At 41.1% G+C, this 139,273-nt stretch overlaps 1 protein-coding gene across 1 annotated transcript; it reads right to left on the reverse strand.

Annotated features, from left to right (window-relative positions):
• Positions 1–6,607: 6,607 nt before the first annotated feature.
• Positions 6,608–93,001, reverse strand: UBE2G1 (ubiquitin conjugating enzyme E2 G1; the record flags this gene model as incomplete). Its single annotated transcript, XM_084238510.1, has 5 exons — positions 6,608–6,694; positions 11,541–11,719; positions 17,417–17,514; positions 26,437–26,539; positions 92,956–93,001. The coding sequence occupies 5 exons, from the start codon at positions 92,999–93,001 to the stop codon at positions 6,608–6,610; spliced, it is 513 nt and encodes a 170-aa protein (XP_084094636.1).
• Positions 93,002–139,273: the final 46,272 nt, after the last annotated feature.

Consider the following 139,273-nt stretch of genomic DNA (forward strand, 5'->3'; position numbering starts at 1 on the left):
AAGTCAAGTGTATAAACATTCAACTCAATACCAGAAATGTTAAAAGTTCTTTGTCTTCTAAAGGCCTGAATTAATTATTAATCTGACAATTACCCCAAATTCAACACTGTTGTGGAAACAAAAAAAACTGTGGGCCAATATATGGCTCGATATGTGCCTATTCCCCTACGTTAGACTATTTCTGCAAGCCAGCTCCTGAAAATTTCTCTCCAAAGGGGTATGTACCCATTAATGAAAATGCTTTCTAGCAAGGTACTAAATAAGTACACCAAATATGAATATATCATCTTCACCACTATCAGAGCCCACCACTTGCACACAGACATACATACTTGCATACATATTTCATTAGAAAATTAAAAGATATAAAATGAAACTCAAGAGACATCATCATGGAACAGGTATTGTAACTTTTGAACGGAAGATACTGGAAATGTTTTTCCAAAGACTACATACCACACCCAAATTAATCCCTGGCCAGTTAGTCTCTAAGGATTGAAAGAGAACTGGGTATAGAGCTTGGGTATTCAGTAATCATTCCCCTATGATATGAAAAAGAAATGTCAGGGCCACAAATGAATCATTTAAAAACTGTGTTTGAGGTTTTAAAGAAAAAACACCCAAGGGGTCTCTGACTGTTTAAAGTCATTAAATATCTAAAATCAGACAATCCAGCCCGTTAACAGTGAGGACCCAGCTTTAGATAGTATTAGCTTCTTCAGCAAGAACAGAAAAATCTATTTTTCCCATTTGAATAAAATGTATTCTAAACAAAAAGCCTCAATACAGAAAAAGCAAGCTTGTCATTTTCTCAAAAGATAAATGCGAAACTGAATCACCTGTATAACACTCTAAATAAAACAATGATGTCCTAAAAAGTCATTTACATCTTTGTAAGCATTTCCTTCCCATTTCTAACTTAAAATATATTTGCCTATTTTTTTTTTTAAGATTTTAGTTATACAAGAACTGGGGTACAGGTCAGAGGCGCGGAAGGGTAAGAATTCACCAGAGACAAAGTGGGGAGCAGAACAGACAGACGAACCGAAGACACTGCTGAGGGAAGCAGAGGGAGAGGCAGAAGAGGTCTGCCACGCCATGTGGGGGTCTCCCTGGCTGGCCAGGAATCGAACTCACACTGCAGAGGCTGTGGACAGCTTCACAGCGTGGCGCTCAACCCGCTGCGCCACCTGGGAGGACTATATTTGCCTATTGTTAAAAGCACACACTTTTATATTAACTAGTTTATACCATTTGCATGTCTCTATAAAATAATTTATTTTGTGCCCCAAAACCTTCCTAATTATTCCTGATCTTTAACTTATACATCTAGAGATGGTTTACTTCTAATGTATTTAAGTGCCTTATTCCATTTACTTCTAAAAGTAGGATCCCAAATCAATAATTTTTTATAAGACTATTCAATTTAGTCTTTATAACACAATCACGCCCAGCAAATAGAATGGAATCCCAAACTATACCATTTCTTCAGCAAAACTAACTTCTGTGACATAAACAATGCAGACGATCCCAATCCTTAGACAAACTGAAACTCATTCAATAAAAATTTTCTGAGCCCTTACCAACTGTCAAGAGTGGGGCCAGGTGCTAGAAATAGAACTCTTAAAGGGTTAAACAGTCTTAGCCCACACACATAGTTTACAAGCCAGCTGGGAAAGCTACTGAAGAGTAAACACTCCAAAAATATTATATACTATATTACATTTGTGATAGAAACAGAAGTTTGAGGCAGAAATATCTAGGTAAGCTACTTCATGTAAAGTGACATATAAGCATGATTGTGATACAAAGATTAACTTTTTTTTTTAAAGTTCTATTTTTTTTAAAGATTTATTTTCAGGCCTCCCTGGTGGTACAGTGGTTGAGCACTGGGCTGCAAAGCTGCCCGCAGCCTCTGCAGCACCGGTTCGATCCCCGGCTGCCAGCAAGGGTCCCACATGGTGCGCAGACCTCTCCTGCAGCACCCGCTGCTCTCCTCAGTAGTGTACTTCATCAGTCTGCCTGTTCTGCTCCCTGCTCTGGCTCTGGTGAATTTTCTCACCCTCCTGTGCTTCTGACTATACCCAGTGCTTATATAAATAAATCAGGTAAATGTGTTTCCAAATATAAACCGTTTTTTTGATGTTAAAGAAAATAATGTAAGTATTTGCTTACACTCAGGGGTAATCTCAACCATTCTTAAATGAAAGTATTTATGAGTTAAAATAGATCAATAACTGGGCCTACCTGGTGGTGCAAGGGTTAAAGTCTCTGGGCAATCAAGCCATCACAACCATCAGTTTGATCTCAGCCACCAGGGAGCTGACCCACATCTTGCAGCAGACCTCTCCTGTCTCACCCACTGTTCCCCTTACCAGTGTATTTCAGAAGATCTGCCTGTTCTGCTCCCCACTCTGTCTCTGATGAATCTTCTCACTCCCCCAACCCCCCAACCTTTGGTCTAGACCCCAGTTCTTACATGCATAAATAAATCTTTAAAAATAGTAAAATAGGTTAGTAACAAGGAAAAGTTTTCCTTATTACCTTTCACACAGATGCTTCCAAAAGTTCCAATTTGTCCTACACTGACACCTGCTATGCTACTAAACGACAATTTCATCCCTATCACAAATGCATTATTTTTTTTTCTCCAAACCTGAAATTTTATTCTTTTACTTATGCCATTGGTTACTATGCATACTTCCTTTCTTTTTTTTTTTAAAGACTTATTTATTTATGCATACAAGAGCTGGGGTACAGGCCAGAGATGTGAGAGGATTCACTAGAGACAGAGTAGAGAACAGAACAGGCAGATTGACTGAAATACACTGCTGAGGGGAGCTGAGGGCAAGTCAGGAGCGGTCTGCTGCACCATGTGGGTTGCCCCCTGACTGACCGGGGATCAAACTTGTGCTGTGGACAGCTTCATAGGTTGTGTCTTAACCCCTTGCACCACCAGGCCCACACACTTCCTTTCTGAGGTCTGTAATACCTCACTCCACTAGCTCTCCTTCAGACTAACCAGCCCATGTGTTTGTCTGCTTCTTCCCTCTGTATTCTAAATTATGCAGGATGTTGCCCTTGGCCCTAATAAATACCTCACTCTAAACCAAATTAACCTTTATCTCTACTCTAGAGATGTTCAATCTCACCAACAGCCCTACGTAATCTTGTCTTACCCTTTCAATATTAGTCATGCGCTGACATCTCAATGCCTTGCTCTGCTCTGACCTGCTACTAGTGCTTGTAGTGTGATTTACTGTTACTTTTTTTTCCCCCATGCCTGGTCAAGCTACATGAACAGCTCTGTATTGGCCAGAATAAAGTTATTGCGGTTCGCTTTATATCCCCTTCTGTCCCAAAAGAATGATATCCTTACAAATGGTACACAATTAACGAATACTCATTAATAATAAGAATGGAAATGAGCTCAGGGTCACCTCTTCTTGATATTAACTCTCATTCCAAGATACAGATCTTAATAATAGGTATTCCTTGTTAAAAAGGAAGCAGAAATACACTGACCTAGGAAAATATCAAGATAATGTTAAATAAAAAATATGGAATGCATATCAATGTTTAAGTTTACACTTATACATAGACACCAATACCACATATACATGTGTGTTGGTAAAAGGTTAGATGTCTGAAAGATTAAACCACTATCAGTGGTTACTTCTGGGAGCAGTGGGATGGGAGATCTACTTTTCCTTATATAGAGACATTTCTGCATTCAAAAGTTTTGTGATAACTGCTTTGTTTCTACAACTGGGAATGAGGAGTAAGGAATGGGGAGGAGAGGGACAACAATTAAGAGGCAGGCAAACGAATGAACAAAACTAAAGTTGGTGATCACTTTTAAAATAAAGAGTCATGATATTTATGAGTAAAAGATATTTCTAGGAGGTCTGATACTTTCTGGACCTTATCATCTAGTACTCTATACCAAATGATATGGAGATTAAGACTGAAAACTAAAGCCTTTGGATATGGCAATTGGTCCCTAGTGTCCCTATTTAAATAGTTTTGTTTTGTGTGGAAAGATAAAAAGATGAGTCAAAGGTGCTTGAAGAGTGACAGTTAAGACTGACAGCAGTTGTACCCAGGACAAATAATCAGGATGACATACAGTCAGGAATGGAAAATGTTCTATGCCAAGTGATTAAAATAATAGTTGAGTAGTAAGAACTTGACATAAAGTGGTAGAAAGCAAAAGTAGAAAAGACATGGACCACTGAAGAAGGTACCAGAGGTATCAATAATGAAGTAAGAATAACAATAGCAGCAAAAGCAAAACAAAAATAAACAGGATGATAGGATGGTGAAAAACAGATCCTCTGCAGATTGCAAGGTTCTCGCTATATCTAATAACAGGAAGATAGAATGGTTAACTTCAAAATTTGTGTTATTATTAGGAGAGCTAAATGTATGTATTAATCTATTCAGAAAACAGGGCCTCCTGCTGGTGTCAAGGGTTAAGACACAACCTATGAAGCTATCCGTGGCCACTGCAGTGCGAGTTCGATCCCCAGCCACGGAGATACCCACACAGTGCAGCAGACCTCTTCTGTCTCACCCCTTGCTTCCCTCAGTAGTGTATTTCAATCAATCTGCCTGTTCTGTTCCCCTGTCTCAAGTGAACCCTCTCACCCCCACACCTCTGACCTGTACCCCAGTTCTTGTAGGTATAAATTAAAAAAAATCTTTAAAAACAGGGAACACTCAAATTTAAAAAAAAAAAAAAGGCATGAAAGCAAGATGAGTGGTAGAAAAACTTTAGCCTTCTGATATGCACATTTACATTTGATACATTTAATCATAAAATAAAAATGAAGGCATCTAATACATGTTCAGGAATAGACAAGTCAAGAAATGAAACAAAGATCAAAAACAGATTAACAATATCTGAAAATATAATGATATAATGTAACTGACCCCATATTATCAGTGGCGAAAGGTAGACTTGTAGATCAATGAATCAACAGTTAAGTGCATGTACCTGAATTCTTACCTCACACCACACAACACATTTGTGAAAGGGAAAACTGTAAACCTTTAGTAGGCAATATACAATAATAGATTCTTGCGGGAAGAGAAAAAAACCAAGACACAAAAAGTAAAATCCATAAAGGGAAGGACTAATAAATTCAACTGTGTTAAAATTAAGAACCTCTGTTCATCTAAAGTATACCATAAAGAAAGTGAAGTGACAAGGATATAAATCAATGACCTAACAGAAAAGCACTCCAAAGACCAAAACAAACATTTCCCAGTAGAAAAGTTGCGGATGAGACATATGAAACAATATGTAGTGCACTGGTAATGAGGGCAATGCACATGAAGTTCATAATGATGTAACATTTTATAACCCCCTCAGGTTAAAATTTTTGTATAAGTCTGATAATATCAAATGTTGGAAGGACTGGGGAGCAAATGGATTTCTTATCCTTGATAGGTGCCAAACTTTGAAAGACAATTGGCATCAGCTAGTCAAAGTGAAGTGTATATACCCTTAGGGGGTACACCTAGGCATTCATCCTAGAGAAATTCTTGTAGCACATGTGCACCAAAAAAGGACAGCCACATTCTCTATAATGTCTATAATAGCAAAAAAATAAACAACAACAAAAAAAACCCACCACCTCTTGGAAAGTAACTGCAATGAGAATTAAGAGAGGTAATTAATGTACTACTGTAACAAAAAAGTAAACAAATATAGCTACATACAATATAGACAAACTTAAAAAATATAATGTTGAGTAATAAAGACATAAAAGAATGAACATACTGTTAATTCCACATATATACAGCTCAAAATTACGTGAGTGCTTCAGAATACAAAACTGTTAAAATTATGAAGCAATCGTAAAAACAGAATTGGGGATAGAAGGAGGGAATACAGGAAGTGTAAAAAGTAATATAAAGTTCCTTCTCTCAAAATACATGGCAGCTCATGGATGTTCCATGAATTGTGTTTCTTTAGATACTACATTTCAAAAATGGTTTTTATCACCTCAATATTTAATTTTTTAAAAAGAAGCTAAATTACATGTCACACCGGTGGCAAGTTTATCGACCCTGTATTCTCCAGGACAGAGGCGTGCGGTCTGCCCGAGGCCTGATGGCGGCTCTAAGGTGACCTGTGCACAGAGAGTGCGCGAGGCGGGGCTTCCCCGCCGTGGATCAGGGAATAGCAGAAAGATAGCCCAGCGTGGAGGGGAGAGGGAGCTGTTCTTGCTGCTTCCACAGCACCTCTGTGTGCCTCGAAGTGGTCAAGTCAGCAGACTTGAGGTAAAACAGAAGAAACTAAGCTGAGATAAACACTTCCTATCAGAAGGGCTCTTGATGGTGAAAAGAAAAAGAAGACTACTCCACTGTCCTTTAACATAAGATATCTACTTAAAAACAGTTGGGTCCACTGAAAGAAAAAGCAAACAGATTAAACTACAGCCTAAAAGAACTGAAGTCAATGAAAATAAACAATTCATATATCCAAATCAAATAATTTCCAAAAAGGTCTATTACATTTATGAAAGGCGAAAGAGTAGCATGATTTTTAAAATGAACTTACCCTGAAATAAGTGAAGTTACAGTTGTTGAATAAATGTCACTCAAAAGCAGTCTCTTGGCTTTTTCTTACACAGCGGGCAACTTTCCTTTTGAATTCTCCATTTCTGTCTTCCCTCCATTCTTTCTGTAGGCACCAAAGTAGTATCAAGTGATTTTTTGCAAACTCCTCTTATAATTTCAAATGCTAGTTTTAATTTTTAATATAATGCTTTGGCAATATGTACACTTAAAGAAGGCTAAAAAGCTAATAAAGGAGTCAAAAATACTTTTGCAAGGCATTTTGCTGGGATACAAAAGCAGAAATCTCCTATACAGGTATAAGGTACAGAGAAAGACATCATATTGAGTACTATAATCTGTGTATGTGAAATGGGGGGAGGGTGGCACACAGGGCTGACAATATCACTACATTGCCAGGTGTGTGAAAATGGGACACAAAACAGCACCAGCAGTTTCACATGAGAACAAAGCTGATTTCACCTAGCCTGTAATAGCAGGTGAGTCTCACAAAAATGTCAAGCACTGGCCCCCTTTCTGAATTATCATCCATTTGGGGTCAGCACATAGAAATATTCATTCCTCATCTAGCCCTTGCAGAGCAAGATAACAAAAAAAACAAATGTTGCCCTCAAAATCAAAACACATCAGAAAACCAATCATTACAATAGATTATGGAAGAAAGGACTTGATCTAAGCTAAAGGTTCATAAAAGTCTGAGTTACCACCTAGGAAGGAAAGTAGTTCTGAATATTTTGGGAGACAACTGGGAATATATGACTATGAACTGGGCATTTGAATATATTAAAGAATTAGATTTATCCTGGCCAGATAGAACAATACTGTGGTTATGTATACAACAATGGCTTGATCTGGAGATGCTTGTTGTTCTATGTCTGTAATTACCTCACTGCCATTTTTAAGTAAAAGGAAGAAAAAGGCAGTTTGAGACAAAGGTGGAAGGTCAAAATTAGCAGGATAAAACAAAGAATTAGGGAGCTGGGAGACCAGTTAGAAAAACAATACAGTTACTGTCAGTATAGAAGATAAAAGGACTCAAGTCAATGGCAAAGGAATGGAAAGTATTTTAAAAATACTATAAAGATAACATTCTCTGGTCACTTAGACAAGGCAAGGTAAGAGTGATTTCCAAGTAAAAATTAGATTGGTAGATGATGGTTCCAAAGCAGAAAACACCTAACACTGCTATGACTTGCTGAATCATGATAACGCGGAAATGACCAGGTTGGTGATATTATCATTTATTTCCTATGTGGGGAAGCTAAGAATTCAACAGAGCTTACGGCCCATGTGTTTCTCTTTATTCTCCAAAACCCTATTAAAATAATTATACTGCAATTTTATTTTTCTTAAGGAACTAATTCCCAATCCCAAAAGGACTGTCAGGAAAGTCATCCGATAATGGAGGAATTTTTTTGGAAATTTTTTTTCCTGGAAAACCAAAAGCAGATGGGAAGAATAATGAAAATTGCAGCAAAGAAGAAAACATAGCAGCCTAATAAAGTTTCAATGGAATCAAGAAAAGGACCTATACACAGAACCCTAAAGAAACCAATGTCTGGAAATGGCAGATCTGAGAAAAGTAGGTAAGAAATGGGACTGAAAACAGAGAATAGAGGGTCTGGGATCCCTGCTGCACAGTTGGGTTGCAGCACTATGATGCTATCCGTAGCCACTGCAGCATGGCACAAGTTGATTCCTGGCCAGCCAGGGAGCTACCCACATGGCACAGCAGATCTCTCCTGACTCACCTGCTGCTCCCCTCAGCAGTGTATTTCAGTCAGTCCACCTGTTCTGTTCCCCACTCTGTCTCTGGTGAATCCTCTCACCCCCTACAGCTCTGGCCTGTAACCCAGTTCTTGTATTCATAAATAAACTTTAAAAAAAAAAAAAAGAAAATAGAGAATAGAAAGCCTATATATTCAACAGTTTGGCATTTTCTTCCCACCTGCATCAAAAATTTTATCTTCCTAAAATAATGTTAATGATGATATATGGATTTTTTTGGCAAATATATTAATGAACACACTAGAATTAGAGAAGCTAGCATGGGTATTGGTAATTACCTCTTCATTTGGCTTTTTTTTTTTAAGATTTATTTATTTATGCATATAAGAGCTGGGCTACAGGCCAGAGATGTGGGGGGGTTTAAGTGGGGGGGGGGGGATTTGACAGAGACACAGTGGGGAGCAGAACAGGCAGATGTACTGAAATACACTGCTGAGGGAAGCAGGGGGCAAGACAGGAGAGGTCTGCTGCGCCATGTGGGTCACCTCCCTGGCCTGGGATCAAACTTGTGCTGCAGTGGCTGTGGACTGCTTCATAGTGCTGCGCCTCAATCCTTTGGGCCACCAGGGAAGCCCCAGTTTGGCATTTCAATTGCACTCTTCTTCCTCCAAATCTTACTCTTAGCTTAACAGCTGGCTTGATGTGAAACCCCTGAGTGAAATTCTACACACCACACACATACGCATGCACACACATATACAGACACCCCTCCAAAACCCTTGTTTCTTATTCATTAATCATGAATGGAGAATTGCGTAGAAAGACTACAAGGTTCTGAAGTAGACTTCAAAATATAAATAAAAAGGAAAATTAACCTCAGAGAGACTTCAGAATTTAGTTTTCTAAAATCTCTAATTATCAATCCTGAAAAATTGAAGTTATTAAATTCATTGAACAATGGTAAGATTTTATAAAAAAGAATTTAATGGAGAAAACAAGATATTTAAAATTAAAATAATGTTTATTATCAAAATAAAAATAAAAAATTCAAGATTGGGCCCTCCCTGGTGGCACAGGCAGTTGAGCACAGAGCTGTGAAGCTATCCGCAGCCTCCACAGCATGGGTTGGATGCTGGTTGGCTGCAGAGATCCCCACATGATGCGGCAGACCTCTCCTGTCTCGCCTGCTGCTCCCCTCAGCAGTGTATTTCAGTTGGTCTGCCTGTTCTGTTCTCTAGTGAATCCTCTCACCCTCCCACACATCTGGCCTGTACCCTGGTTCTTATATGTATAAATAGATAAATCTTTTTTAAAAATTCAAAATTGGCACTATTTTGAATGGAAAAAATGAAACACAGGGCATACTCTAGGCAAAGCTAAAAGTTTAAAAAAAAGGAGAGATTGCTAAACATGGGGAAATTCTCAAATTAATTAAAAAGGAGTTTTCACAAATTCAGGTGTTCAAACTCAAAGTAATAGTATCTACAAAGATGGAAAAATTTAGTTTACAAACAATGTGAAATTTCAGAAGACCAAGAATCAAGGAAAGGACTTAAAGGAAAAAGGGGGAGTACACCTCAAGCAGAGAAGAATCAGCTTACTACCAACTCTCTATTAGTAACACTAAATGCTAAAAGATAAATTGTGTAGAAATTTGATATTCTCCCTTAGAATTCTATAAACAAATAATCAAATATAAGGGCAAGATAACACTTTTAGATATTTAGGGACTCAAGATTTAATTCCCACATACCCTTTCTAAAACACTATTCTAGAACGAAGTTCAACATAAAGAGTAAGTCAACCAAGATCCAATCCATAAGAAGAACGAAGGGGAAATCCAAAGGCAGGCAGCAGAGCACAGTCAATCTAGTTTGCAGCCAAACATAAAGAAAATCCGAGAGAGGAAAATTTCAAAAAAAAAAAAAAAAAAATTGGGTTTCCTGGAATAATATCACTGATTAACAAGTTAGGAAAATAAGCAAAAAATATACGAAGATGTGATCAAAGCCATATAAAATAAACAGGAAGAGCAAGCAAGAAAACTGAACAAAACTGATTACAAGAAATGAGACAACTAGTTAAATTAGAAAAGGAAATTGGCAGATTTTAAGAAAAAGAATGGAATCGATTTCACAATTTGTAGTGTTCAGACTAGAAGTCACATTTGCCTATTTTAACTTCATGTTAAGGTCTATTTCTATTTCCTACCCTTCTGGAAACAGCAACAACATAACCACTTCACTTTTTCAGCAATCAGCTGTCTGGAAGAGTTAATATATTTTGCATATTTACATTCTGTGTATTTGCTCTTAATTTACCCTCTGTGAAGAGAAATGTAATTTATCAGTTCTGATCATGTTAAAAAGATCTGATAATTTGATTACTAAATTCAAAAATTCAAAGTCATGGATTTGAACAGGTCTTACCTACATAAGGTTTTTCTATATGTAAGGTCTCACCGAAGTTTTTAGGAGGTTTGAAGCAACCCAAACAAAAAAAGTGATCTTCCTGCTTTAATATATACTAACAAAGATTCCAAGAATAAGAATTAGAACAAAAGGTTTTTCAAAAAAGGATAGAAGGCTGAGGAACTAGAAAATATTCTAGATTAAAAGAGACTAAACATGAATACAAAATACAATATAGGCCCCTCGATTCTGGATTTTCAGAAAAAAAATAAAAAGGTCATTAGTATTGGAGAAATGTGAGTATAGGCTGTATCTGTGCATCAGTAAGAGTATTCTACCAATGAAAAACTCATTCTATGCTTACATGAAATACCCTTGTTCTCAGAAGAGATACATGCTCGAATAACTTTACAGTGATAAGACAGGATACCTGTATAATCTCAAGCAATTCAGAAAAAAAATTACAAAATTTGTACAACTGATATATCTAGGTAAAGCATGCAGAAGTGATTATTTAACTAAAATAACTTTCTTGTAGATATGAAAATTTTTTAAATAAAAAACGTGGGAATAATAACATTAAATTGTCCTAGGTATGACAACAGTAGCTATGCAAGAGTGTCCTTATACCTAAAAAACACAGGTTCAAGTATTAGAAGTAACGCTTAATTACATCTATAATTTATTTTGGTACAGATTCAGGAGACAACTGGATAAAATATACAGATTCACACACAACAGATACACATGTAGAGATTTTGTTGTTGAGTTTAATTAAAGGGGAGGAGAGAGGTATATATGTGACCACCTTACCGCAGCATCAACATTAGCAGGTGAGTCTCCATTAGGGTCTGCCAACATAGAAATGACACTTATCATAATGGTTTCCACGGTATGGATGGGGAGCCAGCGTTCCTCTGGCTTTTCATAACCATATTTATCTTCTCCAGGCTCATGAAGAATAGAAATGCATACATCACCATTTTTATCAACTGTAAAATTAGAGGAAAGCGTCCTGTTGTTAAAGATACTGAAAATAATTTGGTTATAAAGTGTTATAGATGTGGTCCTGATCCCCACCGTATTTGTAAGAAACATTATATAGAAACTAATTTCCAATATGGAACCTGTAAACCTTTAAGGAAGACCACGGACTTTACCTAACAGGAGCCACATGACAAACCTAACAGGAACATAAGCTACCTTTTTACATTTGCACAAAAGATACTTAGCACATAGATAGTGCCTAGTCTTCATATGTAATAAATACAAAGCAAATGAATAAATGGCAATATTAAAAATTGTTCGTCACTTTAGAAAATACATATTCCAAATGCTAGAACTACATTTCTTTGTAATAATTTCTGGTTTCCCCACTAACTTACTGATTTTAATTAGTGATAGTCAAAGGAAGGTCCAGAAACTTGCCTAAAACGAGAGGTAACACCGTAATAGTTTTTTTTTTAAAGTAAATGAGATTTTTTTTTTTTAAAAAAAGATTTATTTATTTATTTATTTATACAAGCACTGGGTACAGTCAGAAGTGTGTGAGGGTGAAAGAATTCACCAAAGCCAGAGTGGAGAACAGAACAGGCAGAGTGACGAAGTACATTGCTGAGGGGAGCAGAAGGAGCTGCAGGAGAGGTCTGTGCGCCATATGGGACCCTCGCAGGTGGCCGGGGATCGAACCAGTGCTGCAAAAGCTGGGGGCAGCTTCGCAACCCAGCGCTCAAACCCTGCGCCACCGGGGAGGCCCCATAATAGTTTTTAAATAACATGAATGCAAGAGTATATTTTCAAGGAATGGAATATATTTAAATTCATAAAAGCATGCCATATTGCCAGTGAAAATTCATCAACATAAATGACACCATGAAGTACTTTTTCTATAAAATTTAAGATCTAAGCCTCAGATATTATTAACCCCCCAAAAAAAAACTGAAGTCCTAATTCACTAACTCATTTATTATCATATAAAGACTCCCTATTAGTGAAACTATAAAAATCACATAATTCCTTAATCTTTTATGGTAAAATCTTCCCCTGTTTAAAAAAAATATACTTGGAAAAATTTCAAAAAGAAAATTTTTTGTTGTAAAAACTTTCTTCAGCCAAATCTCACAAAAAGCCATTGGCAATTACATGTATTTCATTCTTACCTTCCTACTTAAAGTCTAACAAAATTGTGATAGGTGTGATTTTACAGCTTATTGTTCATCTCATGACTTAAATCCCTCTGTTGTTAAAAACTCTAGATAACAAGAACCCATGTTTACATGTATCACTGCTTTACCAACAAATACTTCCTGAATGCATACTGTTTCAGGCACTCATCTGACACAGGGCATACAATAAATGAATGCTAACAGACACACACAAGACTTCAATAGCTAACATAAAATGTTTACACAGTAGAAGATGCTTTTCTCACTTATTATATATAAGTATTTTTTTCAAGTCATTTCTTTGAAAACATTAAATGTTTACGAGTCTATCAGAATCATTTCCCTTTTCAGAAATTATCATAATCTTGCATCTTTTTTTTTTTTTGCTTGTTTCCCTCCCTGAAAGTCCCCCGCATAATCCAGCATCTTTAACTTAGCTTAATATTTTAAAATAAGGTTTTAAGGCTCAATACCTATTTCCAAATATCATTTTAAAAGTATCATAATGAGGGCCTCCCCGGTGGCGGAGTGGTTGAGCGCTGGGTTGTGAAGCTGCCCGCAACCTCTGCAGCGCTGGTTCGATCCCCGACTGCTCCCCGGCCCCGGAGGAGGGTCCCACATGGCGCGCAGACCTCTCCTGCCAACCGCTGCTCCCCTCAGCAGTGTGCTTCGGTCCTTCTGCCAGTTCTGTTCCCTGCTCTGGCTCTGGTGAATTATCTCACCCTCCCGCGCTTCTGACTGTACCCAGTGCATGTATAAATAAAAATAAATCTTTAAATAATAAATAAAGAAAAGAAAAGAAACATCCTAATATAAATTAAAAAAGTATCATAATGAATTTACATAGCCATCAGCAACATATGATGTTGACTGTTTCATTGTTCTTTGCTTAGAATTAAATAATAATAAATAAAAGAATGCTAGTTAAATAAAACCAATCTAAAGAATATTTTATTTATTGGTAATTTCTGCGTTTCACTGGTGAAATCTGGCTTAATTGTTTTACATACTTCTAGGGTTATCTAGGGGTATGTTGTAAATTATACATATTTCCTCTTTTGTGAAATGTCTGTTCTTATTATTTATCTATTTATGTATTCAGTGTTTAGTTTTTTCTTGCCAAATTGCTTAATTCCCTTTGTTTAATTTTTGCCTGCTAACTTTTCCTTTTATCTAATGCCCCAATAGTGTTCTTTATATAAATCCATTTAAGAATTCCACATTGCACAACTTTGTCATTTCTCTTCAATCTCCTCATTTTACTTTCATTACTTTTGAAACTAGAAAGTTCTTATGTCCAACACTCAGCAAAAAATTGATATTCACTACTATTATTTTTATAAAATTTGTAACTTTTTATTTCTGTTTAGGGTTCATTCACTTTGTTTTCTGGCCTAAAGAAAACTTCCAAATTAATTTCCCCATAAAGAAAACGCATCTCTCCTTCCATTGTTAATCTACCTGAATACGTATATCCTTCAAATTATCTCCTAATTCAATTCTTAAAGCACCTGAAACTGTGAGAATCTGATTTACTTCCACCTTCTCTTTCCTCACTACCTGGGTACTCTTTCTGACCTACCTTGCTAGAAACTGGCTTTTGCCCCCTATCAGGACTCTGTGTTCTCACAAAATAATCTGTAGGACATACTCTCCTAGTTATTTATAGTCAACTCTTCTGGGTCAAGACAACTGATACTGCTGAGGACAACTTCCTGGACACAAGTTTCTACACCACACTTCCTTTTCCTGGTCCTTGAGTCATTTCCAGTCATTTTCTAGTTTTCCTTGGTCTGATTTTTGATGTTATACCACTCTCCAATATTAATCAACCCTCTCCACCCTGGGGAAATTAACTAATTCATTATATAATAATATTACCCATCATCTTCCCTCAAGCTTGACTTAGATATAGCATTGACAGATAACACTGTGCACATTTATCTGTACTACTTGAGGATTAAATAAAACATTACAAATCTTCGTATCAGCCAACAACTTCCAAGGCCCTAAGCTTACTGCTGAGCCCTGGATTGGTTTTATCTATCTCATTGGACACGGCAAATGCACATCAAGGAAAACAAGCTCAAAACTGAATGCATCTAAGCCACACAAAGCTAATAATATTTTGACAGCTTTCCTGAGATACTTCACTTATTTGAAGTACACAATTTAATGGTTTCTGGTATGTCCACAGAGTTGTGCAACTATCACTACAATCAATTTCAGAATATATTCAACACCCAGAAAGAAAACCAATACCCATTAGTAATCACTCCAGTTTCCCGTCGACTTTCCTCCAAGCCCTAGGCAACCACTAAGCTGGTTTCTGTCTCTACAGATTTGCCTGTTCTAGACATTTCACACAAAAGGAATTACACACTGTGTGATCTTTTGTGACGGGCTTTGTTAATGTATGTTTTGGGGGTTCATCCATGTTTATCAGTACTTCATTCCATTACATGAACATACATTTATTTTTCTGTTCATCTATCAATTGATCATTTGGGCTGTGCCATTTTACATTCTTGCTAATAGGGTATATGTGGGTTCTAATTTCTCTGTGTCATTGCCAATACTTGTTTATTATCTATCTTTTTTATTTTAACATGGGGAGTGGTATTTCACTATAATTTTCTCTAATTATTTTGTTAATGATCACCTCTAAATTTTCACCTCTCCATTACCACTCATATTTGTAGTCAACAAGTGAGAAAAAGTGCAATTTCCTTCCTGCCACTACTCTTATTAGTTGAAGCTTTCATTGTCTCTCATCCAAACCATTGATTAAACCCCCATCCCCCTGGCTATTAACCTGGCTTCCTCTTCCAAACCTTCTCCTCAACTGCAATCTTTCAAGAAGGAAAGACAGTCAAGATAAACCTATTACACAACTTTAAAATTCATCCCAGTTTAAAGAATAAAATTCAAGACAGGATGTTCATACATAAAATGCTGTTCAGGAATCATTTCGACTTCTATGTTACCATGCCTTTATAACTACAACACCACTGTCTCCCAGTTTCACTGTTAAATTTACAAGTCTGTCCTCCCTTTATATAGATCATGATAAACTTATAAAATTAAATTTTGGTTGATTTCCTTCAACCTCTAACACTTTCTCCCATGTGAACTACAAAGTCTCTTCAATCTTTAAAAATAAAAAGCACTATTTTTATCAGTTTTCCTTTAAATTGATACTGTCACTGCTATCCTTCTGCTTAACAGAAGAGAAGTTCCATATATTACTTACATAGGTGCTCTAATTCAATTTCTCATAGCAGAGAAACGAAGATTCAAAGAGGCTTTACCCAGAGTTACACAGTTAATCTGTGGTGGAGCCAGCATTCAGGAGCTTTGTTATATAGGGGGGGAAAAAAAAAACCCAAAATTGCCTATTGTACATCAAGTAATTTAATTATGGCAGAAGAAATTGCCATAAACCTAGGAGAAGATGGAAGAAATATCAAAGCAACAAGAGGTGGATATTGCCAGATCATGGGTCCACACATTATGTAATAATAACATATGAACACAAATACACTGTTAAGAGATATTTTGTCCTACCTTACTATTAACAACTGTGTCTTTTATGATCACTGTTATCTTAGATGCAATGACATATGGTGACTCCCTTGGTTCTCCTTAGTTTTCCATTAAACTACTTCTAGTCTCTCATAAGACCCATATTTCATTCATTGCTACCCCAATGTCTGCTTAAAGTAAAATTCAAGGATTCCTCTTCCTTATAACCGAAAGCCTTTATTATAAACAGTAGAATGAAGATGAGGATAGGTATCTAGAACAACTCTGATTATACACAGTCAAAATACGGAGAAAAAAGATCCTTGCAAGTTCTATCATATAAAATAAGGCCAAAAGTTCAGGGAGACTATGTATAAATATAGCTTATCTAGTCTAACCTTTAGCTTACAAAGTGGATTTTTAAATAGTAGCACATCTTTGGGTAAGAAACTTAATGCCACCTTTTCATACACAGCAGTTACTGTATGTTTTTCAAAGGTTAAAACATAATATTTTATTCCATTTGACCCTTCCAAGTCACCTTATGAGGTAGGTTGGACATTCCTTTTTTAAGCTAAGAATACAGATAAAAGTTAAAAGTTGCCCATGGTATAAGAGCTAAGGTTATAAAACATAAATTTAAAATCCAGATTTAATAACTTCTCTGCTCTTTCAATACCAAATGAATCACCTATGATCTGGGAAATTATTTCCTCAATTATAAGAGCTTTATTAATGCTGAATAACAGCAACCCTGTGTTTAGTATGGAACGTTATGAATCTCAAATAGCTGTAAACTAAACAAACAAGTAATTTTTTCCCCCACATGATCTCTATTATTCAGTTTCTTCTAAGGAATCTAAGACAAGGCCATGTGAATAATGACCACAATGAATTTAGTACAAAAATTCCAAAGCAATGTCAATGAAAAGTGATCTTTCTTATTAATCTTGCAAACTTTAGCAACAAGTCTTCAAAAGTAAAACTAGATAAACTTACCATTTGGGTGCCAGATTTCTGTAATGAATTTCATTTTAGGAGGCCGGAGGGGATAATCTTTTGGGAAAGTGAGATGAGCCTTAAAAACACCACCTTCACTGGAAAAACAAAAACAAGGTCTTGTCTGATTAATTAGGTAGACAATTATTAAAACAAAGTACTAAGAAATAATCTGTTCTCAAGCAGTTTACTTACTCAAATATACAGTTTAGTAACTAGAATACCTAAACTCTCAAATAGCTATCAAAATAAAATATTTTTAAAGGTCATCCAGATCAGATCACATTATTGTTGTGCTACAAAACTCTCCATCACTTCTCATTGTACTTAAGCCAACATTCAGAAAGCTTTTAACATTGCTTATAAGGAGCCAAGTTGCAAATTTCTCCAAGTTGATTTCCAACTATCACTCTCTATTCTAGTTATGTCTCCTCCCAATTCTTGAAGCACACACCAAAATCCCATCTCAGAGCTAATTCAAATTTTGTTCTTCCCTGTTTGGGAACAGATGTGCTGATTTTCCTTCCTTCCTTTTACCCATCCATCTATCCACACGACTCATCATTTAACAAATATTGTCTTTATATATCAGACCCTGGGAGTACAGCAGTGAACAAAATATAATACCCTCAGGAGTTTATATTCTAGTGACTTTCCACAGTGGTGCCAGTGACAGATGTTATGAATACTGGAGTTGTTCTATATATTTACAGTTGTTCTATATTTAGCCACCTGAAATATGGCTAATACAAGTGAGGAATTTTTTATTTTACTTTAATAGCCACTAGTGACTAATAAATGCTGTATTAGACAATGCATATGTAGAGCATTTCCATTTACTTAGAAATAATTCTTGAATAATTTTCATAATAACACAAGTTGCATACATTAACAATCAAAACCAATAAGACACATCACATTTATGGGGCAAAAAAGATTTACGTTCCTGGTTATCAGTCTTTGGTGCTAATGGTTTCCTCCACTTAAAATGCTCTTCCCCCCTTGTTATCATTCAGAATTCAGCTTAAATGTTACCTCTTGAGAAAGATTTTACTTGATTATCCAGTTGTAACTAGTCACTGTGTCCCTCTATCAGACTGACCTCTTTTAATTTTTTTATTGCAACAGCAATTCATGTATCTATCCTTTTGTTTAATGTATATGCCATCAGAATAGGGCCATATAACTATATTTGTTTCAAAACAGTGAAAAATGGAATTTTCAGTTTACTAAATAGTTTTCATTCACTGGACAAATAGAAATTGGTTACCTACTTGTCGTACATACAACAGAGAACAAGAAGCTAGCAATTACTGTTTTCATGGTAATTGACATTCCAGTGGCAGAGGAAACCATCAAGAAAAGTAGCAGTAATAAGTACTAGAATTATATGAGCAATCTACTATTAAATTTTTAAAAATCCACAGAAAATTCTGTTTATCTTTAAGAAGAAAAAGTGGGGCTATATTTGTTACAGCCAAGTTAACAAGAACTCAAATACCCACAAGGTACAAGAGTAAAGAAAAGACAGAACTGTATCTGGAAACATGACACTGATTTATAGTAATGGTTAACTCAGGAGCACAGGATTACAGGATCTTTCACATTCTGCTTTGCACATTTCAACACAGCTTAAAATTTTAATCATAAGCAAGCAATAATAACTGGCTTTTTCTGAATATAAAAGCAAGACAGAGGAGGGGCTTAAAAAAAAAGATAGATTCATCATTAATACCAAGTACTCCTAAATACTTACGAAAGGTCACTAGACTCCAAGTATAAAGAACAACCTTGATAATACAGTCTTGGTAAAAGTAATAGGAAAAATAGACTACAAAGGACTAACAGAAGAATGGGATGATGAACTACAAGCATAATGAACAGGACAATTTGAGAAGTTTAATAAAGAAGACAGTAAGTTGATGATAAAATAACATAAATGAAAGACTTGAAAACAAACTGTTTGCAAGATGGGAAGGTGCAGGCAGAAAGATTAGGAATACCAGAAAAATAATACTGAGAAATTAGATAGAACAAAGAAAATAAGGGAAATAGAAGACCAAACTAGGAAAAAGAACACTTCTTTTTGCATAGGAAAGAAAAACAGGCTCAATGCAAAATAGCTATATAGGGGTAGAAAGGAAGAAAAATGACAAAATGCCTATCTTATGGAATTAATTCTTATAATTTATAAGATTATGAAGAGAAAACACAGACGTGAGAAGTGGGGGCTGGAATAACTGTTGTAAAGAGTACATTATACTGACATGAAATAAGTCTGTCTTCTATCTTCTCAGCCTATGCTACTCAACTGAGTAAGTTAATGCCAAAATTGGCCTTAGGATATAGTAATTAGGTGGACTAGTTTTTCAAACTGAAGCTGCAAAAACAATTAAATGAGTCACTAACCAGCTTTAAAAAAAAAAAGTAAAAATAGAAAACTTAACAGGTTTGTTTTAAATATATAATCTATATACAATTTCTGTTCACTGAAAGTGTATAGTTGTATGTATACACTGGGTCACAAAATATGTTTGAATACAGGCTGCAGTAAGAAAAAGCCTCAAAGTCACAAATACAGACAACAGCCAAGAATATATGTAACAGGACATCAATGGCTGCCACAAAGTCCATGCACTTCATCCCACTAGTTTTAACTTCATTTTCCTAGGTTTCTTAATTTTGATTGATTAGGTCCACTTCAGGTTTTTCATTAACTGATTGGAATCCTGATCATGAAAAACTGCCTTCATCTGAAATTATTTTCAATCTTTAAAATGTCTATCAAGTTTAATTAAAAGTTATTCTGAGAGTTTGTACAATTTTCATTCTATCAATATCTACAATGCCCTTTCCCATTCAGAATGAATCACGCTATTCCTTATGGTTTGCACCTGTAGATGGACCCCATAATATCTCTTTACCTATATAAATCCTACCCCCCTTTTTAAGATTTATTTTATTTATACAAGAACTGGGGTACAGGCCAGAGGCACAGGAGGGTGACAGAATTCACCAGAGACAGAGTGGGGAGCAGAACAGGCAGACAGACGGAAAGCACTGCTGAGGGGCGCAGCGGGCAAGACAGGAGAGGTCTGCCGCACCATGTGGGTATGTCCCTGGCCGGCCGGGAATGGAATCAGCACTGCAGAGGCTGCGGACAGCTTCACAGCGCAGCACTCAGCCCACTGTGCCATCGGGGAGGGCCCCCCCCCCTTTTAAAATACAGCTCAGCAGCCCCAATTCATGGATGCAAACTTCTACTAAATAGCCAAGTTAACAAGAACTCAAATACCCACAAAGTACAAAATCATTGCAGACTAAACATTAACATGTTACATATTCACTATTTGTCAAACACAGGAAGATGCTATTATGATGAGCAAAATGAAGGTTTATTAAAAAGCTTCAATGAATTCAAAATATCTTTCCTTTCATTATGTATTTTCTTCACAGATTCTAACTGCACAATTACCAGGGTGATGTTAAAGAGGTAGACAACAAAGAATTTCACATTTGAAAAGGTTAAGAAACCCTGACTTAATTCAGCTGCCTTCCATGAGGCAACTCTTATTGTTTTTGCATCAAATTATAAAAATCTTACAAGGATCAAATCTATCATTCTGTCATATTTACTTTATTTAAAAGATTTATTGTATGCTGCCTTTTGAAACTGTTTAAAATTGTTCTTTTACATATATCACTGTTGATACCTAACTCTTGTTCCTTCATAAGCCACATTATCACCATTTATCTATTATTCTTTTTTAAAAAGATTTATTTATTTATGCATACAAAAACTGGGGTACAGGCCAGAGATGTGGTGGGTGAGGGGACTTACCAGAGGGTGGAGAGCAGAACAGGTGGATCTACTGAAATACACTGCTGAGGGGAGCAGAGGGGGAGTCAGGTGAGGTCTGCTGCACCATGTGGGTTAGCTCCCTGGCTGGGGATAGAACTCGTGCTGCAGTGGCTGACCCTAATAGCTTGATGGTGCTGAGACTTCAACCCCTGTGCCACCACAGAGGCCTCAAACTTACTTTAAAAACCTGCATCATTCCTTTCTGAAAATTTAATTTCTGTTGATATGGGTGGCTATCCACTCTACATGTTGTTCTGTAATCTGAACATAACAGGTGTATCACAACAATTCCAGGATGTCTTTCATAGAATGACAATCTCAAGACTCTATTTTTAACAGTGCTAGAAAGGTTAATCAATGGACAAAGTAATGATAAAAAATGTAATACTATGTGATGATTAGTATAATATCAATACACATGGCAACTATCAATGCCAAATAATGGAATGTTTGAATTCAATGTGTCCCTTATTGATTATAGAGAATGTAAAGAGTGTGGAGTGCCCTCTAGTGACTAAATGATGGCTAATGATGCCATTTTGAAATACCACACCAACTTCCAAGGAATTTAAGTATAGTATTAATTCTTTCTATTATCACATAAATGATTTAGTTATTAAATGGCCAATTCAATCTGGATACCACCTAAGTTCACATTAACTTAATTTCAATCCTATTATCCCCCTTTTCCCCATTTTCGATCTATTTCCCTTTAGAGGCAATGGATAATACTTAAGATCTGTGCATTCACTCTCAATAGAACTCAAACAACTGCCCAGATGGCCTCTACCTCTTCAAGCCACTAAAATAACAAGAACATCAGTAATTTCCTTGCTGTTAAATCAACAAACATTATTAAATACTTGATCCTTAATACTTGGTAGCATTTAAAAGGTATACTTCTACAAACCTTTCATGTCCTTGTTTTATTTCCTCTGCTTTCCTCAGGGTCCTGCCCATGCACATGTGCTATTTCTCTATCCCCTGAGCAAAGGCTACACATCTCACTAATTCAGGCCAGAGTCAACCTACAAGTTTTCATTTTTAATGCTACGAGGAAAATTTTAAATAACACTGTTAAAAGAATGTTTTGTTGCAGAAATGAGTATACTGATGCAAAATAAAATTTATAACCCTAAATTATGATACTTGGTAATTTGATGCACATTCTAAAATATAAAAAGCTAACTAGTTGCTCCTGATATAGAAAAATTATTTGTCCTCAGTATAAAAAATAAATCCAAACTATTTAAGTGTTTACAAATTTCATCAACTAAGCCCTCAACTCCCCATTCAATCTCATCTCTTGAAATTCTTTGTATTTACTCCAAATTTTTTTTTAAAGATTAATTTATTTATACAAGAACCAGGGTACAGGCCAGATGCACGGAAGGGTAAAAGGATTCACCAAAGACAGAGTGGGGAACAGTGACGAAATACACTGCTGAGGGGAGCAGCGAGTGCAGCAGGAGAGGTCTGCCGCGCCATGTGGGACCCTCGCCGTCCGGCTGGGATTGAACCGGCACTGCAGAGGCTGGGGACAGCTTCACAGCACGGCGCTCAACTGCCTGCGCCACCAGGAGAGGCCCATAAATTTTTTTATATCCTTTTTCAGGTGTTATGTTTACCCTGGAAATATTTAATATCCTAGATCCCTTTCCACTTACCCTCATCATCCACTGTCATTTTCAGCATATCTATCTAGTTAATTCTTTAAAAAAAAAAAAAAAGATTTATTTATACAAGAACTGGGGTACAGTCCAGAAGCGCAGAAGGGTGAGAGAATTCATCAGAAACAAGAGGGAACCAGAACAGGCAGACCTGGACTGAAAACACTGCTGAGGGGAGCAGCGGGGGAGACAGGAGAGTTCTGCCGCGCTACGTGAGTATCTCCCTGGCTGGCTGGGAATTGAACTGGCACTGCAGAGGCTGCAGACAGCTTCACAGCACTGCTCTCAATCCACTGGGCCACCAGGGAGGCCCTATCTAGTTAATTCTTACCTGCACTGTTGGCAAAATCCCTTCTATCCCCAAATAGTAATCTAAACCAACTGTGCAATCTCATTCATAATGCCAGCTACTGGGTAAGGAATGAGCAAGTGATTGAATTTTGACAAATGAGGTAAAAGCAGAGTCTGCTAGTGAATTTTACAGAAGGGGAAAAAAAGGTGTGTGTGTGGGGGGGGGGTGTTTCTACATTTCATAAGAAGCATATAAAACATAAGAAGGATCTACCTTTCTTCCTTCCTTTGAGAAATATTCTGAAATGCTCCAAACTTCCATAAATACTTTCCTACCAGACTCAAATTATCAAATTTCCTCATTTTCTAAGCCAGATTTCTGTTGATTGAAGCAAAAAGTCTACTGATGAATAGTTTCTAACTCCACTTTAGATATCCCTTTCTTTGAGAAAACTCTCAAATATGTTCAACACCCACCACGTCCCCAGTGAGTACTCATAATACCCCATGCCTACCTATGTCATGGCCATCATCAAAATGTATTAAGTGGCTATACAATCATGTTTTGCTAAGTAAAGTGTAACTTCTTTTGGTGCAGTGACTATCAATTAATTCAAGATCATGTCCCCAGCATGCATTTAACATAGGAGTGCTCAAAAACATCTTAGAACTTAATGAATGAACAGGGTAAATGTCCATTCCAAGATGACATGTTTTGTTTTTACAACAATTCTACACAGGAAATTGCCAAAAGTGATGGTCTCAGATTAAAAAAAAAAGATAAACCTTAAACCTACTTTTTTGGGTTTTAAACAGAATTTAGTAACTTCTAATGTGAATTTCAGAAGACATCACTATAAAATGAAATCATAAACAAGTAATTTAGGATAATCAATATAACGTCTATCAACTGCATTAAGACTTCATTATTCACAAAAAAATTAAAGTATATGTGGCACTGAGGTGAAACTATAGCCCAGTTGCCACCAGAGCTCACACTAGGAAGGTACAGTGTAGAGGTGGCTGCCAGTTGTTTCAATCCACACTCAGAGTTCTGCCACATATACTTCTGCATACCCACATCTCAGACCTACAATCTGCACTTTTTAACTGTGTATTGAAAACATACATACAGACAAATAGATAAGATAGATAGATCAGACAGACAGATAGACAGACAGACAGATAGATATATCAGCTAGCAATATTTAGAGATACTTGTCACCAACACATGGAAAGGTATAACAATTCTATAGCTAAATCCTAGATTCTGAACCAATTCTCTACACAGACATCAGAAGAATTTCTTCTCTTGTCTCATAAATACTGTAAAAGTAACAAGATTCTGTCACTGGCATGTTGTTGTGTCACCCCTGACTACACAATTCATGAAATGTGTGTTATGACCGAAAATCGTAGAATTGACCTGAACTTCATCAAGCATCCCCAGACTAGGTTTATATATATGGTACTGCATGCAAAATTTGGTTAAGAAATTTGCTTTCAAACTGTATTAAAATTGTGGGGGAATGCCTTTAAGATGGTTTCCAATGGCTACAATTGTGAACCAAACTAACACTGTGGAATAATTAAATTGAATTATTTTAGTTTTTAACAATTATAGCTCAACTATATAAGGCATGAACTTATATAGCTCAACTATATAAGGCATGAACCAGTATGCTCTGATATGGAAACACCTCTGACTTTTCTTTTCCATCAGCTATTTTATTGTTATAACAAAACTACTTGACTATCACACCAAAAAATGTTTGATGTACCTGAATATTTGCTGCTTAGGTACCATCGAGGAAGGACCACAGTTGAGTGAAAAAGTATAATCCCTGAGAATTAAGATCTAGATCTGTTCATGCTGAAACTTACACAGCTTTGAGAAGGGCTCTGCATCCCCCGCCTACCCCCAACACCTCAACTTCTATAAAAAGTATGGAAATCATGCCAGTCAGTGACATTAGGAATCCATGTCCCATCTTATAGAGCATCAAATATTAGTAAATTTAAGTTAGTCTGCAAACACTCAGAGCAGAAAACAAGATTCTTAATCTAGAAATGTATTAGATAAAATGCTTAAGATATTCCATCTTTTTTTATACTGCTCTTTGACATACATGCTGCTATCATCTTTATAACATTACTTAAACTAGAAGTTAGTAAATAGATTATTTTATATCCTAACAATCATTTTTAGAAATTGGGAAAAGGTAATCTTTAATTCATTTTAGACTCAGAACACCTTGATTCTGACCAGTACTCTCTGGGGATCCAAATAATGAACCACTAAAACTGATGATTATAAAGTTCTTTCCAACCTTTTTAAGACAATGATATATATAGTGTATTCTACATGTAAATTTCCAAATCTAATACCATTAATTAAACTAATAGAGTATTAAAAACAGTAAAGCCATGTGTCTTTAAAGCTCTTACATTCACTCTGGGGTTCAAAGCAAAGTATAAAAACAAAAGAAAGGAGAAGAGAGAAACATTTCAAAAGAGACTTTTCTTCTATTCCCTATCTAATTGGGGATATTAGGAAAATATATCTACATATTACTTCAACTTAATGATAGATTTTCTGTAACAAAAATTATTCTAGTTAGGGAGAATAACTTAATTTCTGAAACTAGTACATATTTAAAAGAAAATAGTAAGTTTTAGGGGTCTCCCTGGTGGCGCAAGGGGTTAAGCACAACACTATAAAGCTATCTGCAGCTTCTGCAGCATGAGTTCGATGCCCAGCCGGCCAGAGAGCTACCCACGTGGCGCAGCAGACCTCTCCTGGCTTCCCACTGCTCCTCTCAGCAGTGTATTTCAGTCAATCTGCCTGTTCTGTTCCTCACTCTGTCTCTAGTGAATTCTCTCACCCCCCGCTACTCTGGCCTGTACCCCAGGCCAGAGTGCATTTTGTTGTGTGCATAAGTAAAATCTTAAAAAAAAAAAAAAAAAAAGACCGAATAATCCCAAAGTTATGTTCACTTAAAAAAAAGAAAGTAAATAGTAAGTTTTAGACATTACTTTCATGCAAAAACCCAAGAGAGGAACATTCAGTACAAATGATACCAAACACAGCCATTTCACCTGTTCTTTAAAAAAAGAATTTTACTTCAGTTTTTCAAGAGTTTACATTTCAACTAATTAAAAGAACCCCACCCTGATATCAATCTCATTATACTTACTAAAGTGTATCTGGAGGACCTATAATAAGGACTTCCCATCGGTAGAGATCATTGTCATCTATTAAACCTGCTGAAAAGCCTTCCACTGGATTTTTGTTGAGTTCTGTGGAAAAAGAAAAATTTGATCAAAACATTTAAGTACATAATTTTCACCCAAGAGATAAATTACAGTACTTGAAAATACATGTTATAGATTTAATGGTTTATTAAATGAATACACCTGGATCCATTAGCAAAATGGATACAAAAAAAAAATCTACAGCACAGTAAAAGTAATGTGTTAAGCAGACTTATCCAGAAGATCAACTTCTACTGCCTTCTTTCTTTAGATCTGATTTCCAGCTAGGTTCTTAACTTTCCAGGTAGACATACCATGGTATACAGGTATAGTTACATAGAAGGATTGTCAAAATATAGCTACCCAGGCCCTCATACTTCCCCAGAGATTCTGATTCAGAGGGAAATAAAACCAGTGCTTCAAATATTCTTCTCCTGTGGTCTATTTGCAGAAACACTAACAGAATGCCCTATACCATTGCACTGGAATTTGCTGGCCTTCATTTACACCATTATCTGAATTATCTATTTGACAATTCCTCTGTAGTTCTGGGGATACACATCTATAGTTGGTATTCATGTGGGGCCCATCAGAACACTGAGAACAAAGAGGAGAGAACAAGAGGCCCCATCTGTGTCTGGCTTGCATTGTTGACCCTTATGCCAGCCACAGCTTCCAGCACACAGGAGGAGCTTAAGAGTAACAGTTGCAACCTAGAGGAATAGCAGTGGCATCATTAGATTTTTTTTTTTTTTCCTAAAGAATGTTCTGGCATGTTTGGAGAATGATGGCGGCTAGTGACAAGAAAAAAAACACAGGACTAGTGAGGTAGGGGAACACAGCAAGAGGGGACATGTAAGAGGAAAGTGAGGAGGATGTAGAGCACCCTAATACTCAGGGTTTAATAATAAAGTTTCTATTGATGACAGAAGATAATATAAGGATTTTTAAAACAGTTTTAATGAGGTATAACTGACATTTATACAATTTGGTATGTATTGATAAATGCGTATGCCTGTAAAGCTATCACCATAATTATGATAATAAACATAAATATGTATTTGCCTATGCACACACATGCACGGATACAGATATATCTAAGTATATTTGACAGGCAGGGAGCTAAGCGATGATTGACACAAAATAAGCACACACCAGAGGAGAGCAGTTTTAAGAGGGCTTTGCTGGAAGCCTGAGCAAGTTTGTAATTCTCACAATTCCATTTTCCTCAAGGAGCTCAGTATAATGACAAAAAGTAAGTGTTACACAACTCAGAGTGCTATAAAAGACTGAAAAAATGTTCAGATATTAATTTCTTGAGGAATTAGAGATAGTTATTATTTCAACAACTAGGACGGTATTTTTTTTTTTTAAGATTTATTTATTCATACAAGCACTGGGTTCAGTCAAAAGCGCGTGGGGGAGGGGGTGAGAGAATTCGCCAGAGCCAGAGCAGGGAGCAGACTGACAAAGTACACTGCTGAGGGGAGCAGCAGGCGGCAGGAGAGGTCTGCGCACCATTTGGGACCCTCGCCCAGCAGCCGGGGACCAAACTGGCGCTGCAGAGGCTGCGGGCAGCTTCGCAACCCAGCGATCAACCACTGCGCCACCAGGGGAGGCCCTAGGACGGTATTATTTCAATAACTAGGACGGTATTATTTCAATAACTAGGACTTAACACCCCAACATTCCAGTTAAATAGGAAGCCAAAAGTGAAAGTTTATATTTATATATAAATGGATTATTTTCTTGAAATTTGAGAAGTGATTTTGTAACTCTAATGTTTTTGCCTAAAAGGCAAAGTAGACTTCCATAGTTTTTTTTTTAAAGAGGGAAAAACTACTTTTTTTCCTTTTTTTTTTTTTTAAGATTTATTTACTTATTTATTTATACAAGCACTGGGTACAGTCAGAAGTGCAGGAGGGTGAGAGAATTCACCAGAGCCAGAGCGGGGAGCAGAGCAGGCAGAAGGACCGAAGTACACTGCTAAGCGGAACAGCAGGCAGCAGGAGAGGTCTGCGTGCCATGTGGGACCTTCCTCCGGTGGCCGGGGAGCAGGCGGGGATCGAACTGGCGCTGCAGAGGCTGCGGGCAGCTTCGCAACCCAGCGGTCAACCGCAGCGCCACCGGGGAGGCCCAGACTTCCATAGTTTTTAATAGAAGTATATTTCAAAACATGAAACACTACCATATTTATTTTTATTTATTTTTTAAAGATTTATTTTTTTTAAAATACAAGAGCTGGGGTACAGGCCAGAGGCAAGGGAGGGTGAGAGGACTCACCAGAGACAGAGTGGGGAACAGAACAGGCAGACTGACGAAATACACTGCTGAGGGGAGCACGGGAGAGACAGGAAAGGTCTGCTGCGCCATGTGGGATTCTCAGCAGCCAGCCAGGATTGAACCAACACTGCCCAGGCTGCAGACAGCGCCACCAGGGAGGACTCGTATTTATTTTTAAATAGCTATTTTAAGACATTAAAAATACTAAAAATGAAAAGACATTTAGATAGTAATTGCATTTTAATACTGCTACTTTGTTTATACATGCAAATGTTTACTGACTGCCAACATTACACTGCAGACATACTTAAAAAGTTCCACTTTACTTGCCAATTGAGGGATACGGTAGAACACAGACAGACTGCTATAGAGTCATTTCTTTTCTACAATGTATTATTTAATTCCAACCTTTTTTGTATGAGCATCATCATGTTATTCAGACCACGTTCTCCAACATTAGACAAGAGTCTTGTGGCAGATTCTATAATTTATCTAGACATCACCTAGTTTTATCAGAAGTCCCAGAGTAGTATAAATGTTAGTGGGTGAATTCTGAAATTCACATATACAATTAAAATTATGCTTGAAAATTTCCTTACATATCCCATAAAGCATAGCATTGGCTTCTCGCTTTTGTCAATACACCGTAAATCCTTAAAATCTTTTGCACATTTTCCATACTTTTCTTCTATAGGAACGATTATGTCCAACACTTGTTTCATGTAAGTTACATAAAAGCTATGTCAACGGATGTCCAAATTCTCACTTTTATTATGAATTTTGTCCACAGCATGAATCCTCATAGGTCTACATCCATGGGTACTTAACAGGCTTAACAAAGCTATCATGGCAGATCATCACCATACTTTCATGAATACCCACTTCAAGGTTCAGTCCAACTACAATCTTCTTCTATGAGGCCCTCCCTAAATAATTCCTATTTCTTTAGACTTACACTAAATTCCAATTAATGATACTTTTTGTCTATATACTACATGACCTTGGCTATGAGATCCTGATTCCTACATAAGTACAGGAATTTGGAGGGGCACCAATGAAAGACACCTTGTAATCACAAAGAGACAAGAAATGATTCTAAAAAGAGTAAAGATATCTGAAATAAGACAAAGCATTTAGGTAGCAGAGGCTCAAGGTTTAGTCAGAAGCTTGAGAACAAAGAGTCTCTTGTAAACCACTGAGGTTTGGCCTTTATCCAGAGGGCAAAGGTGGATCTTTGAAGAGTCTGTGTTGATTTTTGTTTTTAAAATGATGAGTTAACCTCATGAGATTTATATTTTAAAAACCAACCTTGCAGCATATGAAAGATGGCATAGAATAATATCATGGTGATAACAAAGAAACCAAAAAAGAAGCTATTAAACTAATCTTGGAAATTTTATGTATTTATATGGTATATAGTAATAGGAATGATGATAGGAAACAGGAATAATCAGGTGACAGAATTAATCAATCAAGCTTGGTCGTGTGTGAACTAAAATAGTAAGTCAAATAATGACACACAATTGCACAAAATTTATACAAAGTTAACATATAACCCAGCAATTCCACTCCAAGCTGTATGTATAAAAATGAAAACATCTGGGCCTTCCCGGTGGCGGTGGCGCAGCGGTTGAGCGCTGGGTTGCCAAGCTGCCCGCAGCCTCTGCAGCGCCAGTTCGATCCCCAGCCGCCGGTGAGGGTCCCATATGGCGAAAAGACCTCTCCTGTCTGCCCGCTGCTCCCCTCAGCAGTGTACTTCGGTCCTTCTGCCTGTTCTGCTCCCCGCTCTGGCTCTGGTGAATTCTCTCAAACCCCCTCCCCACGTTTCTGACTGTACCCAGTGCTTGTATAAATAAATAAAAATAAATCTTTAAAAAAAAAATTGAAAACATCTATCACATAGAAAGCTGTTCATATAGCACCATAATTTAATAGTCATAATTTATAATTGTCAAAAGGTGGAAAAAACCTAACTGCCCATCAATGAATGAGTCAACAAATTGTGTGTACATACAGACAAAAATATTATTCAGCCACACAACGGAATACTAATCAATCATAAAAAGGAATGAAGTAGTTATAAATGCTACAATTTGATGGACCTAAAAAACATCAGGTTAAGTGAAAGAAACCAGACACAAAGGGTCACCTATTATATGACTCTTGCATATGTTATATTCAGAATAGGCAAATCCACAGAGATGCAAAGCAGAATGGAGATTACCAAGATAGGGGAAGAGGGATGGGTAAGGAGGTTTTTACAAGGTGATAACATCGTTTTAAAACTAAAAAAGAGATGGTGGCAGCACAATCTTGTGGATACACTAAAATAACACTGGAAATAGAAACAGATAATTGTAAGTTACTTGAATTTCACCTCAATTTTAAAAAACCATACACATTTCTGTGAGGAGGAACTGGATAGTAATCTGTTCATTCTCTTGTATGATAATGTAGGCAAGTGTGGTGTTTTGAGGGATAAGGGAAGAAATGATGATAGGTTTAGTTTTAGTTATGTGGCATAAACACATGGTTTCAAAAAGAAAGGAGCAAAAAATAGATTTGGGGATTATCAGAATACTATTGATAACTCAAGTCATCAATCAATGAACATAAGTATAAACCATAGAGGATCTAACTGAATAAATTTTTAAAAATACCAATATTGGGGGAAATAAAAAAGAGGCTGCAAAAGTGACTGAAAGAGCAAGTCAAAGTATAAGAAACCAGGAAAAAATTTTATCAAGGAGCCAAGGGAGACACATTTCAAAGAGAAAGAAGCCAATAATGAGAAACACACAATGCTCAGGAAAAAGGGCATCTAAGGGCCTCCCCTGGTGGTGCAGCGGTTGAGCGCTGGGTTGCGAGACTGCCCACAGCCTCTGTGATACTGGTTCAATCTCCGGCCACTGGCGAGGGTCCCACCAAAAAAAAAAGGGGGGAAGGGCATCTAAATTCAGTACACTGGGTTCAGTTAAAAGAAAAAAAGGGCAGGGCCTCCCTGGTGGCACAAGGGGTTAAGCACTGCATATGAAGCAATCTGCAGGCCCAGCAAGTCCGGGAGCAACCCACATGGCACAGCAGACCTCTCCTGTCTCTTGTTTCGCTCGCTGCTCCCCTCAGCAGTGTATTTCAGTCAGTCTGCTTGTTTTGTTCCCCACTCTCTCTCACCCCCTGCACCCCAGCTCTTGTATGCATAAATAAATAAATCTTTTAAAAAAAATCTACCACACTTGACAAATATTTAAACCAAAAAGTGACCATGCTTGGGTTTGTACTATATTCCTAAAGTATTAAAGTTTTGAATAGGACAAAGATGATGATGCATCTTTTCTGAATACTACTAGACACAATTAAGAGTTGGAAAATATTTGAGAGATGCTCTCCCACAAAATCATGAGTGCAAAACACAAAATTTTAAAGTCCGAAAGCAAGTCGATAGTACCAAAAAAAAAAAAATCAGAATAATTGTTTTTGGAGTTTTTTTCTTTTTCTTTAGTAGTAGGAAATGAGAGTAGCATCTGATCTCTAAGGAGCAATGAAAAGGACTTCTGGGGTGCTGATAATAGCATGCTGCATATAATATGCACTTTTTTGCATGTTTTATTCGATTTTTTTTTAAAACTCAGTAGACCCAGGGGTGGCACATGATTGTTAAATGAGAGTAATGCATGCACGATACTATAAATCTGGCAATAGCTGCGGGCCAGAGAATTATATAACCCATGAATTAAAAGGAAAGCAAGGACAAGAAAATGACCTTGAAAATGAAATAGGTAAGTAATAGGAAAAAACTCATGAGAAGATTTGCTATGATGAATCATTCATCAAGAATAAGAATTGGAGGCCTCCCCTGGTGGCAGAGCGGTTGAGCACTGGACTGCGAAGTTGCCCACAGCCTCTGCAGCACGGGTTTGATTCCCGGTGGCCGGGAAGGGTCCCACATGGTGTGACAGACCTCTCCTGCCACGCCCGCTGCTCCCCTCAACAGCGTATTTCGTCAGTCTGCCTGTTCTGTTCCCAGCTCTGGTGAATTCTCTCACCCTCCTGTACTTCTGACTGTATCCAGTGCTTGCATAAGTAAACAAATAAATCTTAAAAAAAAAACAACAGGGCCTCCCCTGGTGGCACACTGGGTTGAGCGCTGGGCTGCGAGGCTGCCCGCAGCCTCTGCAGTGCTGGTTCGTTCCGGCCGCAGGCCAGGGTCCCACAAAATAAATAAATAAATAAATACATAAAAAATAAAAGCAAACAAACAAACAAAAAAAAGTAATAAGACTTGGGCCTCCCCGGTGGCGCAGTGGTTGAGCGCTGTGTTGCTGATGCAGCGGTTGAGCGCTGTATTGCAAAGCTGCCCGCAGCCTCTGCAGCGCCGGTTCGATCCCCGGCCGCTAAGCGAGGGTCCCGCATGGCATGCAGACCTCTCCTGCCGCACCGGTTGCTCTCCTCGAGCAGTGTATTTCGTCAGTCTGCCTGTTCTGCTCTCCACTCTGGTGAATTCTCTCACCCTCTCGCGCTTCTGACTGTACCCAGTGCTTGTATAAATACAATAAATCTTAAAAAAAAAGAAAAGAAAAAGAGTAAGACTTAGGGCCTCCCTGGTGGCATATGGATTAAGTCTCAGTGCTATCATTCCATCACTGCTGCAGCATGAGTTGTATCTTCAGCCAGGGAGCTAACCCACATATGGCAGCGCAGACCTCTCCTGTCTCACCCATTGCTTCCCTTAGAGTATTTCAGTAGATCTATCTCTTCTGCTCCCCACTCTCTCTGGTAAATCCTCTCACACACCCTTTTCCCCTGCACCTTTGGCCTACACCCCAGATCTTCTACACCAAAAAAATAAGACAAAAAGACAGGGAGAGCATGGTAAAGCAAAAATTTTCACCATCTTTGGTCTTGGCCACAGAAACATGATGAGGAAGGGCACATCAATCATTATTTGGAATGCGTGGCAATAAGATGCACACATTGTGCCTCTGCTGTGGATCTAAAGCTACCATCTTGAGAAGTCAACCTGCAGCAAACATGGCTACCCTGCGAAGCACAGCCTACCAAATTATAACTGGAGTGTCAGCGCTAAAAGATGAAATACCACCAGCACCGGTTGAATGATGCACCTGAAAATTGTATACCACAGTTTCAGGCTTGGATTCTGTGTAAGGATCTATAACTAAGCCCAAGAGGGCAGCTGTTGCAGCAACCAGTTCATCTTAAGGAGTTCAATAATTAGTCATACAATAAGTGTCTTACTTTAGGGGCCTCCCTAGTGGCACGGGCATTTGAATGCAGCACTGTGAAGCTGTCTGTGAAGCTGTCCGCAGTCTCTACAGTGCGGGTTTGATCCCGGCCAGCCAAGGAGATACTCACATGGCGCGGCAGACCTCTCCTGTCTTGCCCGCTGCTCCCCTCAACAAGTGTATTTCAGTCAGTCTGCCTGTTCTGTTCCCTGCTCTTTCTGGTGACTCCTCTCACCCTCCCCATCTGGCCTGTACCCCGGTTCTTGTATGCATGAATAAATAAATCTTAAAAAAAAAAAAAAAGTGTCTCGGGCCTCCCTGGTGGTGCAGTGGGTTGAGCGCAGCACTGTGAAGCTGTCCGCAGCCACTTCAGTGCAGGTTCGATTCCCAGCCGGCCGAGGAGAGACCAACCTCTCCTGCCTCCCCCGCTGCTCCCCTCAGCAGTGTCTTCTGTCCTTCTGCCTGTTCTGCTCCCTGCTCTGTCTCTGGTGAATTCTCTCACCCTCCCAGGCCTCTGGCCTGTACCCCAGCTCTGGTATAAATAAATCTTTTTTAAAAAATTGTTTTAAAAAAAGTATCTCACTTTAAAATATAATTAAGAAAGTACGAGTACTGGATATGAATCAGAAGTATTAGTATAAAATCATAATGCAGCTTTGAAATTTCTGAGCTTTGTCTACTGAAAAATTCTAGAAAAAATACCCAGCTAAGTAGCGATTAGCATCCCTAATGCCTATTGATTTACCATTTAAGGGCTCCTTAAAAGAATTCACTGATTCTAGATCTGGGACAAGAAATGTTCTAGGTTTATGCCATTATATACTAAATAAAAAGGAAGCTAATCAAGCAATACAATGGCTTTTTAAAAGGATTCACTCAATTTGTAGAGGTTCTCACTGACTGTCAGGGAACAAATTGACAATCAAATAGCTACCAAGGACTGACACATAAATAAGTTTCAATTCATGAATTTGTACTAGTCACATACAAAACAATTTGATCACCATTACATAATGTTAATAAACCATTTTATAATTTTGAAAGCCAATTAAAAAAGCTAAGAATCAGTATTTCTTTTTTCATATGTTACATTGTCAAGTATCATATTAATTACTATTTGATCAAATGAGTTTTTCTACATAGAAATGGGTCAGTTAGAAAGTTAAAAATAACTGAAACATTGCCATTCAATCTTTTTAGTCTAGGCATTTTAAAAAGGAAGACAACCAAACATTATGTGTTTCCTGACAGATAAACTACTACTTATGAAGTGCTCTCATCTTACTCACAAAGCTAAACCTGTTCAAACCCCTACATACAATTTCCAATTTACCAAAAATAGAGAATTATGTTTAAGGACATCCATGGAAAAAAATAAGCAAAATCTAGACTGTGGGAAAGCCTCAAGGGCAGGGCCTGGACTCTGATACGGTATGATATTGAAAGGAGAGGACTGAATTCAAATTTTTGAAAGCTTATGGGAAATAAAAGTTTGAAAGCTGACAAGATACTACATTAAGAAATGACTGCTATTTTTTTGAAATGTTATAATAAATGTTGGTTTTTTTACTCCCACTTTGTAGTGACACATGCTGAAAATTTACAGAGAAATGATGAAAATGTTTGGGGTATGCTGTAAGATCATAAAGAAGCAGGGTGTGTGTGTGCACTCACATGTGGGTGTATGCACACACACACACACACACAAAACAAAATTGATCATGATATAACAACTGTTGAGGTTAAGCCCATGGAGGTTCATTATACCAAACAGTCTATACTGGTATTAAGTGTTAAAAAATTTTCTCAATAAAAGTTTAAAAAATGCTAAAAAGGCAGTTTAATGTAGCCTAAAATGTTTCACAAGATTGTCAATGTGTCCTAAACTGGAGTGAAAAGAAATTTTCAATGAGTCTCGGCAAAAAATACAAGTACTCAGAATAGCAAAATTCAAAGGTCCTATTATGTCATTTTATAGTTGATTACTAAGGAAATAAGCTACTTTAAATGTAAACATACTTTGCAAAGACCAAATATTGACAGTCTAACGGCTACAAAGGCAAATATAAGCTGAAATGTATAGCCTAGCCCTGGGTTTTCCTTTGTGTCTGGATGGTTGTGGTCTCCTGCTCTGGGAAATGTACATTCCTGTCAAGTTTATTTATGTAAAACACAGCTGGCTGGTAAAGTGCATTTCTGTAAAGTGACTATATTTACATTGGTCTCATTTGAACTTCTGAAATCACAGATAGAACCTTTTATCCAGATACTACCTAATTATCACCTAAGTATTGAAAATAATTTTGACATTATCAGAGGAATAAATTGCCATATCATTTTAAAACATAAACTGTCACAAATCAGTCACGAAAATTAACTGAGAAAACACTGTTTTCCTCCAAGCTTCCATTAAATAATCAATATTGAAAAAGTAATATATAAATCAGCAGAAACTGTAAAGATTTCTATTCCCTCTATAGATTTTTTTAAGGATTTATTTATTTAATTATTCATACAAACACTGGGTACAGTCAGAAGCGTGGGAGGGTGAGAGAATTCACCAGAGCCAGAGCGGGGAGCAGAGCAGGCAGAAGGACCAAAGTACACTGCTGAGGGGAACAGCGGGTGGCAGGAGAGGTCTGTGTGCCATGCGGGACCCTCCTCTGGTGGCCGGGGAGCAGCCGGGGATCGAACTGGCGCTGCAGAGGCTGTGGGCAGCTTCGGAACCCAGCGATCAACCACTGCGCCACTGGGGAGGCCCTCCCTCTATAGATTTTAACATGCATCAATTTAATCATCTTTAGGGAAATACTTAAAATTTTGCTTAAAAGTAATTTTCTTTACATCATGCCATGGGCTAAGGTTAGGGCTTAGGCTAGCTGATTTCCTAATTCAAAACCTGCTCAACCTAGATGAATTTGTTCTACCATGTTTCAAAAACATAGGGAATATGACCTGTCTTATGAAGATTTTGCCAATATGCTACTGAAAGATTTTGTTTGGTCAAATACCAGACCACAATCTAAAACACAGAAATTCTTCTATTTTTCACCTGGCTTATGCCCTCTTTAGTTATCGGAGGGTTCTTAACATTAAGTGCTAAATATGTTGATGCTTATAATTAAATTAAAAGCAGTATCATTAACATACATCTCTGCCAAGATTTGCTACAAGAGGAATTCTTCACAATACAGAAATTGTTATGTCCTGACATTAGCCTGTAATTTTATAAGAACTTCAATCTACTTTGATCAAATTTATTTTAGAAATAAATTTGATAAAGACAAAATCTTGGAGGATTTCTGAATCTCACTCCAATTTAGGAAATTTTGGGTCAGAGTTTTGAACACACAACCAAACCTGGTAAAAATGACTCCCTACCCTTATCATCTTATAAAGTTGGGGGTGAGGAGGTGGGGAATGGGGGTGTTCCTTATCCATAAAATATGGTAACATTCATGTTAGTAGTATAAGGCAGATTAAAAATACTGTATATGTAAAAGACTGTCCATTTTAGACTATGAAAATACTACTTGTGCAATTTCTTCCCTTAAATTTGGATTGGACTATAGGACGCAAAAGGATGCAATCAGTGTTCTTTAAGATAAATCTTAAGAACAAGCTGCACCTCACATACTTCTTTTGGAAAATGCTACCCACTACCAAACTATCAAACCCAACTACTTGTTTTAGTAGGAACTGCCAAACAAGGTCTCCATATCCTTGGACCATAACAGTGAATGAATGAATTCCTGACTCAAACCCAAAGAAAGATCTTCCAGAGGCTATTCTGAATTAGAACTAAAGGAGAGTACCAATCTGGGTAAACTGTGCTATAAAAGCCTGAGGGTGGCCCACAGGCCCAGTTCAAATCTCAAGGAGAAACCTGATTTGAGAGAATGAAGCCATGATGAAGTTAAATAAATAAAACATGAAGAGCAGTCCTAACAGAACTCGTTTCTCAAAACTGGTACCACTCCTGCCCTTCCATAAATCTGGTGAAGAGTCAAATTTTCTTTTATGTGTAAACCTTATCAAATAAATTCAATTCCTGTCACCCCAATTATGACTACCTTTTTCTCTATTTAAAAAGTCATATTTTTAGGGCCTCCCCGGTGGCGCAGCGGTTGAGCACTGGGTTGCGAAGCTGCCCGCACCTCTGCAGCGCCGGTTCGATCCCCGGCTGCTCCCCGGCCACCAGAGGAGGGTCCCACATGGCACGCAGACCTCTCCTGCTGCCCGCTGCTCCCCTCAGCAGTGTACTTCGGTCCTTCTGCCTGCTCTGCTCCCCGCTCTGGCTCTGGTGAATTCTCTCACCCTCCCGCGCTTCTGACTATACCCAGTCCTTGTATAAACAAACAAACAAACAAACAAATAAATAAATAATAAAATCTTTTTTAAAAAAAAGTCATATTTTTAAATTTCCATCCCAACTGGCCTCTAGTCAATTGCCCCTTAAACCTGAGAGTAACAGTTCACAACTTTCTTTTTACCCACACCACCACAGAGAAGGCACAAAAGTGTTCTTGGCAGAGATGGTTGGGTATGAGCACACCTCAGGGCAGGTGAGAATCATTAATACCTTATTTCCTCCTGACTTTTATAAGTATTGTTCAAATCAAATTAAGGTTGCTTTGTATAAATTTTTCTGTCTCCTTATCAACTTGCTTTTGCACTATAAAATTAAAAGTTACTCTACTTTCATGTATCAATATGCAGTGCTTTCTTTCGTATTTACCTATTTTCAGGGTTTTAGCAACTTCAAAGTGAAGTTTACATCCCCTTTCCTTGTTATCATCTGCCAGAAAAAAGACTTGATCAAATTTTCCTAGTGGAATAATGAGGCTTTTAAATCTCCATTACAGTTCACTTTAAGCTCACTTAAACCACCTAAAAACCAAAAACCACAAACCCTGAAAAGTTCAGTCTCAAGGAAATTACAGATGTCCCTTTTTTAAATATCTGACAGAAGACATTATAAAGCAATAGACCTAAGAAAGGAGATAGTAACTACTGTCATTAGAAATAAATTTTTGAAAAAGTAAAATCTACAATGAAATCATGATCATAATTTTAAGGACTTATACCTTAGCAGAAAAAATATATTATATAGACCAGAGAAAATATAATAAAGGAAATTTAAATAAGCTAAATTTGCATTCTTGAAAAAATAAGAATGGCATTCATAAAATATATGTAAAACTATCCTGTAGTAAGTGAATATGCAGATTAACTCATTTCTAACTTCCACAACCATGAAAAAATTGGTACAAAATTAACAACACTGGGCCTCTCCTGGTTGTGCAGCGGTAGAGTACTGGGCTGTGAAGTTGCCCATAGCCTCTGCAGCACTGGTTCGATCCCCGGCCGCCAGCGAGGGTCCCACATGGCGCACATACTCCTCCTGCTGCGCCCGCTGCTCCCCTCAGTAGTGTATTTAGTCGGTCTGCCTGTTCTGTTCCCCGCTTTGGCTCTGGTGAATTCTCTCACCCTCCCGTGCTTCTGACTGTACCCAGTGCTTGTATAAACAAATCTTTAAAAAAAAAAAAATTAACAACACCAAGGCATCTGTCAAATGAGAGATACTGAGCTATAAAGATAAATAACATCAAGGGTTTCGAGGTAGATAAAAAACAAAGGTTAGCCTCAGATTTCTCCACAACTTTTAACACTGGTAATAATGACATGAATAACTACAGAACTCTGAAGAAAAGTGTGATACAAAGAATGTAAAACACAAAGATTATAAAACCCAAAGAAGTGGGAATAGGACTGACTCACCATGCATTCACAACTATTGGTGAACTTAAGGTCTTAAAAAGGGGCACTTCTTGAAAGAACTGCTAGAAAAATTAAATAAAGAATTCTATAATTGAAAAACCACAGTAAAGGATCCGTGTGCTTACTGTTCCCGTATAAATACATAACTGAAACCAAACAATCATGAGTGGTATAAGCTTTAAAAAACATATGTATCACTGGGCCTTCCTGGTGGCACAAGGGGTTAAGATGCAACCTATGAAGCTACTTACAGCCTCTGGGAGCAACCCACTGGTGCAGCAGACCTCTCCTGCCTCGCCCACTGCTCCCCTCAGCAGTGTACTTCCATTGATCTGCCTGTTCTATTCCCCACTCTGTCTCTGGTGAATCCTTTCACCCCCCCAGACCTCTGGCCTGTATGCATAAATAAATAAATCTTTTACAAAAATGTATGTTTCATAAATTCTGACAATATAAAGCTAGGAACAATCAAAAGGGGGGGAAAAAAACCAAATGGCCAGGAAAACAGAAGAGAAGGAAAAAGAGATACATATGTTCATTCAGTCACCCTGGTTATCACCGGGCTCTGCCAAAAACTCAAAATTATTTAGAAGTTATATAATTTTCTTCTCTCAACTTTAGAACCCTCAGTAATCCATCTCTTTTTGTTAAAAAAAAAAATCTACCTGCAGTTCAATCATGTTTATAACAGTAGCTTAGGTGTTTTTTTTTTTAAGATTTATTTATTTATGCATACAAGAACTGGGGTATAGACCAGAGGTGTGGGGGGTGAGGAGTCACCAGAGACAGAGTGGGGAACAGAACAGGCAGACTGACCGAAGTACACTGCTGAGGAGAGCAGCGGGCAACTCAGGAGAGGTCTGCTGCGCCATGTGGATAGCTCCCTGGTTGGGGATTGAACTTGTGCTGCAGTGGCTGCAGATAGCTTCATAGTGCTGCGTCTTAACACCTTGCACCCCCAGGGAGGCCCCAGTATCTTCTTGTTTTGGTTTAACTCAAAACTTATAAATGGTATGCACCTTATATAACTCATTATTTTTGCATACATGCCTGAAAATATACGGAATGATATTCTTCAAACGTTGACAGTTATGACTATGTGATAGGATGTTTTTAACTCTCATTTATAATTTGATTTTTTAATTATAAAAAGTCATTTAACTCTAAAGTAACACATGAAAATAAAGTGTAAACAAGCAGTCACTATCTTTTGATCCTCCAAAAATAACCACTGTTGTATATTCTCTTTCAGATTTTGAGTATACCAAGGCATAAAACAGAAAATGGGATCCTGCTGTTTTATCATTTATGGTCACTTATTCATTAGGCACTTGGTTCCTTCTGCTTTTTGTCAATCATCAAACATCTTTGTACTTTGCCATTATGCATTTCTTTCTTTTTTTTAAAGATTTATTTATTTATTTATACAAGAACCAGGGTACAGGCCAGATGCACAGGAGGGTGAGAGGATTCACCAGAGACAGAGTGGGGAGCAGAACAGGCAGACTGATGAAATACACTGCTGAGGGGAGCAGCGGGCGAGACAGGAGATATCTGCTGCGCCATGGGGGACCCTCGCTGGCTGGCCGGGATGGAACTGGCGCTGCAGAGGCTGCAGACAGCTTCACAGCGCGGAGCTCAACCACCTGCACCACCAGAGGAGGCCTGCCATTATGCACTTCTAAAAGTACATCTAAACTCCTATAAAATCTAAACCTAAAATCTAAACTCCTCTAAATGAAACTGAGAGTCAGAGTCACATATATAACATACATGCAAAGTTTATTTCAGCTTATATTCCCAGAAACACAGAAGGCAGCCATTTTACTACAGCCTTACTTATACAGGGTATTATCTTTTTCCCACTGATCAGCAACAATCTGTATTTCTTACAAGCATTACCCATTTAAGATTTTTGCCCTTTTTTATATTAACTGATTTTTTTAAGTGGGTTTCTTTTTTTAAGCATCTTTGTGTCTGCCATTTTTCTTAAATGCTTCTGATTTGTTTTATTTAAAAAATAATAATTTTGGGGCAGGGGGGCTCCCTAGTAGCTCAGGGGGTTAAGACACAGGGCTATCAAGCTATCGCCAGCCACTGAGCGGGAGTTCAACCCCACCCAGGGAGCTAACCCATATGGTGCAGCATACCTCTCCCATCTCCCCCACTGCTCCCCTCATCAATGTATTTCAGTAGATCCATCTATTCTGCTCCCTACTCTGTCTCTGGTGAATCCTCTCACCCTCCATACCTCTGACCTACACCCCAGTTCTTATGCATAAAAAAATTTAAAAAAAAATTATTTTGCTTAACAGAAATTCAAGCAACATAAATTTCAGGTTGTAAAGGTCAATCAACGTCATGGCTTGTTGATTTGTCATGCCTCCCTCTCTCAACCCACACTGAAATATTCTTGATTGCTTTCTTCAAATGGTCTTATCTTTTTGTTTTATTTCAACTACAGGATAATTGCTTAATTTACAGGCTAATTTTTTTTTTAAGCTCACAACAGCTGGGGTACAGGCCAGAGATGTGGGGGGTGGGGAGAGGATTCACCAGAGACAGAATGGGGAACAGAATAGGCAAACTGACTGAAGTACACTGCTGAGGGGAGGAGTGGCCAAGACAGGAGAGGTCTGCTGCGCCGTGTGGGTAGCTCCCTGGCTGGCCGGGAATCAAACTCGTGCTGCAGTGGCTGTGGATTGCTTCATAGGTTGCGTCCTAACCCTTGCACCACCAGGGAGGCCCAATTACTGGCTAATTTTTAAATAAATATATTCAGCTATCTATCGTAATTTTTGTTTCTAATTTCCAGATGGTTCTGCTGGATTTTTAAAGTAAATAATCATACTGGAACATACCATTTGATTTCTTTGTTTCCAATAATTTGTGTCTTGTTTTCTTACACCAGCTAGAACAGTACCAGAAAATATGAACAAATACATATCCTCTTATTATTCCTGAGTTTTAAATGTACATACAACTACTGTTAATTTCCAACTTTTTAAGATTTACTAAGAATAAAGGAATCTCTACTGGGATTGGCCCAGTGTTTCTATACTCTCCGTCAGATTTGCTTATCAGGATTGCAGTTTATTTAAAAAAATGAAAAAAAGGAACATCATAATTTTTACTATTAAGTAATTAGAACAAAGCTGGATAAAGACCAGAATAAACAGATCAATGAATCATGATGACAAAAACAGGCTAGTCTCTTTGTGAATATATAGAATTGCCCACGGGGTAGGGTGTGTGTGTGTGTGCAAAAATTTAAATACCACCATACATTTAACCATAACAAACTTAACCAAGATAATTTGGTTAGATTTTTAAAAATTCTTTGGTTAGACTAAGGACATAAAACTCAAAGTCACACGAATCAGAATGACAGCTGTTGTCTACACAGAAATGCAACTATGACTTTATTTTTTTATAGACGCATGTTTTTGTTTTATTTATTTATTTGTTTGTCTGTTTGTTTTTTGTTTATACATGCACTGCGTACAGTCAGAAGCACGGGAGGGTGAGAGAATTCACCAGAGCCAGAGCAGGGAGCAGAGCAGGCAGAAGGACTGAAGTACACTGCTGAGGGGAGCAGCGGGCGGCAGGAGAGGTGCACGCCATGTGCGACCCTCTTCCAGTGGCCGGGGAGCAGCCGGGAATCAAACAGGCGCCGCAGAGGCTGCGGGCAGCTTCGCAACCCAGCGCTCAACCGCTGCGCCACCGGGGAGGCCCGCAACTATGATTTTAACAGAAAAAAATTACTAACATATGACCAAGTCTTTTATACATATATATATATGCGTATATACATATATATATATATATATGCGTGCATAAGTGAATTCACATTAACAAATACAAAAAAAGGCAATGCACAAAGTGAAAACTGGAATGGGCAATACAAATATAATATGTTCTACCTTACAAATGCATATTAAAAGTCTCGGTTCCTGGTTCTTCCACAACTTCCTCTAAGTAGGCCCAACCCTCCCCCCTTTTTAAAAGATTTATTTTTTATTTATACAATAGCTGGGGTACAGGCCAAAGGCATGGGAAATTTAGAGGATTCACCAGAGACAGAGAGGGGAGCAGAACAGGCAGGCGACTGAAAACACTACTGAGGGGAGCAGCAGGAGAGACAGGAAAGGTCTGTCGCGCCATGTGGGTATCTCTCTGGCTGGCCAGGAATCACACCTGCGCTGCAGAGGCCGGACAGCTTCACAGTGCTGCCCTCAACCCACTGTACCACCAGGGAAGCCCAGATCTAATCCCCTTTTAGGTACAGCGAGAAAAAATAAAGCAACAAGTCATGCCAGTTCCAATCCAATTACTTCTTTCCAAAAGAAGAACAGATGTGGTAGTGTGGAAATCACAGTGATATATTGCTATTGATTAACTTTCTGATAAAACTTCCTATCATGCACGCCTTGAATCAACTCCTCCTTGAACCTTTCCCTAAGGTGGTACTAATAGATTATGTTTCTATAATTCAAATCACTATTTATTTGTATGTGCCTTTTCTTTAAAACACATTAGTAAAAGGAGAGAATTGTTACCTGGTCAGAAATGACATACATGCAGTATATAACCTTTACTAAAAGGCAGCTTCTACAATGCAGTAATCATCTTCTCTACATTAAGGAAAAATGACTTCTAAGAAAATGGATGTCCTGTGAAAATACAAATGTCCCTAAGTGAAAGATCTAGAAAGGCATATATATTTAAAAAAAAAAAAAAATGGAAGTGATAAGGCTTATCAAGAGTCACAAGACAAGGGCCTCCCGGGTGGCGCAGCGGTTGAGCGCTGGGTTGCAAAGCTGCCCACAGCCTCTGCGGCGCCGGTTCGATCCCCGGCTGCTCCCCGGCCACCAGAGGGTCCCACATGGCGCGCAGACCTCTCCTGCCGCCCACTGCTCCCCTCAGCAGTGTGCTTAGGTCCTTCTGCCTGCTCTGCTCCCCGCTCTGGCTCTGGTGAATTCTCTCACCCTCCCGCGCTTCTGACTGTACCCAGTGCATGTATAAACAAAACAAACAAATAAATACATGCCTCTTTAAAAAAAAAAATAATTAAAAAAAAAAGTTTATATAAAAAAAAAAGTCACAAGACAAATGCCTGACTATGACCATTCCCCCTCCACTACACATCAGACTGTTTCTAGCCAAGAGAAATAAAAATGATGGCAAATGTTGATTACTTCGACACAGCATGGAAAACTAGAAAAGTACTTTGTACAATAAATTTATAGCCATAATCAGCATGAGTATCATGTGGCAACAGCAATAGGTATTTAGCATCTTCAAAGTTATGAAGGCAAAAAATAGAAGAACAGGATTCAATAGAAAACTTGCATTGCAAATCAACTCCTAAATTGTTTCAAGTTAAAGAACAGTACAAACTTTCCCCAGTGAATGGCAGAAAACTATTAATCAAGTTAGTAATACTAGAAGGCAAAATTTTCATCTCAATGAAAAGAGACCTTTTATGGAAATGAAAGTCATTTATACTTTCATAAGTTCAGGAAAACATCAGGCTAACGTTTTTTTTTTATAGAGGCATGTTTTTTTTATTCATTTTGTTTGTTTGTTTGTTTGTTTTTGTCTATACATGCACTGGGTACAGTCAGAAGCGCGGGAGGGTGAGAGAACTCACCAGAGCCAGAGCGGGGAGCAGAGCAGGCAGAAGGACCGAAGCACACTGCTGAGGGGAGCAGCGGGCGGCAGGAGAGGTCTGCGCGCCATGTGGGACCCTCCTCCAGTGGCCGGGGAGCAGCCGGGGATCGAACCGGCGCCGCAGAGGCCGCGGGCAGCTTCGCAACCCAGCGCTCAACCGCTGCGCCACCGGGGAGGCCCAGTTTTTATAGAGAGAAATTAAGGGAGGCGTAAGCTAAAGCTTTTCTTGGTATATTCTGGAAACCCAATATTTCAGAGGATATTGTGAATTTTTTTTGAAATGTTTTTAGTATTTTCTGAAAATGGGAGGGAGAGCACTTTAAAAAAAACATTGTATCTTCATAATCAGAAAATAAAGCTAAATTCATGGCAGGAGGGGTGCGGAGTTGATTTTCATCCTATACTTTCTTTCCCTTCTCAATTTCCCCATTTTCTGGATCAGTCATCCAGGTTCAAGACTTACTGTTGTCAACCATTCCTTTTATTTACTGTTACTCCACTCAATGTAAAGATCCATCTAATCATCTTTCCATGACATTTCTTTCTTCTAAAATGTCTCTAGTACCAGTCCTCCTGGTGGCGCAAGGGGTTAAGACATAACCTATGAAGCTATCCACAGCACGAGTTCAATCCCCAGCCAGGAAGCTACCCACATGGCACAGCAGACCTCTCCTCTCTCATCCCCTGCTCCCCTCAGCAGTATTTTCAGTCGATCTGCCTGTTCCGCTCCCCACTCTGTCTCTGGTGAATCCTCTCACCCTCCTATACCTCTGGCCTGTACCCCAGTTCTCACATGCATAAATAAACAAATCTTTCAAAATATTAAAAAATTAAAAATAAAATATCTCTAGTATCCTTCAACTTTTAGCATGCTACCATCAATATCATCACTCTAGGTTTAATCTCAAAATACAGCAAAACTATGCCAACTTTTTCCACTCTTACTGAAGACTGTATTCTGTATTGATGCTGAGGATGCTTTTAAAGGATGTTATTATATTCAAACTGTAACTTCCTTATGAAGAAAGGTATTCAGGAGAAATAATTTTCTGATTTCAGTAATAATTAGACTTCTTCAGATGGTGTGGTTTATTTATATCTAATCTGTATCATGAATTGTATGACTGATCAGATCTATCTCTACACTTTTGCTACAAGAAAAAAAAAAATGATAGAAAACTTAAGAGCCTGTTTTCACCAGCAAGTATACAGAATTTAGTTTTTATTTTTACTATAAATTAATTCTAACAAATACTTTACCTATATCCATTTTTTTCTTTTGCTCTCACTTCCAATTCATGTCAACTTGTTTGCATTTATTCATTTATTTGAAAATTTAATGAGGAACATGCTAAGCACTGAGAAAGCAAAGAACAAAATAATCACTGTTCTCTTTGCTCTTGAGACAAAATAGTCTCAAAGGTCTTTCACTCTGGTGGGAAACACATACAAACAAATATGTAGCAGTGTATCAAGAAGTGACACCTTCCACAGAGGATAAGAGGAGTGAGAAGGATGGGAATATAGCATGGGTGGTGGTTTACAATACCTTCAAGTGGGAGAGCATTTAGATATTTGGGTATTCCATGACTCTTCATCAGCCACCATAAGCCACTTTTTGAATCAGGCAAAGGAAAAAATCATCCAACAACTCATCAAACCAAAAAAAACCATTTAACCAACACTTCATCATATTTCCCTTTTTGGATGATGGTGATGGCTATATAACAATGTGAATGCTCTTATTGCCACTAAGTTGTATACTTCAAAGTTATTAAAATACTAAATTTTATGGTATATATTTACCACAACTTTTTTTTAAAGATTTATTTTTATTTATTTATGCATATAAGAACAGAGGTGTGGGGGGTGAGAGGATTCACTGGAGACAGAATGGGGAGCAGAACAGGCGGAGTGACTGAAATACACTGCTGAGGGGAACAGCAGGTGAGACAGCAGAGGTCTCCTGCGCCACGGGATTTGCTCCTTGGCCAGGCATAGAATTTGTGGTGTAGTGGCTGCGGATAGCTTCATAGTGCTAAAATTTTAACCCCTGTGTCACCAGGGAGGCCCACTTACCACAACTTTTATTTATTTATTTATTTTTAATAGAGGCATGTTTTATTTATTTGTTTGTTTTGTTTATACATGCATTGGGTACAGTCAGAAGCGCGGGAGGGTGAGAGAACTCACCAGAGCGGGGAGCGGAGCAGGCAGAAGGACTGAAGTACACTGCTGAGGGGAGCAGCGGGCGGCAGGAGAGGTCTGCGCGCTATGTGGGACCCTCCTCCGGTGGCCGGGGAGCAGCCGGGGATCGAACCGGCGCTGCAGAGGCCGCGGGCAGCTTCGCAACCCAGCGCTCAACCGCTGCGCCATCGGGGAGGCCCTTACCACAACTTTTAAAAAGCCATTCTGATCCTCTACTTTCTGACAATAATAACCAAATGTTTTTTTTTTTAATTTTTATTAAAAAACTGGGGTACAATCAGAAGTGCGGGAGGGTGAAAGAATTCACCAGAGCCAGAGTGGGGAACAGAACAGACAGACCGACGAATTACACTGCTGAGGGGAGCAGCAGGTGAGACAGGAGAGGTCTGCCGCGCTATGTGGGACCCTCGCCGGCGGCCAGGGATAGAACTGGCGCTGCAGAGGCTGTGGGCAGCTTCACAGCCAGCGCTTGTTCAACCACTGCGCCACCAGGGGAGGCCCAAGTGTTTTTTTTTTTTATTTTAAAGATTTATTTATTTATGCATAGAAGAACTGGGATAGAGGCTATAGGTGGGGGGAGGGGGAGTGAGAGGATTCACCACACAGAGTGGGGAACAGAACAGGCAGACTGACCGAATGAAGTACACTGCTTAGGGGAGCAGCGGGCGAGTCAGGAGAGGTCTGTGGGTCCATGTGGGTATCTCCCTGGCCGGGGATCAAACTTGTGCTGCAGAGGCTGCAAACAACTTTATAGGTTGAGTTCTAACCCCTTGCGCCACCAGGGAGACCCAACCAAATTTCTTAAGACAAATCCTCCCTCTAAAATCTAGCCATATCTCAATTCTTTCTCATCCTCTACTTCCCAGAATCACTGACACTGGCCTTATAAATTACACTCTCCCCTTTCTATCCGATAATCCTCCCTCAGGCTTTGGTGATGCTCCTCTTTCATTTCTAGTTTTCTCCTTGCCTCTTCCATGGGTTGTTTTCTTCCAGCTGATCTCCATCATTTACCCTCTTCTAATTTACTAAACACTCTCTCCAAGCATTTGCACATGTCAAAGGCTTCAAAAATGCCATCTTTTTTAGGAGATGGCGTCCAAATTTACCCCTCATGAACTGCAGAATCCATTTCCCAATAGAGATTATCTTACCGGGACCTTACCTAGACTTATTCCCTCCCAAACCTGTCCTTCCACTTTATATTTTATTTCACTTCTTTTCCCTCCAGCTACCCAATGTTTAAAGTTGACATTAATTCTTGCTCCCTCTACCTTATTCCTCACATCCAACCAGTCTAACTGATGCCTCTACTTCTATTGTCTTCCCCAACAAACCAACTACGGAGGAACTGCTACCAGATTATCCTGGACAAATATTTGGTCACTAATACAGCACTTACGGTCCACTATGATGTGGCTTCAAAATAAACCTTTCCATCTTTGTCTCTTACAAACGATGACTCTTACATCTTCCCCATCCCTAAACACTTGTACTCATGCCGATCACCAATGAACTCCTAAAACCATATTCTATCTTCTCTGCCTTTTATTAACATCAATGTTCTGTCCTTAAGCAGTTCAAATTTCAACTAGTCACTTACATTCACTTGTTCAAAGTCTATCAAATCTTCAATACTGGTTCAAATGTCAAATCCTCCTAAAAACCTTCTCAAATCAAGAATGAAAATTAATTTTCTCATCTGTGCTCATTGGTACTTTGTATTACTGAATTTATCACATTCTGGCTATATAAATTAATTTATGTATGTCTGTATTGTAAGATGCTTATTTAGAGCATCACTTATTTGGAGGTGGAGAGATGCAAAAATTCACCCGACTACTGTCAGATATAAACTCTATCATTTCAAATATTATAAGAACCACACAAAACACATTTTATGTCAAATCTGCCTACTTAAAGAATACTGATTGAGTACCCACCAGTTCCCCAAAGCAGCGTTCAAATCTAGGCAATTCAACTGGGTGTACAACCACATTTGACTATAATTACGTAGAGTTTGGGATTTGACAGTAGTGATTATGGACAACCAGCTCAAATTACTCTGGGTTTCACAACAGTTTCAATTCTTCTCACAATAGGATTCAGCTTTAAGAAGTACTGCTTTTTAACCATGTTACTCACAATTCCAATTCCCTCTTAACCCTGGACAAAACAGACTATAAATTTAGATTATAAGTGGTCCTTAGAGCAAAGTATTTTCATTTTCAGCCATGGGCACTCAAGATTCCCTATTTTAACTATACCACCAGGCTCCAGAAGTCTTATGTCCCCAAAGCTCCAATCACCACTTGCTAATAACACACATTCAATAAGGTATTCTTCCTGTGCATTCTGTGTAATGTGTTTCTGTTTTTAGACAGAAAGATACTAGGTGGTTCAAAGAAGCATTATTCACAACAGTAAAAACGTAAAAACAACCCTAAAGTATCCATTGGCAATTGAATGGGTAAATGACATGCATCAATATTATATACATACAATGGAATATTATTCAGGCTTTAAAAAAAAAAACATGAGATGGACGAAGCTTGAAAATATTAAGAAGCAAAATAAGACAGAAATACAAAAGGACAAATTTTGTATACTTATACAAGATACCCAGAATAGCCAAAATTCATAGAGAAAGAAAGTGGGGGATGGGGGGCTAGTTACAAGGGGATGTAGGAAAGATGTAATGGGGAATAAAATAACTTCCAGGTACAGCTTTTCACTTTGGATGATGAAAAGGGTCTGAAAAGAATGGTTGCAAAATAAGGTGAACATAATTAATGCCACCAAACTGTACATTTAAAATTATTAAAATGGTAAGTTTTATGTATATTTTAATCATAAATTTAATACACAAGTTAGTCAAATGCAGAAAACATCAAAAGAAGCCACATTATCTTCCTACTACTTCATGTCACAGATTCTGAAGTGCAGAAGGAAGAAAAAATGCTCTTAATCACTCAAGTCTTTGATGTGGCCACACCCAAGGAAGGCACCATTAATAACTAATCACGAAACTCAAAATTTCTCAACACAAGAGTCAGCAGCTACTCAAATCAAACAAACACAAGATGAAACATTTACTATCCTTGCCTTAGTAAGTGACCTTTGAAAACAAATCTACCCTTCTCTTCCGATGTAGTCACCCTTTCTCCTGTTTTCTGTAGAGCGTCTCTTAATGAAAAGTCCACTTTGTGAAGTACCAGTAAGTCACTACCCTCATTCTCACTTTTAAAGACAAAAGAAACAACTTCAAATGGATCACTAAGCAGAATTCCTGATTTGGAAGAAATATCAAATTTTACAAAGTTGTAAAACACCACTTTTACAGAGTAGAAGCTGGACTAGAAAAACAATGGCTACTTGTTTCTTCCAACTGAGAACCAGAACACAAAGATAAGTGAGTATATGAAACAAAACAAAACAACTAGAAATACTTTCCATAATTTATTTTGTAAGTAAATACACAGGTTTCAGATTATTTCGTGTTCTTCAAAATACTGAATTTTTTTTCAATTGAATATTGAATGCTGAATTTATTGAGGGGAGGGACAAAAGTACATTAGAACCTTATGCATACTGTAACTATCTTCCCTGTACTGGGTGGTTTAATGGACATAACAAACGTCATAAGAATAAATGTTTTAGGTAATAAGGGATAAAGTAAACGCTAAGATTTTAGTCTGAATTCACTGCCCTGTGCCCTGACAGCTAGAGGGGGAAGGTGGTGAAACAAAATAAAGGATGCTGCTATGTTTGCTACTTGGCTTCACTTTCATTCCTCTATATCAATGCATTCTCTTCTTGCTACAAAATAATTTATCTGCTTGAGGTCCCAGGAATTCATAAGCCAACTCTGAAATTATTTACATACCTACTCAATTTTATAAAGGAAACCTAAGTGCCTACATGAAGAATCGAAATCTAACTAAAATGGTTACAAGTAAGAATCTAAATAAAAAATTACATGACTGGGCCTCCCTGGTGGCATAGGGGTTAAGTCTCAGTACTATGAAGCTATTGGCAGCCACCACAGCTCAGGTTCCCTCCCTGGCCAGGGAGCTAACCCACATGGCACAGCAGAGGGGCACAGCAGACCTCTCCAGTCTCACCTGCTGCTCCCCTCAGCAGTGTACTTCAGTCAATTCGCCTGTTCTACTCCCCACTCTGTCTCTGATGAATCCTCTCACCCCCAACACCTGTGGCCTACACCTAAGTTCTTGTACGCATAAATTTTTTTTAAAGAAATTATGACTGTCATTGATGGGCTTTTGTACATTAAAAATGACAATGAACACAAAAAGTAGCAACATAGAAAATGTTTACATTACTAAGTAGAGTAACATATAAATGATAACAAAATCTATAAACAAATGCATATTTAAAAGGTAAATAATTGTGTTCAGGTGAAAAGTCTAAAATTTTTCTCTCTACAATTAAACAATTTCTCATTAACAGAAATTTAATTTTATAATTTAAAGATTCTAACACCTTGAAAACTTAAGACATCTTTATAATGCTTAAGGAGCTCAAAAACCACAGAAAATAGGGGTCCCTATGAATATTTCACTTCATAAATCAATTTCTCTCCAATTTAACTTATTTTCTATATTGCCTTGACCGCTGGCATTTAAGCTTTTTTTTTTTAAAGGTAAGTTTTTTAATATTTGTATATATTTCTACTTAGAAGCAGCTTTAAGTGGCAATAAAGTTCACTTACTCTAAAATAAGTTAATTCCTCCTAAACTAAACTAAACTAAACTAAACTATCACAATAGACGTTCTTAATGGAATTATGGTGAAACAGTAACAAATTCCCTGGTGACATCCCATGACTCATTAAAAGAAAACTTAAGCATCATGCCCTTTCAGTGAAAAGACTAGTTTAGCCAGATCATCCAGAACAGCAATGAGAAACTAGCTCTAAAAAGCTTGACACATTATGAAGTACTTACACAGAGTGTCTACTGATACCCTTAGAGTACAAGGCAAACTGTAATTTAGAGACAGCAACAATCCAAATATAAATCATAATGAATTGTCTCAGCACAAGCCAAAAGGCCAACTTTTTAAAGCCAATTGCCAAAAGTTTCTCCCCTCCCCAGACCCCATTTCACAGTTATCTTCCAAAAACTTCCAATCTTATCTAATTTCAGGAAACATTTTAAGCACTGATGAAAGGAACAAAATGAACTAAAAAAAGGTTCTTTATGTCAAATGTCATAAAAAAAATAAAAGGGTAAGAACAAGTGATCTTACAAGCCTTTAAAACAGACACACAAAATTAAAAAATGCCAAGTGTTCAACTTTCTTGGTAATTAAATAACTTTTTAAATCTAGCAGAACCAAAGTCCCCCAAAATATTAAGAATATTGTTTAAAAAAGGGGGGGGGTGGGAATTTTAATACAACATTGTGCTAGTATAAATTAGCACAGACTTCCTAAAAGAAAATTGGTGCTATTTATTAAGAACCTCAAAAAAATACACACTGCCAGTTATTAGATAAATAAGCACTGGGGATAATACAACATGATGACTATTGTCAACAATGCTGTATGGTATATTTGAGAGTTGCTAAGAAAGTAAATCCCAAAAAATTCTCATCACAAATGGAAAAAATCTTATTTTTTGTACTATATGAGGTGACAGGTGTTAATTTATTTTACAATATATGTAAATCAAGTCATTTTGCTATATGCCTTAAATTTATACAGTGTGGAGTATCAATTACATCTCAATAAAACTGGAAGAAAAATACCCTCACAAAATGTTTATCTGCTTTGATTCAGCAATGACCACTCTTGGATATCTATCCTAAAAGAAATAACTGAAGATTATGTGTAAGTGTTTTTCATAAAAAAAGCCACAGAAGTGTTAGCTTTAATTTAAATGATTTATATTTACTTATAATTCAAAAACAACCTAAAAATAAATATTGGGAGACTATTATGGTTGGTACCTGGACATGAAAGAATGTCATACATCTATTTAAAACACTTTGAAAGGGTATTTAATGACATGGAAAAATTTTTAAGAGGTAAAAATACTATATATCTTATTCTTTAAAAGCATACATTTTAAAAAAAACTTTCATCCTAAATCTGTATCTTTCAGTTCAGTGTGCCAATATGAGCGTGTCTTTATTTCTTCCTCCTCATAACAACCAAATTTTTCTAAATAAATTTTAAATTAACGTTTTAATTTAAAATCTATTTTTTTAAAGACTAGGTAGATTGTCCATGGTTCTGAAAGATGAAAAACAGATGAAGAACGTGAACTGTGTAAGCAGAGTGGAGGGAGAAGAACAGAATACTCACAGAGGGGGCTGCAGCGAAGGAGGAAGCCTAATCTTCTGGGCAAGAACCCCAGAGAGGCGCCAGTTCAGTGACCGTTGTACGAGGAAGGTCAGTAGTGAGAAGTGGGACTGAAAACATCTGTCATAGCAAGAAGTCAACAGAGAATGTCTAAAGTTGATAAACCAAAAAATAAACACTATAAGCATATTATTTAAAAACATGGAATTAAGTCCCAGGTAATTTGAACCAAAAAGATTACTTTTAAAATAGCTACCCCTGTGGGGAGGAGGGTGGAGGGACCCTTCATTGTATAGCTAACATCTGGCTATTTTTTTTTAATTGAGTACAATACTAAGTTTAGGTTTCTGTTCTTCTTCATTTTAAACTTTGCTCATTTTCCTTAGTATACAACACAACACCTTGTTTTACTTCTTTCCCACTAAAGCAGACGCTGTGCCTCAGCTGTGTTTTTCGACTGTAAGTCATGCAGTCATGAAACAGATCCTGAGGAATATAGGCAGCAACTTTTTTTCTAATAAAAAGGGAAAAAGCAGATATTGTTGAAGTTTTCAATTTCTTACAGATGTTTACTTAAATGTGTGTATTGAGTACTGTATAAAAATATCTTCCTTACTGTGTCTATTATCAACCCAGCAGTCAGAATAATCCTGTAAAATGTTACCTGGCTCATGCCACCACGGCAATTCTTACTCAGGGTAATAGCCTGCATAATGGCCTAAAAGGTTCCCTAAAATTAACCAGGGATCTCTTCAACCTTCTACTTCTACCTCATTAACTAGGCATCAACGTTCTTCTCCCAACATTGGAACCTGCACCCACCACAGAGCTTTTGTGCTTGCTGTACCCTCTGCATGATTCACTTCCTCACCTAATTGAATTCCTGAAGTATTTTAAATCATAACCCCCACATTCTTAGATTTTCCTTATTTTATCCCATTTTCCCTCCCCCATAGCACCCTATAGGATTCTACTTATTTTATCTTCCCCAACTACACTAGAATGCAAGCTCTAAATGGGTATACATTCTGAATTGTTTACTGATGTAGCCCTAGCACCTGTGCCAGTCCCTGGAATGTAATAGGACCTCAGTATCTGATGAATTATGGTTTAGTTTAAAAATATACACCGTCTTAGGAAAAAGCCACATTATAGGCAATCAAGCACAATACTTTGGAACCCTTAATACAGTCTGGCAATTTAAACCATTAAGAATAAGCTACAATTTAGATTTTGAAGTTGTAAATTCAGACTATTCATAATATTGAATATGTCACTGGCACACTATACCATACTAAAAGTGCAAGTTTACGGAAATAATTACAATCACTTTTGTTACCATAGTAACAAAAGCAACATAAAGAATGCTATATCTATCTCAGTCATCCAAAAAGGGGAGGGGGGGTACTTTAAAAATATAGGGAAAACTATTCCATAAACAGCTAAGACACTTTAAAGTACAAAAGGTTTCAATCACAGTAACCACAATTTGTACACATTTTTCACTATTTCCTTCAAACCTGAACAGAGATCAAAGGGCACCCTGTTTATTACCTTCACGTCTTCAGAATAAAACAAAGAGCAAATTGGCATTCAGATAAAATTCACATGGTCTTTTATCGTGGCACCCATGAATGATGCAGTCTTTGACAATCATGATTATTTCATAAAATTTTTTAGACATAACTCATTGAATTAAAAAATCTTCAATAGATGTTCCATGATTAATCAGATGTACGTGAACACTTCACCCTCTCCATATAAAAGAAATGGATTTAAGCCTATGAGTAAATAATGGCTTTTCCATATTTCATATCATTAATAAAACACAGCTAATAACCATGACCTGATGAAACAATTTACTGATCACTTGTTTTATATACTTGAAGAATAAATTTTGAAATTAGCTGCTTTGCAACTGACTTTACCCATTTTCCAAAATACAGTGTGGTTTTACTTGTTTCTACCACAAGAGGACTTCTTTAAAAAGAAGGAAATAAATGAGACAAGTCGAAAAAGCAGCTTGCAAACATAAGTAAACAAAAGTGAATGAAGTACTGAAGCCACTGGCAAAATGAAAACTACCTCATATTAAGGAAGTAGTAGGCCTGATATTGATGAAAACAAATTTATGAAATGAAAGGCAGTATTGAGAAAATTACACAACAGAGGAAAAAAATAACAAAGGTATTATTAGAAAAATAATAAAATGAAAGACAGGAAATGCAGATGATCAATCACAGGAGTGATGTGCCTTGAAGAAAAATAAAAAGGAAGCATATTAAAAGATATGTAAGAAAATATTCCTGAATCACAGATTGAAATGGCTTACCATGTTAACAGGAATATGTAATAGAGAATCACACCAAGACCGAGATATATCCTGATGAAGTTACTGAACTTCAAGGATAAAGAAAGAATTCTACCAAAACCCAGGCAGAAGTAGGTCACCTACAAAGGAAAAAAAAAGTCAGGCTGACCCCAGACTTCTCTCAAGTAACCCTAGATGCCAGAAGATAATAGAATAATGTCCTGTGGGCATTAAGGGAAAGGTAATGTAGCTCAAAAATTCTATAACCAGCCAAAATATCATTTCACTTATGAAAGCCACTAACAGACACATTTTTAAACATGTAAGAACGCTGACAATAAAGCATTCAAAACCACTCCTGAAAAGTCTGATAAACATAATAGATTTAAGTCTATTAAAGCTAGAATTTTTTAATAACTAGAAATAAACTACCACATTTCATCTATTCTAAGATGCACTTTTTTTTTTTACATTTTAGTATATCTGAAATCAACATGCATATTACAACCAAAGGCATGTCACAGTTTTTTGACAGTGCTTAACCATGAGTGGCTGTCAAAATAACGAGGCATCTTATAATCAATGGCATCTTAGACATAATGAAATACAGACATAATGAATAACTTACAAAATGGGAAGAAGAGTGAGCAAATAAAGAAAATAAACCATGTCACTTACAGAAGAAAGAGAAGCAAAAGATAGGCAATGAAAAAATAACAGTATTACAGAAACAAAATCAAACATACATTAATTTAAATGACTAAAAGCATCTCAGGTTGGGTCCAAAAAGACTAACCTTTATCCAACTACATGGGATTCTACATGAGACAAACCTAAAATGAAGACTTGAGAGGTTAAAAGTAAAAGGTTAGACAAAAGTATACCAAGCAAATATAAACAGTGTTAAAAACAATTGATTTCAAAGTAAAGAACAATAAAGGTGGGGGGAGAGGAAGAGGCAGGGAGAAGGGTCACTATAATGACCCAAGTTACAATCTACAAGGAAGATATGATTAAAAGCTATATACACATATAAATACATATTTGGAGCCGAAGCTTTAAATACAAGAAAACTGGATAGAAATAAAAATAGAAGGAATAACCATTTTGGCACTGAAAGATCAAACAGAAGAAAAGAAAAACTGGCTGACCATATGACAAAATGAGAAATTCCTATGGAAAGTTATAAAAACTGATCATCTATGTGTGCCATAACACCTCAAAATTTAAAATTAGTATAGACCACAGTCTGACAATGAAACAATTAAACTACTCCCTTTAGGGAGGAAACTTGAGGATTTATATATAATCTCTCCCTAAATTACTACCACATTCAAAGACAAATAAAAATTAATAGATTATCTAGAAAATATTAAAACTACACATATATAAAAGCCTTTGATACAGAAATAAATAAATAAATAAATAGTTCCAAAGCTAAACATAGAGGAAGAATACTAAATACTAACTGATCAACAATTAAAATTGTAGTACATTAAGAATTCAACTCAAATTTAGAAAATAAACTGAAAAAAATCAGCATAGAGGAATTAAATACAGTAAGTTACTCAATTAGAAAACAATCGGTATATTTAATTCTAAAGCCAAAGAACTACATTTTGAAGGGAAGAGGGGAAAACAAAAACATCAGTTGGACTAAAAAAAGCAATTACAAAAAAGGTCTGAAAAAGGAGTAAGATGATACAGAGGAAACCAAAATATGAAATACGTTTCCAGTAAATCATAACCTACTAAATTTTTAAATGAAGATAGATAAAATTGATGGTTTTCTAGGAAAATACAAATTGACAAATGGAATTAAGTAGAATTAGAAAACAAAACCAACAGAATTGAATTCAATTACCTTCCCAAACACCCATCCCAGACATTTTCATAGCAAAACCAAAAGGTAATTAATAATTTCAAAATGTAATTTATCAAACTAGTCTATTAAAAAGAAACCTTCCTAATTCATTTCATATAGCAAATTGTATATAGTCTAGAGAATACTCTTAGAAAAATTCTAAACAACAGTAAATACTATAGTATTAGATTCCAGACACTCTTCTAGATAGGCAATGTACATAATATCAATTCATTTACTCGCAAATCAATCTGAGGGGTTAGAGGGTTAAAATAATTAGTGAGAGGTATAGAACAATCAGGATGACGAAGCTAGACTAGACTACTGGAGCAAGATCCTAAAAGCTGCCTTTTTTGCCACACATTACCCCTTTTGCAGCTAGATCAAGGAGGGTTAGCCTAGGAAGGAGGCTAATATTTTACAAACCTGTACCTCACAACTAGTGCTAGTTCTACTAACTGACTATACCATTCTTTGCCTATGATTTGAGACCTATTTATTATCTCTACAGTTGAGGAACCAGACCCAGAAGTTAGATAACAGAGAGACTGGGTTTTGAACCCAAACAATGCAGTTCCAAAGACTAGGCACTTAGCCTCTAGGCGATATGGCCTTTCTAAAATAAAATAGTAAGCATATTCCAGTATAAGTGGAAACGGCATCCATCTTCCAAAAGTTCAAGAGGTTCAATCTTTTGAGCTAACATTATTGTTGGGAAAAAAAGTGTTCATTTTTATAACTGAATTTTTTCATAAAGGTATTATATATTACTGATATTCAGAGGAAAGAAAATCACAAGAGATGGATATTATACTAATATTTTTTAAGACATGCCATATAATATACACCAAGCTGTATATATTTATTAAATATTTAATATGCATACAATTACAGTAAGGGGAGAGGTAGGGGCAGTCACATTAACATCAGGTAACAATTAAAAACAAGGATACCTGCCATTTCCAAAGACAGGAAATGAAGATAAATGAAGAAAAAACTGATGTGCCTTGAGAAAAGAAAAAAATGAAAACATTTAACACTGTAGATAGTTAAGCTATTACAATAATAAACGTTTAACACAATTGTAGAAAAACAGCAATGTGCTCAAGTTAAAAATGAATACTTAAAGAAAAGTCAATACTGATTACTGTATATCTAGGGAGGTTAACAAAACCAAATCAAAAACTGAAACAAACCAGACAATTACAAAATTAAACTAACAGCTTTCTTATACATAAGTACTAACTAATGAGAAAATGTAATAGAACATGATCGTGTACACGGCAGCAAATAAAAATCTAACAAAAAATGTAGGTCCTGTTTTAAGAATAAATGAAAACAGGGCCTCCCTGGTGACACAAGGGGTTGGGACGCAGCCTATGAAGCTATCCACTGCAGCACAAATTCCATCCCCAGCCAGGGAGCTACCCCCATGGTGCAGCAGACCTCTCTTGACTCTCCAGCTGCTCCCCTCAGCAGTGGATTTGGGTCGATCTGCCTGTTCTGCTCCCCACTCTGTCTCTGATGAATCCTCTCACCCTCCATACCTCTGGCCAGTTCTTGTGTGCATAAATAAACCTTTTGAAAAAAAAATAGGGCCTCCCTGGTGGCACAGTTGGTTGAGTGCAGCGCTGCGGAGCTGTCCGCACCCTCAGCAGCGCAGGTTCAATATTCCCGGCTGACCAGGGAGATACCCACATGGTGCAGCAGACCTCCTGTCTCACCCATTGCTCCCCTCAGCAGTGTATTTTGGTAGATCTGCCTGTTCTGCTCCCTGCTCTGTCTTTGGTGAATCCTCTCACCCTCCTGCTCATCTGGCCTGTACCCGGGTTCTTGTATGCATGAATAAATCTTAAAAAAAAAAAAAAAAGGAATAAATAAAAACACAAAAAAAATGCCTAGTGAAAGACATGACTATGTAAGAAGTGAGTGTTCTTGGAAAAGATATTGTAAGGATGTGAAACCACCCTTAACTAATTAAATTCAATGTAATGGCCTTCAAACAAAACTGCAGGGTTTTGTTTTGCCTTTTTTTTGGGGGGGGGGGGCAAAGAGGGTTGTGGGAGAAATGAGGGGGCAATGGTGAGTAAAATCTGGCAAGGTAATTCTAGGCCCTTCAAACCTGGAGCAAAAAGGTCACCATGTTTTTTGTTTTGTTTTGTATTTTGTTTTGTACTTAATACCTAAATATCAATCTTTGCATTTAAATTGTTCAGGATTTTAACAATTTGTAAGATTTATAAAGCTGATGAATCATCTCAATTCAAAAAAGTTTAATTATAAATCAAGAAAATATAAACCTATTAAAATGTTAGACATATAATCCAATAGCAATAACCAATAAATTTTAAATAAGCCATTCAAAATTAATCCACCATGTTAAAATTTTACTTAGAACACAACAAAAAACCATTTGGAGTTTGAGTTTTTAAAAAGTGTTCAGTTATTGTATGATTTGAGTTTTAAGTATTGGGGGACAATTTTTTTCTGGTTGCTAAAATAATGTGTTCTAATGATATCAATATTCTAACTGCATCTTCAAAAAATCCTAGTTCTTACTCCATAAGACTGAAGGCTGCAATTTTTATTTCAAAAGTAATTCTATTAAGTAGATTATACCCCTCCTTTGTTCAAAAACTTCTTTGACTCTTCATCTAACTTAAATTGAAAACCCCAAAATTATAGTGACCCACAACACCTGACGGTACCTAGCACACACCTTCACTTTTAGCAATCTGAGGCTTATCTCCTACTTTTCTAACCACTGCTCACTTTAATCAAGCTTCCTACACTGACCAACAATCTAAAGTTGCTAAGAGACAGTTCAGAAATACATCATAGGGCCTCCCCTGCTGGCACAGCGGTTGAGCGCTGGGCTGCGAAGCTGCCCGCAGCCTCTGCAGCACTGGTTCGATCCCCGGCTGCTGGTGAGGGTCCCACATGGTGCAGCAGACCTCTCCTGCCGCCTGCTGTTCCCCTCAGCACTGTTATTTCGTTGGTCTGCCTGTTCTGTTCCCCGCTTTGGCTCTGGTGACTTCTCCCACTCTCCCGCACTTCTGACTGTACACCGTGCTTTTATAAACAAATAAATACATCTTAAAAAAAAAAGAAATATAACCTAAAAAACATAGGAAGGGGACTGACTGATGTGTGAATGGATGGGGACTGACAGATGGACAAACACACTGCCTCCCTCTCTCTCCACACACACAATCCCTTCCCCCCCCCTCCTCTACCCCCCACTCTCCCCTCCCACACACACAACTGAAATACATAATTTTATAATGCCTTATCAATTTTCAAGTGATTAAAAGGAGACTCAAACTCAGACACCAAAATAAATTTCAGAACACCAAATCCTAAAAGTTTCCAGGAAAAAACAACAATTTACATTTCCTTCTAAAAATCAGTAATTTTGAATTTGGTATTGGACTTTCCAAGTCAGAAGGGATAAAGGCAACTGTTTATTATAGCCCTTTAGAATTGATTTTTTAAGTCACTTGCCTATAATTAATAAAAATAAGATGGTATGTAAATTTTTCTTAAATTACAGTAATTAGTACAGCTTAATCTGGTCTAAGAAAAAACTTGAAGATCTAGAGAATAAAGTCCAGAAATAAACCAAATGTACATGAAATTTAGTATACAATGAATCTGACAGCATTTCAAATCAGGAAAAGAAAAATGGGATAGGGCCTCCCCAGTGGCACAGTGGTTGAGCGCTGGGTTGCGAAGCTGCCCCCGGCCTCTGCGGCGCCGGTTCGATCCCCGGCTGCTCCCCGGCCACTGGAGGAGGGTCCCACATGGCGCGCAGACCTCTCCTGCCGCCCGCTGCTCCCCTCAGCAGTGTACTTTGGTCCGTCTGCCTGCTCTGCTCCCCGCTCTGGCTCTGGTGAATTCTCTCACCCTCCCGCGCTTCTGACTGTACCCAGTGCATGTATAAACAAAACAAACAAACAAACAAATAAAACATGCCTCAAAAAAAAAAAAAAGAAAAGAAACTGTTATAAAAAAAAAGAATGGGTTGGGCCTCCATGGTGGCACAGTGGTTGAGCGCTGGGTTGCGAAGCTGCCCACAGCTTCTGCAGCGCCGGTTCGATCCCCGGCTACTCCCCGGCCACCAGAGGAGGGTCCCACATGGCCTGCAGACCTCTCCTGCCACTTCCGCTGCTCCCCTCAGCAGTGTACTTTGGTCCTTCTGCCTGCTCTGCTCCCTGCTCTGGCGCTGGTGAATTCTCTCACCCTCCTGTGGTTCTGACTGTATCCAGTGCTTGTATAAATAAATAAATCTTAAAAAAAATTTAAAAATTAATGTAAAAAATAAAAAAATTTTAAAAAGTAATTTCTTTGTAAGGGTGATTACAATGGCTTATTTCTGCTTCACCCTCTCACCCTTTTTCCTGTTCCTACCTACCTCACCTACAAATTTCCAAGGGTTGGGAAAACAATGTAGTCTGAGAAATTTATTTGGATTTATCAGAACTATTGACGCCATGTGCAAACACTACTCTTTCCTACCTAATAATTCATGCTTTTACCTGAATTATCCTATCTTCCACTTTCAAGGGTCATCTAACAATGCTTCTTCTTCCTCCATTCAATCTTTTAAACTGAACCTACAGTATCAAAACTTCTTTCTTAACAGTATACTGCTTCCCTTAGTTTGATATACCATTGTAGACTACAGGATTCATGTCAAAACTTATTTTATATTTTAGAATACTACTTTCAAATGATGAAGGTTCAAGTTAAGAAATGAGGGTGTTGCTGGAAATCTAATTTTATGGAAATCATTAATTTAGGTCCAAAAGTATTTCAAATAGTATATTTATTTTCAATTACCAGAATTTTATTCAAATCAACTCCTCTTTTGACCTATTCTCTAGTTCCAACTTTCCCAGATCATTTATGAAAGATTTCCTAAAGGTTTTTACAGCCTAGGTCTTATGAAATCTATATGCAATGATCCTCCAACAGAGAAACCCTGTCCAGAAGACACTCTGAGCTCTCTGATCACTTTTCTCAATGTTTCCTCTTTCCACCATTTCCCCTAAACTAGTACTAATGTATTCACAAAGTTTAAACGATCTCCTTCTCAAAATATTAATTACCTAAAGCCAGTGAGAGTTTAAGATTTCCCAAGTATCTCCAGGTGCCAACTCTCCCTCTAAAAGTCCTACATTAACTGCCCCAACTTCATAAGTGGTCCTAAAATGACAATTACAAATTATATATATATACACGTACACATGTATATATATGGATTTCTCTGCTATGTCTATCCCAACCAAGCATAAAAAGAACTGCTTCCTATTATAGACAGTATTACAATTTTGCTAAGGGACTTTTAAACACATGTTAAAGAAAACTAAACATCTTCAAAACCTTAAAGTTATAATGCTTCTAGTTAGAGCTATGAAAATCTTGTCTTTCTGGGATGGGCTTTTAAATTGATATTCTGTGTGAGCAACACCTCTACATGGTCAGCATCTTTGCAAAGAAAAAATGAAAAGCCAGAAATTACTGAGATCCATCTGGCTGATCGCATAAGTAACAGTCTAACTTTACAAGCAAATGTTGTAACTTTACCAACCTAAAATACCAAATTACTTACAGTTACCTCTGTAAATGGTAACAGTCAATACCTACTGAGTACTCATTTATGTTCTATTAGCATACATTTTCAAGAATTCAACTGTTAATAACCCTATAAGGTAAATTCTAAACTTTTCTACACTCTGTATAGATTCATCCTCTTGCCTGAATTTCTGCCCATATACTTAGTACCCACCTTCTCTCACGTTACTCTAGAGGAACTACCATATTCCTACTTAAGGCTTCCAACACTGGCAGTAATTAAGCCCAATCTCATGTTTCCTACTTAAAGACACTGCTTCAGAAATTCCTTCCTTCTCCTGTGTCATCAATTCTTCCCTCTACTGAATTTGATCCCATCAACAACACTTTATCTAATTCCTCCCACCTTTACAAAAGTCCATCTAGTTGCAGCCCCATTTCTCTGCTTACCTGTTTTATAACAGCATCTTTAAGAGTTGGTTGTATTCCCAGTCTTCATTTTCTCTGCCATTCCCTCAAAGTCCAAACTGATCTTTTTGCTCTACTCTACCACGGTCCTTATCTTACCTGGTAACTTATTTGACTTGGTTTACAGGTGACGATATTCTATTTTCCACTCATCTCACTAAGCACTCCTCCTCACACTCCTTTACCAGTTTTTTTTAGTAATTTGACTTCCTAATGCAGTGTACCCAAGACTTAGTCCTTAATCCTCTTCACTTATCAATCCCATTCAGCCTCCTGGCATACATATAACCAGTATATTAACAATTTCCCTGTTTATGTGTCAAAATTGGTTGGGCCTCCCCAGTGGCGCAGCAGTTGAGCACTGGGTTGCGAAGCTGCCTGCAGCCTCTGCAGCACTGGTTCAATCCTGGCCACCAGTGGAGGTCCCACAAGGCGCGCAGACCTCTCCTGCCGCCTACTGCTCCCCTCAGCATGTGCTTCGTCACTCTGCTCTCCGCTCTGACTCTGGTGAATTCTCTCACCCTCCTGTGCTTCTGACTGTACCCAGTGCTTGTATGTATGTATGTATGTATAAATAAATAAATAAATAAATAAATAAATAAATAAATAAATAAATAAATAAATAAATCTTTTTATTAAAAAATTCGTTACTGAATTCCTGATCAGATATACATTGCCTGTACGGTTTTTCTACTTTAATACCTCAGAGGCAACTCAAAACTGAACCCCTATTTCTATCTTCTCGATGATCTACAATCTTTTCCACGTCAGTTAATGCCAACTCCATCCTTTCAGTTGCTCAAGCCAAAAACCTTAACAACATTCTGAGCACATTCTCTATCACACATACAACTGCCCCCAAAATCTACTTCATCAGCAAATTTTGAAAACTCCATTTAGAAAATATATCCAAGAATTCAACCATTTATCATCTCCACAGCCAACGTCCTCGTCCAATCTAATATAAAATCATTTGACTTATTGCTAAAATCTCATAACCAGTCTGCTTCTGCCCTTGTCTCCCTACAGTCTATAGTCTCAGCATTGCAAGCCAAGAGTGATTCTGTTAAAATATAGGTAAGGCTGTGTCATTCATATGCTGAAAACATTCAATGGCTAGCCTGAGTAAAAGCCAAAGTCCCTCCCTATAAAGACCACATAGTCACCTGCACCTTGCTGTTACTCTAACAAGCCAGTCCTCTCCCAACATCATCTGAACTTTTGTATTTGTTATTCCTTCTGTTTGGAAAGCTTTTCAATGCTCTACCCCCAACTTTTTATTCCCTACATACACATCGTTTGATCTTCTCTCCAGAACACTTACCCATCTAACGAAATGCATTTTTAACTTAATCATCTAGTTTACTATCTGTTGACACACACTGTACACTCTGCACCAGTAAATTTTAATTTCTGTTTTTTATTTAAAGCACGACTGTGCTCAGAAAAGCAGACACTTAAGTAGTTGTTAAAAACTGTAGAATTCGGGCCTCCCCGGTGGCGCAGCGGTTGAGCGCTGGGTTGCGAAGCTGCCCGCGGCATCCCTGGCAGCTCCCCGGCCACCGGAGGAGGGTCCCACATGGCGCTCAGACCTCTCCTGCCGCCCGCTGCTCCCCTCAGCAGTGTGCTTCGGTCCTTCTGCCTGCTCTGCTCCCCGCTCTGGCTCTGGTGAATCCTCTCGCCCTCCCGCGCTTCTGACTGTACCCAGTGCATGTATAAATGAATGAATGAATGAATGAATGAATGAATGAATGAATGAATGAATGAATGAATGAATAAATAAATCTTAAAAAAAAAAACTGTAGAATTCTTGGGCCTCTCCGGTGGCGCAGCAGTTGAGCGCTAGGTTGCAGGGCTGCCCGCAGCCTCTGCAGCACCGGTTCGATCCCCGGCTGCTCCCCGGCCACCGGAGGAGGGTCCCACATGGCACGCAGACCTCTCCTGCCACTTCCGCTGCTCCCCTCAGCAGTGTACTTCGGTCCTTCTGCCTGCTCTGCTCCCCGCTCTGGTTCTGGTGAATTCTCTCACCCTCCCACGCTTCTGACTGTACTCAGTGCTTGTATAAATAAATAAATAAATCTTTAAAAAATAAAAAATAAAAAAATAAAAACTGTAGAATTCAAATTTGAAGAATAAATTTGACATGTCAGCACTTTCAGTTAAATGTGCTATATAGAATAATTTTTTTTAAAGATTTATTTATCTATGCATACAAGAACTGGGGCACAGGCCAGAGGTGTGCAGGGCGGAGAGGACTCACCAGAGACAGAGTAGGGAACATAACAGGCAGATTGACTGAAATACACTGCTGAGGAGAGCAGTGGGCGAGTCAGGAGAGGCCTGCTGCACCATGTGAGCAACTCCCTGGCCGGGGATTGAACTCGTGCTGCAGCTGCTGCGGATAGCTTGAAAGATTGCATCTTAACCTCTTGCGCCACCAGGGAGGCCCTATAGGATAATTTAAAAAAACATGAGCCCATGGCTTAAAAAGTATAGAACTTTAGAACGAGGCCAAACACTCCTTTTCTATCTACATGGGTGAGAAATTTTATTCTACTCTTCTTCAAATCTTTTTTCCAGAGGGGGGTGGTAGAGAATATATAACTGATAAATTTCTCTTCAGTTGCAACAGATATAACCCTAGAGAATAAAGCTCTGGGGATGTTTCTGGAAAAAAATAGTGATGACTATTAGCCAAAAGAAAATGATTGAGGCAAACAAATACTCTGGTACTCTAGCAGGTTTCTAAAACAGCCCTCCTTCATTTATTGAAGGGAGATCCAAGGTTATCCTCAATAGTAACACAAGTTACTAATATGTGGAATGGATAACAAACAATTTAAGTAGCTAGTTATTGCTCTTAACACTGAGCACACACATAACAGTCTGCACCTCAAAGAATTTACAACCGAGAAACCTTATTAATAATGTGAAAAAAAATATCACTACTTCTTGCCCTTGTAACTGAAGCAAACAAATCTTTAAATACTGGGTCTCATAATCCTATTATAAAAGGAAAACAGGAAAAATCCTCAGCCTAACAACAGGAACATTAATAAACAAGCTGACAAAACTAAAAACACTAACGACGGAAGACCATGAGTGTCCTCAAATAAAAATTTCTTTTGAATCTCATTCTTATTTTAAAGATTAAGGAAAATTTTTATTTTGACTTGACATCCATGTTTAATACTTGTGTTTTTTCTTGAATCTTCAGGTAAATTTGTAGTTCCAGACTGTTTATAACATGTTTTATACCATAGCTCTGAGGGTTACCCTAGTAAAATGTATACTATTAGACAAGCATGAATTGATCATAATATTTGTTTCTTAAATTGAACACTGCACTATAACATAAGTTTCAGATGTGCCTCATTGAAAATCAACATGTGTATATACTACATTAAGTTCACTACTAAAAGTCCAATTCTATTCTTTGCCATACAATTGTTCCCTTTGTGCCAACTTAGCTGCCTCCCACACCTCACAGCCCAGTTTTTTATTTTTTAAAGACTTATTTATGCATACAAGAGCTGGGGTATAGGCGCCAGAGGTGCGGGGGTGAGAGGATTCACCAGAGACAGAGTGGGGATCAAAACAGGTAGATCTACTGAAATACACTGCTGAGGGAAGCAGCGGGCAAGACAGGAGAGGTCTGTTGCGCCATTTGGGTCATCTCCCTGGCCAGGAATCAAAATCATGCTGCAGTGGCTACTGATAGCTTCATAGTGCCGAAATTTAACCCCCTGCACCATCAGGGAGGCCCTCATGTCCCAATTTTACTATTAGGATCGCATGGATTTTAACACCGTTGACATGTTTTAAGCCATAATTATCTTTTTATCCACCCAAACTGTTCTAGGAAGCAATCTGTCCAATGAGAGCCTCTGCCCAGTGATGAAGTTACTGATCCAGCAATCTTAGCTTTCTTGCTTTCTAGTGTGACAGGTTCTGAATTCTCCAGTTGCAGACATATCAGCCAAGAAGGGAGCTCTGGTTCCTCTGAGGGGCAACAGTAATGAATGTTATACTATGTGACTCATTCTCTTGAAATCTCCAATCTGATTTTTCCTCCTCATTACTTCAGTATAAATATAAACATATCTATCCAACTAACAGAGTTCCATTTGGCTACCTACCCAAGTCTATAAAGGCTAGATTAACGGAGAAAATTTGTAATTTTAAAGAAAAAGAAAATACTCTGAAGTAAAAATAAAGGATTGAGCAAAACAATTTCAAACAACAAACTATGAATATGAAAACAAACCAGAATTTACAGTAAAGGTGATGAGAGGTAAGGTGTGGCAAAATACTAAGTATTTTCCTGACCTGCATAATTTTATACAATTAAAAATGTTAACTAGATTTGCTTTACTACATGCATTCATGTGCCCAAGAAATAAAAGCTAAAACTTCACCTAGAAAATGTAAGTATCTAAAAATTTAAGTCAGTTTTGCAAAAATAATTAAAGCCATATATGATGTGATATTAGGCCAGAGATCCAGAAGGAACAAGTTGAATGATACCAAATGAATAGCCAGAAACAAGAAAGCCCCCCAAGCCTCCTAACAACCAATTTAATGGTAATTATTATTTTTTTAGGGGAAAAGGTATCATTAAGTCTTCTCTGCAATGTTTAGCAAAGGTAATCAATCTACTAACAAAATAATCAGTCTTCTCAACCACAAGCCTCAACCAGATTCAAATGCCTTGAAAAGTATAAATGTTGCTCAATTTTAATTCTAAACAGTAATTTTGCTTTCATTTTTTTTTTAAGATTTTATTTATTTATTTATACAAGCACTGGGTACAGTCAGAAGCGCGGGAGGTTGAGAGAATTCACCAGAGCCAGAGCGGGGAACAGAACAGGCAGACTGACGAAATACACTGCTGAGGGGAGCAGCGGACGCGGCAGGAGAAGTCTGTGCGCCATGTGGGACCCTCACCAGCGGCTGGGGATTGAACCGGCGCTGCAGAGGCTATGGGCAGCTTCGCAGCCCAGGACTCAACTGCTGTGCCACCAGGGGAGGCCCCATTTTATTTTTTTAAAGATTTATTTATTTATGCATACAAGAGCTGGGGTACAGGCCAGAGATGGGGGGGGTGAGAGGATTCACCAGAAAAGGTTAATGTACTGAAATATACTGCTGAGGGGAGCAGTGGGCGAAACAGCAGAGGTCTGCTGCACCATGTGGAAATGAAGATATAATCTGACTTGCAAGACTTAAATTTAATAGTCCGAACTAACGTCCAACAAATGGTAAATATTCCATGTATAGTACTTTCACTGATATCTTTTAAAAAGTTAAAAATACAGAACGTTTAAAAAAAAACACTGCCAAAATTATTTCTAGCAATTACTTATAGGCAGAAAAGCCAGTCACTGAATTCATAATTGAATTATCTTTAGACACAGTACCAGGATACATTTGGTACAACACTGCTTTTACTGGGGGGAGGGGGGGGGGCAAAGACCAGCAATAAATGTTTACCCACTTATTAAGACTTGTTTACTCTTCTAATAGTCACCTATTACACAATTCTCATCTTACAAGACAAGATCTCTTGTTGATCCTTCAAAGCATGAAATCAGAGACAGCCTCAGTATGTAGAGCCACAAAGTAAAAATAGAACAGATTCCAGAGACTCAAATTGAGAAGGGGGAGGAAGAACACTGCCAAGCTTCATTTAAGAAAACAACCAAAGTTCTATTCAAAGATCATAAAATAGCTATTTTACATAATTTTGATACAAGTGTTTAATAATGCAAGATTGTACTTTTCGTACTTTTTGGCATCTCCTTTCTTCTGTGGAGTACTTACCATTCACACAGGACAGATTTGATTAAAATACTTACTAGATAGGTAGAGTCTTCTTGCCTCTACCTGGTCATCTTCTGATGACTCCAATGGTTGTTTTTTGTGTTCATGGGTTTTTTTAAACAGTTTTTGTCCAACACTCATCTTGTACCTTACAACTGTGTTGCTAAATGAAAGGAAATTCTAAGATGGTGCATTTTTCCCCCCTTACCAGAGCTGTGTCACACCATCCTTTCAGCCCTGTGCTCTGGTGACTACTCCCTCCTCTGTCTCTGGTGAACCCTCTCAACCTCCCGTACCTCTGGCCTACATCCCAGCTATTGTATGCATAAATAAAATGTTAAAATAAAAAAGAAAATTGAGTAGAATCAAGTCAATTAATGCCTTCTTAATTGTATCCTCTAGTATTATAGATATAAGGCAGTGTATTACACCTCTGTGAATGTAAAACCCCTTGGACCTGCATTATGACACCTAGTAATGCCAATGCTTTTTGAGAGCTGTTTTTAACGCTGTTATTATTATTGTTTCTCTCCCAGTGTTGACTGAGAAGACAATTTTAAAGAATAATGCCAGGGCCTCCCTGGTGGCGCAAGGGGTTAAGAAGCAACCTATGAAGCTGTCTGCAGCCACTGCAGCATGAGTTTGATCCCCGGCCAGGAAGCTACCCACAGGGCGCAGCAGACCTCTCCTGACTCGCCCGCTGCTCCCCTCAGCAGTGTGTTTCAGTCAATCTGCCTGTTCTGTTCCCCATTCTGTCTCGGGTGAATCCTCTCACCCACCAAAACCTCTGGCCTGTACCCCAGTTCTTGTATGAATAAATCTTTAAAAAAAAAAAAGAAAGAATGATTCCAGGTACAACAGTAACAAAACTTTGCTTTTTTCTTGGGTTTTGTTTTTCATTTTTTTCCTATTTTTCAATGGAGTGGGCTGGCTTCTCTTAACTTTGTTCAGGTGATTGCAGAACCTGGAAAGGCTGTTGCTACTGTTTTTTAAATATAAATAAATGCACACCCATACATAAATTTTTTGAAACTTTAGCTGTGCCATCAACTTTGGAAAAGTATCCCATTTGTATATTGTACAGAAATTAACAGCCATATTGGTCTAGAAACATTAAGCATTATTTCTTTCCATTTGTACAGGGGCAATATACTGCATTAAATATGTGAGATATTATCTACATGGGTTTGATTACAGACACTCTCTAAATAATGAAGAGAGATTGCACTTTTAAACTAGTTTTTACATTAAGATTATTAATAGGGTGCTAACATCTGCTACTGATATTTCAACAAGATAGTACTCAGATTACCTGTACAACTTAGTCTCTTTATCACATGACTACCCCAAATACAAATATTTACCATCATTAACGTGAAGACCAATTTTAATTCTCTTCCTAATTTTTATTAGAAGAGGGCAAGAGGGGCAAGGTATTACCTTTCTAACACCCCTTACAGAGATTTAAGTTAACAGCTACTTGAACAAAATCATTCATTCAACATATATTTACCAAATACTGTATGTCAAGCAAGTACTATGGTATATGCTAATAATATAATGTAGTAGTCATTAGTACTATTTCTGATTCTCCCCCCTTGCAGGCACATAGTTAATATTACACTCTCCCTTTTCTTGTGTGTCCACCCCAGGGGTTGAGAAGCACAATGACACTAGATTTGGTCACTGACTCGTAAGTGGAAATGCTTCCATTTACTTCTAGCCAGAGTATTTAACTTCAGTTCAACAGCCTCCAGAAAAACACTGCCTAATAGCAATGGTAGCAGCACTATTACCAAGTAATCTCTGTGAGCAGAAATGTTTGTTAACCTGAGCCAATGAGAAATAAACCTGTTTTAGCCACTGAGATTTTAGGGTTGTGTGTGTTTTTAACCACAACATAACCTAGTAATATCACACTAATACATAAACTGATCAATATAGGTCTTTTTCTCACAAACTACCTATTGCTAAGCTAGGTCTCCCTGACCTCTTGCTGGCAAAGTTCTTTTAAAGACAAGTACTATTGTCAATTTTTAGCAATTTTTTTGCCCAACTATGGAAAACTTTCTAAATCCTGATATAATCAATAAACCAAATAGTCATTTAATTCCTGTGATTACTACAAACCCAGTATATACACTGTCTTTATTCAAGTGTTTATTTTTTGGAACTGGATCAGTCAAGCTCACAAACCCTGATGTAAACCAAGAGAATGTCTATCCTGGCTAGAACCACTCAAACACACCACTAAGGTTCAACTTAGAATTGAAGCATCTAGTCTTTCTTGCACATGTCAATCATGAAGCATTCTATCAAGTGTTTCAAGAGTCACTACAAAGGATTATACATGACTGAGGATAGAAAGAACAGGGAAATGGGAATACTAATTGGATAGATACATCAACAGATAATAAGACAGATAATACAATATACACACTAACCAGCAATATTATCAGACCAAAGGGAAAGCGCAAACACAAACATTATAAAAATCAAAGCAAAGTGCAAAATGGTTCATTAAATACCTTAAAGATAAAATACAGAGTGAAATCTCATAAAAAATACATAAAATTTAGAAATAATAAAAATATGTATTCAAAATTATATATATATGCCAGGCCCTACTTTAGGCATTCTTGATACCAACAACCTTGAACAACTATTTTGCAAGAGACAGAGTTTTGAACATTTCTAAACAGCAAAAACACCTGAAATGGTTCCTTAAAAAATGAGCTTTTGGGCCTCCCCTGGTGGCACAGGCAGTTGAGCGCAGCACTGTGAGGCTGTCTGCAGCCTCTGCAGCGCCGTTTCGAACCCAGCCGGATGGTGAGGGACCCACATGGCGCGGCAGACCTCTCCTGCCTCACCGGCTGCTCCCCTCAGCAGTGTATTTCATCAGTCTGCCTGTTCTGCTCCCCGCTCTGTCTTTGGTGAATCCTCTCACCCTCCCACGCATCTGGCCTGTACCTCAGTTCTTGTATAAATAAATCTTAAAAAAAAAAAAAAAAGCTTACATTACTAAGCAAAGACGAATGCCTCCAAATAATAACTATCTGTTATATAGACAAGGAAACACATAACAGAAGAAAAAAATTTCCAAATAAACAAATTTCTATCCCATACAGAATGACCAGAATGACTCAGGTAACTAACTGACAACACTGTCAAGGCGGTTAAAATCAAATGTCACCTTGAACATTTCCAAAAAATGACAAAGCATTCACAGAATGCCTGGCTTTCAGCAATGATACTTTCTGCAGTACTCCCCCAAATTATTTATAAAAATGTGGACCCAGCAAATGAAAGAAGCAACTTATACTTAAATGGCAAACCTATGTACTGTTATCTATTTAAACCATTCTTAAACATAACAGTATCATCTTCAGGAAAATACTGTCTTCCCATTTTCTACAGAAGAAATGCTTATATTTAGAGCTCATTCAGATCATGGTACAGATCATGAAAGAATCATTAAAAGGGAGATTGAACAAAAAAGAACAAATTCATTTTAAAATTCTAATGTCAATTATTAATCATAAGGAAATAGTCTGCAAGGACCCTAAGAATGATTCATATGGTAAATTAAAAAGTATCATTCAAGGTTCAGAGCAGAAAACAGAAAATACATTTAATGAGGAATTAAATGTTTACAAAATTACAGGAAGGGGGACCTCCCTGGTGGCACAAGGGTTAAAGACAGTGCTATCAAGCTACTGCCAGCCACTGCAGTACTAGTCCATCGGATCCGCAGCCAGCCAGGGAGCAATCTACATGGCTAGCAGACCTCTCCCTGCCTCTTCCACTGCTCCCTTCAGCAGTGTATTTCAGTAGATCTACCTGTTCTGCTTCCCTTTCTCTCTCTGGTGAACCCTCTCATCCCCCGCACCTCTGGCTTATACCCTAGTTCTTGTTTGCATAAATAAATAAATCTTAATAAAATAATAATAAATAAGGGCCTCTCTGGTGGCACAAGGAGTTAAGCACTGCACTGTGAAGCAATCCGCAATCTGTAGCCTCTGAAGCACAAGTTTGATCCCCGGCCCACCAGGGAGCTACCCACATGGCCAGGGAGCTACCCACATAGTGCCGCAGACCTCTCCAGTCTCGCCAGCTGCTCCCCTCAGCAGTGTATTTCAGTCGATCTGCTTGTTCTGCTCCCCACTGTGTCTCTGGTGAATCCTTTCACCCTCCGCACCTCTGGCCTGTACCCCAGTTCTTGTATGAATATAAATCTTTTTTAAAAATGAAATATGCAAAATTACATTTAACAAAGCAGATGCAAGAGCTATACATGGAATACTACAAAGTTTGCTGAAATTTAAAAAGACCTAAATAAATGGAAAGATATATATCTTCATGGAACGAAAGACTCAATTTTCTTTTTTATTTTAACATTTTATTTATGCATACAAGAGCTGGGATGTAGGGCCTCCCCGGTGGCGCAGCGGTTGAGCGCTGGGTTGCGAAGCTGCCCGCGGCCTCTGCGGCGCCGGTTCGATCCCCGGCTGCTCCCAGGCCACTGGAAGAGGGTCCCACATGGCGCGCAGACCTCTCCTGCCGCCCGCTGCTCCCCTCAGCAGTGTACTTCGGTCCTTCTGTCTGCTCTGCTCCCCGCTCTGGCTCTGGTGAATTCTCTCACCCTCCCGCGCTTCTGACTGTACCCAGTGCATGTATAAACAAAACAAAAAAAAACAAACAAACCAGCAAACAAATAAAAAGCATGCCTCTATAAAAAAAAAAAAAAAGAAGAGCTGGGATGTAGGCCTGAGGTACGAGAGGTTGAGAGGGTTCACCAGAGACAGAGGAGGGAGTAGTCACCAGAGACAGTGGGGAGCAGAACAGGCAGATTGACCGAAATACACTGCTAAGGGGAGCAGCGGGAGAGACAGGAGAGGTCTGCTGCACCACATTTGGGTTAGCTCCTCGGCCTGGGATCAAACTCAGGCCGTAGTGGTGATAGCCCTGAGTCTTAACCTCTAGGCTACCAGGGAAGCCCTGTATGTATGAATTTTAAATGCGTTTTCATTAAATGACCCAAGTCAATCTCTAAAAGATGTGTATGACTTTCTAGAAAAGGCAAAACTAAAGGAATAGAAAATAAATCAGTTGCTTCCAGAGACTGGCTGAGGGGAGGTTGGTCAACAGCCATGAGGACATAAAAAAGGAATCTTAGGGTTACAAAGCTATTCTGTATGGTCCTGCAATGGTAGATACATAACTATGTACTGTCAAAAGCCCAAAGAAATGTGTATCTTAAACAATGAATTTTGATATAAATTTTGAAAATCAACAAGGGTGGAACAGACTATACAAACAAATCTAACTGTATAATACATGTATGACATAACCTCACTGAAGGTGCTGCAGGGGAAGGAACTAAAGTATCTTTAGAAAATGATGTTTGAATTATAAACTGGAAAGAAAAAGGCAGAAAAAACTGTTCAGAATTCTATACTGTAGTTGTAAATTTGTTTTCTACCGGGTATGGGTCAGCAATTCTGAAACTTTTTTTTTTTTTAAAGATTTATTTATTTATTTATTTATGCAAGCACTGGGTACAGTGAGAAGTGCGGGAGGGTGAGAGAATTCACCAGAGCAGAGCGGGGAGCAGAGCAGGCAGACCTACGAAATACACTGCTGAGGGGAGCAGTGGGTGCGGCAGGAGAGAGGTGGCCAGGGATCGAACCGGCACTGCAGAGGCTGCAGGCAGCTTCGCAGCCCAGTGCTCAACCGCTGTGCTACCGGGGAGGACCTGAAACTGCTTTCAAATAAAATCTGAGAGCACAGTTTCTCAAATTCAGAAAAAAAAAAAAAAAGTTACAAAAAACAAGACTGGAAAGTTAGAATGAACACTCTGGTACTCGGAATCAGAAGTGTTAATAGATATGTGTATAGCTGGGTTAGAATAAATACACATATTGCTTACCTCTGTCCTATAAAATAATGATACTCCAGCATCAATGAGCACTTCCAATGCCCAGAACTTGGTTTCTAGATACCATGCTCCAATAAAAGAACCATGGCTCCTTGGAGAAATAGCTGACTCTAATGACTGGGACAGAAAAAATACAAGATAGATCTGACACATCTTATAGTCATCAGAAAACAAGGAAGTGCTCAAAATTACAAGGATGAATGCAAGTCAAGGTTACACTGGAGCCAGAGTTTTTATTGAAAAAATTCTCAATGACCAAAGCTGGAACAATTTCAAAACAATAAATGACATAAGGCAGAAAATTATTATGTAACGGTTAATTTTATAATAGCTTTAGTATATGTGCTGCCGAAGCGAGCACTAATTTTATAATAGCTTTATATAAATGTGGTTAGACCACAATACCCAGATATTTGGTCAAATATTACTGTAGATGGTTCTATACAAAGGTACCTTCTAGATGTGATTAACATTTGCATCAATAGGCTTTTTCCTTATTTATTCAACATCAACCCTATATTGTCTATACTTTCTAAGGAGTTGGCAATTTTTTCTGAAATCACTTGACTGTAAATTTAAGCTTTCACTTTCTCTATGAATTGTTATTCACACATTAGTAATATAACAATTTATATTTCAAATTAGTGTAACTATTTGTATAAAATCAGTAGACTCTGAGTAAAGCAGATTATCCTCCACAATGTGGGTGGGTGACCCTTAGCCAATTAGTTCAAGCAAAAGATCAACCTCCCCCAAAGAGCAAACTCTTCCTGCAAACAGACTGCCTTCAGAGTTGAAGTACAACATCAACTCTTCCCTAGGTCTCCAGGCTACAGGTCTACTCTGAAGATTTTGTTATTGTCAACCCCTATAATCATATGGCATACGAAATATATCCATCCTATTGATTTCTTTCCCTGGAGAACCCTAACGAATACAACAAATAACCCTAAAGTATAAAATGAAGTATACAAACCCATACCAAATAATCTGATTAACAAATAAATGGGGAGGTAGGTATTACCCCTCCACAAGTAGGAGTGTAGTCCCTCCTTCTCACATGAGTGTAGGCTGGAGTTAGTGAGCAGTTCACAAAGAAAAGGGTAGGGAAAGGTAAAAATAGTGACTTTATAGTGGAGAAACTGACCAACACTGCCTTAACCAACTACTCAAGGTTCCCATCACCAGATTATTGCTTACCTCTGTACTATAAAATGATGATACTCCAGCATGCTGCCTCAAGGTTATTGTGTATCACCAACATGTTATGATGAAAAAACTACTTCCTCTCTGTGGTAGTCTCTCTCTAAAAAGGCATCCCAATCCCAGTCTAACCATGAGAAAAACATTAGACAAACCAATTCGAAGGACTTTCTACAAAATGCCTGACCAGTATTACACAAAAGTTTCAAAGACACAAAAACAAGGATGCTCTTGAGAAACTCTCAGAACAAAGGGTGCTAAGAAACACATGACAATTTAATGCAGCGCAGTATCCTGGATAGGCTCCTGGGGCCAAAAGTGGACATCGGGTAAAAACTATGGAAATATGAACAAAGCAGGAACTTTAGTTAATATTATAATATCAATATTAGTTCATCAACTGTCAAATGTACTGTGCTAATATATGTTAATAAGGGACACTAGGTACAGCATATATAAAACAATCCTTACAATTTTCCTATAAATCTAAAACTGTCCCCAAATTAAAAGTTTACTTTCAAAAAGTCTATTGCAGTGGTACTGTTTCCCCAGTAGTGATACCGTTTGCCTTAGACCCTGAAGAGGGCCGCAAGCAGCACAGTAACCTCACCCACGTCACTGCTGCACCTGCAAGAGTTAAATATAAACCAAACTGGATAACAACAGTTCTGGTCTATTTCCACCAGGCAAATGCTAAGGGTAGAAACAGCAGCAAAGGTATAATCCTAAGGGAGAGATGTAGAAACAACCAGAGAAGACACTGAAAATACAGCATATATCCCTGAGGAATTACACACCATAGACGTTTACAGTAGTTCGGAAAGACATTAGCACAGACGAAAGTCCTAGACTTGTAATGATGACAACATAAACCAGTCTCTGCACTACTCAATAGAAGAAGAGATAAATATCATCCTCTACTCACCTAAGGCAAAGAATCTTAAGGAAAAGTAACACTCTTCTCTAAATATGCCTTGGAGCTGATATATATTTTAGTGTTAGAATCCTATACTGCAAAAGATAATAGACAAACTCAAAATATGAGGTAAGGCCATAAGCAACAGTCACAAAGTTTTCAGAATTTAGCCAATAGGGTCTCCCCTGGTGGCGCAGCAGTTGAGCGCTGAGTTGCGAGGCTGCCCACAGCCTCTGTGTCGCCAGTTCGATCCCCGGCCACTGGCAAGGGTCCCACATGGCGCGCAGACCTCTTCTGCCGCGCCCACTGCTCCCCTCAGCAGTGTATTTCGTCACTCTGCCTGTTCTGTTCCCCGCTCTGGCTCTGGTGAATTTTCTCACCCTCCCGCGCTTCTGACTGTACCCAGTGCTTGTATAAATAAATAAATCTTAAAAAAAAAAAAAAAAAGGGAATTCAGCCAATATAATACTATTGTATAAAAGCAGTCATTTGGGCAATAAGATGACCTGGATTTGAAATCTAGTTCTGCTATTTACTTGCTAAATAATTTTCTTTTAATAACTTCCTGATCCTGCATTAGGTTTCTTAAAAAGAATCAAGTACATAAAAGGATCTATAATGAACTCAACTTCAAAAAGTGTGATTTCACTAAAATCTTTAACACTGATTCCTCCTTTCAGAATTTTAGTTTACCAAAATTAAAGAAAAGGAAAAATAATCAAATATTAACAAAGCTGCCAAGAGATGGTCATATTTTATCTCTACCAAATCCACAACATGTTCATTTGTAATGAGAAAAAAATATTTTAAGACATACATAACATTTTCCTCTAGAATATCCCAATTTTGATTACTTCATATTTATTCTAATTACATTTGGCTCACCCTCAAAAGAGAAAGATAATCCAAGATAATATGACTCCACAGGCACCCTAGGACCTAAGTAGGAAAAGGATAACAGTATCAAGATTTTTATATTCTCTACTTAGGTTTTTAAACACTGTTAAAGGACAGATTCAGAGATTAAGGAAATCCAGTTGTCTGGGTTCTGTTATTGTGAATACGCTAACTTAGTTTCTTCTTCTGGAAAATATGGCCCACATACGAAGCTATGGTATAGGACCAGAAATAAACTCTGAAGACACAGGGGAAAAAGAAAAAAATCTTTAATTTTTGTGGCAACATACAGAGAAAAAAACATGGTGACAACAGATAAAATTGTCCCTTAAAGAAACTGCTTTGAAGGCACAATAAGGGACTGACAGAGATAGTGTTCCAACAAGTATCATTTGGTCAAAACTACACTATAAATAAGTAAATGGGGGGCGGTGAAAAGGCATGCAAAAAGGGCAAGAATGTCTATACTACGGTGGTACTGTACCTATATTCCAATTATCAACCAGCATTTGTTTATGAAAATCAGGTTTCTCTAATTAGAAGGGTGAAGTCAGGAATTGTATCATGAATATATTCCTAGGGCCTGGCATACAGAAAAATTAAATGTTTACTGACTAGAAGTATTCTAATTGTTTTACTTTCTGCCTTAAAAGGTTTAGTTCACATGTGCTCAAGTAGTGTGTGGAGGGTGGGGGAATGTAGTATGGTAGTTCTAATCCACTCAATAAATGGGTGATGTTTGCTTGTGTGTTACGTTTCAGTCACCATTCTGTATGAGAAGTCAGTTAACATGCAAAAAGAAAAATCTCTGTCCTCAAGGAGAGAATGTAGTCTAAATGACACCACTCCATTCTGTCTAAAGCAGTGCTACTCAAACTATGGTCAATTAACTGGGCCAACCCACCAAATTATTACTGATCCATGACATAGTAAACCAGAGTAAACATTTAGAAACTAGTCTAGCAATTACACTAATTTTACAGGATTAAACCCAATTATAAAGTATAGGCTTGAATTTATATCTTTTTTTAAAGATTTACTTTTATTTATTCATGCATGAAGAAATGGGGTGTAGGCCAGAGGTGCTGGGGGGGGGGGGTTGAGAGAATTCACTAGAGACAGAGTGGGGAGTATAACAGGGCAGACTGACTGAAATAAACTGTTGAGGGGCCTCCCCTGGTGGCGCAGTGGTTGAGTGCTAGGCTGCCAGCCTCTTCAGTGCCGGTTCGTTCCCCAGCCCACAAAAAAAAAAAAAAAAAAAAAAGAAAAGAAAAGAAATACACTGCCCATATATGGGTGAGCTCCCTGGCAGGGGATCAAACTCAGGCCGTAATGGGGATAGCACTGAGACTTAACCTCTATGCCACCAGAGAGGATTCCTTGAATTTATACCTTATCTAATTTTTCTAAATTCACTTTTATTGCTTTTCAAAGAACCACTATGAAACAAGTTGGAAATTTTTTTAAAAATAGTCTTTTACCACAGATCATTTGGGAAACTTGCTAGTTCAATGCACTTTGATCATCACTTCCCCACTCAAACAGAATTCTACGCTTCAATATTTTCAAGGTCTTCTACAAACATCAACCTTTCTAAATATTGTTTTCCACTAATTCAATTTATCATATACCCTAACCACAAAGAATTATTTTCAACAAAAGCCAACTTGTTCTTTTCCCTCAGCCTTAAATGTTTTGCTAACTCTGTACGACTACAGTGTACATATCCTTCAAGCACAAATATCATCAATTCCTTAAGTCCTCCATGAACCAGACAGTTAGAAATGAGTTTTCTTCTGACTCAAATACCCTAAAGCAGACTTCTTACGAGATTTTCCACTTGTCCTAAGACAAGAACAGTATCCTATTCATTTGGCACTCCTACAGCAACACAAAACAGCTAAATTTGCTGAACGAATGATGCAACAGACAGTATTGCATGAGCTTCACTGAAGAGCTCAAAACACCCTGAAATTATACCCAAAATTATACACACTTTTCTCAAGAGAAGGTCTTTTACTAAATTTTCAAATAAATCTTAAGAACCCTTAAAATGTTAAACCACTGGGAAGGAAAAGGTTCAGGTGTCATCATCAGACAGACCTCTTTCTGACAGTTCCACCAGGGGTAACTTGGGAAAATTATGAAATACAACATAAACCTCACTTTCCTTATCTCAAAAAGGTGGTATTTACTTCGAAGATCTTCTGTGAGAACTAAATGTGATGACATATAGAAAGCCCAAAGATCATAAAAAGTATGTGACAGGCCCTCACTAATTTAAGTTTCTTTCTTTCTCCTCCCTTTTTAAAATGAGATTATATATTCCTGACACACAAAAGCTTAGGTCTTTTACTTAAAAAAAAAAAAAATTTATTTTAATTACAAATTGCTGTCATCCCTTGAAAGTTGTGCTCAGAATATTTTCTTCAAATCCTCAACAGGGTTAGTTATCTCTCAAACACCAATTTACTTTTTGTCAACTTTAAATATCTGTCGTGCCAAATAATTCTAATTACTGTTTTCCCTACACTGATAAATGCAGTTTTTTAAAGTATATAACCTAATGCTCTTAGGAGAACTGACATTTTCATTCTGCTGTATCCAAATATAGTACTTTTCCTACAAAGCCTTCTCAGATCTCAGACTCCCCCATAATTAATCACTCCTTCCTCAGTGCTACTTTCTGCCTCTACCACATATATGTGTACCACATATGTGTGTGTGTACTTACACTGCTTAAGTTTTCGTTTACATGGCCATCAATCCCTACTAAATGCAGTAGGTACCTCAAGGAAGGAATACCACATCAATTACCTTTGCATTGCCTCAGCATTCCCTAATGCCAACTGTGCACAAAAGCTCAATAAATGAACTTTTGTATGAACTTAATCTGTTCTTCCATTTTCCAAATAACAGAATAAGAAGTGTAAATGATTATTTAAAATTAAAAAGGAATTTCTATCTCAAATATACATTTCTCTATTTCTTTAAGATTTTATTTATTTATGCATACAAGAGCTGGGGTGTAGGCCAGAGGTGCAGGGGAGGGGTAGGAGGTAGGATGAGAGGATTCACCAGAGACAAAGTGGGAAGCAGAACAGGCAGATCTACTGAAATACACAGCTGAGGGGAGTGGCAAGTGAGACAGGAGAGGTCTGCTGCACCATGTGGGTTAGCTCCCTGGCTGGGGATAGAACTCATTGAACTGGTGCTGCAGTGGCTGCTGATAGCTTCATAGTGCTGAGACTAAACCCCTTGCACCACTTCCTATTCTTTGAAAATGTTAATATGGCAACAATGTTGCTGAATTTTAACTATGAATGGTAAGCATTAAAAAGCAGTGATTAAAGGGCCTCCCTGTTGGTGTAAGGGTTAAGACTCAACCTATGAAGTGATCCCAACCCACAGCCACTGCAGCACAAGTTCCATCCCCGGCCAGGGAGCTATCCACATGGCACAGCAGACTCTCCTGTCTCACCTGCTGCTCCCTCAAGCAGTGTACTTTGGTCAATCTGCCTGTTCTGTTCTCCACTCTGTCTCTGGTGAATCCTCTCACCCCCCCATACCTCTGGCCTGTACCCCAGATCTTGTATGCATAAATAAATAAATCTTGGGCCTCCCCAGTGGTGCAGCGGTTGAGCGCTGGGTTGCGAGGCTGCACGCAGCCTCTGCAGCGCTGGTTCGATTCCCGGCTGCTCCCGGCCACTGGAGGAGGGTCCCATATGGCGCGCAGACCTCTCCTGCCTCCCGCTGCTCCCCTCAGCAGTATACTTCGGTCCTTCTGCCTGCTCTGCTCCCCTCTCTGACTCTGGTGAATTCTCTTACCCTCCTGTGCTTCTGACTGTACCCAGTGCGTGTATAAATAAATAATATATATATATTTTAAATCCCTTTAAAAAAATAAAATCTTTTTTTTAAAAAGTGATTAAAAATTTTGACATTTTCATACTTAAAGAGTCCAAAGAACAGAAAAATAGTGCAGAAAGTCTCCTATATATTTTACTCAGTTTCAGGATGCTAATAACATCCTGATCACTATACTATAACATCAATATAGTATAACATCAAACCCACATTTTATTCATCACTTATTGTGTATGAAGCTCTATGCAATTATATCGCATTTGCAGACATGTGTAACTATTATAAAATACAAAACTTTTCTACTCGCCAGAGATCCCTCAAGCTACACACTTTACAGTCACACACCACTAATATCCTTAATGCCTGAAATCTACTAATTTATCTTTATAACTGTCTTTTCAAGAATATTTTAAGGGTGACAAGACCATTCAATTAGAAAAAGGCAGTCTCTCAACAAGTGGTGGTGGGAAAACTGTATATTCACAGGCTAAACGAATGAAGTTGAATCTTTACCTGAAGTCACATACAAAAGTTAATTCAAAATAGATTAAAATCTAAATATTAAGATCTGAAACTATAAAACTCCTAGAGAACACATATTTAAAGTTTAATGACACTGGATTTAGCAATGACTTCTTGGATATAACACCAAACACACAGGCAACCCAAGCAAAAGACAAATGGACTATAACAAACTTAAAAATTTTTGTGGGGCCTCCCCGGAAGCTGCCCGCAGCCTCTGCAGCGCCGGTTCTATCCCCGGCTGCTCCCCTGCACTCGAGGAGGGTCCCAAGTGGCGCGCAGACCTCTCCTGCCGCCCGCTGCTCCCTTCAGCAGTGTACTTCGGTCCTTCTGCCTGATCTGCTCCCTGTTCTGGCTCTGGTGAATTCTCTCACCCTCCCGCGCTTCTGACTGTACCCAGTGCTTCTATAAATCAATCAATCAATCAATCAATCTTTAAAATAAATAAATAAAATCTTTAGGCATAATAAAACATGTGTTTCCTTAATACCCTTTCATCTGGATTTCATCCTTCATTTAAAAAAAAAAAAAAAAACTGCGATACAGGCCAGAGGTGTGGAGGGTGAGAAGATTCACCAGAGACAGAGTGGGGAACAGAACAGGCAGACAGACTGAAATGCACTGCTGAGAGGTGCAGCGGGAGAGCCAAGAGAGGTGTGCTGCGCCATGTGGGTAGTTCCTTAGCTAGGGATCGAACTCACGCTGCAGCAGCTGCAGACAGCTTCACAGGCTGCAACTTAATCCCTTGCGCCAACAGGGAGGCCCGAAACTTTCTTTTTCAAAATGGGCAAAGGACTTGAATAGACAATTTCTTCTAAGATGATATACAAATGACCAATAAGCATGTGAAAGGTTATTTAACATTACTAATCATCAGAGATACATAAATCAAATGATGAGGTAACACCCATTAGGACAGTTACCATAAAAAAAATACAATACTGGGTCTCCCTGGTGGCACAGGGATTAAGACACAACCTATGAAGCTGTCCACAGCCTCTGCAGCAAAAGTTCAACCCCCAGCCAGGGAGCTACCAACATGGCATAGCAGACCTCTCCTGACTCACCCGCTGCTCCACTCAGCATTGTACTTCGGTCAATCCCCCTGTTCTATTCCCCACTCTGTCTCTAGTGAATCCTCTCAACCCCCACACCTCTAGCCTGTACCCCAGCTCGTGTATGCACAAATAAATCTTTTTAAAAATATATATATAGGGCCTCTCCTGGAGGCGCAGGTGGTTGAGCGCAGTGCTGTGAAGCTGTCCACAGGCTTTGCAGTGCTGGTTTGATCCCCGCTGGCCAGCTGGTGAGGGTCCCACATGGCGTGGCAGAACTCTCCTATCTCGCCTGCTGCTCCCTCAGCAGTGTATTTCGTCAGTCTGCCTGTTCTGTTGCCCGCTCTGTCCTGGTGAATCCTCTCACCTCCCCCCCCAACTCTGGCCTGTATCCAAGTTTTTGTATGGATAAATAAATCATTAATAAAAAAGTGTAACTAAAAGGTAAAATTACAAAAATTAACTTCTCACAAATTTTCTGAAACATATTATAAAGATTAGTATCTCTTTTTACACCCCTACAATAAAAGCATAAATAGGGGTATTTTTCCCAACAGTTTCTGTGAGGGCCAGAAATCTATCAATGGAGCAGCGATGATAAAAATTCCTGATTTACTATAATAAACTTAATATTACTCTCTTGCATTAGAAAGCTTGAAATGCTTTATTTAAACATTTTATTTCAAAAATGCATTTTACTCAATCTTATCTGTCACCAACTTTTAGAAAATTTGTTTATTTTTACTTTTCTGTACTTGAAATGCCATCAACCAGATTTAACTACATTGCTTGCCTCACTAGACTTTCCATAAGTATAAACCAGGGTTTCTGCGCTGAAAAATTTCCTACAAAGTAATCAAAGATGGCATTAGATAGACACTCGGAGGACATCTCATGCTTTAAATTCTTTTTTTTTTTAAAGATTTATTTATGCATACAAGAGCTGGGGCACAGGCCAGAGGTGAGGGGGCTGCAAGGATTCACCAGAGACAGAGTGGGGAACAGAACAGGCAAACTGACGGAAGTACACTGCTGAGGGGAGCAGCAGGTGAGTCAGGAGAGGTCCGCTGCACCATGTGGGCCGCTCCTGCAGAGGTTGCAGACAGCTTCACAGGTCGCTTCACAGGTTGCGTCTCAATCCCTTGGGCCACCAGAGAGGCCCCTCATGCTTTAAATTCTAACAAAAACATTTCTCAATAATTAAGAAATGAAAATTTCTTTACCCTAAATTGAATGGAACCCATAAAGACAAAAGAACAGTTAGCATTTTACTTGCTTTGAAGCAAGAACAGCCACAATAATTTCCCATAATGAACAAACACCCTTCAAAAAAAACCTGCACTGAAATAGCCAAGACCAAATAAGCGAAGAATCAAAAATCATCTTTACAATGCTAACAATTTTTACTTGAGAAAAGGAAATCAACAAGCAATATTACAGTAGTGATCAATGGACTTTCAGATTTTTCACACTATGTCACTTTATTAATAATCACAACATCTAACTTCCCAATTACATGTTCAAGTATCACCAAATAAAGTATATTAATTTATATTAAGCCATAATAAAACTATATTCCTTACACTACTTTACAGTAAACTATAATACCTACAAATTATAGTTTACTTAACATTCTAATACAGTCAGCATCATTTTAGAAAGTGAAGTCATCTATCTCAAAAAATGAATGTAGAAAGCATGTTTCACTCTGAAGTAATTTATATAAAATTAAATTGTCATTTATAAAAAATTAAATTTCACTATATTATCAAAAATGTTTACTGAGTAACAGGAGTTATAACATAAAAATCATTTGCTCCTTATGTTAAAACAGGTGAGGAAAAAATTAATACCATTTTTGGGCCTCCCTGGTGGCGCAGCGGTTGAGCGCTGGGTTGCGAGGCTGCCCGCAGCCTCTGCAGCGCTGGTTTGATCCCTGGCTGCTCCCCGGCCACCGGAGGAGGGTCCCGCATGGCGCGCAGACCTCTCCTGCCGTCCGCTGCTCCCCTCAGCAGTGTACTTTGGTCCTTCTGCCTGCTCTGCTTCCCGCTCTGGCTCTGGTGAATTCTCTCACCCTCCCGCACTTCTGACTGTACCCAGTGCATGTATAAACAAAACAAACAAACAAAATAAATAAATAAAAACACGCCTCTATTTAAAAAAAAAAAAATTAATACCATTTTTACAGCCTGGAGATGTAACTGATATTAATGTTATGAAGTTTAAGGTATACAACATAATATGACATGCATAAAGTATGAAATAAGATTCTACGACATAACACATCAGATGCATAATTCTTTTTTTTTGAAGACTTATTTATTTATGCATCCAAGAACTGGGGCACAGGCCAGAGGCGTGGAGGGTGAGAGGATTCACCAGACACAGAGTAGGGGACAGAACAGGCAGATGGACTGAAATACACTGCTGAGGGGAGCAGCAGGTGAGTCAGGAGAGGTCTGCTGTGCCATGTGGGCAGCTCCCTGGCCGAGATCGAACTCATGCTGCAGTGGCTACGGACAGCTTCATAGGTTGCTTCTTAACCCCCTGCACCACCAGGGAAGCCCCCAGATGCATAATTCTTTAATGGTCCCTCCAATACAGGGGTTATAAATCAAATGACACCCCCCAACCACAATGTTTCAATAATGTTTTTTTTCCTGACAGTGCAGTTAGTACAAGAAGTAGTAGCTGCATTTCTATAGTAGTGTGATGCTTTCTGGATATAAAAATTCCTTAACTCTATTAAACAATTAGTTTCGTGTAATACAGTTTTTTATAAATTTATTTTTAGACTTTTCCAGTTCTAAATATGTGGGTTAATGACTTTTAATATTAAGAACAATATTATTATGTTTGTCACCTAGAATCTTCTACCACTAAAGTGTCCCTGTCAAAAATCTGTTCTTGATGGTCTCACTCATAACAGGAGTGATGGTCTCACTCATAGCATAGAAAACCTAAATAAGGGACCAGGAAAAAGACTAATACAAAGTAAAAACCAAAATCAACAACCAACTATAAACCAGAGACACACCACTGGGTAGGGGAAGGGGAGAGGAAGGACTAGGGTCAAAATAAGGGGGGGGGGGGTGCAATTGTATGGGGAATATAACCAAAATAACGCATACATTGTGCAAAAATGAAAAACGATGTAAGAATTATATAAAATAAAATATTAATTTAAAAAATCTGTTCTTTATGCTTAAGATTTTTAATGGAATTGTGAGTTAGAGTGCCAATATATTCTAGAAAGGCCAATACAAAATGCTAAATTTCCCTAACACCTCCTTTCAAGATATTCTTCGACTATCCTATGAACACCAGGGCTGCTAAGGCAACACAGCACATCACAAAAACTAGGTACTGGGCTTCCTACAGGTTAAGATGGTCTTTTCAAGGGGTTGGGGGGGGGGGGGGAAAACAGTAGCTTTAGGGCACCTACTGTAATTTGGCTCTGAACCACAGCTAACCAAAGTACTGTTTTAAAAACTGAATTTTCTTGGGCCACATGAAGACATGTAGGCTAAGAAGATTTTGGAAAAATGAGGCCAGGAATGTGCTTTTTTTTTTTTTTTTTTTTTTTTTGGTGGGACCCTCACCGGTGGCCGGGGATCGAGCTGGTGCTGCAGAGGCTGCAGGCAGCCTTGCAGCCCAGCGCTCAACTGCTACACCACCAGAGGAGGCCCGCCAGGAATGTGCTTTTAACAAACTTAAGTGATTCCATAGCATATTAAATCTGTTAATCACATCAACCTGCTTATATAAGCAGCCACAAAGACAAAGATTTGGGAAATTTCCGTATCACTATAAGATACACTATAAAATGTCTCAAACTCAATTATTTTATTATTATTACTTACACATTCGGATTCTGTGTTCTGAAACGAGATGCCTATAAGAATGTTACTACTGAAAGTCTATGTTATCAATGCTAAAAAAAAAACCCCATCAAGTCATCTTTAAAAAGCAGCAAACTTCCCAATGTATTATTTATTATTCAGTGATAAAATAAGATGAGCTTTTGTATGGCTAGAACTGGAAGTGATCATGCTAAGTGAAATAAGTCAGAAGGAGAAAGACAAATATCACATGGTTATATGTAGCATAGAGAAACAAAAGGTTAGTCAAAACTAATCAATAACAAACTCTAGAATATCTGTTGGTAAAATTAAGGTTACCACAGAGGGTGGAGAGAGTGGAGTAATGTGTGGAGGGAACCAATGGACTGTGGGGAAGGACTGCAAATGACCTGGTGTTGGGACTGGAGTGACCCTATACCTCTGAGCCACATCCAGTGCTGTAAACTATTACCTCAAATATAAAATATATATATATAAAAAAAACAAAGTTCCTCTTTCTCCTTACCAAAATGTAACACAGTAAAATCTACTATGATTACAGTATTGGAAAGTCGTATTAGTCCAAAATCTTTCTCCAAGTTAACTGCCAACCGCAAAAATCTTAGCACCACCATCAGTCTATAACATTAAATACAAAGATATTTTCCTTGATTCTGCAGAATATTGTACTGAAGTACTCAATATTGTACTTAAGTACTTAAAATATCTGTGATTAGGGCCTCCCTGGTGGCGCAAGGGGTTAATTAAGCACAGCACTATGAAGCTATCTGCAGCCCCTGCAGCACTGATTCAATCCCTGGCCAGCCAGGGAGCTACCCACATGGCACAGCAGACCTCTCCAGTCTCGCCCACTGCTCCCCTCAGCAGTGTGTTTCAATGGATCTGTCTGTTCTGCTCCCCACTCTGTCTCTGGTGAATCCTCTTACCCCCTGCACTTCTGGCCTACACCCTAGTTCTTATATGCATAAATAAATAAAAATCTTAAGAAAAAAGATCTAAGTGATATTTCTGAGGTAATCAGAGATATTTTAGTTTTTTAAAGATTTATTTATGCATACAAGAACTGGGGTGTAGGCCGGAGGATTCACCAGAGACAGAGTGGGGAGCAGAACAGGCAGATCCACTGAAACATACTGCTGAGGGGAGCAGCAGGAGAGACAGGAGAAGTCTGCCGCACCATATGTGGGTTAGCTCCTGATCTTAATACATACTTTGTACAATAAATTCTAATGTTTTCCCAAACATTTTGGTAGTTATTGGATAAATTAACTTTGGATATTTAAATTTATATGAGCCTATTTCATGACTATGTTAAAGAGGCAATAAAGTCTATTAGACAATAAAAAACAACAAAGTATCTGAAAGAAGGTGAGAATGAATTTTAATCTAGCAGCACCACTTACTACCCATGTGACCTTGGGCAAGTTACCTACCCTCTCTAAGCCTCTATGTCCTTATTGGGAGACTGAAAGAAGATACTATATGTAAAGTACTTAGCATAGTGCTGGGCACATGTTATTCCTCAGTAAACATGCATACACATATACATATAAACACATATATGCAAGAATCTCTTTGAAAAGACACACGAGAAATTATCAATGATGGTTGCTGCCAAGAACAGAACCTAGGGTTTTTAGTACTCTGTATTTATAACCAGTGCTTATAATACCTCTTCAAAAAAAATTATCTTTTGTGCTGTGGGATTTCTTAGTGTTCAGCATAATGCATTGCAAAAGCTGAATTGTCACTGCTGAATCCGCAAAGGAATAAGTCATAGCCTAATAATATCCACAAAGAAACACAACCTATTTGATTTCATAAATGTTAGGTGTTCTTATTTCACAATGGTCTTAACTACATCTTAAACCAGTGATGTTTCAATCTTAGATGATTTCATGTTCAGGGGAATTTGGCAAAGGAGACATTTTTGGCTGCCACAATTGAGGGAGTATACAATTGGCATCTGGTAGGTTGAGGCCAAGATGCCAATAAATACTGTATAATGCTACAGTATAGGCCCTCACAATAATTCATCCAAAATGTCAGTAATGCTGATGTGGAGAAAACACTGCAATCCAAGGAACCAACTCTGAAAATAACCAGGTTCTTCATTACAGTAAAAAAACAAAACAAACAAAAAACAACACAACAAATTCTACCACAGAGTGATGAAGTAAAATCCTTATGGCTCAATAAATGTAACAATTGTTGGGTCACTGTTGTTGGGCCACTGTTGTTAGTTTCAGATATTGAAATAGCTAGAATAACTTAGAGGTTTGTAGATCTACTCTATTCAAAACATTTCAAGATGTTTAAAGCACTTAATTATTTAGTCTCTCAAAATTCACACTAAACGATTAAGAGATTATAGTTTACCATTCTTTCCTGTTTTCAAATGTACCTGAAAAACCACAAAGCTTTAACAATGTACTACTAAAATTCAACAGGGCTTTTATTTTACTATGTAGTTTTCAAGTTTTCCCAATAAACTTAATATTTTTACATTTTACTTAATATACTCACTGCCTTTAATATTTTTACATTTTACTTAATATACTCACTGCCTTTGGCCTACTATTTTGTACATTTTGAGTATGCTTCAAACTTTTAACAAAAAATTAAGAACAATCCATTATTTCTGACCAAGAAGGCAAGAAAAATTAAACAGCAGTTAAGTAACTTTATAACAAGGTTTGAAAAATTACAAACTAAATCACTCCTCCAACCTTAAAATGTATTTTAATGTGCTTTGTCAAGAAGTCAATACTAATAAAGAGCTTTGGGAAATGTTTTTAAAATATTTTGGGTTTATCTTGCCCTTCCCCCCTCCCCAAAACACACACAAAACTAAATGGAGTAACCATCAAAATCTTGAGCTGGGTCACAATGGGTAGAAAATACTTCTGAAATATTGCCAATGCTAACAGTTATTAGCCATACTTTCTTAGTAACTACGTACGTTTTTATACATTAAAAAGTGTATGTTTTTCCCATTATGTAAGAATTGAGTAGTCTTGTAATACTGTTTTAATGGTTCACCACATAAGTTTACTCTGATTAAAGGAATTTTTAAGGAGACAACAGGACATCTTAATTTCTTCCTCCAAAATAACACAAGCTAAAAAAAAAACAAAACCCACAGAAAACTAAGGAGTGTTCAAAATTGGAAGTAAGATGCACTAAGTGGCCATTCTTTCACTGCTTTTCCAATACGGTACATTCTTCGTGATGGATACAGGCATCACTAGAACTCCTTTATTCACTTCAAGTTACTCCCCCTGAGCATCTAGAACTTTAATACGTGTCCAAACTTGCTTGCTCATGGTCTAATAATAAACCTAATTATACAATCTGTAACAGCCCCTGACAACCCTTTCCTTAAGAAGCCATAAAGGTGATTTAACAAACACCTCAAACTCTCAGTATATCTGTTTCAAAAATAGATCTCTTCATGCCAGCCTCAGCCTTCTGCCGAGGGCTACAGGCTGCTGGCTGTGGAGTGGGGCGGTGAAGCTCGCCAGAACTGAGAAGGACGCACGCTGGGCGTTGGACAGCAGGGGTAACTGCTGGTTCATTTCTCTTTAAATCTGGCAGCACGTGGGGCGGCATTGTGAAGCCACCGACCCGCCTCCCCCCTTACACTCCGCACACGTACGTCCCCAGTGCGCATGCTCCGCGCGCACAGTCCTAGCAGAGTAGGAGCCAACCCCCTAAAAAGTCAACCTGGAAGCCGCAAACGGCCGGAGGCCGGGACAATGGGGGAGGGGGGCCGCCGTCACCTCTGGGGAGCGGACCCGGCCGCCGCCCCGACTCAGAGCCCGCGGGTCGCGGCCCCGGGCTTCCACGGGCCTGCGCAGGAGCCAGAATCGCTCCGAGCACAAAGCCCCGCGCCGGCCAGCGAGCGGCTCCCCCGGCGGCCCGCTCCTACCCTCCCCCAGCCGGGCGGCGCTGCCGGAGCCCGTGCCAGGCGGAGGCCGGCGAGGCGGCGTCCCGCACCCCGCCAGGTTCGCAGCCCCCCGCGCGCCCGCGACCGGCCCGCGGAGGCCGGCGCTTTTGTTGTCCGCCCCAACTCCGCGGCCCCGACGCGGCCCGGGAAGAAGTTTTGCGCGCCTCACCTAGCCAGCCAGGGGCCGGCGCCTGCCGCGCTCTCCCGCCGGCCGCGGCCCCCGCGCGGCTCACGCCCGAGCGGGGACTCGACGCCGGCCGGGCCGAGCCGCTCCTTCCTGCCCCCTCCGGCCCCCCGGGTCCGGCCGCGCCGGCCGCACCTGAGCCCGGGACCCGCCCCTCAAGGAGGGTCGGCCCGGGTCGGAAACCCGCGGCCCCTCCCCCGCAACGTCCCACCGGCCGGTGGGGGAGGGGGCGGCTCCCCCCCCCCGCCCGGGGCGCCAGGCCACGTCCGAGAGGCGAAGCTGGGGCGCGTCCCCGCCCCCAATAATCTCCGAAAGCCGGGGAAGAAGTGCTGGGCCCGGCCGGGACCGGCGCTTCGGTCCCTCCACCCTCGCGGGTCCGCGCCCAGTCCGGCCGCGCCTGCCGCTCCCCCTCGGCCGCCGGCCCGGGAGGGCCCGAGAGCAGGGGAGGAGCAGCGGGCAGAGGCGCGCCTCGATCGCGGCCCGGCCCGGCGCCCCGCCGCCCGCCCGCTCACCTGCCAGCTGTCTTCGCAGTAGCAGCGCCGACTGCAGCTCCGTCATCCTCCCCGCCGAGAGCCCGGGCTGCCGCCGGGGCTTCCGAGGAGCTGGGGACAGGCTCTGGGGGCGGCTGGAGCGGGGTGTGCGGAGGAACCCGGGCCCCCACGACGGGAGCGCCGAAGCCGAGGGAGGCCGGGCTGGGGCGGCGGTAGCAGCGCCTCGCTGCCGGTGCGAGTCCGCTCGACTCGGCTCTTCTCACAGCGCCTCACGCCCGGAAGGGGAGGGTACCCGGGCCGCCGCGGCGCGCACTGGGACTTCGCTCACCCGCTTCCCTCCTTCAACCCGCCCGTCGGCCCCACCGGTGCCTTCCCTCGCCACAGCCTCACTGCACGCAGGGCCGCTCCGCGCAGGCGCGCTGGGGCTGCCTACTTCGGAAGCGCCAGCCCGACCCTAAGTCTCTCTGCCCCGCCCCTGGCGGCGGAACCCCGCCCCCCACGCGTAGTTGCTCCGGCCGCCGCCATCTTGGGAAGGTCGACGTCTGGCAGATTGCCAAGGCCTCAGCTGGTAGACGCCTCGCGGACGCCATGACAAAGAGGTCGCGGAGGGTCAAGACGCCGCCTCCGGGTTGGAGCAGGTGGTCTGGGAGAACGGGGCCAAAAGTAGTAGATGTCTAGCTGTTGGCGAACACCCAGCTGCCATGTAACACTCCACACATGGTGTGCGAATTAGTCATTGTTAAAACCGAATTTAGTAATGGTGTGTGTGTGTGTGTGCCCCATTTTAAGCAAACTCCCCAAATAGACTCAATATGTGCAACAATTCACTTTACAGGAAGAATGCACAAAAAGATTCTTGAAATAAGGAAAGCGTCCTGTCGCTCAGAACCTTTAAACATCGATAATAGTAATCTCTCTGGGTAAGGTCAATTGAGATCAGCAAAATCTGACACATGCGATTCAAAATGTCGTCCAGAAAAGCATACACTATGTGAAGCCATCGTGTGAGGCCTGAGGTTTGGAAAAAGCAACCTTACTGCACTCTATGTTCTGTCTTCCTCGTTCCTTCAGCCTTCTGCCTGGCATGACACAGAGTCTCAATAAAATTGAGATGGAGGCCTCCCTGGTGGCGCAAGGGGTTAAGCACCATTCCATGAAGCAATCCGCAGCCACTGCAGCACACCAGTTCGATCTCAGGCCTGCCAGGGAGCAACCCACAGGGCGCAGGAGACCTCTCCTGACTCGCCCTGCTGTTCCCCTCAGCAGTGTATTTCAGTCAGTCTGCCTGTTCTGTTTCCCACTCTGTCTCTGGTGAATCCTCTCACCTCCCCCATCTCTGGCCTGTACCCCAGTTCTTGTATGCATGCATAAATAAATAAACCTTTAAAGAAAAAACAATTGAGATGGAGCAAAAGGAAGAATAATACCTAACGGTATTATAAATTTATCTGTTCCTTCTACAAATATTAAATCTATATTCACATTGTAGCCAGACCTCTATGAAAGACACAGAGAAGCACAGCTCTGTTCCTACCTTCCTAAGGCTTATTATAGTTTCTATGAGCTGCAGCTAAGGTACACAAGCAGAGGAGTAGCAGGTTCTAACTCTCTTTTTTTTATTATTAATATAAAAACTAGGGAAAGGATCTCCCTAGTGGCACAAGGGGTTAAGTCTTAGCACTATGAAGCTATCCTTAGCCACTGCAGCAAGAGTTCGATGAGTTCCATCCCAACAGTGGAGTTGACCCACATGGTGCAGCAGACCTGTCCTATCTCCCCAGGGTGCTCCCCTCAGCAGTGGATATCAGTAGATCCACCTGTTCTGCTCCCCACTCTGTCTATTGTGAATCCTCTCGCCCCTCCCCAGCCCATCTCACCTCTGGCCTACACCCCAGTTCTTGCATGCATAAATAAATAAATCTAAAAAAAAAAACCTAGGGGGAAAATTGTCCTCATTCCTCCCCTAGAAAAATAAAAAGAACACATAAATATGAATAAATCCCAGCATCTTTGTGATCACAATCCTCAGGGCTAACCCAGGTTTTGTAAAACCTAAAGTTTACCCAATTTAAAGAGCTCTATTTAAAGATTAAAAAATTGTTTAAATAAGGCTCAAAAATGACTTTATTTAGGATGAGAAAATAAATCGTGAATAACTGTAGGTGGGAGAGTTGACTCCTCTGAGATTTCTTTAAGCAAGTTGTCATAAATGCTGCATGGTTGCAAGATGACTTCCTCTCCCACCTAGAACAAATTCTAGCCCTCACAGGGGCTCTGAAGTTTCCTTAGCTTCACCACAAAGACCATATCTGACAACACACCTCCTTTCTAGAGCAAAGTTATTTCTTTTTAAATAAATTTTTAACTCTCAAAGTAGTATAAACAAATTGTTTACAATCCATGTATTAAGGCTTATGTCAAAAAAGAAAGATACTTTGTCACACTCCCTTCCCCTTTTTCTTCAGTGCTTGCCAGAGGCAATCCCTCTTAACTGTTTAGCCATTTCTTCTGGCAGTTACCTCCATATATTCTAAATTATATATTTATAATGTTCTTTTCTTAATTTATCCATGTTAGTCTTCACATATTTATTCTTGCTATAACTGATAAAGACTAAATTCTTACACTACCTTCCATCCTTATACTCCTTATAATATATCCTTATTCCATATCATTAAAGTTTATTTAGCTACATTAGTAAATTGTTTTTACATCATTGTGATTTTATAAATGTTCGATAGGAGAGCCAAATACTATAATGGAGTCTAATTATATTTATTCCTTACACACATTTTATTTGGGGGGAGGAATGTGCAGTCTCTATACTTTTTTTCTTGCAATATTTTTATTATAATCAAAATACCCAACCTACTCCGATGCTATTTACCAGTTATGTTATCACGGCCTTTTTCTCAGAAATTTTCCTCCTTGAAGTTTCTGTATTACCCTTTTTATGTAGGTTGGTTGCTTTTAACTATGCTGACTTCTCTTCCTGGGACTCCCCTTACCTATACTTGTGGGCCTCATCCTGGATCTCAAGTGTACATAATCTCCTTGAATATATCTGGGGTCCCAAGTGTACATAATTCTCTCGTTTCTTCTCTTTCTTTGCTGGAGCATGTCAGCAGACAATACTGATAAATATATATTAGTCAAATTTTCTAACTACTTACATGTCTGGATATGCCAGTATTTTTTTTTTTAAGTTTTTCTGTTTTAAGAATTTTTTTTTATTTATACAATAGCTGGGGTACAGGCCAGAGGTGGGGGAGGGCGAGAGGATTCACCAGAGACAGAGCCGGGAGCAGAAGAAGCAGACAGACTGAAACCACTGCTGAGGGGAGCAGCGGGCGAGTCAGGAGAGGTCTGCTACACCATGTGGGAATATCCCTGGCCGGCCAGGAATCGAACCCTCGCTGCAGAGGCTGCGGATAGCTTCACAGTGCTGTGCTCAACCCACTACACCACCAGGGAGGCCGTATGCCAGTATTTTAAACATCTATAATTTAATGCCAGTCTAGCTGGGTATAGAATTTTGTTTAAAATCAAATACTTTTCATTCAAAAATATGAAAGCATTGGTCTCTTTGTCCAATAGCATCCAGTGTTGCTCAATAAAAATGGATTATTTTTCTGTTGTAGGTAACCTATGTGTTTTCTTCCTGGCTAGTCCTAGAATTTTATTATGCCTGGTATCATGAAAACATGTATTGGTATGGTTATAGGGTATTTTCTTTTTTTACTTCATTGTGCTCACAGTGATTATGGTGGTGACATGGTGGTTATCTTCGTTTACATGTAGTGCAAAGCATAAAATAATCAGAGTCTGTATTTTGCTGCTAAATAAAAATTATTTTAAAAAACAATTAATTTTTATATGTTGATCTGAAAACCTCACTAAACTCTAAATTAATTATCTACAGTGCTCCCTGGTGTCATAGGGGTTAAAGTCTCAGTGCTATCAGGCTATGCCCAGCCACTGTAGCATGAGTTCAATTCCTCACCAAGGAGTTAACCCACATAGTGCAGTGGACCTCTCCTGTCTCACCCTCTGCTCACCTCAGCAGAGTATTCCAGCATATCTACCTATTCTGCTTCCCACTCTGTCTCTGGGTAATCCTCTCACCCCCTCACACCTCAGGCCTACACCCCAGTTCTTGTATGCATACAAATAAAAATAAATCTTAAAAAAATTATCTATAAATTATTTAGATTTTCTATATAAGTAATGCATATCTAAATATTGGCACTTATTTCTTTCTTTCAAAACATTGTTTCTTTTTTTTTTTTTTTTTTTGTCTCACTATGCTGGCTAATTGCACAGAAGAGGGGTAGTAGGTGCCTTTATCTTGTTCCATTCTTTTTTAAGATTTATTTATTTTGGTTACAAGAACTGGGGTACAGGCCTGAGGTGAAGGGGGTGAGAAGATTCACCAGAGATAGAGTGAGGAACCAAACAGGCACAGGGGAGGTCTGCTGTGTCATGTGGGTAGCTCCCTGGCTGTCTGGGGATTGAACTCTTGCTGCAGAGGCTTCAGAGAGCTTCACAGTGCTGTGTTTAACCCCTTGTGCCACCAGGGAGGCCCTGTCTAGTTCCATTCTTAAAGGGACTTTTTTGAGGTTTCACTGTTAAGTTTCATGCTGTAGATTTATTTGTAGATCTTCTTAATAGATTAAGGAAGTTTCCTTATATTCCCTGCTTATTGAGATTTATTTTTTATAATTTCCAAATCTTTATCTCCAGCCCATATCTTTCACCAGAGGTTCATAATGACTATTCAGTTGTCTTACTCTATATTTTACTTAAGTGGTTACTGAGAACCTATTGTGAACTAGAGGCAATTCTAGGACCTGGGGTCTGAGAATAAACTAGATAGATCAGGTCCTTACCCTCATGGCACTGACAGCCAGTGGGAGAAGAGAGTCAGTAAAAAAAAAAAGAAACAAATATTAAATAAGTCAGCATTATCATTGGATCATGATTGTTGATATGATGAAAAAATAGGGTGAGTGAATAACTGAAAAAGTGTCTCTTCTAGATAAAATAATCAGGAAAGTTCTGTCTTCAGAGATTATATTTAAACCCTAATCTGAATTACAAACAGGCGACACCATTCAGAAGATTCTGAGGAGAACATTCCATATAGAGGAAACAGTTACTGCTTAGGCCTTGAAGGGAGAAAAAGTTCTGCTTGTCCAAAGACCAGAAAGGAGGTCAGTATGAATGGGTCTGCTCCACTGGAGACTGGTGCTAAGCAGATTGAAAAAGGAGGTTAGAGGGCCTCCCTGGTGGCGCAAGGGGTTAAGACACAACCTATGAAGCTATCCACAGCCACTGTAACACGAGTTCCATCCCCCAGCCAGGGAGCAACACACATGATGCAGCAGACCTCTCCTGTCCTGCCTGCTGCTCCCCTCAGCAGTGTACTTTGGTCAATCTGCCTGTTCTGCTCCCCACTCTGTCTCTGGTGAATCCTTTCACCCCCCACACCTCTGGCCTGTACCCCAGTTCTTATATGCAAAAATAAATAAATCTTAAAAAAAAAAAGGAAGTTAGAGAGACAGACAACAGTCATCTTACAAAGGGTCTTGTTATATACAGAAGAAAGTATGGATTTTAGTTGCTAAGGCAGCCTTGACAGGGTTGTGATCTGATATAGGCATTTAAAAAAAACTTCCTTTGGTATTTATAAAATATATTTACAGGTAGATCAGTCAGAAGCCTATTACAGAAGATGAGGCAAGAGACAGGGATGAGTGCCTCCCTGGTGACATAGGGGGTTAAGATGCAACATATGAATCTATCCGCAGTCATTGCAGCGCGAGTTCGATCCCAGGCCAGGGAGCTACCCATGCAGCAGATATCTCCTGTCTCGCCCACTGCTCCCCTCAGCAGTGCATTTCAGTCAGTCCCCCTGTTCTGTTCTCCACTCTGTCTCTGGTGAATCCTCTCACCCCCCCACACCTCTGGCCTGTACCCCAGTTCTTGTATGCATAAATAAATAAATCTTTAAAAAAAAAAAGAGAGAGAGAGAAAGTGGTGGCTTGAACCACATTGGGGTAACCATGGTAAAGCATATGTGAAGAGGGGAGTCTGGGCATGGATTTGAGATAAAGTTTGGAAGTGATAGGACTTAACTGACCGAGTGAATGTGGGTGAAGGGGAAGGATGATTCTAGTAGTCATTTCTGATGACTAGAATAAGAAATGACTACTAGAGGGCCTCCCTTGGTGGCGCCCGCTGCTCCCCTCAGCAGTGTAGTTTGTCTGCCTGTTCTGTTCTCCGCTCTGGCTCTGGTGAATTCTTTCATCCTCCTGTGCTTCTGACTGTACCCAGTGCTTGTATAAATAAATAAATAAATAAATAAATAAATAAATAAATAAATAAATAAATAAATAAATCTTTAAAAAAAAAAAAGAGAAATGACTACTAGAATAACTGGCTAGATTTCAGAGGGGAGAAGGAAACAAGAGATTTGGAAGGGGTATTGAGAGAATTATTTTGAATGAGTCCTATTTTAGCAGTTTACTAGGCATCTGAGTTAATATATCAAAATAGCATATGCATACATAAGGCTAGAACTCAAAGAAGAGGACAAAACTACAGATACAAATTAAGAGAAGCACTAGGCTTCCTAGGGAGGAAGTATAATTAAGTTGTGTTTATTCAGTCTAAAATGAACCCAAACCACTCAGACATGTGGAGGTCAGGTAGAGGTAGATGAGCAAGCAATGGAGCTTGGAAAAGAGTGGATAAAAAGGAGAACAGGCATGTGGTGTTACAAAATGGTCAACAGCCACATGACGCTAAAAGGTAGAAAAAGAGGAGGGATGTGAAGTATGCAACAAATTTTGAAACTAGGAAGTTGTGGACCTTGATAGGGTTCTGATGAGCAATGCTAGCAGCAGAGTAGAGGGTGCTAAATGCTGAAGGAAATGTGCAAAATTAGAGATCATTCGGTGTTGATTGTTTATTTGAAGTTTGTGGTCATAAACTGAAAGTGGAACCAGTAGGTCTAGTTCGGTAAACTTTTTTTGGTAGTGTTGACCTGCTAAGATGCAGGTATGCACAAGGCTGATAGTTGGGTACGTTTAGGGTTGAGAGTTAGCCAGTCTCATAAATGGAAAGAGACAATAAAGTTTGTTGATGTATGAAGAGAGGGCCTATGGTAATGTACTATTCTCTAAGCAGAGTAGAGAAATGAAAACAAAAGACACCTGGTGAATAGAGGAAAAGTGATATAATAATGGGGTCTTGATGAGGTTAATGAATGTGCAGTGTAGACACAAAGCTCATGAACTGGAAGTTTAGAAAATGGTTGTTGGGGGGGCTGGGGGGGGAAGGGCGGGGAAAGGAAGGACTAGAGTCAAAATAAGGGGGGGGGTGCAATTGTATGGGGAATATAACCAAAATGAAAATGCATACATTGTACAAAGATGAAAAAAAGATGTAAGAATTATATAAAATAAAATATTTAAATTAAAAAAAAAAGAAAATGGTTATCAAGGGGTTAAGCACCACACTATGAAGCAATCTGCAGCCTCTGCAGCATGAGTTCAATCCCAGCCGGCCAGGGAGCAACACACATGGCGCAGCAGACCTCTCCTGTCTCGCCCACTGCTCCCCTCAGCAGTGTATTTCGTCTGTCTGCCTGTTCTGTTCCCCACTCGGTTTTTGGTGAATCCTCTCACCCCCCGCATCTCTGGTCTAGACCCCAGTTCTTGTATGCATAAATAAATAAAAAATCTTTAAAAAAAAAAAGAAAAGAAAAGAAAAGAAAATGGTTGTCAGGATGGGTGAAATCAGTTGTGGTATGGCCATATGGTGAAGCAGTGTCATGTGAGAATGGGAGAGGCTGGATGGTGTAGTGGAAAAAGGAGGAAGTCAAGGAGGTGATAGATGGGAGTACTAGATAGGTCATTCACCTTGGTAATTATGTCCTCAAGAATGAAGGCTGCAGCAAGTTGAAGAGAAAGGCTGTGAAGCAGGTGCATAGATCTATAAACATATTAGGATCCCCTTATCCTAAGCAGATATGTTACAAGAACCCCAGTGGATGCCTGAAGCCTCAGATAATACTGCATCCCCTAGAAACTATCTTCTGAGATACATTTGTACCTATGGTGAAGTTTAATTTATAAATTTAGCATAGTAAGAGACTAATAACAATAACTAATAATATCAAACAATTATAACAATATACTATTAAAATCATGAAAGTCATGTAAATGTGGTCTCTCAAAATAACCTTATTTATGTAATATTTTCAGGCAGTGGTTAATTTTGGGTAATTGAATTCTTGGAAATCAAAACTACTGAAAAGGGAAACTACTGTAATAACAATAAAATGGTGTAATAAGGACCTTCCTGGTGGCGCAAGGGGTTAAGACGCAACCTATGAAGCTATCTGTAGCTATTGCAGCACAAGTTCAATCCTCGGCCAGGGAGCTACCCACATGGTGCAACTGACCTCTCGTGACTCGCCTGCTGCTCCCCTCAGCAGTGTATTTCAGTCAATCTGTCTGTTCTGTTCCCCACTCTGTCTTTGGTGAATCCTCTCACCCCCTATACCTCTGGCCTGTACCCCATTCTTGTATGCATAAATAATAAATAAATCTTTTAAAAAATAAAGAAAAAAATAAAATGGTGCAATAAGTGGTACCACTGAATGGCATTAACCACAAAAGAGCTAGGGCTAAGGGAAGGAAAAGGAGGAGAAAATGTTAGGAAGCAGCAACAAGGAATAAGGAACAAAGAGAATATGCTAAGCCCGCCAGCCCTGAGATTCATGGAATATGAGAGGAGACAATCTCTCCTGGGAGTGCTGAGAAACTGAGTCCTTAGAAGAGCCAGGGTCAGGTAAGGTCAGGGGTGATCTGTCTCTAAACACCTCAGACTACTCTAATCTGAACCCAATGTATTGTCCCCAGACTGTCCTATCACAACCTACATTACCCAATCATCTGGGTCAGTAATGGGAGTCAGACTTGGGGCACCTCCTTTCTCACCCTTACATCCAATTGGTCACCATATCTAAATGTTCTCTCCATTTAATTTCAATGATTAGTCCTTAATCCAAGTCTGGATTTTGATGACAACCTTCTCAAGGGTCTCCTGACCACTGGTCTTGTCCATCCTTCCCTTAACCAATTCTGCAACCCAGCAAAACATTCAAACCACGGGCCTCCCTGATGGTGCAAGGGGTTAAGACACAATCAATGGAGCTATCAGCAGCCTCTGCAGCACCAGTTTGATCCCCAGCCAGGGAGCTACCAACATGGCGCAGCCTCTGCAGTGCCAGTTCTTTTCCTGGCCGTCGGCGAGGGTCCCACAAAAAAAAACACAAAAAGCAAAAAAAAACACTTCATGGGTGTATTGCAGCACTATTTACAATAGGCAAAACCTGGAAACAACCCAAATGCCCAAGACTAGATGACTGGATCAAGAAGATGTGGCCTATATACACAATGGAATATTATTCAGCAATCAAAAAAAATAAACTCATGCCATTCACAGCAACATGGATGGAACTAGAAGGAATTATGCTCAGGGAAATAAACCAGAAGGAAAAAGAAAGCTATTGATGGTTTCACTTGTAGCAGGAACATAGGGAAACCAAATAAGACATCAGTGTAAAAAAAACAATAACAGTACAAAAACACAACAAAGCAAAAACGGACAATTATAAATCAGAGACATACCGCAGGGGAGGAGGAGGGAGAGGGATCAGAGGGAGGGAGGGAGGAGCACAGGGGACTGAGGTGATGGTGCACTGGTGCATTGGTGAAGAAACTCTGGGGACTACACCTGAGGGGGTGGGGGGAAGCAAATATTGTTTAAAAATGAACAATGTTGTAAAAAAAATATAAAAAAGTCAATATTAAAAAAATAAAAAAAAAAACACTTCACAGACCTACCCGGTGGCACAGGGGGTTGAGCAAAGTGCTGTGAAGCTATCTGCAGCCTCTGCAGTGTGGGTTTGATCCCCAGCCAGCCAGGGAGATACCCACATGGCACAGCAGACCTCTCCTGTTCTCGCCCGCTACTCCCCTCAGCAGTGTATTTCAGTCATTCTGCCTGTTCTCCTCCCCACTCTGTCTCTGATGAATCCTTTCACCCCCACACCTCTGGTCTGTACCCCAGTTCTTGGTACCACAGGTACCTCTGGCCTGTACCCCAGTTCTTTTATGCATAAATAAATAAATCTTTAAAAAAAAAAAAGAAACAGATTGAGGGCCTCCCTGGTGGTGCAAGGGGTTAAGACGCAACCTATGAAGAGAACCACAGCCTCTGCAGCACTAGTTCGATCCCCGGCTAGGGAGTAACCCACATGGCACAGCAGACCTCTCCTGACTCGCCCGCTGTTCCCCTCAGCAGTGTATTTCAGTCAATCTGCCTGTTCTGCTCCCCACTCTGTCTCTGATGAATCCTCTCACCCCCTGCACCTCTGGCCTGTACCCCCATTCTTGTATGCATAAATAAATACATCTTTATAAAAAAAAAACTGAAATGACTGAAATGTCCTTTGTTGACAGACTATCAGAGGTCTTGGTGAGAGTAGGGTCATTGAATGACTTAGGCCAAAGTCAGAGACGTAGAAGCAGGGGGAGCAATGGGTAGTGGAGGAAGTAAGTCAGCACATATTTATGAGAACCTACTACATGCTGGTACTATTTTAAGCCCACCGAGTCAGTGGGAAACAAAAAAGAGACAACTGAAAATTTCTAAGGAGTTTATATCCTACTGAGGTCTGACAGTAGACCAGTCAACAAATTAAAAAGATAATGAAGATACTGAGAAGTTCTGTGATGTCACCCTAAAATAGGATGTCAGGAAACGCTGACTGAAGAGACACTACCTTAGTAAGGTAGCCAAGAAGTTTTCTGAGCAGTGGTAACATTTGAATTGGGCCTTGAATGGTGAGATGGAGGCAGTCCTGTCATGACGTGGGGAGGAGTGATTCAGGCACACAGAGGAGCAAGTGAGAAGGCCCTGGGACCAGTGTTAAGAGCAGAAAGAGGGGCCTCCCCGATGGCCGCAGCGGTTGAGCGCTGGGCTGCGAAGCTGCCCACAGCCTCTACAGTGCTGGTTCGATCCCCGGCTGCTGGGCGAGGGTCGCACATGGCGCACAGACCTCTCCTGCCACCCGCTGCTCCCCTCAGCAGTGTACTTCGATCCTTCTGCCTGTTCTGCTCTCCGCTCTGGCTCTGGTGAATTCTCTCACCCTCCCGCGCTTCTGACTGTACCCAGTGCTTGTATAAATAAATAAATAAGTCTTTAAAAAAAAAAAAAAAAAGAGCAGAAAGAGGGCTCTGAGACCCGGGCAAAAGGCCTGAGGGGAGAAATTGGCAGACTGTGACTTTTGAGAGGTAGACAGGGGACATACCTCGTAAACGTATTAATCGAAGGAAAGGAGTGAATTTGATTCTATTTGCAATGGGAAGTCATTGCAGAGTTTGAAGAGTCTCTTCTTTCAAGAAGTTTAACCTTGAAAGAGAAAAGAATACAAAAGTATCCCAGGGGAGAGCTATGTCCACATGGCTCCTAAGACAGAGACTTCGCCTCAACTTTTATTGATGTTCTTGCCTAGTACCCCACACTTCCAGCCACTCTCCCAGGTTTTAGCAGCAAACCTGTCCCTTTTGGAATATGGATGTCTTTGAATTCTCCTTAGTGCTAGTTTTCTTCTTTGTCTCTTGTTTCTGCCATCTGTAAAATGGAATGGATCCATGTGCCTTTGAGAGGGTGCAAACTGTAAAGCCTTTGGGTCCCTCAAAGAAAATGTTTGCCAGGACTTGAAACTTACTACAGCCTCCAGAGCAGCCAACCTGCCCTCCTTGCTGGACTCCTCTTAGTGACCCTGGTGATCTCATCAGAGAGACTGAGGTCTGCCCAAGATCCCAAGGAGGCGCGATAAATCCAGAAATAGAACCAGGCCCCAGCTCTCACTTCCTGTTGTTTTCTCAAAGCACACTGTGGGCAGATTCTGCTGAGATCTAGTTTCCTGAAAGCCTGACCTCTCTTCACCTGTCCTGTGTGTTTTGTATTCCAGGAAGTCCCAGGTGCCACCTATCTCTGAGCCCTGGGTTCCTCACCTGTCTCAGATGTTTGCAGCTTTAACAACAAGGAAGTTGTTGATTTTCTCAAGCATGTTGATAAAGGAATTGTAGGGGTAGAAACCAGATAGAGTGTGGAATGACATTCATTTTGTGACTTTTGAAAGAACTATGACTATCAAGTAGTTGTCTTTTTTTTTTTTTAAAGATATATTTATTTATGCATACAAGAGCTGGGGTACAGGCCAGAGATGCAGGGGGTGAGAGGATCCACCAGAGACAGAGTAGGGAGTAGAACAGGCAGACTGACTGAAATACACTGCTGACGGAGAAGCGGGCGAGTCAGGAGAGGTCTGCTGTGCCATGTGGATTTCTCCCTGGCCGGCCGAGGATTGAACTCATGCTGCAGAGGCTGTGGATTGCTTCATAGTGTGGTGCTTAACCCCTTGTGCCACCAGGAAGGCCCCCTATCAAGTAGTTGTTGAAGATGGAAGGTGCTGGCTAGAAAGTGGGGCCAAAGAAGAAATTTTTGTTGCTGAATTTTGCTTATGTTTGTCTTTTAGGGTGAGGAAGTTAAAAAAACTGAAAAGCTGCCAGAAGTCAGTGAAGAAAAAAATGATGAAAATTCTGGAGAACAAGGGGGTAATCAGTTGAGCAGGGTCATGAGAAGAGGAGGAGGTGGGCCTCAGAGCAGAGAGAGAGAAGGATGCTTTAAACAGGAAGGGGGGGCCTCCCTGGTGGTGCAGCGGTTGAGCGCTGGGTTGCGAAGCTGCCCGCAGCCTCTGCAGCACTGGTTCAATCCCCAGCTGCTCCCCGGCCACCGGAGGAGGGTCCCACATGGCGCGCAGACCTCTCCTGCCCCCCGCTGCTCCCCTCAGCAGTGTACTTCGGTCCTTCTGCCTGCTCTGCTCCCTGCTCTGGCTCAGTGAATTCTCTCACCTTCCCGCGCTTCTGACTGTTCCCAGTGCTTGTATAAATAAATAAATAAATCTTTAAAAAATAAAAATAAAAAAAAATAAACAGGAAGGGGACTATTTCTTCCTTTATAACTAGAGGGAAGGAGGCAGGAACTGATGAGGATGCCGATGGGTTTGTGAGTGTGAAGTTAGGACGCTGCAAGGGTTCTTTTCTGTGTATCCAGTAAAATGGGAAAGAAGGCCATTTTGGGGCCTCCCTAGTGGTGCATGGCTTAAAGGCAGCACTGTCCTGCTATAGCCAGCCACTGCCGCACAAGTTCGATCCCCCACCAGGGAGGTGACCCACATGGCACAGCAGACCTCTCCTGTCTCCCCCGCTGCTCCCCTCAGCAGTGTATTTCAGTCACTCCGCCTGTTCTGCTGCCTGTTTTGTCTCTGGTGAATCCTCTTACCTCCTGCACCTCTGGCCTACACCCCAGTTCTTGTATGCATAAATAAATAAATCTTTAAGAAAAAAAGAGAAATTTCTACTGTGACTATAGGAGAATAGGGAGAACTGATAGAAAAACAAGGAAGGATGGCCAAACAACCTGGAGAGCCCAGTTGATGTTGGAATAAATCTAGCCAGATTGGTGATTTTTTCAGCAGTGTTCATTGCCCAGATGTAGACGTAGAAGAGATGGGGAATTAGAATGAGTTAGGTTTGATATGACAGAAAGACATTTGAACAAGAAAGTTGAGGATTACTAGTGAAAGGGTTGCAATTTTTGGGCCAGAGATTCCCATTATTGGAAAAACAACTAATAAGTCAGAAGAATTTGTTGTGTTGGCACCATTCATCCAGGCAGATGGGAAAGCTCAAACAAGTTTCTTTATTTTTTTATATAGGTTTATTTATTTATGCATACAAGAACTAGGGTATAGGCCAGAGGTGCAGGGGAGAGAGGATTCACCAGAGACAGAGTGAGGAACAAAATAGGCAGATTAATTGAAATACACTGCTGAGGGGAGCAGCAGGATAGTCAGGAGAGGTCTGCTGTGCCATGTGGGACACCTCCCTGGCTAGGGATCGAACTTATGCTGCAGTGATTATGGATAGCTTCGTAGTGTTGACGCTAAACCACTTGCACCACCAGGGAGGCCCTCAGACAAGGTTCTTTAAATGTGTGTGCATACATACATCTTTATTAAGAACTTCATGCCCTGGGGAACCACGTGTTGCCAAAAATGCCTGTAAGAGTAAATAAAAAAAAATCAGAGACATTTATTCTAATGCCTTAAAGACAGTGATTGAGATGGAATTTGTACTTTAGTTCTCCCCCAGGACTCACCTTAAATGGGGCTGTTCCCAGCACAGTGAAATTACTCTGGAGAGTGCATGTTGATTTGCTCATGAGTAAGCTCACACCCACTTATCTTTAACAACGTCCCATAAACATTCAATGTACCAACAACCTCCCCCCAAAAAAAACACCTGGGTACCTTTTTCCCCCCTTTTTTATTTTTAAAGGATTTGTTTTTATTTATTTATACATACAAGAACTGGGGTGTAGATCAGAGGTGCAGGGGGTGAGGGGGAGGAGGATTCACCAGAGACAGAGAGGGGAGCAGAACAGGCGGATTGACTGAAATACACTGCTGACGGGAGCAGCAGGCCAGACAGGAGACTTCTGCTGAGCAGTGTGGGGTAGCTCCCTGGCTACTGATGCAACAGTGGCTGGGGATAGCTTGATAGTGCTGAGACTTTAACCCCTGTGTCACCAGGAAGGTCCCACCTGGTACCTGTTTTAGGGCCCCCTGGACATCCCAAGGTGTGTGCTGCTGCATACGCCACTCTCCACATCTCTCCGTTAGAGGAGCTTTCTTTGGCTGAAATCTGGCTCTGCCTCCATACAGGCCAAAAGAGCAAGAGATCTAACACACCCTTCCCACCTCTAGCAATTCTCAGTGGGCGACTGATGGGAGTTATTTATCCCAGCTCATCACCCCGGAAAATTCTGAAGGGCATGTTCTATGCCAGCAGTCTCAGTGATGCCCCCATGCCCACAGAGGCAACTTACCTGATAATACTGGTACTGGCTTCTGTCCTTTCTTGCTTCATATTCCCATTTCCTTACAGGTGTTTCTGAGATCACCTGCCAAATAAACCTCTTGCATTCAAATCTTTGTCTCAGGGTCTACTTCTGGCTGGGCAAATCCAAACTAAGACAGGGCACACCGCCAAGTGTTAACAAAGGCCCTTGGAAATCCACCTGATAGTCATATTACCCAAATAGTCTCTCTCTTATCCTGTGAAATAATTTAGCCTCTAAGTAAACTTATGAGTGTCTTTTTTTTAAAGATTTATTTATTCATTCATTCATTCATTCATTCATTCATACAAGCACTGGGTACAGTCAGAAGCGCGGGAGGGTGAGAGAATTCACCAGAGTCAGAGCAGAGAGCAGAGCAGGCAGACTGACGAAGTACACTGCTGAGGGGAGCAGCGGGCGGCAGGAGAGGTCTGTGCGCCATGTGGGACCCTCACCCGGTGATTGGGGATTGAACCTGCGCTGCAGAGGCTGCAGGCAGCTTTGCAACTCAGTGCTCAACTGCTGCGCCACTGGGGAGGCCCTTGTAAGTGTCTTTTACTCACTCATATACCTTGTGGGAGGAAAGGGGACTGTGGGCCAACTTCATGCAAGTTTCATTGCTTCTTTCAATTAGTTTTGACTCTTGCAGGCAGAGACAGAAAGTGACGGTTAAGACTGGGTACAACCTGGCAGAATGGTGGTGCCATTCTCTACCCATGAAGTTCACTCTTAGTTTATAACACCTTACTATGAAAATCCTTAAACATATTTCAAAGTAGAGAGAATAGAATAATAAATCCCTGTGTCATCCCAGACAACAGCCACCTCTCACCACACCACCCCAAATCATTTTAAAGTAAAATGCAGATATGCTATTTTACCCATAAATATTCAACATCCCTAAAATATAAACTTTTTTACATAACAGTTAATAAATAATAATTTCTTATTATCATCAGCCAGTGTTCAAATATCCCCAACTATCATCATTATTATCTACAGTTTTTTAGAATCATGAGCTTAATAAGTTCCCTATCTTTTGATTGGTTATTTGTCTCTTAAATCTTTCTTCATTGATAGGCAGGCACCTATCTTGCAATATATTTGTTGAGGAAAGCTGGTTATTTGTTCCATCTTGTTTCCTGACATTGGGATTTTACTGACCACATCCTCATGGTACCATTCAACATAGTATCCTGCTCCCTCTATTTTTTTTTAAAGATTTATTTGTTTGTTTATTTATACAAGCACTGGGTACAGTCAGAAGCGCGGGAGGGTGAGAGAATTCACCAGAGCCAGAGCAGGGAGCAGAGCAGGCAGACTGATGAAGTACACTGCTGAGGGGAGCAGCAGGCGGCAGGAGAGGTCTGCGCACCATGTGGGACCCTCCTCTGGTGGCTGGGGAGCAGCCGGTGATCGAACCGGTGCTGCAGAGTCTGCGGGCAGCTTCGCAACCCAGCGCTCAACCGCTGCGCCACCGGGGAGGCCCACTCTCTCTATTTTCTGTAGTCACATCTAGAGATTTGATCAGATGTGGGTTCAGTTTTGTTCCAAGACTCCTGACTATTGGTATTGGGGACTTCTATTAGGAGCCACAGCACTCGAGTTCTCCTTTATCTTCTGGTTTCTGTTGGGATGGAGAAGCTGTGCTATTCACACTACCATAGAAAAGTAGAATTGTGACTTGCCATTTGTAACATAGGTCACTGATGTCCCTTTGTCCTACAGTATGAACTAGCCTATCCCTGACAGTTACAGTGTTTTCCTTCTGGGGTGATGGAACATGGCTACGGATCAAAGGGAGAGCAACTTCTTAATGTGAAGAGAAGCTGATGAGCATAGAAACCAAGCTTTCTGCATTCCTCCTGCTTCCCTGACTCAAGCTCTGGACACTGGAAGACCTTATTTGAATCCTAGGACCAGGCTCAGCAGTGTAACCATGAATAAGTAGCTTGACTTTTTTGAGTCTCAGTTATCTGAACTCAAAAATGAAAATAAATAATAGTCTCTCACAAATAGGGTTTATAGTGGAGCTTTTTTATGTTGTGGCTCTGGTCACCCAGCATCTTTGAAAACCCTTTCTATGTATGCCAAGACAAGTTTCCATTATGAGTTCGGCTTCCCCAAGGAGGACAATAGAATCTTCTACTTAGCTTCCTTAGTAATCAAGGCACAGGTATGTCTTCCAAGCTTGTCCAATGCATGTAGCTGACTGATTCTGAAGAGGACTTCATAAGGAACAGGATGCTGCAGATGGTGGCTAAGACATGGAGTTGTGGGGCCTCTGGGATTGAAGGTTGTCAGAGTAGAGACCCTTTCCCTTATGTGAGCTGCAATACCCAATGGTGGCGAAAAGAGTCTCTCTGCTGATAACAATCCCAGAATAAAATTGGAATGTTATTCTTCCCTATATAGCCTCCAAGCCCAATATTCAAGCCTTCTCAGAGACTGTGTGAGATTTTTATATTCTTAAATATACTCCTTTGCTGCTCAAATCAGAGTAGATTCTCTTATTTGCAGCTAAGTTCTTTATGAGAATATCATGATGTAGCTAAATATAGTGTCTGGTACTAGGAGGGATCAAACTAAACCTGTAGCTTCTCACCTTCCAGGTAGATGACATAATGCTTTTTATTATTGTTTGTGCCACTTCAGGTTATAGGTTTTCTATTTTTTGTGATTAAAAGCACCTGGATTGACTTCTGTGTGTGTCTCCCGTGCCTTGTTACACTTAGGATATACTCAGCACATGTTCATTCATAATCAACTTTTTAAAATTATGGTATAATTGACATTCAATAAAATATACATATTTAAAGGATATGATTTTAGGGCCTCCCCAGTGACCTAGGGGTAAGTTTCAGCTCTATCACCCTTATGGCATGACTTCAATCCCAGCCAGGGAGCTACACACATGGCACAGCAGACCTCTCGTGTCTAGCCCACTGCTCCCCTCAGCAGTGTATTTTAGTAGATCTGCCTGTTCTGCTCCCCATTCAATCTCTGGTGAATCCTCTCTCCCCCTGCACCTCTGGCCTACACCCCAGTTCTTCTGTGATTTTATTAGTTTTGACATAAGTGATTTTATTAGTTTTGACATATGTGATTTTATTAGTTTTGGCATATGTGAACACCCATGAAACTATCTCAATGAAGGCAATGACCCTACTCATCACACCCCAGAGTTTCTCGGGCCTTTTTGTAATCTCTTCTGTCCCTCTGCCCTGGTCCCAGACCACCATTGATTCCCTTTCTGACACTTTCTAGAACTTTACATAAATGAAACCAAATGTAATGTACTTTTAAAGTGTTCTTTCAGGCAGCTCTCTTACCCACCTGTGACTAGGCAGATGTTTCTTTTCAGGAAACTTCTCCCTTTGCAAAGCAGCAAAGGCAGCTCTCCTCCCAAGCCTGCCCGCCAGCGTCTATGCAGGCATTTCTGTTAACAAACATACCCCTTCCAGCGGCAGCCCTTCCTGCCCTCTCGTGTCTGTGCAAATGTCCTTTTCTTTCGTTTTGTTTCCTTTCTTATATAATAAACCTGTCCTTTTGGATATAAAAAAGTAAAGTGTTCTTTTAGCCAGCATTATTATTTTGAAATTCATCCATTTTGGGCCTCCCCTGGTGGCACAGCGGTTGAGTGCTAGGCTGTGAAGCTGTCCGCAGCCTCTGCAGCGCAGGTTCGATCCCCAGCCGTTGGGTGAGGATCCCACACGGCGCGCAGACCTCTCCTGCCGCCTGCTGCTCCCCTCAGCAGTGTACTTCCATTGCTCCCCTCAGCAGTGGTTTCAGTCGGTCTGCCTGTTCTGCTCTCCACTCTGGCTCTGGTGAATTCTCTCACTCTCCTGTGCTTCTGGTTGTTCCCAGTGCTTGTATAAATAAATAAATAAATCTTTAAAAAAAAAACAAACAAAAAACCAAGAAATTCATCCATTTTATTTTTAAAGATTTATTTATTTATGCATACAAGAACTGGGGTATAGGCCAGAGGTGCAGGAGGTTGAGAAGATTCACCAGAGGCAGAGCGGGGAGTAAAACAGGCAGACTGACTGAAACCACTGCTGAGGGGAGCAACAGGCGAGACTGGAGAGGTCTGCCACGCTATGTGGGAATCTCCCTGGCCGGCTGGGAATCGAACCCGCTGCACCACTGGGGAGGCCCGAAATTCATCCATGTTTTGTGAATCAATATATAGTTTGTTCCCTTTCACTGCTGGGTAGCATGAAGTGTACGGATATACCATATTTTGTTTATCCATTTCTCTATTGGTAAATATTTGGGTTGTTCCTACTTTGGGGGTATTACTAGTAAAGGCTCCTGTGAACATTCATGTAAAGTCTCTGTGTCGACACAAGCTTTTATTTTCCTTTACTAAGTACCTGAGGAGAAAACGACTGGGTTTTGTGGTGAGTATCTAATTTTTTAAGAACTTACCAGGCTGTTTTCCAAAGTGTTTACCATTTTTCTTTTTAAGATTTAGTTATTTATGCATATAAGGGCTGGGGTGTAGACCAGAGGTGCAGGGGAGTGAGAGGATTCACCAGAGAGAGTGGGGAGCAGAACAGGCAGATTGACTGAAATACACTGCTCAGGGGAGCAGCGGGTGAGACAGGAGAGGTCTGCTTCGCCCTGTGGGCTGCTCTCTGGCTGGTCGGGGATTGAACTCGTGCTGCAGAGACTGCGGATTGCTTCATAGTGCAGTGCTTAACCCCTTGTGCTACAAGGGAGGCACTTGCCTACACTTTATACGTGCAATTTTTTAGTCATTCTAAAATGGTTACACTTTGCATGTTCCTAATGACTAATGATGTTGAATTTCTCTTTCAAATGCTTATTTGCTATCCATATATCTTTTTTTTTTTTTAAGATTTTTTTTTTTATTCAGGGCTCCCTGGTGGTGCAAGGGGTTAAGCACTGAAGCAATGAAGCAATCCATAGCCTCTGCAGCATGGGTTCGATGCCCAGCTGGCCAGGGAGCAACCCACATGGTGCGGCAGACCTCTCCTGTATTGCCCGCTGTGACCCTCAGCAGTGTATTTCAGTCAATCTGCCTGTTCTGTTTCCCACTCTGTCTGTGGTAAATCCTCTCACCCCTCATATCTCTGGCCCGTGACCCAGCTCTTGTATTCATAAATAAATAAATCTTTAAACAGAAAGATTTATTTACTCATGCATGTAAGAACTGGGGTACAGGCCAGATGTACGGAAGGGTGAGAGGATTCACCAGAGACAGAGTGGGGAACAGAATAGGCAGACTGACTGAAATACACTGCTGTGGGAAGCAGTGGGAGAGACAGGTCTGCTGTGCCATGTGGGTATCTCCAGGGCCAGGCAGGCTCAAAGCTGCACTGCAGAGGTTGCAGGCAGCTTCACAGCACTGCGCTCAACCGCCTGTACCACCAGGGTGACCCCCATATATCTTTGATAAAGTGCTTGTTCAAACTTTTCCCATTTAACAAATTACAGTTTGCCTTCTTACTGAATTGTGAAAATTCTTCGTTCTGGTTCTTAGTTCTTTGTTGGACATATGTTTTGAAAATACTTTCTCCCAATCTGTGGCTCACATTTCATTTTTGTAATAATGTTTTCTTGAGGAGCAGAAGTTTTTATTTTAAGGTCAATGTTTCTATTATTTCTTTTACAAGTAGATATTTTTTGTGTCATGTTTAAGTAATCTTGGCCAAACCCAATGGCATTAGTATTTTCTTATAAGTTTTATCTTAGCAAGTTTTGTAATTTTGACTCTTAAATTCTTAGGTTTTTTTTTTGGTTGGTGGTAGTGGCTATTATAGTCTTTAGACCTATTATGAGTTAATTTTTGTATATGTTGTGATGCAATGGTCAAGGTTCATTTATCACAGCAAATATTTATTGTACACTATTTATTACTTGGGTCATCCGATTTTGCCCTAACAACGATTCTTTGAAGTAGGTATAGTCATGCCCATTTTACAGACAAAGAAATGAGGCTCATAAAAGCAAAGCACTCTGCTGAAGTACCTCTCCCCTAAGTTGTTTTGACAGAGCCATATCTGTGATTCTCCCTACAATTAATCTCTACCACCTTCCATTCATTAAAAATGTGAATTGAATTGTGCATCTGTTAGGATTTTAGAGTCACCCAACAATTAACCCTACTGCCTAAGGATATATTGGCTTCCCTGACTCCTAGAATCAGCTTGGCCTCCCTGGCTAAATGAGGACTCAGACAATGTCCCCTTGCCCCCAGAGATGGCAGGTCTCCATCTCTGCTTAGCCCTGCTCTCTTTCCTCATTGGCTTCCTGCTCGGGTTTCAGGTAAAGGCTAAAAGACAGCAGCCCCTTTCAGAGTCAAGGCCCAACCAGAGGATCATCTACCTCATTTCCAGAAGCCCCAGTCTCTCACTTGCTCAATTCAGACCACCGGCTTCACAGGGAACACTCTGGAGAAATGTAAGAGAAAACTTCTGCAGAAGTCAGAGGTCTGCTGTTAAAAATTTGTACACCCTTCACCTACATTAGAACCACCTGGGGCACCTGCTAACGTGCAGCGTTCTGTTCCCAAGCCCCTCCCCTTGCGGGCAGACCTTGAGGTCCCAAGGAGAGTCACTCTGTCAGGGAGCCAGGGTTGATCTAGAATAGGAAAGCAGCTTTCAGATTATGAACCCAGGGGTACAGAGATGGAGAGAGGACGAGGGGGCAGGAAGGGTGTCCAGCTTTGATTCCTCCCATTCCCATATATTTTCCCCTAGGCTCCCATTATTAAGAAAAAAACCTGGTATTGAACACAGCAGGAGCCTTTGGAGGTAGGTGGAGTCCTGCTAATGGGGCCGCAGAGTATGCTGAGGGCTCGGATTGCTGCCCTCGCAGCAGGGCAGGGAGGCTCTGTGTAGTGACATCTGAGGTCTCCCAGCCTCTGCACAGACATCCTCTGTTAAAGGAGGAGGCCTGGCTGGGGGAAGGAGCTGTGTGGCTCCAGTTCTCGCTGGTATGAGAGCTGCCTCCTTTGCATGGGCACTGAGAGGTGAAGAAGAGAGTCAAAGTAGATGGGGAAACTGGGCAGAGCCTGACGCAGTAAGGAGGGCACCAGAGGGGGACCAGGACCTCAGTAAAGAGGAGATAGACACCCTCCCCCCACCTGCAGAACCTGGTCACTCCCTTAGCTCTTCCCTTGGGTCAGGGAGGGGCCTCAGTGGATAAGGGCAGGTGGGCAGGCAGGTGATGGAAGGGGAGAATCTGCCAAGCCTGGAGAACTGGAAGAGCTGAGAGGCATTGCTTGTGGTCACCTGCTGAGGATCATGGAGTGACCTGTCCATGGGCACTGTATCGTGGGTTCATCAATGCCATTTATTATACTGCCCTTCTCCTCAGGCCATCAAATGTCATCATATGTTCACTACATTCGTACCCATGTGGCTGATTAGCTGTAAGATTAAGCGGTGTACAGGAATTGTCTTGTGGCCCCAAACTCCCACTATATAGATGAAACACTGAGGCCTGTGGAGGGGAGAGTCATGTGGCTGTTCAGTATGCACATCACCTTTTCACAGAGCATGGTAGTAGAAAAGCTCTCATTGTTTTATCACGTAGGCATTACACATGCATGAAGTGAGTATTTCATAATATTTTGGTTAATTTGATCATTCACAAAAGGCGCCAAAAATCAAGTCTCTCCCACTGCTAACTCTCGTCTCCCAGCGCCCCACTAGAATACTTTTGTTGTCCATTTCTTTTTTTTTTTTTTCAAGAGGCATGTATTTTTATTTATTTATTTATTTGTTTGTTTATTTATACAAGCACTGGGTACAGTCAGAAGCACGGGAGGGTGAGAGAATTCACCAGAGCCAGAGCGGGGAGCAGAGCAGGCAGAAGGACCGAAGTACACTGCTGAGGGGAGCAGCGGGCGGCAGGAGAGGTCTGCGCGCCATGTGGGACCGTCCTCCGGTGGCTGGGGAGCAGCCGGGGATCGAACTGGCGCCGCAGAGGCTGCGGGCAGCTTCGCAACCCAGCGCTCAACCGCTGCGCCACCGGGGAGGCCCTGTTGTCCATTTCTTACTTATCCTTTCAGGTATAGTCTATACAAAACAAGCGCTTACATTCCTAAAATCACAAGTTGTATACGCTGGACTCACGTTCTGCACTTTGCTTTTCTACATAATGAATCTTAATTAAGACTACTTAATTTTAGCACCTAGCTGCCTCATTCTTTTTAAAAGTACATACTACTTAATAGTATGGCTGGAGCATAATTTATTTAACTAGCCTCCTATTTAGCTTCCAAACTTTAACTATGAAAACAATGGTTCAGGGAATATCCTGGTGCATATTTTATATGTCTTTGGGCACCTGTACACCTGTAGGCTAAATTTCTGAAAGTGGAATTGCTGGACAAAGAGTTTGTAGATTTACTTTTAAAATACATATTGCCAATTTGCCGTCTGAAAGGGTTGGACCCGTTAACTTTTCCACCAACAACAGTGTAAGGTGCTGCCTGTTTTCAGACACCTCCACCTCGCTGGGTTCACTTTTGTCGTTTTTTTTTGTTTGTTTGTTTGTCTTGCCAATCTGATAGGTGAAAAATGGTATCTTGTCGTTTTACTTTACATTCCTTATATTATGAATGAGGCAGTATCTAACATAGAAACCCAGAGGACTGTCTGTAATTGGAGTGGGGTCCAGCCCTATTCTGGGCTGAGTGACTGTGCTGGCCACTCCTCACTCAGACAGATGAGCCTGGGCCCTTAGCCCACCCTAGCTGGCTCCCTACCCCCTCACCTGGGATGATGAGTAACAGTTTCTCCAGGGTGACTGGAAGAGGCATGTTTTATTCAGGCACCCTGGTTTGTCCTGCTTTTCTATCCCTGAGGGCTGGGACTTGGCCTCTGATGCAAAACAGAAGGATTTGCAGCAGGGGAGTGGCAAGATGAAACCTGCTTGTATTGGAAATAGAGCTGGAAAAGATCGGGAGTGGGGAGGGTGGCTGCAGCAGTTTAGGTGAATGCTGTGGAATGGAAGCCAAGCTGTGGGACAGAAAGACTCTAAGATGTGTCAGAGGGCCACCGACTGGGTGAGGCGGAGGAAGGTGCTGGGAGTGGTGGCAGTGACGGGGGAGTTAGTATGGAAGCTGAGGAGTGAGTTGGAGGTTGCCTGTGGGATGGACAAAGGAGGTGAGGAAATGCTTGCTGGATGACTACCCTCTCAGTGGCCACAGGGAGGGGTCATGTGTCCAACAGGGGTTGGTTAATTTGGCCAGTCTGGCCTCGACTGGTTAAACCACCTCTGGGTGTGTCCTGCTCCTGGCTTTCTGCAGTGACACGATTTAGTTTCTTGGATGATAACTAACACAGAGCTAGCTCAGCTCCTTCTTTACCACCTTGGTTTCGCTCCTTCCTTGAGGCTACCTCCTGTTCTGGGGCTCAGGGAAGGCAGGCTTAAGGAGTTGGTTGGTGGTCAGGCTGTTAGGGGGAAAAGGATGTCCCAAAGCTAATTCCATACAGGCTTTGTGGACTCCACCCTCACCAGGTCAAAGCCAAAGACACTGGGAACTCCAAATCCCATCACCACCAAAGGGAAGGTGGCTGGGACCTGAGGGTGGGGTTAAGCAGCCAGGTGGATACAAAAGGCAGACACGTGGGCTTTGGGGGGGTCTCTCCATTTTTGGCTCTCCGCCAGCTCGCAGCTGTCCTGCCAGCTCTGAGAGTGACTTTGGGTTTCCAGGTCGTCGGATCGGGTAGGACGCATTAAAGACTTTATTTCCCTATTTTCTCCCTGAGTTGTATATTTTCCTTATTTCTTTTTCTCTTGTAAATAAACCTTTTATTAACCCTTTTGCATGTGTCTGTAGTAGAGTATTCATAAGTCCCTTTAAAGCGCGCGGGTGAGGACCCACAGCCAGGAACCCGTTTAATATTGGGGTTGCTCTATAACAAGGCCAGCCAGAGTTGGAGAAGCAGCAGCTAAACTGAGGGGAGAAAAGGGGAATTGCATCCCACTGAGTCCAGTCCCTGCTGGTCAGAGAGCAGCAGGTGGCCAACCAAGCCTGGAGGTCACTGCCCTTTCTGGACAACTGTTCTAGATCTTTCTCTTACTCTGGCCCACGTTTCTTCAGTGACTCTTGCTCTGTCTCTCCGAGAATTCCCAATCCCAGACCAAGACTTCTCTTAGACTAGCACCCATTACAAGCGCCTTAGCCTCTCTGTTAGGGTTGCCAGATAAATTTGAATTTCAGATAATGAATGATTTTTTTAGTATAAGTATGCCCCAAATATTGCCCGGGACATGCTTATATACTAAAAGAAAGTCGCTTATCTGAAATTCAAATTTAACTGGGCATCCTGTTTTTTAAATTGCTAAATCTGGCAACCCTGCCAGGCCTCCCACAGCCTGTGGAGGCGGTGCCTCGAGGCCCAGATCCCGCAGAGCGCAGGCGCAGCTGCCACCTTGGCGGGCGCTCGGGCGCTCTCCCCGGGCCCGCGCGGGGCGGCCACACTCGCAGAAGACGGATCACTCCCCTCACCAGCGAGAAGATGGGGGTAGGGAGAAGTGAAGTGACTTGCCTAAGGTCATACGGGAACCCGGGCGCAGCGGCAGCATCGCGGCCCTTGCCGGTGCGACTTCCAAACTTCAGGAACTTTGCATGCCCACCCGGTGTAGCCTGCGAACCCCCCTCTCCCCGAGCGTGCAGCCGTCGGTTTGGTCTGCACATTGCAGCTTACCAGGGAGGAAAATTGCATGCACCGCCCTGGCACCCCCCGGTGCGGAACGGACAGGATTTGGTGCTAGAATATTCAAAGTGATTTTGAAACCCAGCGCTTCTAAGTAATAACAATACCAGCCGGGGTCATTTGCATAGTCCTCCGCCGTCCTCTAAGAGTGTCCCCAGCAGTCAATTAGAATGACAAAGAAAGCGGATGGGAGAGAGAGAAGGGCCTGGAGGGGCCCCTCCGCCGGCCCGGGGACATTTCCTATGCAATTACTGGGCTTGGTGGCGGTGGCCGAGAGTGGGGAGAGGGACTCCTGCGGTGGACCCCCTCGGGCCGACTTTCAGAAATCGCTCGGGTAGAGACCTGGCCCCCCAGGCGCCGAGGGCCAGGCCGGCCCTGGTGCGCCGGGGTCCAGCTCCGCGTCTGCAGCCCCCCGGGGTGAGCGGTGTGCGGCTCCCGCGCTCCCTGCCGGGCTGTACCCCACGGGCGAGCACCCTGCCCGCGCGCCCAGCCGGCGTCTGCAAGGTGGCCGGTCGGGCTTTGATGGGCGGGAGCTGGGAGCTCGGCCCCCAAGGTAGATTAAGGCCGGCAGGAGGGGGAGGGACTTGGGACACCTGCGGGATGGGGGAGGGCGAGGGAAGACGTGGGAGGGAATTTAATCACAATGAGGTTTATGTAAATCAAACCTATTTTCCACTTTACTCACAGGGTCCTTCCTCTCGTCCTCACCTGCAGTTGTCAGGGGCTACTAAACACTTGAATTTTGAGTTTTTCTTCCCTTTTTTACGTGCCGTAAATGGCTGGGGACCGGGTGGGGTGATACTTCCCATCAGCGGCTTAAGGAGTGCCCCACGCTGTTAAAGGAATTTTGGGGATCTTTCCGAAATCACTAATAATAAACAAGCAAGCGGATGAACAAATAAATGCATAAAGTACTAAATGATGTGAATATGGTCACATCCCCGCACGATTTCTGTTCTGATACTGTTATAGAGCAACCCCGATATTAAACGGGTTCCTGGCTGTGGGTCCTCACCCGCGCGCTTTAAAGGGACTTATGAATACTCTACTACAGACACACGCAAAAGGGTTAATAAAAGGTTTATTTACAAGAGAAAAAGAAATAAGGAAAATGTACAACTCAGGGAGAAAATAGGGAAATAAAGTCTTTAATGCGTCCTACCCGATCCGACGACCTGGAAACCCAAAGTCACTCTCAGAGCTGGCGGGACAGCTGCGAGCTGGCGGAGAGCCCAAAAATGGAGAGCCCCCCAAAGCCCACGTGTCTGCCTTTTGTATCCACCTGGCTGCTTAACCCCACCCTCAGGTCCCAGCCACCTTCCCTTTGGTGGTGATGGGATTTGGAGTTCCCAGTGTCTTTAGCTTTGACCTGGGGTGGGGGTGGAGTCCACAAAGCCTATATGGAATTTGCTTTGGGACATCCTTTTCCCCCTAACAATTCCCCCCCTTTCACTTGTTGCCACCATTTCCATGGTGATGAAGATCGAATATATGGAGGTTGGGATGCAGTCTCAGATGAACATTTTGTCAGGTTCCAGTGTGAAAGAAAACCAGTCTCTCCAGGTATTTGTCCATTGTGGAAAGCAAAAAGTCCTCCACTCCAGGAAAAATAGTTCATCAGTTTAAGCCAAAAAAAAATCTGGAGACGTTAGCCAAAACAAGACAGCAGATATGTAAAAATTACAGGAAAAAAAAAATCTTAAAATGGTTCAACTGATGTAAAAAAAAACACAAATTTTCTCAACCTTGATCCCAAACTTTTAACAGCAAAGTAAAAGTTTGCAAACTAAATCTACTTTTAAACCATTTTTCCTATTTTTGCATAAAATCACAGGGTAGAAATAACTAACAGCAATTTTTAGCTGGCTTTGTTGAAATATTCCATACAGGATCAGAGTGAACCGGTGGCATCCAGTCGATGTATGCTTCAGGTATAACGTTGGTCTCATCAGACTCCACCTGGGCTTTCCTCTTCTCGAGGGTACCAGGGCATTTTCATTGGCCAGGTTGTCCAGTCCTGCCAATGGAGGCAAGCTTCCTCACCTTTTTTGGAGGTCTCTGGAACCCTACAAACAACTGGACAAGCCTGGAAGGAAAAGAGCAAAATCAACATCAAGATAAAAGCTGCCATTGTCACCTCCCCACAGGTCTCACCCACATTGTGTCACCTAGTCCACGACCAAAAGACAAGCGCAGTTTCTTCACGTGTTTCTAGGCTCCATGCGCCTCCTCCAGGTCTCCTGGCTCCATCCTGCTTCCTTCCTTAGTCTCTTTTGCTGCTTCTCCTCTTCCTGCTCAGCTCCACCCTCCCTTGGGTGGGGCAGGGAACCTCCCCCTTTCCTGGGGACCACCCTGTTACAGATCGATCTAACTTCCTGAGGCCTTCATCTCAATGAAATCTGCTTTAACTACTCAAATATTTTTTTAAAAAGATTTATTTATGCATACAAGAGCTGGGGTGTAGGCCAGAGGTGGGGGGTGGAGTGAGAGGATTCACCAGAGAAAAAGTGGGGAGCAGAACAGGCAGATCCACTGAAATACACTGCTGAGGGGAGCAGCAGGTGAGACAGGAGAGATCTGTTGCACCATGTGGGTAGCTCCCTGGCCCGGTGCTGGGTATGGAACTCTTGCTGCAGTGGCTGCAGATTGCTTCATAGTGCTGAGACTTAACCCCTTGTGCCACAAGGGAGGCCCTACTCAAATATTTTTTATCAGGAATGCCAGTTACTGAAGTGTCATGGAATCACAGCGGCAAAAAGGTGATTTCTGCTGTAAGTGTGGAAAATCACCCACACGCAGTGACATCCCAATCTAGGCAGGCCCCTATTCTCTGGGTCTGATGTGTAAAAGATGCTCGGAGGATACTGGTGCCATGTGGCAGGAGAGGACTTTGAGACTGTGTTAGGAAGCATTTGGGTAATTCCTACAAAATTACACATAGCCCCCTCTAACCTGGCAGCTGTACTCTCTAGCACACATCCCAGGCAACTGAGGGAACTAAATGCTTATGTCCATCAAAAGAAAGGAGCAGTGCCCATTGCCAGCCCCCATGCCCTCACCATCTCTCACTGCATACCACCCACCGGGAGGCTCAAGTGGGGAGCAGCTTTCCTCAAGTTTCAGTACCCAGGCCCCTTCTTTCCCTCCAACTTCACCTTCCTAGAGGAGCAGCAGACAAGAGGGTGGGAGAGAGGGCAGGCCTTCAGGATCTTTGGACCTCTACCCAGAAATCCCAGTCTGAAGAGAGCTGGACCTGGCTTAGCTCAGCCCTCTACTTTGTTTCTGCAACTTCCTTGCTGGTTAGATAGGCTTCTTTTCAGGGGTGAGCACCTCAGGTTTTCAGGGACCCCACCAGTCGATATACCCCCACCTGTTTGACCAGCACACAGCAGTTGTTTCCTCGCCTCTTGGCTTCCAAGGAGTGCTGTGAGGCCTTGGCTGGCTCCTGGGGACTAGTGGGGTAGAGCTTCCTCTGTGGTGAGTGGCTTCTGGAGGTAGCCCACTAACAATCCTTGGGAATTTAAGAACTGGGGTCTGACCCTTTCCAGAGATCCAGTCTGGAAAAAATCCATCCATTGATGAAGGCTGTAGTGTCCTCTTCTCACCTGGGACTCTACAATCCCTTATCTTTGAGCGTTTGGAAACTCAAGAGGGTGTTCCTGGTTGTCATAATAACATGGGATGCCACGAACATTTTGTGTCCACTGAAGTCTTGGGACCAGGGATACTAACTCATGCAGTGGGTTGGGAGGTGATCCCATCAAGGAAGAACCCAAATTCCAAATACCAACAGTAAGAAACACTGATCCAGTTAAATTAGATGGTTTCCGAAGGACTTTTCAGTAGTGACTGTCATTTTAGCATCCATTATAGGTATTGCATGGACTACTGGCATAATAACCCTATGAAAAGAGGGTTCAAGGTCTAGACGCACATGATGTACAATATATGCCTGTTTGGGTAAACACAGGTGTGTCCATGGAGTGCAACACACTTGGGATTGTACATGCACTGTAGGTATACATGAACATTCAGGTACACTATGGACCTGTTTACAAACAAACCTCCTGGGAAGACTTTGGCCAGTGATGGAAGTAGTGAGTTGGCAGGGAGCTGGGGGGTGGAAGGGTAGGGAAGATACTCAAAGAAAAGAGACAAGTTGATTGGGGAGGTGGGGTGGCACTTGGGGATTCCAGTGGCCCCAGTTCTCTTTCTGGGAACTCAGTGTGTCCCTGCTAGGCTAGAATCAGTCCTCTCCCTGGGGTTCTGCCTACCAGCAAAGATATTTGGAGCCAAGAAAACGCCACTTGTTTTGAGTGATGGAGTCAGCTGGTAGTTGGCGTACACTGTTCCCTTGGGTTGATTTAGACACGTGTTCAGCCACTGCCTCCTCTGCCTCTGTGCAGCGGGCCCAGGGTGCATGCAGGCAGAGGGGGGAGGGCCCTACCTTTCGGCCTGAGTATCCTCTTCCTGACCATTGACTCTGCCACTTGTGCTACCTTGCCTGACTCTTGCTGTCACCTGCCCCTAACTCCTGGCTTCTTCCTGCTTGCTGCCCTCCTCAACTTTGATTCTTATTCACCTGAGGATTCAGCTCTATTCTATGAACCTCACATGGCCCAGCCCACTCCCCAGGAGCTGGTTCTAGGTTGTCCAGCTTGAGACCCAGGCTGGACAAAGTTTCCATGCCCAGGGGGACAGAGGCAGAGAGGCGATCAGAAGAGCTGAGGCAAAGAGAAGCCTTATAATTTATAATTAATAGCTTAGGACACAATTGTGGGCATAATAATCACCACATTAAAAAGAAAAACAAAACCACAACACTTACAAGACCATGTTCTGATTCAATTTCAAGAACAGCCCCAAAACACATGGTAGATCCATGCAGATACAGGCGCCCCCAAGTGTGCACAGCCACAAACACATGGGGGTAGATGGGTACAGGTGCACGTGATTACCCACAACTCATTTTTTTCTCCAGCAAGCTCTCTCTTTCAGCTTCTACTTTTTCAATTCTGACAGGCTGGCTGAACTAGAGGTGGAAGGGAGGGGGGAAGGGTAATGAGATGGAGAAGGAGAAAGAGACGTGGCAAGTGTCTGTACCCCATTGGGAAGGCACAACCTCCAGCAGCAGTTCTCCTGGGCAGACTCCTCCAGGAGGGAGTAAGCTGGTGGGCTGGAGTTGGCTCCTCTGGGTTTTTGAGAGTTGCTTGTGTGCATATCTCCCCAACTCTGTGTGTTTTAGTGACCTTGATAGTGCAGCGCTGGTAATTTACACCTTGGAAATTGACAAAGTCCCTGTCCCCTGTCTGTGGGTTATGAAACATTTCCCTAAACACCACTGAACCCAAGTTCCTTTGTTTCCCAGATTCCCCATGAAAACACAATAGGGTCGGGCCTCCCTGGTGGCGCAGCGGTTGAGCGCTGGATTGCCAAGCTGCCCGCAGCCTTTGCAGCACCGGTTTGATCCCCGGCTGCTCCCCAGCCAGCGGAGGAGGGTCCCACATGGCTCGCAGACCTCTCCTGCCGCCCGCTGCTCCCCTCAGCAGTGTGCTTCGGTCCTTCTGCCTGTACCCAGTGCTTGTATAAATAAATAAATAAATAAATCTTAAAAAAAAAATATATAGGGTCACAGCTTGACACAGACAGGGGAAATGCAAGAGAGGATGGGTGGGGTGAGAAGTGGGAGAGAATTTGAGGAGCAGGTATTTTACGTTTGTGGGTGAACTGGGCTCAGTAGCAGGGGGCTCCACCCTCTTGGCCTTGTTGCACCTTGGCACTCAGTGGTGACTGTTGCCTTTGCTGGAAACTTCTCTACCTGGCACAGTCTGACTGTCAAGGTCCAAACAGTTTTCTGCCCCCTAGGGGGAAATTTTGGGATGTCCCTGTCTATAGCCAGGAGGCTGTTTGGAGCCAAGCCAGGTTTGGAGCCACACAAGTTATTAGCTGTGTGACTTTGGGTAACTTAACTCTGCAGCTCTGTGGTCCCTCTATAAAGCAGGACTAATGATATTTATGTCAACACAGTGAGATCGTGGAGCAAGGCCACCTGTGGGGCACGCACAGGGCTGCCACACGACTGAGGACACAAGTGGCAATTCTTTCTCCCTCCTTCTGTCTGGCAGGTGCAGACCGAGGGCACCTCTGATTAGCCTGAGTCATGATAGTTGTAAATGCACCAACTTGGCCCGATTGGCTGTCAGACTGGATATTTAAGAGCCCAGATTCCTGCTCTTTGCAAAGGAAATGCCTAAAATCAGGATATGGAAGATTAAAAGTAAATGAATAGAAAATATTTACCCCAAAAGAAAGTTGGTACAATTATACAATTGCAAATAAAATATTGTTTGAGACAAAAAATATATAAGAGAAAACAAGAATCTACATCATGACTAGAGAAACAACCCACAAAAATAAAACAATTCTCAAGTGGTATATATTCTCAAGAATATATAATCATATATTCTCAAGCGTATAAAACAATTGTCAAGAAAGTGAAAAGACAAACCCACAGGAGGATGGGAGAAAAATTTTGCAAATCACGTATTTTGATAAGGGGCTTGTATCTAGACTATGTAAATAAAGAACTCTTACAAATTAAGAATAAAAAGACAAATAATCCAACTTATTTATTTTGTTGAGGTAATACTGTTTTACAGCACTGCTTATGTTTTAGGAGTACAGGTTAACACTTTTCAAACATGAAAATAACCCAATTTAAAAATAAGTAAAGGATTTGAATAGATATTTCTCTGAAGAAGATATACAAAAAAAAAAAAACCTCTCTGGTGGCTTGGGGAGTAAGTCTCAGTGCCATCACCCCTATGGCCTGAGTTCAATCCCCAGCCAGGGAGGAAACACACATATGGCATAGCAGACCTCTCCTGTCTTGCCCTCTGTTTCCCTTAGCAGTGTATTTCAGTGGCTCCACCTATTCTGCTCCCTACTCTGTCTCTGCTGAATCCCCTCAACACCCCTCCCACTCCCTGTGCCTCTGGCCTAGCTGTCCTAGACCCCAGTTGTTCTTTTTTTTTTTAAAGATCTATTTATTTATGCATACAAGAGCTGGGGTGCAGGCCAAAGGTGCAGGGGGTGAGAGGACTTACCAGAGACAGAGAGAGGAGCAGAACAGGCAGACTGCCTGAAATACACTGCTGAGGCAAGCAGTGGGCCAGTCAGGAGGGGTCTGCTGTGCCATGTGAGTTAGCTCCCTGGCTAGGGATTGAACTCGTGCTACAGCAGTTGTGGATAGCTTCACAGTGCTGACGCCCAACCCTCTGTGCCACCAGGGAGGCCCCCCAGTAATGGTTTTAATAGTTTTGAAAAATACTTTCTACCGGGCCTCCCTAGTGTTGCAAGGGGTTAAGCGCAGCACTGTGGGGCTGTCCGCAGCCTCTGCAGCATGAATTCAAGTTCGATCCCTGGCTGGCCAGGGACAAGACCCACATGGCGCAGCAGACCTCTCCTGTCTCGCCCGCTGCTGCTCCCCTCAGAAGTGTATTTCAGCAGATCTGCAAGTTCTGTTCCCCACTCTGTCTCTGGTGAATCCTCTCACCCCCCACACCTCTGACCTCTACCCCGGTTCTTGTATGCATAAATAAAGAACTCTTAAAAAAATACATTCTACCCCCAAGAACCTCCCAGCACCACAAGAGGAATCCCGAGGAATGTGGTTGCTTCTGACCATCTCCTCACAGCATAGTGATAAAGGGACACCTGGTCAGTGAATGTGTAGACACCAGGCACACACCCAAGAAAAGGCATGTCCCTGCCCAAGGGCAAGGCCCCTGAGAGCAGAAGAGAGAAGAAAAGAGGAGTTGCCCCTCCTTTCCATGCTCTTTCCTCCCACTCCCATTTTGCCATGGTAGGTGGATCTGAACTGGAAGAACCTGGACAACGTCAAGTCTATACACAGTGGACAGATGGGAAAACTGAGGTTCCAGAGATAATTCAGCATCCAGCGCTTTGCCTGTCTGGCTGTCACCAGCAACTTCTCACTTCAGAGTGGCCCCTAGCAGGCAGGTTTCTCCAGGGTTCTCCGCCAAGGAATTGCGGCTTGGCAAGGAAGGCCTTGTCTTGGTGTTGAGTGCCATCTGGTGGCCACAGACCATCCTACTTCTGACTGAAGTTAAAGGTTGGTAATTCTTTTTTTTTTAAGATTTATTTATTTTTGCGTAACAGAACTGAGGTGTAGGCCAGAAGTGCAGGGGGTGAGAGGATTCACCAGAGACAGAGAAAGGAGCAGAACAGGAAGATCTACTGAAATACACTGCTGAGGGTAGCAGCATGTGAGACGGGAGATCTGCTGCGCCATGTGGGTCACCTCCCTGCTGGTGGATTGAAGTTGTGCTGCAGTAGCTGTGGATAGCTTCATAGTGCTGACTCTTAGCCCTTTGCACCACCAGGGAGGCCCCAAGGCTGGTAATATTTTATTATTTATTTATTTATTTTTCTATTGCTAAAGATTTATTTATTTATTTATTTTAAAAGATTTATTTATTTATACAAGCACTGGGTACAGTCAGAAGCGCGGGAGGGTGAGAGAATTCACCAGAGCCAGAGTGGGAAGCAGAACAGGCAGAAGGACCAAAGTACACTGCTGAGGGAAGCAGCGGGCGGCAGGAGAGGTCTGAGCGCCATGTGGGACCCTCGCCGGCGGCCGGGGATTGAACTGGTGCTGCAGAGGCTGCGGGCAGCTTTGCAACCCAGCGCTCAACTGCTGCGCCACCAGGGGAGGCCCAAAGATTTATTTATTTATGCATACAAGAGCTGGGGTACAGGCCAGAGATGTAGGGGAGTGAGAGGATTCACCAGAAACAGAGTGGGGAACAGAATACAGACAGACTGACTGAATATACTGCTGAGAGGAACAGCAGGCAAGACAGGAGAGGTCTTCTTCACCATGTGGGTTTCTCCCTGGCTGACCAGGGATCAAACTCGTGCTGTAGAGACTGTGGATTGCTTCATAGTGCGGTGCTTAACCCCTTGTGTCACCAGGAAGGCCTGGCTGGAAATATTTATTTTTTTAATGTTTTTTTTTTAATAGAGGCATTTTATTTATTTATTTGTTTGTTTGTTTGTTTTTGTTTATACATGCACTGGGTACAGTCAGAAGCGCGGGAGGGTGAGAGAATTCACCAGAGCCAGAGCGGAGAGCAGAGCAGGCAGAAGGACCGAAGTACACTGCTGAGGGGAGCAGCGGGCGGCAGGAGAGGTCTGCGCGCCATGTGGGACCCTTCTCCGGTGGCCGGGGAGCAGCTGGGGATCGAACCAGCGCCGCAGAGGCCGCAGGCAGCTTCGCAACCCAGCGCTCAACCGCTGCACCACCGGGGAGGCCCTGGCTGGTAATATTTTATAGAGGAGGTTCACAGACCAGAATTGACCTCCTCAAAGCCACTTCATTCTTTTTTTTTTTAAGATTTATTTATTTATGCATACAAGAACTGGAGTGTAGTTCAGAGGTGTGGGGGGTGAGATGATTCACCAGAGACAGAGCGGGGAACAGAACAGGCGGGTTGACTGAAATACCCTGCGTAGGGGAGCAGCGGGCGGGCCAGGAGAGGTCTGCTGCGCCATGTAGATTGCTCTGTGGCCGGCGGGGATTGAACCTGCACTGCAGAGGCTGCGGACAGCTTCACAGTGCTGCGCTCAACTGCCTGCGCCACCAGGGAGGCCCAACATTGCATTTTTAAAAAAGACTTTTTTAGTTATTTTTTATTTTTGTGTAGAAGAGCTGGGTTACAGGCCAGAGGTATGGGGGATGAGAGAATTCACCAGAAACAGAGTGGGGAACAGAATAGGCCGGGTGAAATACGCTGCTGAGGGGAGTAGCAGGCGAGACAGTAGAGGCCTAATGTGCCATGTGGGCTAGCTCCCTGGTCGGAGGTCAAACTGAAGCTGTCGTGGTGGGCAGTCAAAGTGACAGCGCTGAGACAACCCCTAGGCCACCAAGAAAGACCATGAAGTAACATTGCATTATAATATTACCTAGCAGTAAGTCTCAGGTGGTGATCGTTGAGAATCAGCATGTGTATATGCTGTATTAAGTTCACTGATCCAAGTCCAGCTCTATCCTTTATCGTACCTTATTCTACCTGGTTCATCCACCCCTGTCCCTTCCCTTTTGGTAACCACTAATTGATCTTATTATCCGAAAGTGCTCTTTTTGTTTTATTTAGTTCATCTATTTGGGGTAGAATTTTCAAAAGAGGATAGAGTTCCATCTATTTTACTGGTAAAGACTGAAGTGACAGAAGTACCTTTGCAGAAATTTTTTTTTAAAGTTTTTTTTATTTATACAAGCACTGGGGTACAGGCCAGAGGTGCGGGAGGGTGAGAGGATTCACCAGAGATGGAGCAGGGAGCAGAACAGGCAGAAGGACCAAAAGCACTGCTGAGGGGAGCAGCAGGCACAAGAGGAGAGGTCTGCTGCACCATGTGGGAATCTCCCTGGCCGGCCAGGAATTGAACTGGTGCTGCAGAGGCTGCGGACAGCTCTCAGCGCTGTGTTCAACCCGCCGCGCCACTGGGGAGGCCCACCTTTGCAGAAATTGAGAGCCTGCTATTTCTCTCAGGCCCGTGGCCTGAGAAGCAAGGTTTCTTCACTCATTCAGACTCTTGTTCTGTCTTCCTGCTCTAGTCAAGGCCTGGCCCAGACTCTGGGAGCAAAGAGTCTTTTACTTCAGGGACTCATTAACCAGTGGGGGAGACAGAAATTCCCAATAATGAACAGTAAGAGTTATGATAAAGATAAGCCCACAGGCAAGCCTGTAGGCTTCCTGGAGGAGGTGACTTCTGAGGGGAGTTTGGAAACAGTGGTGGAAGGTGGAATAATGAAGCTGAAGGGATGGGTGTTGAAAGCTCTGAGAACAGTGAAAATAGGGAATGGGGGAGTTTAGAACATTCTCTTCCTCCTTTTGCATCCCTCTCTGCCTACTTCCTCTTTTGAGATCTTTCTCCCTTTCTTCCTTTTTTCTTTCTATCCCCTTTCAGTTAGTTAGCTTCCTTTCTCCCTACTTGAGTCCTCCAGTCCAGGCCCATTGCTCACCAGGGCTAAGTTCCTATTAACTGCTAGTCCCTGCATTCATAGATTCTAAGGGGACGGAGGAACTTTCCAAACTGCTACCAAGTCAGGAGAGCCCAGGTGCGAGAGGGAGTGGGCCTTTGCAGGCATGCAAAGCTGATCTTTCTGCTGTAGCCACATTCATGTCTCACTGGCTGCCTGAGCCCTTGCAGTGACATTCGTTAACACAGTCATGTTTGTTTGGGTTCATAGCATTATTTTTTTTTTCTGATTATAAAAGCTATAAAATGCCACTACATTTTCTTCTTTTTTTTGTGTACATTGCAGAAAAATAACTATATACAAATAAGACGGTAGTGTAGCAAAGAGCATAGGAGCACAAAGTTCAGAGCCAGATGGGGCATTATTTGCTTCTTTGTGATATAGTTTCCCCATCTGAAAAATAAGTACAATTATATACCCAATTCTCAGGTAGTTGCAGGGTCCAGCACATGGGGAATGCTATATCAGCATTTGTTATTATTGTTAGAAAGTAAAGAAAGAGAAAGAGAAAGAAAAAGACAGGAAAACGTTACCTATGATTCTATGAGTCTGAGATAAGTACTATTAATTCCTTGGCATAAACCCTTCCACACTTTTTTTTTTAAAGATTTATTTAGTTTTTACAAGCACTGGGTATAGTCAGAAGTGCGGGAGGGTGAGAGAATTCACCAGAGCCAGAGTGGAGAGCAGAACAGGCAGACTGATGAAATATACTGTTGAGGGGAGCGGTGGGCGGCAGGAGAGATCTGCACGCCATGTGGGACCCTCGCCCAGCGGTCAGGGATAGAACTGGCGCTGCAGAAGCTGCGGGCAGCCTTGCAACCCAGCGCTCAACTGCTGCGCCACTGGGAGGCCCATGCTTTTTTTTTTTTTTTTTTAAGATTTATTTTATTTATGCATGCAAGAAGTAGGGTGTAGGCCAGAGATGGAGCAGAACAGGCAGACGGGCTGAAATACACTGCTGAGGGGAGCAGCGGGCGAGACAGGAGAGGTCTGCCTCACCATGTGGGTTGCTCCCTGGCTGGGGATCAAACTCATTCTGCAGTGGCTGGTGATAGCTTGATAGCACTGAGCCTATAACCCCTGCACCACCAAGGGAGACCCACCTTCCATGCTTTTGCCCTATGTATATACTCTTCTACAACATGGTATATAATATGGTCACAACTCTTATTTTCCCAGTTAATCACTCATGCTTGCTTGTGCCTTATCAAAGAAATCCAGGATCTTGAGATCACGCAGAATTATCCAGGAATTTTGGGGGCTCATACTAAGCCTGGAATTATTTGTGACTGCTATTAACTCTTCTAGCCACTTGGTGTCTCCATTGAAGCCTGGTTTCAACCATCCACAGGACACGCTGACCCTTGCAAGCCTGACATCAGTATTCAGCATCTCTCTTTCCTGTACACTTCCTGCTAGCTTCAGGAGTCCTGGGTTGGGACAGCATGAGGTATTTCCACCTCCTAGATCCAGAATGTCAATTTTCCTTCCCTTCTTTTTTTAAGATTTATTTATGTATACAAGAACTGGGGTCCAGGCCAGAGGTGGGAGGGGTGAGAAGACTCACCAGTGACAGAGTGGGGAGCAGAACTGGCAGACTGACTGAAATACACTGGTGAGGGGAGCAGCAGGCGAGACAGGAGAGGTCTGCTGCACCATGTGGGTAGCTCCCTGGCTGGGGATCTAATTCACCCTGCAGTGGCTGCTGATAGCTTCACAGTGCTGATGCTTAACCCCTTGCGCCACCAGGGAGGCCCAATTTTCCTTACCTTCTTGGGATCCTAGGAGATTTTTAAGCTGTCCCAACTTGAAGAGGCAAATAACATCTCCTTTTCCTGGGAATGTGGTTGCCAGCTCAGTCTGGTAGAACAGGTGAATCTCTGGGGCACTGGGGTAGCGCCACCTGTGAAAGAGGGCTATTTGCTCCCTCAGCCACCATGTTCCTTTCCCTTCTTCCTCACTGACAGAGGCAGCTTCTCAGGTGGATTGCCTTCCTAGCTTTACTTCCTTCTGGAGCATGGACATGTGAGTCAAACCTGGCCAGTGGGTGATGAGGGAATGCCAGCCTTGGAGTTTGCAGCAAAGATTTTCCTCCCTGATAAATACACAAACAGATTTCAGGGGAAATCCCCTTCCTACTTAAATGTGAGATGAGAAGCCTTAAGATGAAGGCTGTGATAAACACCCTCTAACACGACTTCCAGTGAACTTCTCCTCCTGGCATTCATGCCCCCTGTGGTCCTTGCCCATGAGTCACCGCTAGCCTGTGTGGCAAACAGAATACAGCAGGATAGAGACTTAAGGCTCCATCGTGAAAGCTATGGAAGTTTCTGCTCTGGTCCCTATCATATTCATATTGCTCCACAACACGATGAGGACTCTCTAGCAGTCTTATGGAGAGGAACCAACTGCCAGCATTGTCTTGCCAGCCCCATGAGTAAGCCACCTTAGAAATGGACTCTCAAACCCCAGTCTAGCTGTCAGATGACCACAGCCCCAGCTGACAGGTCATGCGGTCAACTGAGAGATGGAGCCAGAACTCCAGCTAAGCTGCTTCCAAGTTCTAGACCCACTGAAACCATAAGAGATAATAAATGACTCTTGTTTGAAGTCATATATTTGGGGGGGATTTATTATAGAGCAATAGATAAATAATTAAAGACTAAGACCATACAGACTTACAAACACTATAAAGAAGAAATTCAGGGGGTCTCCCTGGTAGCATAGGGGTTAAGTCTCAGCACTATCACTGTGTGGCCTGAGTTTGATCTCCAGCCAGGAAGCTGACCCACATGGTGCAGAGACCTCTCCCGCTTGCCTGCTGCTCCCCTCAGCAGTGTATTTCAGTCGGTCTGCCTGTTCTGTTCCCCACTCTGTCTCTGGTGAATCCTCTCATCCCCTGCACCTCAGGCCTATACCCCAGCTCTTCTATGCATGCATGCCTAAATAAGTAAATCTTAAAAAAAAAAGAAAAAAGAAATTCAGAAAACACTGGAGTTTTTGAGGATGCCACACCCCCACTGAATTACCCAACCTGAGTCCTCCTACTTTTGATTTCTTCTCATGTGAGATAATTAATGTTTATGTTTAGCTGCTGTTGGGTCTGTGGTTGCTTGCTCTGAAAGAAGATTCCCTGGGAATTTCTGAAGGGTGATTCCTGGGTCATTTCCTGTCACCTCATATTTTGTGAGGCTGGAAATTTCTTCTGTTAAAAAAGAGAACACAAATTTCAACTCTGATGGGAGTCCCTCTGGAAGCACTTCCAAATAAAAATAATCTCCAATGAACTTCTGTGACAGAGTTTATGGGAGCCAGAAGCCAAGAGAGTTATGACTGGCCAACCCAAAAGTTTTTAAATTTTAACTCCAATCAACACTATTACTATTGCCATGTTATTATTTTTACTGGTCATGCTTCTTTGTACACTTTTATACTTCACTGGTCAGCTCCTGAGCACCCTTTTTTTTTTTCTTAAAGATTTATTTATTTATGCATACAAGAACTGGGGTACAGGTCAGAGGTGTGGGGGGTGAGAGGATTCACCAGAGACAGTGTGAGGAGCAGAACAGGCAGATCTACTGAAATACTGCTGAGGGGAGCAGCGGGCGAGACAAGAGGGTCTGCTGAGCCATGTGGGTAGCTCCCTGGTTGGGGATAATACTGGTGCTGCGGTGGCTGCGGATAGCTTGATAGTGCTGAGACTTAACCCCTGGGCCACAATTGGTTAGGTTTTAGCAAAGGTTTCAGTTTTCATTCACAGGATTTGAAGTGTCAGACTTTGTTCTGTATGTCTGAGGCGAGGCACCGTCCTCATATGGTGTCCTAACTCTGCGACCAGATTCTTGGTTGGGTTCTTTTTCTTTTCATGTTTCTCTAACTACCTTCTGCTCAGCAATGGACAGAGTGGTTGCTGATTTCATTTCCTCACAGGCATGTGAATTGTTCTGTTGGTGCCTTCACAGAGCGGGCCGGGCAGTTCTGATTGAGTCTGTGCTGGGCCTTTGAACTTCCTTCCCACCTATCAGAGCAGGGAGTGGGACCCCACGATGCTACTTCAGTTCTCAGTATATACCTTAAAGTGGACATTCACTTTTTAAAAAATCCGTACTTTAAATATAGATTCTGTAACTGTCCCCTGTGAGAGACGAGGAAACTGAGGTGCGGACATGAGAGAAAATTTTGGAAATTATCTTGTAAGGGACAGTAGTCTAACATGTTATGTCTCTGATTACAGAAACTGCGGCTCGCAGGGCCTGGCAGTTTGGCAGTGGCCTGCAGGGGCCTCCACTGAGCTGAAGACTTGCACCCAGCACAGGGCGCTCCACCCCCTTTTCAATTCCCATCTGTAACTGGGGGCTCCACATCTTGTACAAAGTTGTCTTCTCTCCTTGAAACTTTTCTCTCTCGAAAACAGCATTTCCTATCAGTGTCCTTGTGGAATTTTTTTTTGAAAAGCAGGGCTTTTGGGTCCTGGGTCCCTCGTGGAAGGTCAGAAGGCACCAGCATCTGCCTGGCCCCGTGGGGAATGGCTGGTATCAACTTCCTGGCCCTCAAAGAACCTGCAGCAGAGTGGAGACTCAGACATACACACAAGGCAGGTAGATGCCCAGGGACCCTGCTCCCTCCACTGCCAGGACCACAGTCTCAAATGCAGAAGCTGAGGCCAGAGAGAGAAAGCTTCGTGAGCTCCACACCTTCAGCGTTGGAACCCGAATTCCTGTGATCACCTGTGACTCTGTGCGGGCCCCTGCTGGTCTTCAGCTTCCCGCAGGCTTAGCTTTAATTCCAAGGTGTCTCTGGGTCAAAGCCACTTCATCTGGGGGTCAAATCATGGGTTCTTGGTGGGACCCCACGCTTGGAAGCTAGGGCAGTTGGCGGTATTGGAACACTGTCCTTCAGCCTCCCTGGTTTGACCAGTCTTGGGAGTTCTGCCCCGATGAGTGGCTCCCTTGTCCCTCCTTAGCTCTGAGAACCAAGGCGGGGTGGGTATTCCGGCTTGGCAAAGGTGAGGCATGGACCCTGCAAAGTAGTCCAGGGTTTGTGTCCAGACTTATCTCAGGCAGTGGCCTCAGATTGAGGGGCACCTCTATCTTTTTTTTTTTTTTTTTAATAGAGGCATGTTTTATTTATTTATTTATTTGGTTGTTTTTTTTTTTTTTGTTTGTTTGTTTATACATGCACTGGGTACAGTCAGAAGTGCGGGAGGGTGAGAGAATTCACCAGAGCCAGAGCAGGGAGCAGAGCAGGCAGAAGGACCGAAGTGCACTGCTGAGGGGAGCAGCGGGCGGCAGGAGAGGTCTGCGCGCCATGTGGGACCGTCCTCCGGTGGCTGGGGAGCAGCCGGGAATCGAACCAGTGCTGCAGAGGCCATGGGCAGCTTCGCAACTCAGCGCTCAACCGCTGCACCACTGGGGAGGCCCGGCACCTCTATCTTGGTGCTCGCTGTCTGCAGTGCTCTCATGTGGCTTGCACCATGTGAATGTGTGTGAATGTGCCTGGGTTTGGACTCACACATTTATACTTGAGAATATAATGCTACCTGTCATATCTGCATCCTCAGGGCAAGCCTGAGACTGGAGTCTCATCAGCATGTGTCAGGAAGACTCCATTTTACTTAACACACACATAGTACTTCATTAATATCAGGCAAAGTTCCAGGCACTTTTCAGCTTCATCTTATTTAAGCCATCACAACAATATGAGGCATGTATTGTTCATCTCCATTTTATGGACTAGAAAACTGAAGCACAGAGTGGTAAGTTGCTTGTCTGTCATCAGTTGACCAATAGGTGGTGAGTCTAGCTTCAGGGTCCAGGATTTTGGCCATGCATGCGTTCATGTTGGAGGCCTGATTTTGAACTTCCCATATTTCACCAAGACCATTCATGTGGGCTGTGTGGTTGTACCACGTGGCAGAGGTCAAGGATCAATGCCTCCAGCTCTCATCATTATAGCAACAAGAATAGTCAACACTGAGTGCCTGCTGTGTGCCAGGCTCTGTGTGGGGAACCCTGCATGCGCTTAGCCTGGTTATCTACACAATGAACTCCAGCTTATCTTCTTCTCTAGTGCACATGAAGATACCAGGCTCAGAGAGGTTGGAAACTTGTCTGAGGCACACAGCACAGAAGTAGCAACACTGGAATTTGAACCAGGCCTGTAAAAAGGCAAATTCACATTCTTGCTAGGTTGTCAGATTGGCTTTTGTTTGCTTGCTTTAACTTAAAAGAAAATTGAGGGCCTCCCCAGTGGCGCAGCGGTTGAGAGCTGGGTTGCAAAGCTGCCCGCGGCCTCTGCAGCACAGGTTCGATCCCCGGCTGCTCCCCGGCCACCGGAGGAGGGTCCCACATGGCACACAGACTTCTCCTGCCGCCCGCTGCTCCCCTAGCAGTGTACTTCGGTCCTTCTGCCTGCTCTGCTCCCTGCTCTGGCTCTGGTGAATTCTCTCACCCTCCCGTGCTTCTGACTGTACCCAGTGCATGTATAAACAAACAAACAAATAAATAAATAAATAAAACATGCCTCTATAAAAAAAAAAAAAGAAAATTGAGATGAAATTCACATATAAAAATTTAAATCTGGGGCCTCCCTGGTGGCCTAGGGGTTAAGTCTCAGTGCTATCACCATTATGGCCTGAGTTCAATCCCAGGCCAGGGAGCTACACACATGGCTCAGCAGACCTCTCCTATCTTACACACTGCACCTCTCAGCATTGCATTTCAGTAGAGCTGCCTGTTCTGCTCCCCACTCTGATGAATCCTCTCACCTCCTCCCCACCTTTGGCCTATACCCCAGTTCTTCTATGCAAAAATAAATAAATAAAATCTTTAAAAAAATAAAAATTTAGAACTTAAAATTCAGTGGAATGTGGTACTTTCACAATATTGTGTAACTACTACCTCTATCTAGTTCCAGGACATTTTCATTGCTCCCAAAGGAGACTGGTATCCATTAAGCATTCCCTTCATTTTAGTCCCTAGAAACCATTAATCTGCTCTCTGTTTCTATGGATTTGACTCATTGAGATAGTTCACAGAAATGGAATTGTACAATATTTGCCTTTTTGTGTCTGGCTCCTTTTTTAATAAAAGATTTATTTATGCATACAAAGACTGGGGTACAGGCCAGAGGTGTGGGGGGTTAGAGGATTCACCAGAGACAGAGTGGGGAGTAGAACAGGCGGATCTACTGAAATACACTGCTGAGGGGAGCAGCAGGCGAGTCAGGAGAGGTCTGCTGTGCCATGTGGGTCACCTCCCTGGCCAGGGATCGAACTCGTGCTGCAGTGGCTGCTGATAGCTTCATAGTGCTGCGTCTTAACACCTTGCACCACCAGGGACACCCTGGCTCTTTTCACTTAGCATAATATTTTTGAGGTTTGGCCAAGGAATAATTCTTTATTCCTTTTTATGGTTAGATACTATTCCACAGCATGTATAGGCACATTTTGTTTACCCATTTATCAGTTGATGGACATTCAAATTTTTTCCACCTTTTGCCTATTGTGATTAGTGCTGCTATGAACATCTGTGTACAAGTATTTGAGTTCCCGCTTTTAGTTCTTTGGGGTCTATATCGGAGTGAATTGTTGTATCATATGGTAATTCTATAGATAACCTTTTTTTTTTTTTTTTAAAGATTTATTTATTTATTTATACAAGCACTGGGTACAGTCAGAGGCACGGGAGGGTGAGAGAATTCACCAGAGCCAGAGCGGGGAACAGAACAGGCAGACTGACGGAATACATTGCTGAGGAGAGCAGCGGGCTCGGCAGGAGAGGTCTGCTATGCCATGTGGTACCCTTGCCGGCGGCCGGGGATCGAACCGGCGCTACAGAGCCTGCAGGCAGCTTCGCAGGCCAGCGCTCAACCACTGCGCCACCAGGGGAGGCCCCTATATATAACCTTTTAAGGATCTGTTATTCTGTTATCCACAATGGCTGATCCATTTTACATTACCATTAGCTATGTACGATAGTTTTACCATATCCTCACCAGTACTTGTTATTTTGTTTTATTTTTCTAAATATTTATTTATTTATGCATACAAGAACTGGGGTATGGGCCAGAGGTGCGGGGGTGGTGAGAGGATTCACCAGACACAGAATGGGGAACAGAACAGGCAGACTGAAATACACTGCTGACGGGAGCAGCGGGTGAGTCAGGATAGGTCTGCTGAGCCATGTGGGTCACCTCCATGCAACATGAGGAATCGTACTTGTGCTGCAGAGGCTGTGGATAGCTTCATAGTGCTGTGGCTTAACCACTTGTGCCACCAGCTTTATTTTTATTTTATTTTTTAAGAAAGATTTATTTATTTATTTATACAAGAACCTGGGTACAGTCAGAAGCATGGGAGGGTGAGAGAATTCACCAGAGCCAGAGGCAGACCAACGAAATACACTGCTGAGGGGAGCAGTGGGCGCGGCAGGAGAGGTCTGCGCGCCATATGGGACCCTCGCCGGTGGCTGGAGATCGAACTGGCGCTGGGGCAGCTTCGCAGCCCAGCGCACAACTGCTGCGCCACCAGGGGAGGCCCACCAGCTTTATTTTTAAAACTTTACATCCTGCCCATCTTCATGTGTTATCTCGTAGTGGTTTTGATTTGCACTTCCTTAATGACTCATGATCTTGAACATCTCTTCATATATTTCTTGTCCATTTGTGTATCATCTTTCGAGAAATGTCTATTCAGTTTCATTACCCATTTTTAAAAAGATTTATATATTTTATTTTTTTTAAATAGCTATTTTTTTAAAAGATTTATTTTTATTTATTTATACAAGCACTGGGTACAGTCAGAAGCACGGGAGGGTGAGAGAATTCACCAGAGCCAGAGCGGGGAGCAGAGCAGGCAGAAGGACCAAAGTGCACTGCTGAGGGGAGCAGCGGGTGGCAGGAGAGGTCTGCGCACCATGTGGGACCCTCCTCCGGTGGCCGGGGAGCAGCCGGGGATCAAACTGGTGTTGCAGAGGCTGCGGGCAGCTTCGCAACCCAGCGCTCAACCGCTGTGCCACCAGGAAGGCCCTAAAAGATTTATTTTTATTTATTTATGCATACAAGAGCTGGGGTACAGGCCAGAGGGGTGGGGGGTGAGAGGATTCACCAGAGACAGAGTGGGGAACAGAGCAGGCGGACTGACCAAAGTACACTGCTGAGGGGAGCAGCGGGCAAGACAGGAGAGGTCTGCTGCGCCCGGCTCCCTGGCTGCAGTGGCTGTGGACAGGTTTGGTCTTAACCCCTTGAGCCACCAGGGAGGCCCTTAAAAAAAAGATTTAAATGTGTCTCTATATATTTATTTATGAAAAATTTATTTCCTTTCATTTTTTCCCAAAGTTTATTGATTTGCCTGTTGTTTACATAACTATATAATTTTGGGATCACAACTTCACACCTTTACACTTGATCTTAGCCAAAAGGCCGAGAAGCGATACAACTTCACACCTTTAAATGTGCACATGCTCATTCACCCTCCACCACAGCTCCTGAGCGGGCACCCTATCATGCCCTCCTGCCTTCTGTC

The sequence above is a fragment of the Talpa europaea genome (genome assembly GCF_964194135.1).
Source record: "Talpa europaea genome assembly, chromosome: 7".
In the NCBI taxonomy this organism is placed as follows: Eukaryota; Metazoa; Chordata; class Mammalia; order Eulipotyphla; family Talpidae; genus Talpa; species Talpa europaea.